The sequence below is a fragment of the Vipera ursinii genome (genome assembly GCF_947247035.1).
Source record: "Vipera ursinii genome assembly, chromosome: 7".
NCBI classification, from domain to species: Eukaryota; Metazoa; Chordata; class Lepidosauria; order Squamata; family Viperidae; genus Vipera; species Vipera ursinii.
This window is the reverse complement of record NC_139521.1, coordinates 54,839,032-54,983,210: the sequence shown is the minus strand read 5'-3', so window position 1 is coordinate 54,983,210 and position 144,179 is coordinate 54,839,032. Positions and strand designations below refer to the sequence as shown.

General features: G+C 40.5%; 1 protein-coding gene across 1 annotated transcript; it reads left to right on the top strand.

Moving 5' to 3' along the window:
- Window positions 1-70,675: 70,675 nt before the first annotated feature.
- On the top strand, window positions 70,676-116,912 carry ENPEP (glutamyl aminopeptidase). Its single transcript, XM_083367551.1, has 20 exons — window positions 70,676-71,580; window positions 76,771-76,912; window positions 80,250-80,381; window positions 82,274-82,394; window positions 86,471-86,625; window positions 87,817-87,930; window positions 92,917-93,051; window positions 94,924-94,989; window positions 99,605-99,670; window positions 100,249-100,400; window positions 101,390-101,469; window positions 104,626-104,765; window positions 104,875-104,930; window positions 105,641-105,791; window positions 107,488-107,561; window positions 108,865-108,966; window positions 109,069-109,239; window positions 109,963-110,103; window positions 111,062-111,143; window positions 113,812-116,912. The coding sequence occupies exons 1-20, from the start codon at window positions 70,943-70,945 to the stop codon at window positions 113,968-113,970; spliced, it is 2,877 nt and encodes a 958-aa protein (XP_083223677.1). The 5' UTR covers window positions 70,676-70,942; the 3' UTR covers window positions 113,971-116,912.
- Window positions 116,913-144,179: the final 27,267 nt, after the last annotated feature.

Here is a 144,179-nt window from a genome sequence, read left to right as displayed (position 1 = left end):
CGTAAATCTGCTGATGGCATCAATTTATGTTAATCCCAAAGGCGTTCCTGGAACAAGCATTTTATTTTACACAATCTCCAAACCATCCTTTGCACTATTGATACAGATTTCATTTAAGATAATGGTATAGAATTTTTAAAAAATCACATCTTGGAAACAGACATGTAAGTAACCAGTTGTGCACTTTCTGGGTTTCATGTAGTAACAGCAAACACAACTCAAAGGTAATTGTTGTTCTCTCATCTTAAATTCTTAATTAGAAGCTAGTAGTACTATACTTAAGGGACGCGGTGGCTCAGTGGGTTAGGACGCTGAGCTTGTCGATCGGAAGGTCGGCAGTTTGGCGGGTCGAATCCTGAGTGCCGCGTAACAGAGTGAGCGCCTGTTACTCATCCCAGCTTCTGCCAACCTAGCAGTTCGAAAGCACGTAAAAATGCAAGTAGAAAAATAGGGACCACTACGGTGGGAAGGTAACAGCATTCCGTGCGCCTTTGGCGTCTAGTCATGCCGGCCACATGACCACGGAGATGTCCTCGGACAAGCGCTGGCTCTTCGGCTTTGAAACGGAAACGACTAGCATGCATGTGTGGGGGAACCTAGTACTATACTTGGTTACATGCTAATTTGTTTGCTTCTTTATGGATTATTTACGCAATGTGTTTCACTGGCAAACAGGCCTATAATCAAATCTTTCTCACGCTGAGTCTTTAGAGAAATTAATGGAAAAATTATGAATTCTCCATTATCCCAAAACTAATAGATATTTCCTTAACCAAGTCTTTATCATTTATTGTCTATGAAGTGTTAGAAAGATATGAACTGAATGAGAATTATTACTTTCAAACGGAAGTACTATACATATTTATTTTACAATTTTGCATATCATTGTAATCTAACCTGGTGGTTTCCATTAAAATAAAAAAACTTCAAAGGATCTTTGGGGCATTACATTTTCCTGACTTTTACATGAGGTTGCTTTAATTATTTATATTTTAACTTTTATTCCTTTTATTCCTTTTAAGCAGCAATCTTAGAGATTGCCTTCCTCAGATCAAATCATGATCAAACTGGTCATTGAATAGTGTATGATATGTGTCTGCATGAATGAGGGAGAATTAATCATTGAAACTACTTAAATAAGTCATAAACATTCGCTGCTTGTTCGTGGTCCCATGTCTTCTGTTGCATAAAAACCTAAATCTCTCAACATTGGTTCCTGACTGCAACCATTCCTACAGCTTGACATTAAAAAGCAAGGATACTGAAGTAAGAATACCCCTAGTATATAATAATAATAATAATAATAATAATAATAATAATAATAATAATAATAATAATAATAATAATAATAATGAGGAGGTGGTGGTGGTGGTTGGAAGGGACCTTAGAGGTCATCTAGTCCAACCCCCTGCTCAGGCAGGAAAACCTATACCATTTCAGACAAATGGCTGTCCAGTCTCTTCTTGAAAACTTCCAGTGTTGGAGCATTCACTGCTTCTGGAGGCAGGTTGTTCCACTGGTTAATTGTTCTGTCAGGAAGTTTCTCCTTGGTTCTAGGTTGCTTGTGGCATTTTGAAGCATTTCATCAAACTGTGGCCATGCGGTGATGGAGACTGGTGAGGTGTTTCAACCAGTATCCATGCAGCTCGTCCAGGCCAGGTGCACTCCAGTTCTTGACCTTCTTTACTTGTTTTGCAACCATATTGGTGGTTATTACAATATTCTCCATTTTGTTTTGTGTTGCTTGTTTTTGGATATCTTTGATCCAGGAGGCAGTTTTATTATGTTCCACTGGGTTTTCCCACAGTTCTTTCCAAAAGTTTAAGGTTTTTTCTTTACACGGTAGAACAGTAGTTTGGACTTTATTTTCATCAAGTGACTGATAGTAGAGGTGCTGGTTTCTTCTGAACTGGATGTTTTCACGATATTGTTTTATTTGTCCTTCATATCTTTCAATTTTCTTTGCTTTTGCTATTACATGCTGTTTTAGGTTTCCCATGATTTCCGTTGTTTTTTTCTCCAGGTTATATTTTTTTGTATAAACTCTTTTTCAGCTTTTCATTCTTTAGTTTTCCTTCTTTCAAGTATTTCAATTTGCTGACATCTCCTCATAGTTTTTTTGTTTGTTTTATTTTCAAGTCGAATTTTCCACATTGGTGTTCCAGTGAGTTTCTTTTTTGGCATTTTATAACCCAGTTCTGCAGTTATAACAGCATACATTAGTTGGTTTGTTTCATACAATGTGCTGGATGGGATGGAAGTTAAAATGTTGTTCACAGCATTTAGTAAATCTTTCCCTCGTTTGCTATGCACTTCACAGATGGCAGGAAGTCTTTTTCTTCCTGTGTTTTCTTTGATGTGTTTTTCAATCTTTTCTTTCAGCATTTTCGCTAGATTACTTAGTTCTACACTTTCGAGTTGTTGCACATCCTGTGTGGTGGCTTCTTCTGCTGGTTGGTCAGTTTGTTGGTCAGTTTGTTCAGGTATTGGAACAATTTCTTCAGCCTGTTCATCATCATTGCTTGTTGTTTTCTTTTTAGCCAATGTTCGTAGATGTTGAATTTCCACATCTGTAAAAACTTTATTACGGATGATGAAACGTCTTTGATCCATTAATCGTTGTTCGTTACATCACTTTCTGGGTGCTTTTCCTTCCACAGTTGCTTCATTCTTTTTTGAAATCCCCTGGCTGTTGGTTCTGCCTGGTAGTAGCATTGGATGATTTCTCGATTTTCTTTGGTTGTCCAGGTTTTGCACTTTTGTTCCAGTTGCTTTACAGTTGTACACTCTGGTTCCCCAGTAGTAGCAACTAAGCCCTGTGGCCCATTTTTTGACAGATGTCCAGGAGCCATAGCATCTGACGTGGGGTGTATATATATACGGTATATACCGTATATATATATATATATATATATATATATATATATATATATATATATATATATATATATATATATATATGTTTTCTGAGGTTTTCGCGGGTGCCTGTATGTGGATCCTTGGTTTTTCGGGTTTTTCCCCGCGTAGAACTAAAGTTGTAGGCGCAACGTTTCAACGGAATCCCATCCGTCATCATCAGGCTTTAGCTTCCTTCTTCTGGGAGAAGCATGTGGCTGTTTGTTCCTCTTTTTTAAACTGCCAGAGGGGGTGTGTTCTGTGGAGGTGTGCTCTGATTGGGTAGGGGACCAAGTGTGTTCTGATTGGGTGGGAGTGTGTTTTGAATGGTGGGTGTGTTCTGATTGGGTGGGGTGGTGGTGTTCTGAGTGGATGGGCTGGTCTCAGGTCTGGAGCTGGCAGCTGAGACCAGCCCATCCACTCAGAACACCACCCCCCCACCCAATCAGAACACACCCACCATTCAAAACACACTCCCACCCAATCAGAACACACTTGGTCCCCTACCCAATCAGAGCACACCTCCACAGAACACACCCCCTCTGGCAGTTTAAAAAAGAGGAACAAACAGCCACATGCTTCTCCCAGAAGAAGGAAGCTAAAGCCTGATGATGATGGATGGGATTCCGTTGAAACGTTGCGCCTACAACTTTAGTTCTACGCGGGGAAAAACCCGAAAAACCAAGGATCCATATATATATATATATATATATATGTATGTATATATATATATATATATATATATATATATATATATATATATATATATATATGTATGTATGTATGTATGTATGTATGTATGTATGTATGTATATATATATATATATATATATATATATATATATGTATATATATATATATATATATATATATGTGTGTGTGTGTGTGTGTATGTATGTGTATATGTGTGTGTATACACACACACACACACACACACACACACACACATATATATATATATATAGTGGCTAAACCACTAGCAATCTGAAGACCGGTAATCCCATAACTATAGGGACCGCACCCGATAGCCGTCCAGGCCCAGCCACAGGTTGTTGTTGTTGTTATTATTATTGTTATTATTATTCCCTTCTGTCAGTGATTGCAGCAAATCAATATCTAGGAAATAACAGCCTTTCTATAAACAATGTGTTTATTTATTAAATTTATATGGCCACCAATCTCACCAATGGTGTTCATATAATATAGATTTCTAGAGTTGTTAAACTACTTTTTTTAAGTAGCAGAGCACATGAGGAATTATAACCCAAAGTGGGAGTTGGTTAAGTATTAGGCCATAGGCTTTAGAAACAATCTTACTTTGCAAACAGTTGTATTAAATCTTACAAGCCTGTTATATCTTGTTTATTTCTTGTAATCTCACAAGAAAGTCTCATGAAAAAATGCCAAAAAAATCCTCCCAGAACTTTAATATTCTTAGATAAGATCTTGTGAGATATATGGTGATTTCATAAAACTCTGGGCATTTAACTTTTCATAAAATATTAAAATAAATCTTAATTTAATTTGGGGTAGCAGTGGACATCATTCAGATGGGGAAAAGGATGGACGTCCTACTGTCAGATATGCCTTTTTGGTAATTTTAATCAAAAGAAGAAATTGAAGGCTCATGAATGGTAATCACATAAATTAATTACAGCCCTGTGCTCATTTGAAGATATTCTAAGATTTATTTTAAGCAATTTGTCTTACTTTTAAGCAATTCTATCAACTATGATTTTGGCTATGACATCATAGGGATGGGGATGAGCACATTGTGACAGAGTTGCTGAATTTTACTCTAGTGCAATTGCTATCAGAAATTAATGGCTTTAAACTTCTTTGGGTCTTAAGCATTTGGGATTTGGAGGGACTTAAAATAATTTCATGCTATTTACTCTTGTACTGTAGCTATAAACATATATATAATACTTTATTCTATCCTATTGAATTTGTCCTATTTTATGTCTTATTTTATATCATTTGTTCCCTCTCTTAATCTGTTTTATTAGTCTCACAAATTTGTGTTGTGGGGGGAAAGTGGGCGGTTTTGGGGTGGGGGGGATTTGGGGATATACTCCATGCCAATTTTAAATCTGTGTATGACACAGTAATTCTCTTTCAATGAGTTAAATATGGTATTCCTGTATAAAGATGGGAAGCTTTTTTAAAAAGCATGGAAGAATTTTTGTGTATATTGGGTATTTCAGAAAATATTTAATATGGCTTTCTCACAGTCGTCTTGCTCTTTGAAAAAAAAACCAACACAGGAGTGTCTGAGGTCAGCTGATTATGCAAGGCCACCTAGTGGAAAAAGATAGATTGTTTTTACCATAGGGCTGTGCTGTTTCAAACTGTTGCTTCATTTCAACACCACTTTTAAAGTTGCTTCATTTAGCAACAGTGTGTTTCATCCACAAGAGTGAAGCAAAGCACCACCATATTGCTGGGTTTGTTTTTTAGAACTCTGGAATTTCCAGTACAAGCAGATCTCAGAAGTGATATAAAGTGGCACATCACTGTTTTTCCTTAGCAATAAATAGTATGCGTCAAGTGCAATTTCTACACTATTTTGGCAAAACAAAATATGCCTCTGTTACGAAGCCTTTATTGACTCGTGTGCTCAGCATTTTTGTTTATGTGTATTTTGTTTTTAAATTCTTGCAGATATCCATGAGATACCAAGGGAACTTTGAAATACTTAATGAGAAGCTGGAGAAAAGTCAAGAATTGGGGAACAGGAGGAATTTGAACAAAGAACCGGAGCATTTTGTGTAGATGTTGTATGATTTAAAAACATAAGTGATTTATTTTGATTAACCTTGTAGTACACATATAGGCTTTTTTATATTTTCCTTTCCAAACATCATTAACCAAATAAGCTACAGCTCTATTACACAACACATACTATTTATTGCAGATGTCATTCCCCCCAAATCGACTAATTATGCTAAAGATTTCACCTATTTTATCTTCTCCAATTTATTTACATGTAGGGGTTATTTTGCATAAAACAGGAATAACTGTAAGATAAGGTAAGATAATCTTTATTGTCATTTTTTTTTTACTGTGGGCACAATGGTGCACATCAAAAATGAAATTTAGTTGCCCCTCTCAAAGTGAGACACATACATGACACACACCGAAAACATACTACATACAACATGTATAGACCCACACCCCTACATATACATAACAATAAAATATTAAATACTGTCCAACTTGAATATATAACGGAAGGAGGAAGCTTGAGAGTTCACAAGGTTAATGCTGTATGGAATGAAACTGGCTGAATCTGGATGTTCTGCTTCGGATACCATGAAGCCTCCTCCCAGAAGGTAACAAGGAAAACAGGTTGTGAAGAGGATGTGTAGTGTCCCAGATAACCTTACGGACCCTGTTCAAACAACACTTCTGTACTATGTCCTGGATGGGAGGGAGAGAACTGCCAATGATCTTTTCGGCCATCCTCACCACTCTGCACCACCTTCTTGTCTGAAGCAGTAATGCTTACAAACCAGACTGTGATGCTGTAGGCAATTAGTTCTTTAAGCTGGAAAATATGAAGATATCTCACTAAGAATTTCTGCATTTCCTGGACAAGTTAAATATGGTATTTACATTAAAGCTTTTGCATTTATTAATTCTGCTTCTATTCACTACCTCTTATTATTTTTAAAACTTACCAAAAATATAACTTTCCAAAATTTGCTGTTTTATAAATATGCTGCAGGTAGTCCTTGACTTACAACCATTTGCTTGACAATGGTTTGAAATAATAACATTTAGGGCACCTGCATATATAACACCTGCACTATATCCACATTCTCCTTTGATAAGTCTCAGTTCAACTTGGCTGCAGGAAATGCATTGCACTGATTTACAAGTAAAACTGGGAGTTCTGCAAATCTTTACAAAAGGTCATTTTCACACGAGCAGAGAATTTTTGCATTATCTTGTCTTTTGGCTTCCTGGCTGTTCTTATTACCTGCCCTCATTTTAAAACATAATTTAATTCAATCGAGAGAAGTAACAGCTTATTGGTAGTTTTGCAGCACTCTTCTTGGAAATGCTAACATGTTCTAAATAGCAATCAGACTTTATATGTAGAAGGCAGCTTTCAATTCCTGCTGCTTTTGGAGCTTTTTTTATTTGTGAGAAATGGAAGATGCTTTATGTGGATATTAATGTATTTTCAATTTCACAGTAATGAGGCTAGCAATAGGCTAATCTGAAACTGTTTCCCAAAGTTTGTGGAGTTACAGGAAAGATCAGGCTTGTACTGAACTGGAAGGTAAATGGAATAAATTGTGAGGCAGGCCAAATCCACAAAGCATACTATTCTCCAAAGTGAAAGTAGTAAATAAATAGGAGCAAATTATTATTATCACAGCTATAAATGAAGAATCATTTTTTTGTTTGGCAGAAACACAGAACAGTCAAAACATTTGACTGAAGCTTAAGAGAAACTGAATTTGAATACAAAACACAAAAAAGGCAGGAAAGAAACTGAAAAGATCCACAATGATTCTTGAGTCCTTAAAGCAGTTATTTAAGGTTTTGCACCTGTAATATACAAAAGGCTTGCATTGAAAGCCAGCAATTGCAGTATAGCAGGGGTCCCCAACCCCTGATCCATGGACCAGTACCGGCCCGTGGCATGCCAACCACCAGTCTGCAATAAACAAGCAAAGCCCCATCCACGGGATGAAGGCAGTACATGAAACCACGGCCCCTCCAGTCCACAGAAAAACCTCTCTCCACTGAACTGGTCCCTGGTGCCCAAAAGGTTGGGGACCTCTGCAATATACTATGGCTTGCATTAGGAGTCAGCAAGTGCCAAAAGTTGAAATCTTGCCTGGAAGAAAATGAACCAGAAGCAGAATGTTTGCCCTTTCCCCCTGTGACAGTTTAGATTACCCCTAAAGAGACAGGGCAAACAAAAGCATGGAGAATTGTCCAAGAATACCCATATAGGACTCTGGGCTGATAGGTATTCTACCTTGTTTTCTTTTGTTTTCTTAGGCTTACAACATAGCTATTTTGAGCATCATGGTATCTGCAATGCATTTCCTAAGCATTTCTCCTGGTTGTATAAATTGGTTTGTTTATGGTTAAGCAGGAAGAAGAATAGAAGTCCACTGATTTGAGGAAATTTAATAATTTTTCCTGAAAGGGACGTGAGGGCTCAGTGGGTTAGGACGCTGAGCTTGTCGATCAGGTCGGCAGTTTGGCGGGTCGAATCCCAAGTGCCGCATAACAGTGAGTGCCTGTTACTCATCCCAGCTTCTGCCAACCTAGCAGTTCGAAAGCACGTAAAAATGCAAGTAGAAAAATAGGGACCACTATGGTGGGAAGGTAACAGCGTTCCATGCGCCTTTGGCGTCTAGTCATGCCAACCACATGACCATGGAGACGTCCTCGGACAAGCGCTGGCTCTTTGGCTTTGAAACGGAGATGAGCACTGGCCCCTAGAGTCGGAAACGACTAGCACGCATGTGCGGGGGAACCTTTACCTTTACCTTTAATAATTTTCTCATTGTAATGGTACATTTCCTCACAGGCATTAAATGTTCTAGCAGAGTATTTATCACCAAAATATTTCAAATAATGTGCTTTCGGAGGAAACATATCTTGATTCTTTTGAATCTCCCCTTAATTCAGCCAGCCTATCAACTGTCCAGTTAGGGTTGAGTCTGAACTGTTCCTCCCAAGCTAGACCCTGATACCATCCAAACACTGAGTCAGAACTTCCACTACATCTTTCATTGGGCCCAGGATGAAGATGTACAGCTATCACCCAGACTGATATACAACCTCTTCCAATGGCTTCATGTAGATATTAAATAAGATAGGCTCCATAAAAGAGTGCCTGTAGGCCCAACCTCTTTCCCTTTAACTGCATATCAAGTAGGAATAGAATCTTTGAAAACATTCCCAAATCATAACCCTGTAGATGACCAAGAAGGTGAATGTGTTCCAGATTCTCAGAGATCTTGGAGGACAAGGATGGTAGTGGCAGGACATGATCCAAGTCTTGCCCTAAGTCATCCGTAGTAGAACTCAAAACAGTTTATATTCCTTCTCCCAGGTCTGAAGCCAGACTGCCATGGATCGAGATATACTGTAGAATATTTTCCAGAGGCCTCTGTTGTTGCAGTCTGTGTGTGTGTCTGTGTGTGTGTGTGTGTGTGTGTGTGTGTGTGATGGGAAAAAACCCCAGCAACATTGTACAATTACAAGAAAAGTTCCCATGATCCACATTTTTAAAAAAAATAAGATAAAATTTAACTTTCATATACCCAAACAAAAGTATTAAGTAAAAAGATAAAGCATTTACTTGTGGTACCTGAATTGCATTACACATCATCTTAAAGCTAGAGGACAAATATCACTGTATTCACACAGATCACAATTCTTCTGTTTATAGCTTCACACTTCACTTTTCCAGAACATGTCATTCTCTCTAACACTTTGAATCCAGGTCTTGTAAAATACCAAATATGATTGTTTTGTGGAAGAACTTTGAGTCTTTGATATATCCAAAAATTTATGGAGCTTCTACAGTCAACTTTATGATAAATAAAGGAATCAAAGAAGAAGATGCTAGATAAGAACTGTATAAGAGGAAAAAAATATTCCCGATCTCACAAGGAACATAAAATCATAAGCTTTTTCAGGTTTGTTGAAATAAATTTTAAAATATAATTTCTTTTGTCTACTTCAGCAGACATGAAATGAAAATAAGTTCTCTACTTTCTGAACTGTGTGTATTGTATGTTGTCACTCTCAAATTATATACATAGGCTAGTAGTGACATGTTTATTGGATAAAATCGGGTGACAAAATTATACCATTTTTTTTGTTATTCAGATTGATCTGGGTTTTCATTGTAAAACAAAATTTAAAACATTTTAAAACAGGATATTCTTTTTCCAATTAAATTTATTAAAAGAATTACTGCAAGATATGTTTGTAGTTGTTTAAACAACTGTTTAGGGTTGGTAGCTTCATGCAGGTTGCTTTAGTTTATAGCCATTAATTATTTAATTGGTTCAATTGAAACTACAAGTGCAGCAGAAGTGTGATGTTATTAGAAGCTGGGAACAAACAAGGAATCTTAACTATCTTAAATCTTAACTATCACTATTGGATTTTTTTTTTTACGTTCATAAAAGTATCATTAAAATCCATGGCTTTGTTGGTAATGATTAACATTTAATATTACTTTCACTATTACTTTCCCGAGTATTAATTTACTCGGGATCCATCCCATCATATTTATAGTAGATATCTATATCATTTATGGCTGACTAGAAACACCTAGAAACAGATGGCAAAAATAAATAAACTTTTGTCTTAATCCAGCGTAGTTCATAGAATTTAGTCGTATTTCTTTGCTGTGATACTGTTTTTCAGATTTGAAACATTAAAATAATTGGTTGGTAATAACCTAAAGCACGTACTATTTAATCTAATTTATTCTCCCAGCTGCATCCTTATTCATTTTTCTGTACTACATAATTACCCATAGTCAAGACATTCTAAAAAACAGCTTTTTATTCCAGTGAGCATTTTTTCTGACAGATAATGTCTAAACAAATTAATTGGTGCATTACTTGCAGCCGTTAATGAAAAATAAGACAAAAAACCCCAAGCCCATCCGGTTGTGTAATCATAATAATCATAATAGTAAAGTTGGAAGGGACCTTGGAGGTCATCTAGTCCAACCCCCTGCTCAGGCAGGAAACCCTATACCATTTCAGACAAATGGCTGTCCAGTCTCTTCTTAAAAACTTCCAGTGTTGGAGCATTCACAGCTTCTGGAAGCAGGTTGTTCCACTGGTTAATTGTTCTAACTGTCAGGAAGTTTCTCCTTAGTTCTAGGTTGCTTCTCTCCTTGATTAGTTTCCATCCGTTGCTACTTGTCCTGCCTTTGGGCACTTTGGAGAATAGCTTGACTCCCTCTTCTTTGTGGCAACCCCTGAGATATTGGAACTTTGCTATCATGTCGCCCCTAGTCCTTCTCTTCATTAAACTACACATACCCAATTCCAACAGCCATCCCTTATATGTTTCAGCCTCCAGAGTTCTAACCATCTTTGTTGCTCTTCTCTGTACTGTTTCCAGAGTCTCAACATCTTTTTTACATCGTGGTGACCAAAAGTGCATGCAGTATTCCAAGTGTGGCCTTACCAAGGAATTGTAAAGTGGTATTAATACTTCAAAAGGGACGCGGTGGCTCAGTGGGTTGGGACGCTGAGCTTGTCGATCAGAAGGTCGGCAGTTTGGCGGGTCGAATCCCGAGTGCCGCGTAGCAGAGTGAGCGCCTGTTACTCATCCCAGCTTCTGCCAACCTAGCAGTTCGAAAGCACGTAAAAATGCAAGTAGAAAAATAGGGACCACTCCGGTGGGAAGGTAACAGCGCTCCGTGCGCCTTTGGCGTCTAGTCATGCCGGCCACATGACCACGGAGACGTCCTCAGACAAGCGCTGGCTCTTCGGCTTTGAAACGGAGATGAGCACCGGCCCCTAGAGTCGGAATCGACTAGCACGCATGTGCGGGGGAACCTTTACCTTTACCTTATTAATACTTCACATGATCTTGATTCTGTCCATCTGTTAATGGAGCCTAGCACTGTGTTGGCTTTTTTGGCAGCTGCAGCACACTGCTGGCCCATATTTAAGTGATTGTCCACTAGGACTCTGAGATCTCTCTCACAGTTACTACTATTGAGCAAGATACCACCTATCCTATACCTGTACATTTGGTTTTTCTTGCCTAAATGTAGAACCTTACTTTTTCCACCATTGAATTTTATTTTGTTAGATAGCACCCAGTGTTCAAGTGTGTCCAGATACTCCTGTATCTTAAGCCTGTCTTCTGCAGTGTTGGCTATTCCTGCCAGCTTGGTGTCGTCTGCAAATTTGATGAGTTCTCCATCTTTCCCCTCATCAAAATCGTTGATGAAGATGTTAAAGAGCACTGGGCCCAGAACAGAGCCCTGGGGCACCCCACTACACACTTCCCTCCATGTAGATGCAGTTCCATTGAGGACCACACGCTGAGTACGGCCGGTCAGCCAGCTACAAATCCATCTGGTGGTGATGGTGTCTAACCCACATTTTTCTATCTTATCAAGTAGTAGGTTTTGATCTACTTTATCAAATGCCTTACTGAAGTCCAAGTAAATTATACCCATAGCATTCCTCTGCTCCACTAATTTTGTCACTTGGTCAAAGAATGCAATAAGATTTGTCTGGCATGATCTGTTTTTGACAAACCCATGTTGGCTTTTAGTAATGACTTTGTTTGCTTCTAGGTGTTCGCTGATTCGTTGTTTGATTATCTTTTCCAGAATCTTCCCAGGTATTGAGGTCATCCCAGGTATTGAGGTTATCTTCCCAGGTATTGAGGTTATCTTTTCCAGAATCTTCCCAGGTATTGTCTGTGGATACAAAATCACAACTGAATTTATAACTGCCAAGAGGGGGAAAAATGAAAAGAGTGCAAGATCTATTCAATTAAAAATGATCTATGATTTTCTTTTGGACTTGACAAATGAATGGCAGAGATCTGTAAACATGTATGTATGTAAACATGTATATATAATTTTTATGGAATTAGAAATAGGGAGGGTTGTGGTTGTGGTTAGGGTTAGGATTTTTTTTAATAACAGTCTTCATATTTAGCAAACAGCAAGTTGTCTGGGTTCATGTATTAAAAAAACAATGAATAATAATTATCACACTATGTTAATTGTTCAGTAGTCTTCTTCTTACTAGTATATATTCAATGTTACATATCAGGTTCCTTTCTCTCTAACTCATTTTTCTAGCCATTGATAAAAATTATCCCGTGTTCTAAAATACACTGAATCTTCTTTCTCTTTTATCTTTAAAGTCAAGCTATCCATTTCTGCACATTCTAATATTTTCTTAATTAGTTCTTCTTCTGTTGGTAGATTTTCATTTTTCCAATATTGGGCAAATACAATTCTTGCTGCAGTTAGTACATGTAAAATTAAATATATATAGTCTTTCTCATAATTTGCTCCTATTATTCCTAACAAAAATACTTTTGGCTTAAAATCTATTTGTTTTTAGTCATTTTCTCCAACTATAAGTGTATTTTCGACCAAAATCTTTTAGCTTTAGGGCATGTCCACCAGATATGGAGTAAGTACCTGGCTTTTGTTTGCATTTCCAACACATGTTTGAAGTATTTTTAAACATTTTTGCTAATCTCACTGGTGTTAAATGCCATCTGTAAAACATTTTATATAAGTTTTCTTTATATGCCACTTGTCAAGCCCGTCCTCGACGAAAGCACACTCAGTCAGCCATGGTACGAGTAACAAATGCAGAAATGTTTATTTACGCTCTCCAAAGCAAGGAAAAAGCGTCGGAAGCCACATGCTCCCAGCGCCTGTTTTATAGCCGATTCACACATCAACCCCACCCCTCCCTGCACAAACCATCATCTGGCCATGCGCCTATAAACATCCCACCCCCTTTTGCTGCACCCACGTGTTCTCCTGTGCCCGTGCTTCCCCGTGAACCGCCCTCTGTGAGGTGAGTGTCGGGCAACCCCACCCTGCCTCCCTTAGCCCCAACCCGTGTGAACACACTAACACGTCCCCACCGTATGACCTCCTCCCCCCAACCAACCAATCCTTGCTCACCCCTGTCTGGCCCCAGCAGCCCCGTCCATGCATCCCAGGGCACCGGCTCGCTGGGCCTCGGCTCTGATTTGCCTAAAGCCAGCGGCGCCAGTATACAGCCGGACGCCTTCCCCAGGGTGCAAGCGGCAGCGCAGGCAGGTCTGTCTTGCCGGGTGCCTGCGCAGCCAGCTGTGAACAAGCTCGGCGCGGGCCCCCCCGCAGCCGGGCAGCACGGGCAGCCTGAGTACAGTGTGTTTGGCTGGGGGCTCTCTCTCTATCTCAGTGCCTGCGGGGCCTTCCGCTGGGTCCGTCTGCGCCGGCACGGCTGGTAGCCGGAGAACAGCTGGCCGTCAGGCCCATTGCACATCGGCGGAGGCCTCCGCTGCTTTCATTCATGACGGCAGGCTGTGGGGTGGACAGGTAAGTATGGTGGGGCCTGTGCTCGATGCTGGAGCCCCCTTGTAGTGTCGGGCCAGCAGGGCTCGACACCACTGCTTTCATTAATTTAGCATTTCTTTCCCATAATCAGTTAAGTTTTCTAATTCTTTTTTTTTAATTGAAAAGTTTTAAAATAGTTTTCCTTTAAAAAACCCCCCTTCCCCCTCCCTGCTCCCCCCCTACCTCCCCCCAACCGCCCTCCCTCCTCCCCTCCCTCCACCCCCCCTCCCCCCCGACTTCCCAGAGCTAAATACAAGGTATATATATATAAAAAGGCAATCATAAACAACCATATACTAACAACTATAAATTCTAAAATCCATCACTCTCTAGCTTATATAGGATAAGACACACCTTAACAATATTAAATATATATAAGAAACTAGAATAAAAAAAGAAAAAAAAACGAAAGAAGACTTATTCGAATGCTACATAAAACTTCTTAACCCTATACTTGTTCTGGATAAACTCAATCCATTTTCTCCATTCCATAATATAACGTTCTTGCGAATGATCTTTCAAATAGGCCGAAATCTTCGCCATCTCTGCCAGGTCGGAAACCTTTAAAGTCCACTCTTCTATGGTCGGCAGTTCCTCTTTCTTCCAATATTGGCCTATCAAAAGTCTTGCCGCCGTAATTAAGTTCAACATCAGCTTGGTGTCCACAACTGTAGCGTCTGCAATTATTCCCAACAAAAAAAGTTGCGGACAAAACTTTATCCTCCGTTTAAAAATCTTCTGCATATTCCACCAGACTTTTATCCAAAAAGCCTTAACCTTCTTACATGTCCACCATATGTGAAAATATGTTGCATCTTCATCACCACACCTCCAACATTTAGGCTGATAATTCGGATACATACTTGCAAGCTTTTTAGGATCTAGATGCCATCTATAAAACATTTTGTAAAAATTTTCTCTTAGATTTTGAGCTTGAGTAAATTTTACGTTCCTCACCCAAATCTTTTCCCACGTGTCCATTGTAATAACTTCCTGGATGTTTTGGGCCCATTTAATCATACAATCCTTAACAAGCTCTGTTTCCGAGTCAATCTCTATCAATGCAAGATATATCCGTTTAATATGTGCTGGTCCCTGATTTCTAATCTGCTTTATCAAATTTTCATCAGTCATTGTAAATCCATTTTTCTGGTCTTCTTTCCACCTGGCCTGTAATTGAATATATTGAAACCAAGTTTGAACAACCTTCTCTTCTCGCAAGAGGCTATATGATTTCAAACACCAAACATTCCTTTCCAAGCTTAAAATTTCCTTGTACGTAGTCACATCATGTTTGAAACCAGCATGTATATTTTCTATTGCGTGTTTTGGAATTGCCCACAATGGTATCTTGCTGCTTAGCTTATGTCTATACTTCTTCCAGACTCTCAGCAATGCCTGTCTTAAAATATGCATCCTAAACACAGTATCTACCTTCTTATCATACAACAAATATGCATGCCAGCCAAACAACAAATCATGGCCCTCAAGATTTAATAACCTCAATTGCGTCAAATTAATCCAGTCGCTTATTCCTACTAATGCAGCAGCTTCATAATATAATTTAAAATTAGGCAATTTAAGGCCACCTCTCTCACGAGTATCCTGCATAATCTTAAGTTTAACTCGTGGCTTTTTCCCTGCCCACACAAATTTATTGATACCTCTCTGCCATTCCTCCAAATTAGAATCTTTCTTAAGAATCGGTATCATTTGAAACAAAAATAAAAATTTGGGCAATCCGTCCCAACAAAGACAATTGCAATTTTTGCCAACTCTCCAATTCTTTTTGAATTTTCCCCCATAGTTTTTCATAATTATTTTTATATAGCTTTGTATTAGAGGGCGACAAAATCACCCCCAGATATTTAACCCTCTTAACAATCTCAAATCCAGTTAATCCTTCTAAGAGAGCCTTCTGTGAAACTGTCATATTTCTAGCCAAAATTTTAGTTTTCTGTGTATTTACTTTAAATCCAGAAACCTTCCCATATTGTGTTATTATCTCCATCAGGTCCACAACAGAGTTCTCTGGCTGGGTCACTGTAACAACCAGATCATCTGCAAATGCTCTCAATCTATAGTCCTGATCTCCAACTTGTATCCCCTTAATTTTTTCCGAGCTCCGAATCTTAACCAATAGTATCTCTAATGTTAACACAAATAACAAGGGCGATAACAGACACCCTTGCCTTGTGCCCTTCTCAATATTACATGCTGCTGTCAGGCTATTGTTAACTATGATTCGGGCAGTTTGTTTTTGATATAATGCCCTAATCGGCTGTAAAAAAATTTCCCCAAAATCCATTTTATCTAAAACTTTAAACAAAAATTGCCAATTCAATTGATCAAAGGCCTTTTCAGCATCTAAAAAGATTAGCGCTGCAGAGATCTGGTTGTGCCTTTCCAAAAACTCTAACACATCAACTATATGTCTCACATTATTTTTCATTTGCCTACCACTAATAAACCCCGTTTGATCCCCATGAATCACCTGTTGCAGAACCCTCATCAGTCTATTAGCCAAAACCTTAGCAAATATCTTATAATCTGTATTTAAAAGCGATATCGGTCTATAATTTTTAACTTGAGTAGCATCCTGGTCTTCCTTCGGAATCAAAGAGATAAAAGCTGTTCTCCAAGACTGTTGTGACTCAGGGCCAGCCTGTGGGTCCGACAGCCGGGTCCGATGTATCGGAGGACTCAGATGTGGGGGAGGAGGGAAACGAACCGGCTGATGATGATTTGGAGACTTTGCAGAGTCCTCAGCCGGGAACCTCTTCTCAGCTGTGTGAGCCCGAGAGTGCGGAGGATGATGACCCACAGCTGGCCCTGTTCAAGGACGCCCGACGCAGGAGGCAGACGAGCAGGGACAAACAAAGAAAGGCTATGGGACTCCTCGGGAGGAGGCACAGGGAGACCACGCCCTGAGCTCTCTATAAAAGAAGTGTTTGGGGAGGGGCTGGTTGCTGAAAGCAACTTTTCCGTTTGAGAAGTCAAGCTCTTGTATTCTTGTAACAGTGTAATTAAAACTTGGCAGAAGCCTTTTGGTCTTGGACGCTTTCCAGACTCTTCTTTTGATTAGGGGTGCGAGAAGAGGGCTGGTTCAGAACAGTTTGCTTTCAGCCACCCACCCCTTAATACTACGATGGAGCAGCTTCTTGCCGAGAATGCCCAGCTCAACCAGCAACTCACCTTGCTGGCCACTCAGGTGGCACAACTGCAGGCTCAGGTACATGCTGCCCCCCCACCCAGGAGGAAATGTCAGATAGCTATGCCGGATAAATTTGCTGGTAAACCAGAACTGTTTCCTGCCTTCCTGGGACAATGCCAGCTTTATATCAGCGTGAGAGCAGCTGATTTCCCCACTGACCGAGATAAGGTGGGATTCGTATTGAGCCTTCTGTCGGGAGATGCAGCTCGTTGGGGCACGCCTCTGTTGGCACAGCCTAGCCCTTTGTTGGATAACTTTGGGGGGTTTTGTGACCATATGCGCCTCATGTACGAGGACCCGATTAAGGCGCAGACGGCCACCCGACGCCTGAAAGCTTTGAAGCAGGGTCAGCGCCCTATACAGGCCTATATCAGCGATTTCCGGCTGCTTAGCCAGGATTCCGCCTGGAATGAGGCTGCGCTCGTGGATGCCTTTCAGGATGGCTTGTCAGAGGAGATGTTGGATGAGCTGGCCCGCGTGGACATTCCCTCAGACCTGAATGGGCTGATCCATCTTTGTCTGCGGATCGATGCCCGGCTGCAGCAGCGTAAGAGTCGCCGTGCCACCCCACAGACCCCTGCCGCCCCTGTTGTGCGTGAGCCCCCAGTCCAGAGGGAGGAGCCAATGGAGCTGGGTGCCGCCAGGTCCCGTCTATCGGTGACGGAAATGGACAGACGACGATCGGAGGGGTTGTGTTTTTACTGTGGGGACCCTGGACATTTGGCTGCTTCTTGCCCGAAGAAGCGTCAGCGGGCGTCAGTGACCAAGCCTGCCCCGAGAAAGTCCCCTGCTTTGCTATCGGGAAACGGCCCGAGCCCGATCTAGACGGTGTGAAAGATCGGGCGACCCACAACATCCACACCGAGCGACGTTGTTCCGACGGTGCCTGTGAACCTCCACGGCATTTGATTTTGGAGGCACGTCTGATCCTTCCTGGCAAGCCAGAGGGGATTCCGGTCCATGCCTTAATTGACTCTGGGGCTACCACTAACTTTATGGATTCGGCCTTTGTGGCCAAATGGGCTGTTCCCCAGTGTCCAGTGGATCCGCCCATGCTTGTGGAGACCATCGATGGTCGAGTGCTCCTGTCCGGGCCTATCACGGCCGCCACGCAACCCGTGTGTATGGCCATCAGTACCCATGTGGAGGCCATTCAGTTCTACGTCACTTCGGATCTGCACTTCCCCGTGGTCTTGGGACTGGCGTGGCTCCGGGCGCATGATCCACAGATCTATTGGTCTCAGAACTTGGTCACCTTCCCAAGTTTGCAGTGCGTGGACCACACCCGCCATATCTGTGCCGGCCAGGTGGAGGGTTCCCCAGGGGTTTCCTTGCCTCCCGAACTGTCCGACTTTGCTGACGTGTTCAGCGAGTCAGAGGCGGACCAATTACCCCCGCACAGGCCCTACGACTGCTCCATTGACCTAGTCCCTGATGCGCCTCTCCCAGTGGGGCGTTTGTACTCCATGTCGGAGCCCGAGTTGGCTGCATTGCGGGACTTCCTGACGAAGAACTTGGCTCGTGGTTTCATCCGGCCCTCGTCCTCGCCAGTGTCTGCGCCCGTGCTCTTCGTCAAAAAGAAGTCGGGCGAGTTACGGCTTTGCTGTGACTACCGGAAACTCAACGCTATCATGGTGCGTAACCGCTACCCGCTGCCCCTCATCCCCGAGCTCTTGGACCGACTCCGGGAGGCTAAGATCTTCACGAAACTGGACCTGCGTGGAGCTTACAACCTCGTCAGGGTTCGGCCGGGTGATGAGTGGAAGACGGCGTTTGGTACTCGCTATGGACATTTCGAGTACACGGTGATGCCGTTTGGCCTGACCAACGCCCCCGCTGTGTTTCAGCATTTTATGAATGACATCTTTCGGGATCTGTTGGACCAGTTTGTTGTGATTTACCTGGACGACATCCTGATTTACTCCCCGTCGCGTGAAGCGCATCATCAGCATCTCCGTCAGGTCCTGCAGCGCCTCCGGAAACATCGGCTGTTTGCCAAGTTGGAGAAGTGCCAGTTCTACCAGGTGACCATTGATTTCTTGGGTCACCGCATTTCTCCTGAGGGCATCGCCATGGAACCGAGTAAAGTTGAGTCGTTGCAGAGTTGGCAACCCCCGCGTCGCGTGAAGGATATTCAGCGACTTCTTGGATTTGCCAACTACTATCGGACATTCATCCCTGGCTTTGCTGCCTTGACAGCCCCCCTCACCCGGCTCCTGCAGAAGAAGACTCGGTTCCAGTGGAACGCCCCTGAACAACAGGCGTTCCAAGCTTTGAAGGACGCCTTCATGAAGGAGCCCATCTTGAAGCATCCTGACCCGCAATGGCCGTTTGTCGTGGAGGCGGACGCCTCCGACATTGCCATTGGGGCCGTGTTACTCCAGGCAGCGACGCCCAACGGTACCCTTTTCCCTTGCGCGTATCACTCACGGAAATTGAATCCCTCGGAGCGCAACTATACCATCTGGGAGAAGGAGCTGCTGGCCATCAAGGCGGCGTTCGAGGCTTGGAGGCATCATCTGGAGGGGGCGCGGCATCAAATCGAGGTCCGGACGGACCACAAGAATCTGGAAAGCCTGCAGACCGCTCGGAATTTGAACCAACGCCAGATCCGGTGGTCCCTCTTCTTTGCGAGGTTTGACTTCCGGGTGCGGTACATACCAAGCGGGCACAACCAGAGAGCGGATGCTCTGTCCAGGAAGCCCGAGTACACCCGAGTAGAAGACAAGCTTCCGCCCAGGACCGTGATCCCCGTCGAGTCTTTTGCTGCGGTGCGGGAGCCGGTGGATATACGGGCTCGGATCCGGGAGGCGCAGCAGCAGGAGGCGTGGGTGGCTCAGCGGAAGGAAGAGGTGGGGCCAGATTCGCCTTGGTCGGTCACGGATGGACTCCTGTATTATCGTGACCGGCTCTATGTTCCAGGAGGGCCACTCAGGGGACTCGTCCTCAGCCAATGTCATGATAACCCGGCTGCGGGGCATTTTGGCCTGTTCAAGACTCTGAACCTGGTCTCCCGTACATTCTGGTGGCCCCGAGTCCGACACGATGTCCAGTCTTATGTCACCTCCTGCGTCCCATGCAGGCAGGCCAAGTCAGCGACAGGGGCCCCGCCTGGTTTACTGCAGCCTTTGCCAACGCCCAAGAGACCCTGGGGGGCTGTGTCCATGGACTTTCTGACGGATCTACCCCCATCCTCCGGCTTCACGACAGTGTTTGTGGTGGTGGACATGTTGACCAAGATGGCGCACTTCATCCCCTGTCGCGGCTTACCGTCAGCTCGCGCCACTAGTCGCATGTTCATCCAACAGGTGTTCCGGCTCTCCAGAGCCGGGCGGGTTCCACCGGCGTTCAGCGTTCGCCCGCCGAACAGCTGACGGGCGCAGGCGTGGCCGGGCTGTCTCCGGAGCCGGCGGGTTCCACCGGCGTTCAGCGTTCGCCCGCCAAACAGCTGATGGGCGCGGGCGTGGCCGGGCTGTCTCCGGAGCCGGGCGGGTTCCACCGGCTGGGCTCCCCATGGCTGCCTCAGCAGTTGGCGCAGCCGCGGGTCCGGCGTTCGCCCGCCGAACAGCTGATGGGCGCGGGCGTGGCCGGGCTGTCCCCAGAGGTAAACTTCGTGACCCACCCAGCCCATGCATAAAACAGAAATGAAAAGTCTTAAAGTTTTGCGCGGTTAAATAAACAGCATTTGCATATTGTTTCTCCACGGAGCACCGACAAAATTCGCTCGAATTAAGGAACGTGGGGAGCTAAAGAATCGGGCTATAGGGAATGTCTGGCATGACGGGCAACCCTGGGAAACACGAGGACTGTAGTGCAGTGGCGTAGCGTGGGGGGTGCAGGGGGGGCCCAGCCGCACCGGGCGCAACATCTGGGGGCGGCGCGACCGGCGGGCTAGGGCAAGGCTGCTCGCGAGCGAGGGGTATCTGTGCCTGCGCCAACACAGAAACGCTTCTCTCTCCGGGTGGGGGAAGGCTCGGCGGCTCCCTGGGTCTATATACGCCTCTGTATGCGCACGCCGCCTCGCGCTCCCGCGAACGAGAAAGAAAGAACGGCAGCGTCTGTGAGCCTCGCCAGTGGCGGCGTTCCTCGGTGTGGGCGTGCCTGCGTCTTTGGGTGTGAGGCTTTCGGAGAGGCTGCCTTTGGCTCCTGGTACTTGTAGCCGGTTTAAAAGAAATGAATTCTCGCCCGCTTTCACAGACTTGTTCTTTTACACCGGCTGCAAGTACCAGGAGCCAAAGGCAGCCTCTCCGAAAGCCTCACACCCAAAGACGCAGGCACGCCCACACCGAGGAACGCCGCCGCTGGCGAGGCTCGCAACATCTGAGGGGGCGCGACCGGCGGGCTAGGGCAAGGCTGCTCGCGAGCGAGGGGTATCTGCCTGCGCCGACACAGAAACGCTTCTCTCTCCGGGTGGGGGAAGGCTCGGCGGCTCCCTCTGTATGCGCACGCTGCCTCGCGCTCCCGCGAACAAGAAAGAAAGAACGGCAGCGGCGGCGCCCCCGGAGAAGCCTACCCCGAGGCTGCGGCCGATTTTTCCTTCTCCAGGCCTCTGCCGCCCGTTTCTGTCTGACACACACACACACACACACGCACGCACGAGGGGGAGAAACAACGCTCTGGGCGGCAGAGGCCTGGAGAAGGAAAAATCAGATTACCCCTTCCACACGTAAAACTTCCAGTTTAATTACAAAGGAAGAAGAGAGAAACTTAGATCAACAGCTCACCTTCATTTCCTCTAGGTCGCAAGGGGAAAAATAAAAATCAAAGATCCTTGGAAGTAATGGTTGGAAAAGTTTGCAAGTCTTTGGGAAAGTTCAAGAAGTGAAAGGAATACCCTCCTCTTGAAAGACCAGATAAGGCAGACAGGGAGATGAAGAGTTCAACCGAGTTTCCTCTTTTGTTCAGGCATCTGCACCCGCTGCTTTTAAACTTGCCGGGCGCTGCAACGGCACCCGTTTTCCCCAGCGAGTTTTCCCTATCTGGCCCCTGCAGAATCGCGGCGGCACCCCCGGAGAAGCCTACCCCGAGGCTGCGGCCGATTTTTCCTTCTCCAGGACTCTGCCGCCCAGAGCGTTGTTTCTCCCCCTCGTGCGTGCGTGGGATGAGGCGAGAAACCAACAGCCTGCGTCCGTCTCTATGTATATTTCTGTATATATCTTATCTCGGGATCTAGACCTTTCGAAGGAGAAGGGGCGGCTGGAGTTCGTGAGTTGCTGTGGGACCCAAGGGTTGGGGGAAGAGAGATGGGAGGGAAAAGGGGAGAAACCTGCCGCTGGCTAGTTCTTTGTCTGATCGGGGAGCCTGAACAAAAGAGGAAACTCGGTTGAACTCTTCATCTCCCTGTCTGCCTTATCTGGCTTTTTGAAATGCACCACCGGCTGCTCCGTCCAGAAGCCCAGATTCGGGAGGGCTGCTTGGCTTCCACTTGAGCCCATCTATGTCCGCGAGCCCCCCCCACTACCCCTAGACCTCCGCCGCCGCCGGAGGCTGGATCCGCGCTCCGCAGCGGCAGGGCGTGGATCCAGCCGGCGGCAGAGGCTTGTGGAGCACGGATCCAGCCTCCGCCGGCATGCAGGCAAATCCTGCTAAAGGGCTTTCCCCCCCCCACTGGATCCGCGCTCCGCAAGCCTCTGCCGGCGGCAGGGCGCGGATCCAGCCGGCGGCAGAGGCTTGTGGAGCACGGATCCAGCCTCCGCCGGCATGCAGGCAAATCCTGCTAAAGGGCTTTCCCCCCCCACTGGATCCGCGCTCCGCAAGCCTCTGCCGGCGACAGGGCGCGGATCCAGCCGGCGGCAGAGGCTTGCGGAGCGCGGATCCAGCCGCCGGCGACAGAGGCCTGCCTGCTTCTTTCCGCCGCGGAACGAAGCAGCCTGCCTGCTTCTTTCCGCCGCGGAACGAAGCAGCCTGCCTGCTTCTTTCCGCCGCGGAACGAAGCAGCCTGCCTGCTTCTTTCCGCCGCGGAACGAAGCAGCCTGCCTGCTTCTTTCCGCCGCGGAACGAAGCAGCCTGCCTGCTTCTTTCCGCTGCGGAACGAAGCAGCCTGCCTCCCCAAACCTCCCCAAAAGAAGCAGGCAGGCAAGGCACGGAGATCCGGAGACCTGCCGACGTTTGGGGAGGTTTGGGGAGGTGCCCAAACCTCCCCAATCATCAGCAGGTCTCCGGATCTCCGTGCCTTGCCTGCCTGCTTCTTTCCGCAGCGGAAAGAAGCAGGCAGGCAAGGCACGGAGATCTGGAGACCTGCCGACGTTTGGGGAGGTGCCCAAACCTCCCCAAACGTCAGCAGGTCTCCGGATCTCCTCCCCAAACCTCCCCAAACGTCGGCAGGTCTCCGGATCTCCGTGCCTTGCCTGCCTGCTTCTTTCCGCTGCGGAAAGAAGCAGGCAGGCAAGGCACGGAGATCCGGAGACCTGCCGGGGTTTGGGGAGGTGCCCAAACCTCCCCAAACGTCAGCAGGTCTCCGGATCTCCGTGACCTGCCTGCCTGCCTCTTTCCGCAGCGGAAAGAAGCAGGCAGGCAAGGCACGGAGATCCGGAGACCTGCTGACGTTTGGGGAGGTTTGGGGAGGTGCGCGCGCACCTCCCCAAATCTCCCCAAACTTCGGCAGGTCTCCGGACGGCGGCGGCTTGGGAGAGGTGCGCGCGATCCTGGAAGCACCGAAGCCTCGGCCGCGCGCAAGTCCTCGGTAAGCTCCGGGCGGTCACTTGCTTTGCGTCTCCTGAGGGAAGGGGGGGCGACTGGAGCGGGCGTGTTTCCTCGCCTGCTGGGCGCCGCGATTTGCCCAGGGAACGCGCGGGCCCCGAATGGCAGCGTGGAGCGAGGAAGCGGACAGCCAGGGCTTCCCCGAGAGCCGCGGCCACACAGGGTATTCAGGCTTGCAAAATGGCGGATCGAGCCTCTGCTGGCGGCGGAGGCTTGCAGAACGGCGGATCGGCTTATACTCGAGTCACGAACTTTTTCCAGTTTTTGGGGGTGAAAATGGGGGGTCTCGGCTTATACTCGAGTCGGCTTATACTCAAGTATATACGGTACATATACATATACATATACATATACATATAAATATACATATACATATACATATACATATACATATACATATACATATACATATACATATACATATACATATACATATATATATATATATATATATATATATATATATATATATATATATATACATACATACATATATAATATTATATCCTTCTTTTCATTTCACCAATGTACAATATATATATGAATACAAATAGTCTATTATTTGGGGTTGGAGTTTTGAATGCATGCAGGATAGTCGTGCCATCCTATGTCAATATTATAAGAGGCACAGTAGAATGTAAAATAATCCAGCCAAAGAATCCAAGACTACCTCAGAAAATAGGAAATAGATAACAGAAGCAAAACCATTGCTGGTTTCAGGCACTATCAGCAAGGCAAGTTAAGGACAGTGCTAATATGAGCAATTGCAGAAGTTGTTTCAGCAATGGGGTGCTCATACAACTAGACAATGCGTCATTACTCTCCATAGACCACTATTCCCAAAGGGCTCTTCTAAGTAACCTAAGACTTCCATCTTTCTGCTCAATACAGTGGCAGAAATGTTTTGGTGGAAAGAGAGGCTGATTCTCTGCACCAAGATCAGACTCCGTGGGTATACAATTAGGACTGGTGCGGTTTAGTTTTGTCATGGTTCTGATGGTGGCTCAGAACTGGACTGTGGTCCTTTTCTTCCACCATCTATGCACTTCGTTTATGATAGAGTCCTCTGATTCTCAAGTCTTTTCAAGGACTAACATAGCTGTCATAGGAAGTAATGTTTTTACTTTGTTCATTTCTCCATGCATATTTTAATTTCGAACCCATAATCCCCATATTATAAATGAATACTGTGAACAGAGATGAGAGGTAGAAAGAGACACCCACACAGCCTGCTTGCTATGGCACAAAGATATCCCACTTATCATTTCTCAGTTACATCCTCAAATGATTATAGTGTATGGGGTAGCTAGATGTTGATTTTTTATATTTTATCTTGTACATTAAATCTTATATACTGTTGTTTTGTTTTAAATGGTGAGCCACCCAGAATAACCTTGGAGCTGGTGGCACTGAAAAATGAGTAAATAAATAAAGCCTCCATCTTGTATGCAATCCAAAATTGAGAAAAAAGATGAAGTTAGTTCAAGGTATTTGGGCATGAAAGCAAAATTTTGAAATTATGATGGGAGAAGACTTTCCAAAGTTGTACAGGTAGTCCTTGACTTACAATCAGTCGTTTAGTGTCTATTCCAAGTTGCGACAGACATACTCTGAGACTAGTTACAAGCCAGATTTAAAGTTCTGAGGTGAGCCCCTCCCATGGTCACATGACTGAACTTCAGGCACTTGGCAACCAGGCCACATACATGGCGATTTGTAACATTCCATAATCACATGTTTTGCAACAATTTTGCAAAAAAACCCCATTTATTTCCAGTTTTTAGCAAAACCATGCCCATTGGTCTGTTTAACAACCTCTGTGTTCATTAGTAACCACTGCAAAACAGATTAGAACAGTTACATGACTAACCTGTTTTCAACATTCATGACTTATGACCATGATAGGCAGGCTCCATTACAGTCATAAGTTGAGGACTGGCTATATGGAGTTCTCTTTAGATAAGCTGCTGAGCTCGAATTTGCCAGTGGCAGAACTGCCTACTTTTGTCTAGCTATTATGCATTGCAGTTCCATGGCATTTTTCTTGACTGCACAAGGACTGGATGTCTCACCAGGGAAATTATCTTCCTGTTTCCATTTTGCAAATATTGAACTCACAGATCAGAGAAAAATTTGCAACTATGCTCATTATAGCAGTCCTTTGAAATAAATGCTTCATATCATCATCATTGAGGTTTTTACATTATATATCCTGTAATTAAACCATTAACTTTTTGGCATAATTATAAATAATATCAATAGTACACCTGATGAAATTAATATTCTAAAGTATGATTAACTCTGAGACCTGCTGAATTTCAGAATTTTCCACCTGCTGAATTCCTTTGTTTACCCTTTCCAGATAAGACTTGTCCCAAAGGTTGGTGGTTATGAAGTTTATTTTTGGCTAATGACAGCTTTAAGGAATGTGACAATTCCATGGACAAAATCCAAAAGAGAATATGTGAAAAAAATGTCCCCAGTGATTACTTTGGCTATGGCTTAGTGTACAAAACTGGAGGTGAAAAGAAGATTGTTCCAAGTGGAAAACAGCCCATCTCCAAGACTTGTTCCAGCTGACAACTTTCTCTCTGGCTGCCTGCAGAATTATTGTTGCCTGCCAAAACAATAGTATTCGAAAGTATTAAGGAAAAGATGTCATTCTCAATGTAAAAGAAATCTGCTTTTGCAGTACCCACAAATTTATGAGAAACCATTGTTATGCTGTCATTTCCTAGGACTATGAGGGAAAAAGGAAAACACCTTGTTGTCACTTCATGTATCTCACTTGCACACTCTTTGCATAACTTTGTTTTTGTATGGCAGTTTGGGTATGGCACTCACCCACCTTGAACTACTGTATATCAGATAGTAGAGGTATCCTTCAACATGTATCTGTGGAGATTTTCGATCATCCAGGACATGGTTGTCCCTAAGGTGCTTTTTTTCTGAAAGGCAACTGGTCTTTCTGGTTTGTTTGTTTTTTGTGTTTGAAAATGTCTCACTTCTCATCCAAGAAGCTTCTCCAGGTCTAACTTAACCTAACTTAAGTTGTAACTGAAGAAGCTTCTTGGAGGAGAAATGAAATGTTTCAAAGAAAAAAAAACACCAAGTAAGTCCAATTGCTTTTTTGGGGGAAAAAAATCACCCTTGGGACCTTCAACATGTGCAGTAGTTAGCATAAGCCAGACATGTCAAACACAAGGCCTGGGGGCCAGATCCGGCCCGCGAAGTGGTTTCATGCGGCCCGCGAAGCCATCCTGGAAACAGTGAGGGAACGGCCCCTGCTGCCTTGGCCCTGGCCCAGAGACCCTCCTTCTGCCAGAGACCCTCAGATCTGTCCCACTCCTGCCCAGGCCCCCATAGGCACCCTTGATGTGAACGATGTAGAGCTGGCCATGCCCATCCAGTAGGCCACATCCACCCAGGCCATACCCACCTGGCCCCTTGAGGGCAACCGCAATGCTGATGCGGCCCTCAATGAAATTGAGTTTGACACCCCTGCCATAAGCTTTGCGGATATGAACCTACCATGAAGTCATGTGCAGCCATTGTTATGGACAGAAAATATTTATTTCTGTTTTTATCCAACACTGTGAAACATTTCTTGGATGGTTACTATTGCCTGCTTCTTGAGTCACAGGACAAATTTTTTGCACTCTCTAGTTAAAGACCAATGCCACTGAAAACAATTGACAATGACTACGTAGTGATTAATTTTATGCTTCAAAAATCTAAGTAGATGATATCAGCACCTGATTTATAACATGTTTCTCTTTTGATCAAGGGTGGATAGCATGTGGAATATTTCTGTGAGAACTTTTATACATTATGGGTTTAACAGGATATCTCCATCTATCATATTTTCAAAGTGCTTCATGGCAGCTGATCTGATTTGACTGGCCATGTTTTCCACCCCTAGAAAAAATATTTTTTGATGACCATGTGAATTTTTCAATAATTGTTATTAAAGTTTAAAAATACAAAGAAAAAAACTAATACAAACTTAAAAATAATGTAAAAAGTAAAAAATAATAATAAAAAGAGATAGAAAAAACAAAAGGAAAGGAAGATATACTAAATTTAGTTTTTTCCAGTCCTTCTTGTACCATTTAATCTCATCTGAACTGGAAGAACAATTCTGTCATCATAGAGAATTCATCCCTTTGATACATTTTCCTTTTTCTTCCAATAATGGGCTGGGCATGTTGCATGCATGCAATGGCCAGTCATTATGTGTAAAATTCAGCATTGCCTATTGCTCTGAGTTAAAAGCAGTAAAGTGAATAGTGAAGCAATCAGATATAAATATCGAAGCATGCAATAAGACGACTTCTAAAAGCCAAATTGAAACTGAACCAAGATATTTTATTGAGTGTTGAGGCAAATAATCTACTTTGTTTTTCCTGGGTAATACTCAGCATGAGGATAGTTTCTAGAAAGGGGTGTCAAATTGCCGGCCCGCAGGCCAGATGCGTCACATGGAAGCTGCGCCCCATTGCCAGGAATGGCAAAACTGTCCCGATACGTTGTGCAATGTCATGTGACATCATGAGTTTGACATATCTGTTCTAGAAGAATAGACTGGGATTTCATTGGTAACTGGTCTATGTATTTGCAATGTGTCAGTGCAAGTAATAACTACAGGCTGTTTTCAGTTGGTAAGATTCCAGTTTTTACAGATACTTTAAGAATTGTTCCTACATTTTTTGTCAGTTCAGGTGCACCACATTTCTGGATTGCTAAATATTTGTAAATAATATGTTATTGGCTTCATGTCTTCTTTGTAACCTTGAGGCAATACACTGCCTAATTCCAGTGGTGCTAACATGAGCATTTGAAATAGCACATTGGCTGACATTATAAAATGTCAGAACCTGAGATCTGGTAGAGTTGGTTTGACATTTCTGAAAACTGTTCTGTTCCAGCCTACAACCGGCCCTGTTTGTATATCAGGGACAAACCCTTTTTCCTTTTTACAGTCAATAGGCCCAGAAAAACCCAAACCAAATTTATTTACAGTTCAAACAAAAAACAATAGAATAAATGAATCAAAATATCAAACGAGTTAAACAGAAGTAACAAGAACAGACCAGGACTCTCTCAGAATGTCTTCAAACGGTTGCCTTCAGCAACCAGCCCCACCCACACCTTCCCCTTTTATTATCAGTCCCAAGGCATGGCTTCTCACTGCCTTCTCCTCCTCTCACTGAGTTGCCTCATTGATTTTCTCTGCTTTGCTCTACTTTGCTGGATTGCCTTCTGCTTCTAGCGTCTCTGAACAGATTCAGCTGTGACTCATCTAAGTCCGACACCTTGTGCTCACACAGCTGGGCCTCATGAGGAACATGACTGGAGGGGCCAGGCTGAGAGTTCTGCAGTGCATCAGAACCTCCCTCCGACACCAAAGGCTCTCCAAACCCCTCCTTCTCCTCCTCAGATTCATTGGACTCAGCTGCTGGGAGCACAGGCTGACACTGAATCACAACAAAAACATCATCATATATGTTTCTCATTTCCAAATGTTATCAGCTTCAAATCAAATCAAATCAAAAATTTATTATGTTCATAAACTGGCATGTACAGAATTTTAAAAGGTACATTTTTAATGTATTTTAATGGAAAATTAGTACCAAAATAGTCAATAAATAGCTGTTATTGGTCAACATAACAAAATATAGGTAGTCCTCGACTTACAACAGTTCATTTAGTAATTGTTAGAAGTTAGTGTTAGAACAACATTGAAAAAAGTGACATATGACTTTTTGGTTATATGGTCTCACTTACGACCATGACAGCATCTACGTGGTCATGTGATCAAAATTCAGACACTTGCCATGTTACTAATTTAAAAGCGCAGTGATTCACTTAACAACTGTGGCAAGAAAGGTCACGAAAAGGGCAAAACTCACTTAATAAATGTCTCACCTAACAACAGAAATTTTGGACTTAATTATGCTGCTGAGAATCCTAAGAGTCCTGAGATTCCACACAAATCAACAAATAATATGTATGCAAAAAGCAGTTGCATGTTATCATGATATAATTTTTTAATACATAATGGGATCAAATATTCAGTATTGTGAAAGAAAAAAGGAGTTAAGAGGTGAGAAAATGTTAATAATTATGCACAGTTATTAAGTCGACCAGATTTTTGGATAAAATGTTGATGTTATTTATCTTATATCAAAAAGAAAGACAAGAAAACCATTTTGCTGTTCTTCAGATTAATTCCATGTTACATTTGTGGCTTTGCCCCCTGGCGGTCATGTTTATACATCCTGAAGAACATTATCATTATTTGCCACTCAACATAATTATACCGTAATAGATGGAAATAAATTTGTAATGAAGGGTAATAAATTGGGAATGTAAAGGCCAAAGGGAGAACAACAAAAATCAGTATAAATATCCCAGTGTGTATTTTTTCCCAAAGGTTTTTTTTCCCCAAATGGAAGGGGAAATACCATTACATTGTGCAAAAAAAGCATATTTGTTTCCAGCTAAGTGATCAGCCTTTCAAAGAGTCATGGATGTAACTCAACTGGCAAGCAGGAAAAACAGAAAACCAAAAGCTCCCCAGAGATATAGCAGAAATATATATCTTTCTGTTTCTGTTCAGTTTCTTTTTTTTTTTTTAAAAAAAAGTCCTTTTTAAAATAGGAAATCTTATATGAATCCATCGAATCTTTTTAATGGATTTATTTAAAAAATGCTATTTTAAAAAAGTCTGCAAAAAAGTGACAAATTTTAAGATCTCCCAAGAATCAAAAATAACTCCAATAGAAGTAATTACTTTATTAAGTGAATATCAATGAAATTCTTTTAGGATCTTTCATTGTGTCTAGATAAAGGAATGTCTCTGTCATGTCAACCTGGAGTCCTTGTAACCAATATTACCTTGAAGTTTTTCAAATCTATTCTTTTTCTGTTTTTCTTTGTTAGACTCTTGATGTTTTGAGATTATTATTTTTTTAAAAAATATTTCTGTTAACTGTGCTTTTGAGTTTATCCTCATATTGGAAGTGGAACTTGTTGGTTCTTCTGTTAATGGACTTTTCTCACTTTGAAGCTTCCCTGACTGAAAAAAAGGCTGATTGGAAGATTTCCTCATGAAAGTTTCTCTTGCAACTTCAGGGAAGAGTTGAAAGCAAAAGGATTGCAGGCCGTGAGAGCGGAATGATCCTGCAGTGAAAGATGGGATGTTCACACACACAGCTGGGCCACCTCATCATAAAAAATGAACGAACCATGACCCACACAGGGAAACGTCCCTGACTTGTTTGAATCATTTTTAAAGCAAATACTCTTTCATCCAACTGAATGAGAAGTTGTAAGAGAAAAAATGCAGGAATTTCCCCCACCCCCCATCAGAGAGCACTGAAGCTCAGTTCTTGAGTGATTCCCTCCTCATTTATTCTGAAATAGTTTTTTAATTCCCACGAACTACTTTATAACTAATATTCATGACAAGTGATTGCTTTTGCTTTCTTCAGAGAGGTGGAGTAAAAGTTCCAGGGGAATCAACTAAGCAGAATCCATAAATAACTGCTGTGCAGATAGACTAACTGCCCCAAACTGAAAAATAAATTGAAATCTGGACAGCCATTTCTTAAGCCAGTGTCATTGCTTGCAGTTTCAATAATTTAAGATTGTCATGGGGACCCCATGTTTTTTTCAGGAACAAAATTAATGTACCCTGTCAACTCCTGCATGAGGTGTGAATACTTATTTGATCCTGTCTTTTTTTGTTTTTATTTATTCATTTTTTTATATCCCCCCTTCTATTATTTTTACCAATAGTGAAGGCAGCGAACATATTCAACACATCTTCCTCCTATTTTCCCCACAACAACAATCCTGTGAGATGAGTTGGATGGGGAGAGAGTGACTGGCCCAAGGTCACCTGGCTGGTTTTCATGGTTAAGGAGGGACTAGAACTCACAGTCTTCTGCTTTCTAGCTGGTGCCTTAACCACTAGACCAAACTGGCTCCTTTTTTAAAAAAATCCCATTTACAGTATATCCCACCCTTCTCCGAAGACTCAGGGCAGCTTACAATCTAAAGCACAATGTGCTTAGCAATAGCCTTCATTCTATGTATATGCCTGCTTATTAGGGCTTTCCCCCCCCCCCAATCGGCATTATTACAAAGTCAGCTTATTGCCCCCAACAATCTGGGTCCTCATTTTACCTACCTCGGAAGGATGGAAGGCTGAGTCAACCTTGAGCCTGGTGGGATGCAAACCTGCACTAATTGCAGGCAGCTGGTGTTACTTAAGGAGGCATTAGCTCACTGCTCCACCAAGGCTCTTTCCTTTGACACAAGTGATCAAGATCAATGTCATTTTACAATGAAAGTACATTGTACAAGTACATTTCCCTTAGTCCTATGTATTCAGCCCAATCAAAATGCAAGATAGAGCTTGTTAACAGGAGAAAGGGAATGATGGCTGTTGCTCGGGGAGGGACAGGAATGACAGTGCTAGCAACAATCCCATAGCTCCCCTCTTCTACTTTCTTAGCCAACTTGATTACTACTTTTCTGAGCAAAATTAATAAATAAAAAAGTTGTCATAAGCAGATATACCAGGCTGGGATAGCATATACTCAAAGTAGCAACCATATTTGTGCTAAGCAGGACCTTATTTTGTCATAGAACGCTCAGAACGGAGTTCCGGCACCTTGTTTGGATAGAACCTTGTAGGGTAGGCAAGGCAGGTTGTATGACATGTGTGAGTTCCAGCACCTTTTTCTTTTACAAAAAAAGCACTGGTGCTAAGATTACCAAAGATGGACACCAATTTACATGTCAGCAATTCAGTTTTATGCCCACCAGACTCACTCTGTTTTTAACTCTCTTTTTTTTAAAAATGGGTTTTTAATTTTAATCAAAACTAAAGAGGAAGCTGGAAATAAAAAAATATATTTCTCTTTAGTTCTTAGAATTCTACTGGATTCTTCAATGTCTCAGTTCTTTCCTTGTGTCTTGTTTGAAAATGTAATCATTCTGCAGAATAAAAGTTGATAATGAATATGCTGGGGCATAGGCCTAGTTGATTGTCAGAGAGTAAGCTTCCCAGTTTTTTCAAATCTGATAATTTTGTCACATCTGCCATATCTGCTTATTACTCCATATAGCAATTTAAAAAGTGATAGAAATTCACTTTGAAAGTTCTAAAAAAACAGACATCAGACAAGACCAAATATAAAAAGGCATGCTTCTTTTTTTAAAAAACACACAAACCAGAGCAGATATAAAAGTATTTCATTCATTCATTCATTCACTTGTTCGTTCGTTCATTCATTCATTCATTTTAGTATAAAGTCAAAGTTGGAAGAAGGTATCATATATTGGTAGTTCTAGTTCATCTACTTCCTATCCATGGTAATCATGATCAATATTTTATGAATCTGTCAGATTTGTCGGATAGATTAAAAAGCTGGAACATTTAATTTGGGTCCAATTCTGAAATTTGGATGCAGCCCAATTTGACTCAAAATGACTCACAAATTGTTTGATTTGGTCAAATAAGTGAGACTGGCATAAAAGAATTTTTCTGCTTTTTTATTCACATAGAAAATTTGAAAGGTACAGTAAATAGTTTAAGCATTATAATGTAAACTGTAGCATTCGAACAGCAGTTAAAACAACCCAACTTACAACAATTCATTTAGTGACTATTCAAAGTTACAACGGCACTCAAAAAGTGACAGATGACCGTTTTTCACACTTACAACCATTGCAGCATCCCCATGGTCACATGATGAAAATTTGAACGCTTGGCAGCTGGTTCATATTTATGATGGTTCCAGGGTCCCGGGATCATGTGATCCTCTTTTGTGATCTTCTGACAAGCCAAATCAATGGGGAAGCCAAATTCACTTAACAACCATGTTATTAACCTGACAACTGCAGTGATTCACTTAACAACTGTGGCATGGAAGGTTATAAAATGGGGCAAAACTCAACAACTATTTTGATTAGCAACAAAAATTTTGGACTCAATTGTGGTCGTAAATCAAGGACTACCTATATTCTCCACTAAATCAGAACTCTCAGTCACTGAATTATACACATTTCTTTCCCACCTTCACAAAGAAATGGATGATAAAAATAGTAGTTTTTCTATAGTGTCTATTTTTATGAAGTGCAAAGTCCCAAATTGTGCACAAAGACTCTGTTCCAATCATGTGAAAGAGATCCCATGGATAATCCTCAGTATCTGACACAACTTCCTTTTGCTCATGATGCCACTGAACTCAATGCATTGTAGATACCCAGAAGCCAATCCACTCTTTACAGTGTATTGCTAACTATTCCTTAGAGACACATCCCCCCAAGATACCTTCTTCATCTTAGCCCAGAGGTCCCCAACCTTTTGGGCACCAGGGACCGGTTCCAGGAGAGAGGTTTTTGTGTGGACCAGAGGATGCGTGGTTTTGTGTGCTGCTGCATCTTGTGGATGGGGCTTTGCTTGTTTGTGCGGACCCATTGCTGGCATGCTGCAGCCCAGTACTGGTCCATGGACTGGGAGTTGGGGACCCCTGTCTTAGCCCATCAATCAAACCACATATGGTTATCTGATGTGTTGTTAAGTATTACTATTTTCTATATTGTCTTGATCTAAGTCTTGCTGTATTCAATCAATGTACCTTACCTTATTTTGCCCCATGTTGTTAGGACAGGATCACCTGCATGAAATGGACAGGCAGATTCTAGACAATCCAAAAGGTTACAAGGACCCATGAAGAGCTTTATAGTAGTAAAGTGATTTAAATTGGTCTAAAATCTCCTACAGTATTGGTGTTATTGTGCTGTATAGATGCTGATCAACTGTAAATCATTTTTCTTAAAATAAAAACACTTTATATTAAATAGATTTACAATACTAAAAGATAATACAAAATTAAATCTAGAAAAAGAATAGAAAAAAAAGAAATATAAAGTGCAGAAAGGAAAAATAAAGAATGTTTAAAGAAATTATTCCTGATTGTCCTTGCAACAAGTGCAAACAAATTAATAGTTCTCCAGTCCCCATGAAAGTACATACATTGCCTCATTTTTTACAATATTTCTCCGTATCCATTCACAAATCCAAAAATCATTTTAATTTCTGTCCAAAAGTCAGCAAAAAGTCCATAAAGATTTACCAGAATTTTATAAAAGTATTCCATACTTTACAGAAACAAGTAAATTTTAAATTTGTTTGCTTCTAACAATCTTAATCTTTAATCCATCAAATTGATGTTATAGAATTAATTTCCATGCAGACTTTTTTTGTCCCATCTCAAAGATTTTTTCAGGATTTTAAAAAGTATCTTTTATAAATCCAAATACAAGTCTTTGCCCAGGACCTTTTTCAGCTCTTAATTTCTCATATGTCTTTCCAAACTGATTGCCATCTCTGTTTTATAATCATAAAAAATTTTTTACACAAATATGATCTGTCACTGTTGTGACTACTGCCTGTCGATGGCCTTCGGTTAGGCTGAAACAGGAAATAAAGATTTGTCCCATGTTTGGGGCCTAGCAAGGTAATCTAAATAGTTAACAAGCATTTATATATTATTATAAATTATTATTATTATTATTATTATTATTATTATTATTATTATTATTATTATTATTAATAATAATAATAATAATAATAATATACCGCCCTTCTCCCGAAGGACTCAGGGCGGTGAACAGGGCAATACATGTTAAAAAGACAAAATACAAAAATTAAAAAAGATTAAACAAAATGCCCACAACTCTTACAATAGGTTAAAACACATTTAAAAGTAATAAAAACCCAACCCCATCCCATCAGGCCAGGCCAGCTTGTTCAAAGAGATACGTCTTTAGATCACGCCGGAAGGAGCGCAGGTCTAGCGGTGCGGGCTGGCGCTGTGAGGATTGACAGAGGCCTGGCCTGCCTGTTCCTTACTTCTTTTGTTGACAGGCAGGCATTACGGCTAGCTCCATACCTGATGGGAACTAAGATCCCCCTATGGATAATCCAATGTGGACGGGACCGAACCGTGGTGGAAGGACGGTTCTGGACTGGTCAGCGACCACCTCACTGGTGTGGGAGACCAGTTGGGGTGGGCCTGGCTTAGGACTCCCCTTTTCTCTCTCTGTTCCAGTTAGACTCCTCAGCCGGAGTGAGAGGACGGCTGAGGTTGTCCCTTGGAACTCCATCTCGGGTGAGAGCTGAGATGGCTTTGCAGATTGAGAGATATGCCCACTGGACCTGTTCTTTTTCCATCTTCGTACCATCAATGAACAATCCTTTGGCTATATTTTCAACATCAGCCCCAAGAGACTAATTGAGTGCTATATGATCCATCGTTATTCCGAAGCGGACTTGTATGCCCTTAGGGCGGTTCCTGCCTCATGGGCGCGACCTGTCGCCTGTTTTCATACTCCCCTTAATGATGGGCCCAAGCCTTGGGACTCCGAGAGGTGGTTGGGCTTGGATAGGGGCCTCGAGTTAAGACGCGCTAAGAGGCCCCTGATCAGATTTTTAGCCGGTTATTTTAGGAGGTTAGGGAGGGGGAGGGATGGGGGGATGGGGAGGGAACTTGTAACCGGCACTCAGTCTGGTCCTGTTAGAGGTCCTGGTGGGACGGGGTTGGGGGAGGTGGCTGCTGGCGCTGGGAATGTGGGGGTGGGGTATCGAATCCCCACGGCGATAGGGTATGGCAGCAGGTGTTTGCGAGGAGGGTCATATCAACATCTGGGATCGCGCCCCCGCTATCTTCGAGCGGTGGCGCGCTCCGACCCTCCGGTTAGCACCCTCTTACCCGGGGATGAGGGTGATCAGGCCCCTGAGCTCAGGCTGGTCTATTTTAACGCTAGATCCGTAGTTAATAAAGCTCCCCTCATCCGTGATCGGATCGAGGAGGAATGTGCGGATCTAGCGTGCATCACGGAAACTTGGCTGGGCTCGGAGGGAGGGGTGCCTCTCACCGAGTTATGCCCGCCGGGTTTCCGGGTGCTGCACCAGCCACGGGCTCAAGGCAGGGGTGGTGGGGTGGCAGTGGTTATTCGGGAGACATTGTGTCCCCGGGAGGCCACCATTGTCCAGATGGCCGGGAGTGAGACCCTCCTCTTGAGGTGTGGTCCTCGGGTTCAGTTGGGCTTGTTGCTTACATACCTGGCGCCCAGCTGTGTGGCAACAGCACTGCCCGAGCTGCTCGACACCCTCTCAGGGCTGGCGGTGGAGTTCCCCAGGCTCGTAGTCCTGGGTGACTTCAACCTGCCATCACTGGGAGGGTCGTCGGAGTTAGCTCGGGAGTTCATGGCTTCCATGACAGCCATGGGCCTGAGCCAGGTTATTAAGGGCCCGACTCATGAGGGGGGTCACACTCTTGACCTGGTGTTTCTGTCTGGACAGTGGCTGGATGATCTGGGAGGGGGTTCTCCGTCCATCACCCCTCTGTCATGGTCAGACCACTACCTCCTGAGGCTAGTTTTCTGTCATGCCATCCCCCGCCGCTGGGCGGCGGAGCCGACCAGGTGGTTCTGCCCCAGGCGCCTAATGGACCCAGATCGGTTCCAGAGGGCGCTTGGGCCTATACCTATCACCCTTACCCACAGCCCAGTCGATGCCCTGGTGGAGGCCTGGGAAACGGCAGCCACCAGGGCACTCGACTGCGCTGTACCCATGCGACCTCTGACCCGACGCAGATCCCGTTGGGCCCCATGGTTCTCTGTGGAGCTCCGGGAGATGAAGCGGCGAAGAAGAGGTCTAGAGAGCGGTTGGAGATCCAGCCGATCCGAATCCGACCGATTGCAGTTAAGAACCTTTATAAGGTCTTATCTTGCGGCGATAAGGACGGCGAAGTCTAACTACTTTGCCGCCCTTATCGCGTCCGCAGATAATCGCCCGGCCGCCCTGTTTAGGGTGACTCGCTCCCTCCTTAACCAGGAGGTGAGAGAGGATCCCTTGCAGGGACGAGCCGAGGATTTTAGTCATCATCTGGCGGACAAAATCGCTCGGATCCGGACCGGCTTGGACTCTGACTGGGCAGAGTCTAATGTGGAGGAATCAGGCGGTCTTGAGCACGTTATCTGGAATGAGTTCGACCCTGTTTCCCCTGATGATGTGGACAGGATCATGGGGAGACTGAGCACCACCACCTGTTTGTTGGATCCGTGCCCCTCCTGGCTAGCTTATGTGGCTCGGGAAGGAACACGAGGCTGGTTCCATGCAGTAATAACTGCTTCCTTGAAGGAGGGTGTCTTTCCTGCCGCCTTGAAGGAGGCGGTGGTGAGACCCCTTCTCAAGAAGCCTGCTTTGGACCTGGCTGTTTTAAACAACTACCGTCCAGTCTCCAACCTTCGCTTTCTGGCGAAGGTTGTTGAGAGTGTGGTGGCGCATCAGCTCCCTCTGTTCCTGGAGGAAACTGATTATCTGGACCCGTACCAATCGGGCTTCAGGCCCGGACACAGCACGGAGACGGCATTGGTCGCGCTGGTGAATGATCTCTGGAGGGCTAGGGACAGGGGTTGCTCCTCTGTCCTGGTCCTATTAGATCTCTCAGCGGCGTTCGATACCATCGACCATGGTATCTTACTGCGGCGTCTCAGGGGGCTGGGAGTGGGAGGCACCGTTTTACGGTGGTTCTCCTCCTACCTCCAGGGCCGCTCGCAGTCGGTGTTGACAGGAGGGCAGAGATCCGCCCCGAGGTCTCTCATTTGTGGAGTCCCTCAGGGGTCGGTTCTCTCGCCTCTCCTGTTCAACATCTATATGAAGCCGCTGGGCGAGATCATTCGTGGTTTTGGGGTGGGGTATCATCAGTACGCTGATGATACCCAACTTTTTCTTTCCACCCCGAACCAACCCAGTGATGCCCTCTCCGTGATGTCCCGATGCCTGGAGGCGGTTCAGGTCTGGATGGGGAGAAACAGGCTTCGTCTCAATCCCGCCAAGACTGAGTGGCTGTGCATATCGGCATCTCGGGTTAACCAAGTTATTCCATCCTTAATGATGGGGGGTGAGGTGTTACCCCCCATCGATAGGGCTCGCAACTTGGGCGTCCTCCTGGATTCACGGCTCAATTTTGAAGACCATATAGGAGCCGTGACCAGGGGGGCTTTTGCCCAGGTTCGCCTGGTGCGCCAGTTGCGTCCCTATCTGGACCGAGACGCCCTACGCACAGTTACTCATGCGCTTGTGACCTCCCGTTTGGACTACTGTAACGCTCTCTACATGGGGCTGCCCTTGAAGACCACTCGGAGGCTTCAACTGGTGCAGAATGCGGCCGCGCGAGTTGTAATGGGGGTTTCCCGATACTCCCATGTAACACCTCTACTCCGTGAGCTGCATTGGCTTCCGGTTGCCCTCCGGGTGAAATTCAAGGTGCTGGTTATCACCTATAAAGCCCTACATGGCCTGGGTCCGGGATATCTGAGGGAACACCTGCTGCCGGCATCAAATGCCCTTCGCCCAGTGCGGTCTCACAGGGAGGGTCTGCTCAGGGTCCCGCCGGTAAGAGACTGCCGGCGGGTGACACCCAGGGATAGGGCCTTCTCGGTGGGAGCGCCTGCCCTCTGGAACCAGCTGCCAGTGGAGCTGAGAACTGCCCCCGACCTTCGATCATTCCGCCGGGGCCTGAAGACCTGGCTCTTCGAGCTCTCGGGCCCAGACTGAGGAGGAATTTTTAATTTGGGGTTCTTTTTAACTGACTACAGGGTTAATTTAATATTTTTTAATTTGGTTCTTAATTTTTGTATTTTGGATTTTTAATTCCCTGTAAACCGCCCTGAGTCCTCAGGGAATAGGGCGGTATATAAATATTTTAAATAAATAATAAATAAATAACCGGAAGACGGTTCCATAAATCCGGCGCGCCCACAGAGAACGCCCTCCCCCTGGGGGCCACCAGTCGGCATTCTTTGACCGGTGGCACCCTGAGGAGGCCCTCTCTGTGGGAGCGTATTGGGCGGAGGGAAGTTGATGCCGGCCGCAGGTGCTCCCCAAGGTATTCTGGACCCATGCCATGTAGGGCTTTGTAGGTCAATACCAGCACCTTGAACCTCACCTGGAAGACAACTGGGAGCCAATGCAGCTCTTTATATATATTATTAATTAAGATAGCATTACTTGGAGTCTCTTTCTCGCACTTTCTCCTTCCTGTGATTGGATGAGCAGAAACCACTGGAGGTATATTACACACACCCTCATAATTCTAGAATAGATTCATAATTTCCTTGGGAGTCATAAACGTCCAAACCACTTCCAATTTTTTTGCTAAAGAAGCCAAACTGATGTTACCAAAAACCATAAGTCTGACTGAGAAACTTCACCAACATCTTATCAGGGAGGCTGACAAGTAATAGCATCCTGAATCCTAAAGATCCAACTTCACAAATAGAATCTCTTATTTGGTCACTTGCAGAGCAGTGTCCCTGGAAATCACCAGAGGTCTCTTAGAATAGATGACAATGACCACATGCCCATTCTATCAGAGGATTAACTGTTAATTCCATATCTGCAACCCATGTGGACATATTTCCCTATCCTCCACCCTTGCTCAGTTATGCTTTGTCAGATCTCTTCTGATTCAGCCATGGATTAGAAAAGCCTTATTAAAGATCAAGCTTGTATTCAGTTGCAATGCCTTGTGCTGCTTTGAGCACGACAAAAGGCATTTCTGGAGCTAATCAGCTCCCAACCAATAACACTTTCATCACCTTCTTTGCTAACACCAATTAACAAACAACAGTTGCCCAATAGTCACCTAAACTTGCACCATATTCCTATTACTTTTTCTCTATTCCAAAGGTCTTTTAGTATTCGATCCCAGAGGATTTGCATTTTCATATACTATATCAGGAGTGTCAAACTCAATTTCATTGAGGGCCGCATCAGCATTGCGGTTGCCCTCAGGGGGCAGGGTGGGTATGGCAAGGGTGGGCGTGGCCTACTGGGTGGGCGTGGCTAAAGTGCATATGGCCTACTGGGTGGGCGTGGCCAGCTCTACATCGTTCGCATCAAGGGTGCCTATGGGGGCCTGGGCAGGAGTGGGACAGATCTGAGGGTCTCTGGCAGGAGGAGGGTCTCTGGGCCAGGGCCAAGGCAGTGGGGGCCGTTCCCTCACTGTTTCCAGGATGGCTTCGTGGGCCACATAAAACCACTTCGCGGGCCGCATCCGGCCCCCGGGCCTTGTGTTTGACATGTCTGTACTATATCTTTGGCTTTTCTCTGTAAAAGCAGAGGAGTAGAGCTTAAGTTTTATAGTCTCTCATTTGCTTCCATGAACTGAAGGATTGCCATCTAAATATTTCCTGTATATTCACATTATTCACAGAAACAAAGAGGTTTTTGGCTGGATTTACATAAACAATGAGTTATTTTATTGGAATTCTTGGGATAGAGAATTACTATAGTCTAATTAGCTTAGTTGAACCCATCCAGGTGGATACAAATAACTCAAGATCACTGACATCTGGATCTAAATATTATTTCAAGATGTAGTGTCCATATTTAATTTTTAGACACTTTCTATATCTGTCATTGTGCAAGCTTGAATAGACAGATAGTTTGATGATAGAAGCCAGAAGACCTAGTCCTGCTTTAGGCATAAAACCAGGTGGGTGACTTTGGGCAAGACATACTCTTTCAGCCTCCTAAACCCAAAAGTTTAAATAATTTAGTTAAAGTTATAACTTGGAGTGTTATTGAAAAAAAACAACCCCCCCAAAAGATTAGATGATTAGATAGATAGATAGATAGATAGATAGATAGATAGATAGATAGATAGATAGATAGATGATAGATAGATAAGCAGATAGAATTTGTGCACCGTACAGTTTACTGTTATAGATACAGATGTTATATTTGTACCTCTTTAAATAGTTTTCCACTGAAGTGTAAACAGACTTGATAACTCAGATCTGACAAGTGTTGCAAAGATTGTAATTATGTAAATGCCATAAAGCAATGAAGAAAGTCAATAAATGTTCCAGGAAAGAAATGTTTAATTATAGTACATACAATATTAACATCAGAGAGATGTGCCATTAAATGCCACATTCAGAAGAAGGTGAGGGTATACACAACGAAGGAGGAGGAATTAAAAGGAAACTGCTATAGATCTTGAGCTATAAATCTTCTGAACTTAATTATATGCATTTCTAGCCTTTGAGTTCATATGGAGAAGTAGCTCATTCACAGGTGTTCTCGTTTCTGATTCATACATGGTTATACATTTTCATAAAAATGAATTCCTCAAAATTAATGAAAAATGCATGTACTTGAGGTAAATAGTTCAAATTTTATCTGCATATATTATGTTATTTATAATTTATAATGGTATATAGTAATTCACAATGTGGCCTGTTTGGTTTAGGTCTATTGTGTTGTACTGCTGTGATTTTTAAATCAAACTAAATGGTTTAATTTGTAATTTATCCAATAAATCATGGTTAAGTGTAGAATTTTATTTTATGGTTGGTTGGGATTTTTGGTGTGTGTGTGTGTGTGTCTTCAAGTCAGTTTCTGACTCTAGGTGACTGCCTGAAGATGTCCCTGCAGTTTTCTTGGCAACATTTCAGAAATGGTTGGACTTTGCTTTCATTCTAGGGCTGAGAGAGGAAGACTTACCCAAGATCACCCACTTGCTTGGTGTTTAAGGTGGGACTAGAACTCAGCCTGTCCAAGTTTCTAGCATAACCACTACACCAAACTAGCTCTTTCAGTGTGCTATATCTAATGATATGTGAACCTGACTTAAATTAATGAATATCATCTCATTAAAGTTTGTGTGGGTTCCACAATGTTGGGCAATATAATGCCTGGCTTTATCTACCGTAATTAAAACAAAATTAAAATATATAAAAACAGTGGAGTACAGTAAAGTTAAATGACTCAATTCAACGGGCCACTGGACAATCTGACAGGACAATTATAATCAAAAAGCATTTTTTTCAAAATTCATACTCATTTTATTACAATTTAATATTGTGATTATGAGTTTCTGTTTCCAAGATCAAGGGAACATGATAGCTAGTTGCCATTAATTAATCATTCAAAAATTAATGTACACAAGCAAGGGAGATTTCATGAGACAGAAGAAAAGTATGTGGTCTAACCCATGCCCTTTTGTACTTGTGTGTGATACTGCAAAGCAAGCACAAAAGGACAGACTTTGCATTATGACCATTTTTGTCATTCACCCTGCCCTTGGCACCTATGGCTGCAGTCGCAATAAAGGAACTCATTGAATGAATAGTATGAAAATTGTAAATTCTATGACTTGCTCACTTTTGTGTTAAGGTAACCATCCTATGCAGTTTTTATCCACTTCTTTGCTATTTCCTAATCTCATTTTTAAGGACAGTAAAAAAAAACTGCCATTTTTTTTACAATGTGTGCTTTAACTATGACTAACCTTAAAAGACTCAGCACTTTCCACCAGAGATGTTCTGTGATTACTATCTGAATCACTTGAGATGCAGAAATTGTTATGGTGTCATTATGATCAATTTTTAATACTTTCTGCTCTTCATAGCAACCTGAACTTTTGAAAGAAAAGTGCTTTTCTAATCTCTGGAAAAGGGAAGAAATCTATTGATTTCAGTGACTATTCTATTTTCAGATAGTATGCATCATTCTTTTTTATTTTCAAGATTTCCCAACTTTTCTGACTTTCAAACTTTGTGGGATTTCAAGCTGATGTAAATTTGAACTTAGGACATGGTGTGCTATGTACTGTATTGTAAATATGCTAAGCCACTGGACCCCCGCCTATTGTGAAGCTAAGTGGGTATTTCCTGCCAAGCTGAGGATAGCCCTAAGGGGACCTTGACAGTTAGTCCCAACCATTTTGGCGGGAACATTTGTATTTGGGCGGGAGATTCCAGGCAGGTAATTGGGTGAACACCTGAGGGCTTAAGTGTGTAAGTACTGGCCATTGCCTGTCGTTAGTTCAGTCCTGTTCCTGAAGCAATAAAGCTATGCTATGATGCTGTGTCACTCCTTGCCTGCCAAAGCAACTCACTACATAAAAGTGGTGCATATTGAATTAAATTTAAACAAGCATTGCTCTGGATCTGTGAGAAAGCAACTTTTTTGAATGGTTGAGATTTTCAGCTTGAGTTGCCTTAAAATATTAGCTCTCTTCCAGTATTCTTAACAAACCTATGAGTGCTAACTCCTATAAAGCAGAAGAGGTGAGCAACCATTTACAGCCAAATTTGGAGGGAAGGGAGGAATTAGACCTCAGTGGAAAAGCATGCATAATAAGCCACAATGATGTTAAAGTGACAATATATGTATCATGGTGTCATACGCAAATGATGCAATTATGTACTTGTGTCAGAACATCATGACACAAGTGTTTTCATTCGCCTACCAGTCTGCTTCTGTGAATCAGGGAATATATCACTAAAATGGGGCTGAAATGTTCATCCTATTTTTCATAAGTTGATGGGAGGTCTTTGTTTAATCTTCTTACCTTACTTACCTTGTTCCCACAAAAAAGGTGCCAGGCTTTGAATTCCCATGCTAGCAATAGACAATCCTGAATAGGATTTGCACCACACATGGCATCTGCTGGGAGTCTTTGTATAAACAGGGTGTAGTATCCTCCCCCCAGTGTGACCAGCTGTCAGTTTGAGTCATGTCAAACTGTAGAACACATCGTGACTGGCTGTAAGCTAAGGACATATATCAGTCCGGCATCTGATTTTTTTAAAATATAAATGATGCTGCATTTCAGTGGTTAGATAGCATTGTTCTGTTCCAGCCTACGACCGGCCCTGTTTGAATGTCAGGGACAACCCCTTTTTATAGTCAACAGACTGGAAAAACCCAACCAAATTTATTTACAAACAAACCAAAAGTTCAAACAAGAGTTAAACAGGAATAACAGGGTCTCCTCAGGGTGCCGCCGGTTAAAGATTGCCGGCAGGTAACACCCAGGGGTAGGGCCTTCTCGGTGGGTGCGCCTGCCCTGTGGAACCAGCTGCCTGTGAAGCTTAGGACTGCCGCCAACCTCCGTTCATTCCGCCGGGACCTGAAGACCTGGCTCTTTGAGCTCTCTGGCCCAGGCTGAGAATTTTTAAATTTTAATTTTGACTGGGTTTTTAATTTTCTCAGGGTTTTATTTAATCTTTTTAAATTTGTTTTAATGTTTGTATTGACTTTCTTTTAAATGCCCTGTAAACCGCCCTGAGTCCTTCGGGAAAGGGCGGTATATAAATCTAAATAAATAAATAAATAAATAAATAAATAAATAAATAACAGACCAGGACTCTAGCAGAAGATCTTCAAACAGTTGCCTTCAGCAACCAGCACCTCCCACACCTTCCCCTTTTATCAGCAGTCCCAAGGCATGGCTTCTCATTGCCTTCTCCTCCTCTCACCGAGTTGCCTCATTGCCTTTTTCTGTTCTACTCTACTGGATTGCCTCCTGCTCTTAGTGTCCCTGAATAGATCCAGCTGTGAATACCTACGTCCAATATCTCATGCTCACATGGCTGAGTCTGATGAGGAACATGATGGGAGGGGCCAGGCTGAGAGTTCTGCAGTGCATCAGAACCTCCCTCCAACACCAAAGGCTCTCCAAACCCCTCCTCCTCCTCCTCTTCTTCAGAATCATCAGACTCAGCTGCCGGTATCACAGGCTGATGCTGAATCACAACAGGCATAGAGTAGACATTGGTATTTGAACATAGAACTTTTTAACATTTATATTTTATTGGGTTCTACTAATATAGTTGAAATATTAATATATAGTGCTAGTCCATGTATTACATGTCATATGCTAAATACATAAATAAACCAATTGTTAAGTCTATCACCATCACTGAAATGACAAATTCCATCAGAATACCCCAAATACCCAAAATTAGAGATCAAGCAAACTACTCCTTGCTGGTTTTCAAGAAGAGGTTAAAAACAGAACCATCCTGGAAATAATTTGACTGAGTTCATGTACAATGTTATCTTTAAAAACAAAACAAAACACCCTTTTCCACTATTGTTCATTGCTTCTGAACATAAACGTTTGGCAAGTTTTTGTAACATTTAAAAAAATCTGAAATACCTATTTAACCAAAGATGACAACATTGGAAAAGAAATAGCTATGTACCTATGGACATTTATCTATCAACCCTATCAGCCCTTATTGCTCTGGGCAACCCACAAGCTGTCTATAGGAAATCTGAAGAACCATTTTCTTATCAGTCTCTTCCATAAAGCAACTTAAAGCAATTTCAAGATTACTTTTCTGCTATCTTATAAGTTAATATATTAAATCAGAAATGTGATTTAAAACTTAGAGGGAGCAATAAAACTCAACCTCTTTATCAGAATTTATGTCCTTCAATGAATGCTAGGACAGATGAAGACTGCAAGAACTTTGGTTACATTTATCTGTAACCTTTTTGGCAACACTCAGCACAACTTCATGTTAGCCACAAGCCCATTCAGATTAATCAAGTCATGTACTGATTAAAGCTATGAGTGCATTATCATTTTTAAATGTCACCATGGGAATTATATGCAATCAGTTGCCTTTAGAAAAGGTAAAAAAATATATGTTAAGCTCAAGATTCAGCACAGAAAACCTTTTTCCTGTATACCAAACACTGTTACATGTGAGAACTGGAGAGTTTATGTCTAGATTTTTGTGCAAAATGGATTAAAGTTGAAAAATGTTCTAAATCAACAGCAAAACGTTTATATTCTAAGTTGCCAGTGTGGTGGAAAAGGATGAATATTGAATAATATGTATCTATTATTTAGAAATATACTTAATAAACATTTTTTTCTGAGAGTCACAAAGCAAGGATGGCCAGCCTGCTTCTTGGTCTTTTGGTAAGTTTAGGGGCATCCGGAAGGGGTGGGTGGGGGAAGAGGGGATGTAGCAAGAGTTACTGCTCCCAGGGAACCAATTTTGTGAGCTTTCCTGCTGTGCAAGAACCGTCTGGGACCCCTCACCCAGATTTCACAGTAAGATGGCACATAAATGCACGCTGTTATATTAACTTTTCACTTAATTTTATATCAAACTATGGTAGAGCTGCGTTTCCATGGAGAAACACAATTGCAGAGGTCTGCAATGGTAATGGAAGCTTACAGCTGGGTTCCAGGTAAATGTTTTGGAGCCATCTGATTAAGAGTCAAGGAGCTGATTACACTGGACTGACTACTCCATTTCATTCTTCCTAAGCCTTCCTTACAGCTGAATCAAAGATAATCCTGGGGTGTGATATTTATATCTAGAATTGGAGCTGTGTCAAAAGGCATGAAGCCACCATTCAACATAGTTATCTTATCTGTTGCCATATTTCATTTGCTAATGTCCTGAAACTTTGAGATAACAGAGTCCTTCCTTGAACATTGTACATACTTTTTATCTAATTAAATAGATACTAAACTAACAGTGCAGCGGGTATGGATTCCTTGCCTTGGGGAAAAAAGCTTTTCCTGGTACCCTTCAAGAGATCATGAATACTGCAAATAGTAGTTGTTATTAGGTGCAGAATTAATATCAGCAGCGTTTGCAGGCAGGCCCAGTGGAAAGTGCAATGGCATTGGCTCCAATAATTAACCATAAGTACCGAGAATATATCTCTTTGCCAAAAAAAGAGGTGAGGCTGCAATTTACTTTGCCAGGTTGGATCAGGTTTGAGACCTAACACTGGATTTCCTGGTGGGTTAACAATGTTGATCCAAATTCTCAGCTGATAGAAAATGATACCACTTCATTAGTTTCAAAACAAGCCTGGTGTCAGCTGTGGCAAATCTCATCCTTTCATCTATATCATTGGGCTATTCTTCAGGAAGGAGAACCTAATATATGTTGACACAGTAATATTCATAATAGTGTGAGCTTTCTTTGATAAAAGTTCAGTTAACCAATTAATGTTATAGTAAGCAAGAAAGGAGAGAGCAACTAAAGAAGTGAGAATTAGGAAGAAAAGAAGTGATGAAGTCTCACAGAAAAGTAGTACATAAACAAACATTATATTCAACCTTCAACATATATAAAATAAGTACAGTGGACATTATAAAGAATTGCTAAAGACAACATAAGCATTGTGGCATTGGCAAACTGAATAACAGTGCAGGAATTTGCCAAAAAAGCTAATGTTAAATACAGTTATTGAATAGTACCATCAGTGAATACTCACTTATCTTAAATGTACTAGTTTGTTTGTTTGTTGAATATATATGACCAATCATATTATAAACAATGACACTGGGTGGCATATAACACTGAATTAAAAACAATAAATATATAAAACAATAATGATTAAAAATATAAAGAAACAGAAGACCCAAGAGAGGATGAATAACTCTCTTGTTATCTGCAGTAAGGGAACCACCTCAAATTGTCACCATTTTTGATCTCCTGATGACATAGCCAAGTCATGAGGGACTTCTGGAACATTAACAGGTGGAACCAACTTTATTTCTGAGGGAGAAGGCTCATTAACACAGGAGCCAAGGAAGAGAAGGGCCATCACCTCTGTGACCTGCCACATTAATTCCCTAACAGAAGGGGCCAGCAATATACCTTCTCTAACAGATCTAATGAGATGGGCCCGCCAGCATTTGACCCGCTTCAGTTTGCCTACTGACCAAATTGCTCTAGGGAGGATGCTATTTCTTCCGTTCTCCATCTGAGCTGGAAGCACTTAGAGGAAAGCAATACTCATGTGCATTTGTTGTTTGTCGACTTCAGTTCAGCGTTTAACACAATCATTCCCCAGCATCTAGTAGACAAACTGGCCTTTTAGGCTTAAACACTCCTTTGTGCAACTGGATTCTTGATTTTCTTACCAACAGGCCCCAATATGTGCGAGCTGGAACAAATACCTCTAATACCATTTTCTTGAGCACAGGTTCTCCTCAGGGCTGCGTCCTAAGTCCACTGCTGTTCACCCTGTTGACTCATGACTGTTGTGCTAGGTTTGCCACCAACCATATTTTGAAGTTCACAGATGATACAGCAGTAGTGGGCCTTATTCATGATGACAAGGTGGAAGCTTACCACAAGGAGGTTGAGGGGTTGGTGAACTGGTGTAAGGAAAACAGCCTAGTTTTAAATACAGGAAAAACCAAAGAGATCATTGTTGATTTCAGAAAAGGCAGCCACACTTCTCTGTGCATTAATGTTTCACCTGTGGAGATGGCTACCAGCATCAAATTCCTGGGTGTACAGCTAATGAGTAGGCTGACTTGGTCGCTCAACAGTGAGAAAATGGTGAAGTGGGCACAGCAGAGCCTGCACTTTCTGCGTTGCACGAGAAAACTGCATCTTCCTTCCCCTGTCCTGATCACTTTCTACAGGGGGACGATTGAGAGCATCCTGTCGTACAGCATCACAGTCTGGTTTGGAAGCATCACTGCTTCAGACAGGAAGGCTGGTGCAGAGAGTGTTGAGGATGGCCGAAAAGATCATTGGCAGTTCCCTCCCTCCCATCCAGGACATAGCACAGAAGCGTTATTTGAACAGGGTCTGTAAAATTATCTGGAACACTACTCATCCTCTTAACAACCTGTTTTCCTTGTTATCTTCTGGGAGGAGGCTTCATGGTATTTGTAGCAGAATATCCAGATTCAGCCATAGTTTCATTCCATACAGCATTAACCTTGTGAACTCTCAGGCTTCCTCCTTCCATTATATATTCAAGATGAACAGTATTTAATATTTTATTCTTATGTATATGTAGGGGTGTGGGTGTATACATATGTTGTATATAGTATGTTTTAGGTGTGTGTCATGTATGTGTTTCATTTTGAGAGCGGGCAACTAAATTTCATTTTTGATGTGTGCCGTTGTGCCCACAGTAAAAAAAAATGACAATAAAGATTATCTTATCTTATCATCAGGGAGAGCTGTCCTTCACATAACCTGGATCCAAGTCATGGAAGGCTTAAAGGTTAAAGCCAGCACCTTTTTTGGACCTGGAAGCTAAGTGGCAACCAACGCAGCTCACCAAGTAGAGGTGTGATGTCCTGCTCTAGAGATACATATAACTGCCTGTACTGCTGCATCCTGTACCAGCTGAAGGTTCCATATACTCTTCAAGGGCAGCCCCATGTAGAGTGCATTAAAGTAATTCAATCAGGAGGTTACTAGGGCTTGAGTGACAGTGAGCAGATCACCCAAATCTAGGAATGGGTGCAACACAAAGTTGTACATAGGTTCTCCTGATTGCTACCAGCTCTTCAAATAGAAATCATGAGTCCATGAGGACACCCACATTGTCCACCAATCTTGAGTTAGAAAATGCAGTGCCACCTAAGATTACTCTATGCTGACCTGGCAATTAGAAGCAGAAGCCAAAATCTGTTCTGTACCTGCCTACTACCGGCCCTGCAGAAAAGGCAGGGACAACCCCTTTACAAAACGGCAAGAGGCTGGAACTACGCCTGCCAAATTTATTAACATAAAACAGAGCAAACAGAGCAAACACGAACCGTGAAACAGGAGCTATTCAAACGGTTGCCTTCAGCAAACCAGCCCTCCCACACATTTCCCTTTTAAACAGTTCAGGGCGTGGGTTCTCTCTGCCTCCTTCCGAGGTGCCCCATTGCCTTCCTCTGTTTAGTCCTGATTGACTGCCTCCTGGGTCGGGCATCCTTGAACAGGGCCAGCTGTGGGTCATCTTCATCCATGCTGTCAGGCTCACACAGCTGGGTCTGCGTTGTAACCAGATGGGAGGGGCCTGGCTGAGGGCTCTGCGGAGCCTCAAGGCTATCCTCTGCAAGCTCTCCAACACCCCCCTCCTCCTCCTCTGAATCGTCCAACCCAACTGCCGAACCCACAGGCTGACCCTGAATCACAACAAAATCCAGGACTCTTCCCGTATCCAGGCCCATCAAATCCTAATCCTACTGTCCTCAGCAATCATCCCTGGGAAGAGAAGCTAGGCACCCCATGGCACCCTAAGCCAGGTATCTCAAACTTCACTAGCTCTCAATACTATTAGTGTATACAGCAAGGACCTTCCCACTTTAGCACAACACACACATACATTCACAGATACCCTTCCCCTGCTGCTCTCACCAGCAAGCAGAGGGATCCTTTCAAATTCATCCCTGACCAATTCCTCCTTAAGGTGTCACCCAGAGGAAGGGGAAACAGGGAGGAATCAATCCTCATTCCAAGTGGGAAATCCACAGTCCAACACTGAGATAGTGACTTTTCCTTTCATTTTTCCTCCTTGGAGTTATAGGAGGAAAGATAAAAGGCTTCCAGTAAGGATGGTGTCTACTTTACTGTAAACCCCCTTCCCCCCCACCAGCTTGCCTATCCACTGCTCACACCACAGGTAAGTTCACAGATGGAATAATATGGCAAACTCAGGAAAAGAACAAAAACAGTCCATCCTCTGTGTGGCTCATCCTTCAGCCTGCTGTTCAACCCATTCTTCCAGGAAACAGCCTGAAAGGTCCTACAGAGCATCCTGAGCAGTTCTTCCAAGCAGTGGAACCCTCAAGACCAGTCAAACTGGTCTGAAAAGCCACCACCATTTCTTTTTTTAAAAAGACAACTCTACAGATGCAGCAAACACGGTCAGCAAGGTAGGTGTGGTCAATGCCACAAGACAGCAAGCACAATCATTTCCAACCCACTCTCTGAGCTCAAAGAAATCCAAATTGTTCCAAGCAAATCCAAAAGCCCAGCTTTCATTTAGCTGACACCCCCCGAAACATCCCTCCAATCCAGAGGACAGCAATTCCATGGCTTCCAGTCCCTTTGATCTTAGTTTCCTGGTTTCTGGATACCCTCTTTCTTGGAGGGATGTTTTGGGGGTGTCATCTAAATGAAATTGCCTGATTGGTATATAGCAGTGATGGTGAACCTTTTAGAAACCAAGTGCCCACAAACCACCCCACCACTGCCCCGCTCCGCTCCCCACCCCCACCCTGATCTCCCAATGCTCTGCCCCACCACTGCCCCAACCCCACCCCATCCACCAGGCCACTCACCACCTCCACGGCCTGCCACAGATCACCCAGGTGGCCCATCAGTGCCATGGTAGCCACGCACTCTGCCCACACCCTGCAGCATCATCTGCTCATGACAGGGTACGAAAGAAGAGTCTTGTCTCTGCTGCCTGGTTGCCATGTCCTTGGCTGCACTGCTCTGCACAGGCTGTGCCTGGGGGTGACTCTCCTCCAGGGGGGGGGCTGCTGGTGAGGAGAGGGCCACGGGGGAGGTGGGGCTGGGGTGACAGCATATGTACCCACAGAGAGGGCTCTGAGTGCTGCCTCTGGCACACATGCCATAGGTTCACCACCACTGGCATATAGGTATTTATTCCTAATCCCAATAACCCCCAAATAATGAAAAAAAATATCATGACATCATGACACAAACTTTGCTTTTTCATATTTGCAATGCAATAGTACATGCAAGTACATAAGGCATGGAGCTTGCATTTGCTGTCTCCCTGGCATGAGTCAGTTCGCCATCTTTTATTGTCATAAGGATTGAATGGTGAAACTTCATATAGTAGTTTAACATAAACATATGCATCAAATTGGGGAGGTCCAAACTCAATAAATCTTCATTTACCCATATTTTACTGGGAAAAATAATGATACATTGAAGCAACAGAAAGCCATTGTTTGAGGGGAGTTGGGTGTTGATTGAGAAAAGGACTGCATGTTTTTTTGCTTGTTCCATATGATAAATTGTTGAATAGAGAGGATTATCTCTTTGGTGGTAGTGACTTAGCTGTTACCTGTATTGGAACATCCTCCTGGATGCCCTCCAGGTATGTGACACTTCATCTTTCATCATTCAATATTGCTGTCCAATACACAGGGGCCTCAGGTTGCGAAAGGATTGTGCTTGTAGTTTCCTGTGTTTTGCTGTAAAGTGATTTGCTTACCTGATTCATTGCCTTTTCCTGGAGCTGATATGACTTGTTATTTGGAGAATTAAAAAGGGTTGGGACAGAAATGAAAAGAATAGAAATGATGCAAAGACAACCCAAAGGGAAATACAATACATACAATACATGCATCACTGAAACCATTTCATTTAACTCTTCATTTGCTTTTCAGCCATTTTATTTCCCCATGTCAAAATGTTAATACTTTCATACCATAAATTGCACCTGATTTTTTACAACTGATAAAAATATTGGTGGGTGTGTGAAAGCTGGTGGATTAACAAGAATACAAATAGGATAAAGCTGTATTAAAAGATTAGAGGAGCCTAAGTTTACTAAAATCCACAGAGCGAACTACCGAAACTTAGCTCATAATTATAGTCCCTGTGGGCTGCCGTGGGCTTAAGAGACAACAACATTCAAAATAAAAAAAATTCTTCTTAGAGACATTATTCCAAGTATTGTGTATTTTAACATACTACAAGACTTTTTATATGAGAGTAAGTGTTTGACATTCAAGTAAGGAAATGAACTTTTTCCTTTTCTTTTAACTCACAGTTAAAAGTCTGGTAAGTCTGGTACAAAACCTTGGTAGAATGCAAGAAAATATTCCAAGTGTTGTAAAGATTCAATAGATCCACCAGAAATAGACATAATTGTTCCTTATGAATACTTTTTTTCCCATCTGTATAAAACCCATTACTTTTTTTTATAATGTCCTTATAGAAATAATAGCAGTAATAAAAACAAGAGCTCTTATTTCATTAACAGAGTATCACATAATGCAAACAAACAATCCAGAGAGAAGGCTGCATGATTGAAGGAATGAAGGAATGAATGGATTGAGGGGGAGGGAGGAGTGAAGAGAAAGGGGATACAGGCAGGCAGGCAGGCAGGCAGGCAGGCAGGCAGCTTTCCAGTGCTTCCTTCCAATGTCCCATAAGTAAACTCAGGGGGGAAGCCAGCAGGAAGTTGGAAATCTTTCCAACTCCCACTACTTTTTTGCTGGCCAATATCTCTAAAACAATGACCCAATGGGACACAGGTTGTCTAGTAAACATCTAACAATGCTTACTTATATATTGGATCACTACAATCTCGAAGAAATCTTCAGAGGCTCATGCCTGCTTGTTTCACATGTTGGAACAACATACTGCTTTTTATAGCTAAACGATAGATTAGTTGTTCATATGCAATCTGTACTGAATAGCAGGATCTACCACAGTTACTGTGTTCTGTAAATGTCTCCAAAACATCTGGTTGGCCATCACTGGAAGAAGAACGGAGGATTAAATTTCCAGTGAAGCTGAATCATTGCTCTTTTAATTTAGTGAACTGCTTCAAACATAACATGACTTTGTAAAATACATTGTGAAGATCAAATTACAGCATAAATCAATTTGCAAGCATTTCATTTTGAAAACTAGAAAAAAAATAACAAGTGGCGTACATTTCATGCATTTAGTTTGAAATCTTTCCATTTCCATAATGACATTGGTTACAAGTGAAAAGGATGGCAAACACAACCTGTCAAGTAATCCTGTGTTCTCCATAAATCAGCAGTGTTTATATTCTAGGCAGTTTTAGGAATTAATGATCGTTTGACAGCATTAGCAGTCAAGATGAAGAAGCCAGATTTTTTTTCTTCTGTAGGAAATGCAGAGCCAGAAGAATATTTACTATAATAATGGTTTTGTCTCTTAATTTTTTACAGGGCAATCAATCTACATTTCATTTCCATTTTTACAGACGTTTAGATGTTTCCCTGCATCACTGAGAAAAGCAAAATAGCCAGTTAGTTAGGGCACTTGCTATGTGTGCTTGGAAGTAACAGATCTGAAACTTCTTACAGTTTGCATGTTTTCAGTATATAAGCAAGGTCAACATTTCTAATGGTCAAGATCTATTTACGTCAAAAAAAAACAAAAACACCAAGCACATACACAGACAGGTCTGGTTCATATAGAATGCAAAACCATAATAAAGTTCATTTGTTTTTTTAATATATTGTACTAGTCCAACCAATTGTGGTTTATTCAGCAAATTATAATTAAAGAATCCATGGCTTAGAATGATGTGAGAAAACCATCATAAAAAGAATTTAGATTCTGGAAGGAATGGAATTTTGATTTTATCGGCTTATTCTGGATCAAACTGCTGTATTGTGATTGATCCCTTGTTAAGACCCCTGTGATGGTCTGTATAACCAGATGTTATCACTGTTAACAGCTCTCTTCCAGATAGCAGAACTCATGAAATACCTTGATCATCCAGAAATACCTTTATTTGCATGCAGATGAGATTACAGCAGACAAGGTGTAGGCAGATGATGTATGGACGATATTCAAGGTCAAAAGACAGTATCGACTCACAGTGTCTGCACGTGTGTCTGCCGGTTATGGAGGGGCACATGTATCTGCCAGTTATGGAGGAGGAAAGTCCCCAGGGAGAAGAAGGAGGAAGTCCATCCCATAAAGGGGAGGGGTGTAAGACACATGGTCAGGAGAAGGAGGAAATATGTCATAGGGAAGGAGGAGTTGGCTGACCAGGTCAAGATAGCATATTATAATTTCCCCAAACAACCATGTGGTGGCAGCACACTCCCCGTCTGGTATTTCATAATACCACTATAAACTTGATACCGGTAGGTATGCAAATTCAAATAAATGGTTGTGATTTGCTTGTTGTCTTAAAACACCTGAGAGATATAAGGAATAAACATGAGATATATAAGACATAAAAACCTGAGAGATATAAGAAATAAACATGCATACATATTGCAATAATAAGAATTGCCATTACAGGCCTAAAATAGACTAAATTAAACTTCAACTCACTTTTCTTCTTGAAGTCAGGATTCAACCAGGAAAAGGTGACGAGTTCAGTCTTCAAGAGGTAAAAGCAGGACAAGCTCTGTGATGGGTCTGATGAAAGTTTTTGGTGCCTTTCAATTCTTGAGCTTGTTGGTCCTTGAGCATAACAAGGTCTCTAAGATGGAGATTGGGGTGAAGATGAGACATTTGAGACTGGAACATGATTTTGTTGCTCCCTGCCATGCTGCTCCCCGCCATAATTTGAAGCAGGGTTGGATGCAGGTGGTTGCTGTGGATTGCCTAGAAGTGGAGCAGGATGCATAGCTATAACATGCTTGTCGCTATCACATTCTGTGCACTTGACAAAGGCTTTGCAATCTTTAGCAAAATGATCATATGAAGCACAGCACCTGTAGAATATTCCAAGTTTTTGGAGAACCTCTTTCCGCTCTTGTACAGTCATTGCTCTAAACTCACGACATTTTCTAAGAGGGTGAGGTTTTTTGTGAATAGGACACTGACGATTAGGATCTTCATTCCCACCACCTGAATCACTCCATTGAGGAGGAGATGGTACAGGAGGTGAGATGTCCATTTTTCTTGTAAGCACAGCTCCATGTGAGTCTCTGTGTTGAGCTGCTGTGTTAACATACCTTGGTGATGATGAAGGAGCAGGCACACTGGGTTCACTGTAGTTGAAGCTGGGATCATTTCTTCTCCAGTCTTGGTGGCTAATGAACCTGCAAAAATATGAGAATGGGGAGAAAGAAACACCATATTGTTCTTTGTAGTGTGAGCCTTGCTGTGTCCATTTCTCCTGCAGGCCGTATGGCAGTTTTGACACCACTGGATTGACACCATGGGAGGAATCCAGGTAGCTCAGACCAGTTAGACGTGGGTCTGTTTTTGCCAATTCTATTTCCATGAGGAGATCACTTAGTCTTTGACGCTTGTAATTGTCTTTGTTGCCTAACTTTGGAAAGTTTTGTAGTCTTTTGAATAGAGTGTTCTCTAATGCTTCTGGGCCTTCAAAGGCTTGTTCATGTCTTGCCCATGCAGCGGCGAGACCTGCGTCTGGAGAGTCAACATGCACTGATCTCAGTCTTTTAACACAGTCTGCAGATTCTGGCCCCAGCCACTTTATGAGTAGATCGAGTTCCTCCTTGGTGGTAAGGTTGAGATCAGCGATAACAAGTTTGAAGGTTGATCTCCAGGATCTGTAGTTCTCTGGATAGTCATCAAACTTTGAGAGGCTAGTGGTGATGAGCTCTCGACGAGTCATATGTCTGGCGTACTCAGAATGGTCTGATCTCTCACTCCTTGATGCCAAAGAAACTTGTGGGACCCCTTGGGTGTGAAAGTTCTCTGGTGAATAAGGGTGAGGTATGCCAGGATAGAAGTATGTTGCAAGAGCATTCAGCTGTGGTGATCTCTCACTCCTTGATGCCAAAGAAACTTGTTGGACCCCTTGGGTGTGAAAGTTCTCTGGTGAATAAGGGTGAGGTATACCAGGATTGAATGCTGTTGGAAGAGCGTCTAGCTGTGGTGTAGTCCCTAAGGCTTGTGCTAGCTGCCGATTCAACCGTTGTTCATTGGCGAGAGGTGATGTAGTTTGAAGTGTTGGCGCACCTGTGTTGTGGCGTTGAAGAGGTGCAGGCTTTTGCAGGCTTGGGATCTGTGTGCTGTTTGTAGGAAGTACAGTTGACGCACCTATGTTGTAGTGTTGAGGAGGTGCAGGCTTTCACAGGCTTGAGGTCTCTGTGATGTTCATAGGAAGTACAGTTGATGCACTTGTGTTGTGGTGTTGAGAAGGTGCAGGCTTTCACAGTTCTGGGGTATCTGTGTGGTGAGTCAGGACAGCATTATTCGTAGCAAGTGCAGAAGATGACACACTTGTATTGTGGTGTTGAAGAGGTGCAGGCCTTTGCAGTTCTGGGGTTTCTGTACGCTTGGATTTTACAGCAGAATCAGCACACTCAGCTCCCTGAATGTCTGTGTGGTTGGAACCATGCTTCATCTGTGTTGATTCAAACGCTAAAAGAGCGTTCTGAGTCTTCTCTAGACGTTTTTTTCAAGTTTTGCAAAAAAATAGGTACTGTCTCTTTAAGCAGATAAACTGTAGCTTAAAAGATGATTTAAACAAGGTTCAATGTACAAACAGTTTTCAGCTTTGCGCAGCCACCTGGGTGCTGCTTGCGTGAGTGGGTACTTCAGCGAAGTTCACCCTTCGACCTCTAGGGGGAACTCTACACGTGCCTGGGAACAAGCCTTTTATTTGCAGAGCAGCCACCAGGTGCTGCTTGCATAAGTGGGTGCTTCAATGAAGTTCACCCTTTGACCACTAGAGGTCGCTGTTTGGTGCTGAAGAAGACTCCTGCGAGTCCCTTGGACTGCAAGGTGATCAAACTGGTCAGTCCTAGAGGAGATCAGCCCTGACTGCTCTTTAGAAGGCCAGATCCTGAAGATGAAACTCAAATACTTTAGCCACCTAATGAGAAGGAAGGACTCACTGGAGAAGAGCCTAATGCTGGGAAAGGTTGAGGGCAATAGAAGAAGGGGACGACAAAGAATGAGGTGGCTGGATAGAGTCACTGAAGCAGTAGGCATGAGCCTAAATGGACTCCAGAAAATGGTAGAGGACAGGAAGGCCTGGAGAAATGTTGTCCATGGGGTCACGATGGGTCGGACATGACTTCACAACTAAGAACAACAACAAAACCTGTATGCTATCTCTTCCTGAATACTCTAGGCAGCAAACAATCTCAGCATCAAATAATCTCATTTCAAAAGATCCAAATATACATTTAAGACATTTATTTGAGAAAGATGAAACCAAATATGGGTATATATTTGACAAAAATAATGGATACTTAACTTTTTTTGAGTTTGGCGAACTGGTTATAATAAATCTGTGAGGTGTATCACACTGTTGATGCTGCCACTGCAAGGCCTCTTGTGCTGGTGATGACATCAATGTGTCATGCGTCATGCTGGTGATGATGTCAATGTGATGCACGTCATGCCAGAAATTACATCAATGTGATGCACGTTGCGCCGGTGATAATGACAATGTGATGTGTGTCGTGCTGGTGATGACAATGTAGTGATGATGAGTATGTGAGGCATGTCACACCAGTGATGACGATGAACAGAACCAGTTGTTAAATTATTTGAATCTTGCCACTGGAGATAAGGTAAAGTTTTTTTCAAGCTGAACTCAGTTTTTGACGAATTCTTGGATGTATCTTCATAGCTTCTTGGCAGCAATACAAAAATTATTTGCTTGGGATGTTTCTGTGACTTTTCAGTTTAGCCTACAACCTTTATATTCCCTGGAGAAGTCCCAGACACATATTATCCATGCCTGACCAAGATTTTAAACCCAGAGAAGGCCAGTTAGATACTGCCACCCACAAAGCTCCATGTTAAGCTCAATATCTCAGGGAAAATTGCAAAGAGTAAAGAATGCTTTCTTAGAAATCAGAAGTTAAATGTGCAAAAATGTAAAAAGAATATTAAATTTTATGTCACTTCCACAAATATTCTCTTCTATTGCTACCAAAGTCATCCAGCTGGCTTCCATGACTAATACAGAACTAGCATGTGCGTTTCTGGACTATTCAGTGCTTTAACTGTTTGGCCAAGCTGACTTTTCTGAACATGTATAATCGAAAATAAATTCTATTAAGTTCAATGGAGCTTGCTCCCCAATAGAAATGTGATTTTAGACCCTTGAACCTAATAGAATTTATTTTTTATTTTATACATGTTCAGGAGAGCCAGTTTGGCCAAACAGTTAAAGCACTAGTTGAGTAGTGCAGAAAACCACGTACTAGTTCTGTCTTAGTCATAGAAACGAGCTGAATGACTTTGGTACCACAGCTCAGGGTTGAATTCAGTGGTGGGATTCAAATATGTGAACAACCAGTTTTTTGTGTGGATGCCACTTTCGGAAGTCCATTCTGGGCCTGGGCAACAAAAAATTAGTTACCAGTTCTGCCAGAGTAGTGAGAACTGGCTGAATCCCACCACTGGTTGAACTGTGAGGTCCTTTGTGCTCTCTGAGCTTTATTGTTGTCTTACAGATGTTTCATTACCCAACTATTTAACATCAGCAGTGCTAGAAAGGAAGGTTTGCTCTCTGTTTATATTCAGATGGTATATATTTTGTATATGGAAGATGATTTTGGGCCAGTCATTCTCTCTTAGCCCTAGAAAAATGACAATGGTGAACCACTACCAAAAATATTGACAATAAAACTAAATGGGCTTCTCTGTGTACTTACCACATGTCATACCTAACTTGAAGGAACACACAAACAAAATTATGTGCTGATTTGCAGTGTAAATTTATCATAATCAGAAACTGTGCCAACATTTCAGGTATGTTGGCAGGGATTTCCCCTGCTTATGTTTTATATTTACATTTGAGTCTTTGAATACTTTCAACAGCTCTTGTTCTCTTTAAATATCTGTCCAGGGAATGGTTATATTGCCATTCTGCTTCCCAGCAGTACAATCCTCTAGCATTATGGTTCAAAGCTACTGGAAACTTCTACATTCTTCTTCCTGTTTGAGGTTAGAATGAAATGAAGGAAAATACATTTTGTGACTTTTGTATTTGCTTATATGTGACAAAGGAGCTATTAAGAAATTAACAAAAATACATCTTCAAAGACCAAAAATATTCCATTATTATATTGCATATGCAGTTCTGCTTTCAAATACCAATTTCATCCATCAATCTGATCTTGGCAAGTTAATTTTATTTGGATGCAGCCTCCAAGAGAGCAGGTATTATATGTAGTAGAATGCCACAACACTTCTTTTTAGACAGGTCCTAAAAAAAATCTAATAATGTTCAGTGTAATTGGAACTGACCTAATTTGAATTTAAATTCTTGTCACCACAACTTGGGGTGATGTCCCGGAAAATAGTATTATGAATGTTTTTTATATTTCTACAGTTGTGGACTAAATCCAAACTATATGCCAAATAAAATATATGCCTAGCACTGTGTTGGCTTTTTTGGCAGCTGCAGCACATTGCTGGCTTATATTTGAGTGATTGTCCACTAGGACTCCAAGATCCCTCTCACAGTTGCTATTATTGTTTATTAATTGGCAGGCTATAAATCATCCTGTGCAATGATTGTTATTGACCACTAGAAGTTCTGTGCAATTGATTTTATCTCTATTGGAATGAACCTTAAAGGATTTGAACATGAGGAGATTACCTGTTAAGTAGCGGGTTCTTTGGCCCAGGAATGAAGACGAGGTAACTGAGTACAGGGAAATTCATAGTTTATTTCATGCAGAAACTGTACTGAGCAAATGGCTGCAACTAGCCACAATATACAGTCTAGCCCCTAGGTGGCAGCCAATAGGTTTGAAGCAACCATTGCCGCTTAGGGGTAGCCAATTGCAGCACAGGAGACTTATACTCTGGGTTGCTGGAGAGCTGTTAGCTGCTCCAGCAACCCATGTGGTATTACTAATGAGGCCAGTACATAACACCCCTCTCCTCTTAGATCAGACAATATTAACACAAGTTAGTCTCAATGCAATTATCAAGACTCATTATCAAAACACACTAAAATAAAAGTAATAGAAAAAAACCCATATAGGTTACAACGTTATTAAACAATGTCTGAATGAATAGGCTTCATGGATAGCACACTTAGACCATTACAACATAGCACTAGTTTCTGTAGTATAGTGGCAACAGCAATTCAACAATATTATAGCTCTTTATTTTACAACGTAATCAGCAAGATATGAAGGAGGCTTGTGTGCCCTAGTGGAACGTCTTGGAGTTCCAATCACTTTGTGGCCTACCAGCTTACCCAGTGGCCTGGGTAGACTTGTGTCCCTTTGTGCTCCTGAGTCAAGGGGATTAGACGCTCTCTGGCTGGCCTCTCCAGGTTGGCCCACCCAAGAGTCAGACTGATCAGCAGAGTAGGCGCAGCAGTTGCTGAAGTTCAGATGGCTTGCTCCTTCAGGGGATCCATGTTGCATTCCAGGACTCCCCACTTCTCCCTCTGGTTCTACCTCAGTTATGAAGGAAAAGTCCTAAGAGTCCATGTGAGGACTGGCTTGGCCGCAAGTTTGAGGACCTTGGAAGGGACTTATGATGCAGTCCTCACTTAGTGGCCATTCTGGAAACCGTTTCCTGAGCTGATCAATGTGTCGTCTGACAACTCGCCCTCCCTCCAACCCCACTTCATAAGATAGGGGTCCAGATGTTTTGGTAATTTGACCAGGAACCCACAGATTCCCATAACCATAGTTCCTGGCCCAAACCCAATTGCCCATGTACAGCCCCTGTGGGGATTTTGGTCGAGAGGCTTCTGCTGCCACTCTATCTGGATGCAACCTGTCCAGTTTATTGATCAATCGCCTCCCCCAATGTAGTTCTGCAGGACTTTTGCCTGTAGCAGTGCAGGGCTTAGAATGCTGGCAGAGTAGAAAATCTGCCAATCTGTGATGCCAGTCACCTGTTACAATGCACTTGAGCAATTCCTTCATAGTCCTCACCATGCATTCAGCTTGACCATTAGAAGAGGGATGAAAAGGTGCAGACATTGCATGTCTGATGAGATTACCTCTAAGGAAGGCCTGAAATTCAGCAGCAGTGAATTGGGCCCCATTGTCTGAAACTAAGACATCTGGCAGCCCATGTGTGGCAGAGTTTTCCCAGCATCTGGATGGTCCTAGCAGTAGTCATGTTAGGAACTGGAATTACTTCCAGCCAATTGGACTGGCTATCCACTACTATAAGGAAGAGCTGTCCCTGAAAGGGCCCAGCGTAGTCTATGTGAATCCTAGACCAGGGAGTGTGCATTTCCTCCCACCTGTGAACTGGAGCCTGTGGCATTTCAGGCCTAGATTACGGGCATGTATAACAACCATGTACTTGTGCCTCAATGTCCTTATCAAGGCCAGGCCACCAAAGGTAGCTTATAGCTAAAGCTTTCATTCTGACAATCCCTGGATGGCCGTCATGTAATGAGTGTAAAACCCTGTCTCTTAGGGAAGTAGGAATTATGACTCTGTTTCCCCATAAAATGCACCCCTTGTGGCAGATAACTCATGCCTTCTGACAAAATAGTGCTGAAATTCAGAACCTGGGCTTTTATCAAGAACCTGGGCTTTTATCAAACCACCCTGTGTATACCCATGACAACACTCTACTAAGTGTTTTATCTGTGGCAGTTTCAGCAGTAATGTCCCCCACATGGAGGGAAATTCAGGCATGTCCTGTATGGACAGTATTCTGGCAGCCAGAGCTGGATCTGGTTCCATTAGAGGTGGAGTGGTAGTCTGCTGAGGCCATCAACATGGCCCATTTCTTTGCCCGGTTTGCGAATCAATTTAAAAGTGTATGCAGATAGAAAAATAGACCATCTCAGCATTCTTGGAGAAAGTATGTGGGGGGTTTGTTTGTCTGTTGTGAAAAGTCCCAACAGAGGTTTGTGGTCTGTATAGACTATGAAGTCCCTGCCATATAAATAGTCATGGAATTTTTTTATTCCAGCAACGATGGCTAGGGCCTCTTTGTCAATCTGAGCATAGTTGCACTCAGCAGAGGACAATGTCCTTGAGTAAAATTTTATAGGAACCTGTGTTCCATTTTTTTCTACGTGACTTAAAACTGCCCCCACCCCATAGGGAGATGCATCACATGCAAGACATACTGATTTAGACTCTTTGTAGTGAGTTACAGTGGACTTTTCTGATAATAGTGCTTTTAAGTCCTGGAAACTTTTTCATGTAAGTTAGTCCATTTCAATGGAGCTTTCTTATCTAGAAGCCTGTGGAGGGGCTCTGCTAGTGCGGCCTTATGAGATAGAAATGTGTGATAAAAATTTAGGAGGCCCAAGAATGCTTGTAGCTCTCCCTTTGATTTGGGCCTAGGAGCCATTTTAATGGCCTTCACTTTAGAATCAGCAAGGTGAATGCCGTTAGCATCAATTCGGAAACCCAGGAATTCTGTTGAAGGAACACCAATACTACACTTGCTCTTTTTTAATTTGAGGCCTGCTTCACAAAGTCTCTGAGAAACAGCCCTAAGCCTACTGGCTAACACTTCTGGGAATTCCCCTACAATAAGAACATCATCAAAATAAGGACAGATGCCCTGAATACCCTTAAGTGTACGCTCCATGATTCCCTGGAAAATGCTCGGTGCAACACTGACTCCAAACTGTAAGTGTTTAACTTTGAAAGCCCCCCCCCTGTGAGTCACGATCATCTGAGCTGCAGCTGTGGCCTCATCAACTGGCAATTGCTGATAGACCTGTGCTAAATCAAGTTTAGCAAAAATAGTACCCCCTTGCAAGGAGGTTAAAATGTGGTTGAGCACTGGGACCAGGTAAGTGTGTTGCTTGAGGGCTTTATTTAGAGTGCATTTATAGTCAGCACAAATGCAATTTTTCCCATTGGCTTTAAGTGGAGTGACTATAGGAGTTTCCCACTCCCCACCATCAACAGGCTGTAACACGCCCTGTTCTACAAGTTTATCGATTTCTGAATCAATTTTATGTTTTAAGACAAAGGGGACCCTGCGAGGCTTAACCCTGATTGGAACTACATTGGGATCTATCTTAAATGAGATAGGCAGGCCTGTGTATGTTCCTAGGGCTGAATCAAAAACATCTGCATAGTCCTCACATACTGATGCGAGGTTTGCAGTTTATGTCCGGTTTATACCAGTAATCGGAACACCTAAGGCATCAAACCAATCAAGTCCAATGAGACTCGTTCTTTGGCCCCCTACTACAATGACATCTAGGTGCCCAAAAAAACCCTTAAATTTTATTGTCCAAGTGGCTTCTCCCTTAACTTTAACTTGAGCATTTTGAAAGTCAGTTAGGATTATATCTGAGGGCCTTAGTTTGGCCCAATTGTTACTGCGCCTACACACGAAGTTAAAAGTGTCTTGAGAAATAATTGAGACTGCAGAGCCAGAGTCCAATTCCATCTTACATGTAACTCCTTGTAGCTCTACCAAGAGCCTGAGTTTAGGTTTGAGGGGGTGTCGAGCCCCAGTGTGGCATATTTTTCTACAGCTTCTGAAAAACTCCACACTAACTGGACCCTGGGCCCCAGTAGCTCTCCTAGTCAGTTCTTCCAACTGGTGTCTTGGTGGCTGGTCTCTCTGGCTGGCTCTGCAAAGCACTGCAATGTGGCCTGTCCTTCCGCAAGCTCTGCACGTGGCTGAACAGAATCTGCAATCGGCGCAAAAATGGTTGCCACTGCACACCTTACATCTAGGTAAGAGATTCTCTCTCTGCTGGCTGTTTCGGTGTCATGCGTTGGGTTGCTTTTGGAGTCTGTTGATTTTGGGCTCTTCTTCCTTGGAAGATTCATGGGTGCATTTGGCGTGGACCGTTTCTTCAAACTTTGCCATTTTGGCAGGCTGTACTGTTTGAACTGCACCCCCGGTGGCTTCGGCGGCCATCACTTCATCTTGTGCTTCTGAAAACGTTAAGTTTGGTCTGGCAAAGAGTCTCTGCTGAAGCATTCTGTCCCATAGGCTGCAGACGAGCTGGTCTAGTAATCGTTCTTCTAAATTTGAAAATTTGCAAAGACGTGTGGCTTGCCTCAGGCTCGCTATGAATTTGGAAGCTAATTTGCCGGGTTGCTGCACTCTCTGGTCGAACTTGAACCACCAAGCCATTTCAGACATCTTGGGCTGGAAATGTCCGGTTAGCTTCTTTTTGAAGTCTGCGTAGGAGACCGCTTCAATCGGTGTTGGCGCAAAAAGGTTCTCGGCCAAATCAAAGGTTGCTGGGCTGCACACGCAGAGTAGAGTTGTAGCCTTCAGCCCTTCTTCCACGATCTGATTTGCCCTGAGTTAGTTCCCTACCTGGGACAAATAGCATGTCCATTCTTCCAGGTGCTTCACGTCGAATTCTTGAAGTCTCCCGACCTTCAGCATTCTGTCTTTGCTGGTTTTTGCGTTTCCTTCTGAATCCTGCTTCCCAGGCTCAGGGAATGAGTCCACTGAGCATGAGGTCGCTAGCGTAGCTTGCTAGCCGACCTTGAGAGGGGGGAGAAATGCCTTTTCCCTCTGGCATGCGCTGCCTGCCCCTTGTAGACTTCAGCTCTTTTTCAGTGAAGCAGGATCCCACCTTTGTCGCCAGTGTTAAGTAGTGGGTTATTTGGCGCAGGAATGAAGACAAGGTAACTGAGTACAGGGAAACTCATAGTTTATTTTGTGCAGAAACTGTACTGAGCAAATGGCTGCAACTAACCACAATATATAGTCTAGCCCCTAGGTGGCAGCCAATAGGTTTGAAGCAACCATTGCCACCTAGGGATAGCCAATTGTAGCACGAGAGACTTGTAGCGGTATTACTAATGAGCCCAGTACATAACATTACCTATGCCTGATGACTCCCATTACAACAGATGGTTCACATCTTCTTGCTCAATAGCAATTTTAGCATCTGTCAAAACTACAGAAACTCTCTGGGAGGATTGGGGGAGAGGTCTTGAGGCTTTTAGTATGAGGCCCTGTAGTTGTCAAGTCTGAGAGTGCATAAAGCATCCAAAATACTTTGTACGGGTAAATATCTCTCTGTAAATATCTCTCTGTATCATAGGAAATGAGAAGTCCAGCAGCAAAATTAGGTGGTAAAATAATAAAATCAAGATTTTCCTTGACAGATTAAAAAATTAATCTTATCTAACTAATGCTAGCATAGATATATTACTTCTCTAATATAAAATTTATTTTTGAGTTCAGTTTCTGTTTCTTTTCCTCCCTCTACCCAAAGCTTCAGGAACAAAATTGGGATGATTTGGACAATTCCAAACTTTTCTGGTCTAGTAGTTTTTCATAATAAAATGTTTCAGAACAATTGTTATTGTTTGGTCATTTACCTTGAATAAATTGGCTCAGTACCTATTTCAAATTATGGAAGTTATTCTGTTTTTTTCTGCACATAAGAGGATACAGCATGCATTCTTAATCTGTTTGTATATTTGTTGCTTGTAATTGGTGTTCTTTTTTATTGCTCAAGTTCACAGGCAAACATGGCATTTTGAAATGGACACACTTATAAATTATTTTAATAATTTACTATAGAGAAATACAAATAACCTTTTTTCTAAAAAAAAAATCAGATTGATAGTGGTCAGTGATGGGTGTAAATTCTTTCCAGAAAAGATACAGTCTATTAAATGCTTTAAAATACTGAATTTGATCACAAGAGAACCAGGGATGGGAAAGCCAGTTAAATATTAAGAGAACTTTCTTAAATATGTTTTCTCTTTGTACAACATTGGAGTACAAAGAACAGAACGATTTCTCATGGAGTAATTGTAACATTTACAAAGATTTTTCTGATTGCAAATATAGCCAACAAAGTGCTGAACATTTTATCTATCAATGTAAATAGCTTTCTTGTCATTAATACATGTGTGTATTTTATATATTTTTCACCTTCTTCCTTCCCCTAGTTAATACCCACGTTGAGCTGAGAATCCTTGAGAGGAAAAAGTGTGATGAAAAGTAATAGTTTGCACAGTACTTGTGTTGAGTCAACAGGCATGTGATGCTCAGCCTCTAAGATTCTCCATCATTAGATTAAGTTATCACAACTACTAAGATGATTGAGTGGATTTTGGCATCATAAGTGGTTTTAAGGACTTACATAATTCTGTATGCTTGCATAATAGAAGTTTGTTTTGTTTTGCTTTTCTTTATTCTTCTTACTCCTTTTTCTATGCTTAGAAAATATGAGAAAAGGGAAACAAAATTCTTAGCTGTCACTGAAGATCTTACCAATGGCAAACTAACACTGCTAAAGACAATTGAATGACTTATCTGTACTAGTCAGGTCCCCATTGTTTGTTGTAGGGACTCTGCGCTCTGGTTCACCATCAGTTCCATTTGAACTTTTGCTTCCAAAATAGTAAATCCAAAGTGAAAAGGATTCAATCATTTCTTCTCTTGGTACAATAAAGCTACCTTCTCCAGCTTGGGGTTCTCCAGAGCTCTTGAGGTTAAATTGCCTAGGATTCCAAGGAAGTGTGATCCAGTATATTTAGAGATCAGATTAAAGAAGTCAGTACACCCTTTTCCATGGATGTTAATGTGATTCTTGTAATTGTGTTTTTTAAATCTATATTTTCCCTCTAGATTATTGTTAAATATTACCATTAAAGCCATAAAATGAAAACAAAAACACATTAAACATACTGCATAAAGTTATACGCACAAGCTATTTATATCCTGGTTTGCAAAGTTCACTGATTTCTTTATTACTTCATATTTATTGAACCAAGGATTAAAAGAAAGTCAAGGAAAAAAGTAATAAAATATATAAGAAGGTCCTTAATTCTTTGCACCGTGCATTTAAATAAGTTTACATAAGATGAGAATTTTCCAGTTTAGCAAATGAATATCAGATGTGACCAAGGCATTAGCTGTTTACATTAAACTTGGCCAATAATAACAAGTGTAATCCTTTAAAAAAAATACCATTCTTCGTTGGACTGGCACCAAGATAAGACTCCTCTTTTATATGCAGTGCAAAATTTTCCTATATGTTTATGCTTGGACAAGATAAAACTGCTTGCAGTTTTCCAAAATTTACAGCTGTTTGTGCACTGCTATGAATATATAGCAATTCATGTGATGTCTCTTCCATATTAGAAATGGAATTAATGAGAAAGTGCTGTGGGCATGTGGTTCATATCAGCTTGGGAGCACCACCAAGTTCAATGGATTGCTGTCAGAATAGCTTAGTGAAGCCAGCCTCTGTCTGTTTCTGCTGCCTGTTACTCAATCTTTATAAAATTATAATGTTATTATAATAGAATATAGTGTGGTTGCATCAGCATAACTTTTAGCAGTCAAAGGTGAGGGGAAAGGGAGGACATCAGTCTCAAGTTCAGCTTTCAACATTTACTACTTTTTGAAATTAAAAATATTCTCCATAATTTTGCTTTAATTCTTGCTTTTTAGTGCAATAGAGCTATTTTTTCTCAATTTGAAGAATCATTCTGGGGCATTCTATAACTAGAGAATCCAAACATTACCCATATTTTGATACTTTATCGCGAGGACTGTTGAGATACTTATTTTGTTCAGGTTTTGTTGTGTACTATATAGTAGAATGGATTTTTTTCCCCAAATGCATATTAATAAGCTGTAACCTCATCCTTGCTTACCTGACTTTAAATTGATTTTCAGGACAATATTATACAGCGAAGTTCATACATATTTAGATATACTTACCATGCTATTCTTTTCAGAGTAAGCATTGTTTTGGGGAGTGCAGAAAAAGAAAAATAAGGCAAAGAAATTAAATGTGTGATATAACAAAATGAAAAGGAAGCAGAACTGAAACTGCTTCATACCAATATGATTAACTGTATTTCTTAAACAGTCCTTGAACATTATCCCTTCTTTCTACCATGTCTACACAGCTTTACTAAGTGCCTTTTATTCTTTATTCTCCATTCTGGTTTTTCAGGATCCAATCTTCCTCATACATCCACAACTTTCTCAATCACCTTGCTGTCAATCAAAACTTCCATAGGATTCTACTTCCTTCATACACTGTTGTGTGTAAAGGTTTATGCACCATTTGTCAAGCTGTACCTTTCAATGAACCCATAAAAGAACAATAGCTGACCTCTACATAGTACAGGTAGTCCTCGACTTACAACAGTTCATTTAGTGGCCAAAGTTACAACGACATTGAAAACAGTGACTTATGACCATTTTTCACACCTACAACCATTACAGCATCCCCATAGTGATGTGATTTATATGCAGATGCTTGATAACTGACTCTTTACGATGGTTGCTGTGTCCCAGGGTCATGTGATCACCTTTTGCAACCTTCTGACAAACAAAGTCAATGCGGGAACCTGATTCACTTAGCAATCGTGTTACTAATTTAACAACTGCAGTGATTCAGTTAACAAATGTGGCAAGAAAAGTCCTAAAATGAGGCAAAACTCACTTAACAAATTTCTCACTTAGCAACATAAATTTTGGGCTCCATTTTTGTTGTAAGTAGAGGGCTACCTGTACTATTAAATGTGACATCTTTCAGCAAAATTACTATTTATGAGAAGTGGTATACAGTTTTGAAGTGATTTCATTTAGGAACAAATCTCCAGATCCATTTTCCTGCAAAGCTTTCTGGTTCAGAAACTGCTTCTCAACACGAGAAGGATGAACCTAAATGTGCAACCCAGCTGCCCCAGCCCTCCAATCCTGAGGTTATTCTTGGCACATTTGTTGGAATGCAAGAATAGGTTCTTGGAGATGCATAGTTTTCAAAGATTGCAAAAAAAAAACTATTCATACACAGGATAAGAACCATTTGAATGTCAAATTTATTTTTCATGCATTTGGTCTGATATTTGTAACGTGCAGACTAGCCCGCAGAAATCATCTTTGCTCCAAGTATCCCAATTATCTCTCTGAACAAACACAGTGAATCAGAAATAGCTAAATCAGATGTGTATGTCCACTGCCGCCTGTTTGCTCGATATGCAAATTGGAGTGGATTCTTGGGGATTACATTTGGCTTTCTGTGTGTAGGGGGGGAAAAAACAACAAAAGACCGACATTTACTGTCTGAAACAGACAGAGAAAGAAGAAGAAAAGAAAAGAAGCTGTATTTGCAGCTTAATTTTCTTTCTCTAACCACTTGGAATAACAGAGTGTAGAAAAACTGAAAATAAAGCTCATCATCTTGGAAAACCCAAATAGAAAGATTTAAGAAGGACTTTTCCCCCACAAAATCAAGAATGTGCACTCCCCCACCCCACCCTGCACAAATACATGAAGTGGAAGTCCGAGGAGACTCCTGCTCATAAAAGAAACTAGATGAGAAAGGTAAAGGTAGTGACGAAGCTTCGGATTTTTGATCAGCTACACCTCTCTAGCAGTGAGCTGTCTTTTAGAAAGCTGCTGACGGAGCTTTGGCACTTGATCATCTCCAACTGCTGATTAACACAGCACTGTTTTATATTTAACTCTGACCAGAGCGGGAGGAGTTGGGGGTGGGGTTGTGCTGCTTATAAGGCAAATAGAAGCAGCTACAAAGTTCTTCTACATGCCGTTTCCTCTTTCTTGTCTCCTGAACCGATTCCTGCTTTACCAATCATCTTCCTTTGGAAAAAAAAAATCAAACTTCTTTTTTTGTCAACTGTCTGAGAACTGAGGGTAGGGAGAGAGGAGAGAGGCAAGCAAAAGCAGATGAGAAGGAAAGAGGAAGAGACAACTTATTAAATACATTGGAGTCCGTTCAGCCAAAGAGAGAGAAGAGAGCAAGCAAGCAACCACACTATTGCTTAATGTGTCTGTTTTAAGTTTGGTAAGCATAGTGGGAGATGCAAGGAATGGGCATTGAAGATAACTCATCCAAAATGCATTGCATGAAAGGCAAGCACGTGGCCATCATTTGTGGAGTGGTAATTGTGGTGGGCTTAATTTTGGGACTCGGATTAGGTTTAGGATTAGATACTGAGGCCTGCAATCCTCCAGAAGTCAATGGGCAAGTGTCAACAAATTCACCCATATCCAATACTCCAGATGTCACAAATCCTTCAGGGAGCAGTGTTTTTTGCAGTGCCAAAAATGATGAAAATGGACCCTGGACAGATTTCAGGCTGCCCAACTATGTTCACCCAGTTCATTACGACTTACACTTGACTCCTGAGATGGAAGCCGAGGTGTACACCGGAATGGTAAATATCTCCATCAGGTTGGAAGAACAGACAACCAAGCATTTGTGGCTTCACCTGAGAGAAACAAAGATTACGGAAATGCCTCAGCTCAGGACATTCTCTGGCCAGATCATTGAGATAAAGCGTTGCTTTGGATATGAGCCACAAGAATATGTGGTGATAGAGGCAGAAGAAGACTTACGTCCTAGCAACTATTTCCTGAGTATGAAGTTCAAAGGCTATTTGAATGGTTCCCTGGTTGGATTTTATAGTACAACCTATGGAGAGAATGGAAAGATCAAGTAAATCTCTTTTAACATTTTTTGCACTGTTATTTTTTCACAAGGCTATTCTCTCTTTCTCTCTCCATCTTACACCTTTTTTTCCTCACCACAGAACTGTGGTCTTTCATATACTGTGGTCTTTCATATACTGTGTGTATATATAGGTCTTGGTAGGTAGGTAGATCTTGGCATATTCGGGTCTTTTCCCGTGTAAGATTGAGAGTGTCTTGGCGACATTTCGATGAGGTCCCACTCGTCATCTTCAGGCTGGTGTCTACGGCTTTGTGCTTGTGCGAGCAAAGACGCACAATCTTACACGGGAAAAGACCTGAATACACGCCAAGACCTACATACCTATACCCGTGAAAATCTACGATATATATATATATATATATATATATATATATATATATATATATATATATATATATATATGTATATATATAATATTAAGGAACGCGACAACGGGATAATGATAGCTACAACACGGAGATGGTCTGGGAATATGGTTTATTTTTGCTTATGAATTTACCACATATTTACAAAGGCAAGAAAATAAACACATATCTCTTGTGCTTTTGTTCTATAAAGTTCTTTATCTTATTCTTAATTTTACTTTTATATTGTTAGGCAGAATGTTCCAGGACAGGAAACATATGTCTGGTAGTTTAATTTAAATTACTATGATATTAGAAGTGAAATTCATTATTTATACAATGATGGCCTTATTTTTGTAGATAATACATCCAGGAAGCCTTGCGTTGTTGTTGTTGTTTTCTTTTAATGCACAATTTCTTCCCTTTGTTGCCTATAAAGTATCTTGATGCATAATGGTTTGGTAATAACATGGCAGCATCCAGATTAAGAGTTGACTACTGTTAGACATGTAGAAATGTTATCAGTGGAATGTTATCTAGTGGAAGGCTAGATAGGAATCTGGTTGTTGCTTCTCATCCTCCTAATCACAACTTCAAAGGGCAGCTGTTTTTGAAACAGGACTTTGGGAGTAGGGGTGTCCATTGGTTGTAACACATGATCTCAGACTGAGAAATCTCAGCATCTCAGTCCATATACGGAAATCCTTTTTGTTATTGGTTTTAAAATAATAACAGAAAGAAAAAGAAAAGGAACAACATAAAAAAACATTTATGATAGAAATACATATATATTGTGACAGAGAAAAAATACATAAAAGTGCTTTCTAAAAAAAGTAAACAATGCCACAAGAAAAAGGAAAAAAACATAATATGATATATCATAACAGCAAACAGTTATGATTCTATAAAGATAGTCTTCAAGTTACAACAATTGAGTCCAAAATTTATGTTGCTAAATGAAATATTTGTTAAGTGTGTTTTGCCCCATTTTACACAGTCGTTAAGTCAATCACTGCAGTTAGTAATGCAGTTGTTAAGTGAATCTGGCTTCCCCATTGACTTTGCTTATCTGAAGGTAATAAGAGGTAATCATATGACCCTGGGACACTGCAACTGTCATAAATATGAGTCGGCTGATAGGCATCTGAATTTTGATCATGTGACTATAGAGATGATGCAATGGTTGTCAGCCTGAAAAATGATCATAAGTCACTTTTTTCAGTACTGTTGTAACTTTGAATGGTCACTAAATGAACTGTTGTAAGTTGAGGACTACATGTCCTTATGTAGTACAAATATCACTCAAGTATACACATATTTCTAATACATTTATATAACTATCATGTTTTAACCTAGTATATTTTGTAAAAATGAGTCCCATGTTTTATTATATTTGTCTAGGCAAGTCTTATAGGTACTCCATTCATAGGTGTCAAAAGCAATCAGGTCTTCAGTCCATTGGGCGTATGGGGCCATCTTTCCAATGCTGCAGTAGCAGTCTTTTGGGCACAATAAGGCTACAGGAAATCCATTTAAAATCCATTTTCAACCCAGCTATTGCCTGGTTGGCAAATTCCATGTTCTAGGTATGTAGTTTAAGAGAATATTATTCTCTGAATTTTTTAGCTTTTGTCTCTGTGCTCAAGTCATTAAGGCTTTGAGAAATACTCAGGTTTTGAAAGAGACTGCTCCAGAGACTTTCTACTGCTCCAGAGAGCTGAACTAGAATTAATGAGTGGAAATTGCAACATTAGGGAAAGTTCAAGCAAGAGGTCTTAGATTATGGAACAGAGCACTCCAGGGACAACCTGTTTAAGCAAAAACTGGACAGCCATATGTTAGGGAAGCTGTGGTTGCAAGTTCCCTGCTGCAGGGAACATAATTCTATCTTGCAGGTTTTCATAACATGCTACATTGTCTGTAGAAATTAACAGCATAGAGAACATTGTTTCCAAAAGTCTTATAAGCTATTGTTTAATTGGAAATTCATTTCATCACAGTGAATATTACTTATTTTCAGGGAAAGTACAATATATATTAAGTTTTGGAATTTTTCCATGCCTAGTCCAGTTCTTTCCCAATCTCATAGTCTCCAGGTGTATGACTACAACTCGCATCATCCAGTGCTATTTGCCTGGAAGAGTGACAGTTGTAGTCTGAGTGAGTTTCATTCATTCCCATATTTAGTCAGAATTGTAAGTAGGGAAACAGTGTGGACTGATGAAGCAATGTTGGTACTGACATAGTCATTCTTTGTATCTAAAGCCTAGAGCAATCTGAAACAAATATTTTTGCAAGGACTGATTGAGATATACACAATATGTATTGTCTTCTTTGACCATATTTGTATTGAGATGATAATAGAGGCTTTGAAATTAGATTTTTTTTTCTTAATAAAATGAACTTTAATGAAGTATTCAGAAGAATAGGTCAGGCTGATAATTGTATAGGTCGCATGGTGCCACAAGCTCTACAAAGATCCTATTGTGGATTATCATCTCTCTTCCGAAATGCTGTAGAAATGCCTTAAATTGTACTCTTAATATTCCTATAAATTTGTAAGGCAGTTAGTTAGCATTATCTGGTTCCATCCATGTACTCTTTCAACTTTCATTACAAGTCATAAACTAGTCTATATTTTGTGCAATGGTCAGAGATTTGGAAATCAAAAGAAACTCTGAATTCTATGACTGCAAGAAGAACTTTAGAATAAAAGATGTGAGTCAGGATTGTGGGCACAGAATCGTTAATGCAGAATGTTAACTAAAAATAATAAAAAATCAGGATTGCTCCCATTGCACACACTCAGTGTATGTGTGGCCAAGTCTCTCCTGCACGTGATAATTAATGGATTATATTAAGAGACAGTAGAAGAGGGAACATCTGTTTTATGATAATCTGCTAAATAGATGAAAAGGGGTTGATAGGCAAGTTATCCATTTGTTGATCTTAGTCTTCCTTTCAAAACCATTAAGGGATATGTACTTAGTAACAACACCAGTAAAGAATCCTTTTACCCTAACAAAGCTGTCATATATTTGAAAGTTAAATAATGTAAAAACGTGCTTTCACCACATTTTGGTATGTACTAATGGATACTTTGGAACATAATTCTACTTTTGTCTACATCAGCCTTCTCTAGCTTAGCACCCATCAAATGTATTGAGGCTGCAGCTCTCATTATCTGCTTGCTGGGAATTCTAGGAGTTGTAGCGTAGGGAAAGTCTGGACAATATTATTTGAGAGAGATGGTTTAGAACTTCAGGTGTTTCCCCAAACCAACTAAGAGATACTGCTTAGCCAGTCAAATGTAGCTACTTGGGAGTTGAAAGAAATGTACAGCCACATATATTTCTTCCCTATTTAAAATATCTATTTGATATTTTATCTATATGATTTAAGCATACATCTATTTATATGTACACATGGTAAGGAATAAATTGAAAAGTATGATTAATGTGATGGTTTGTGCTAAAAGACATCAGTAACAAGGACATGGAAGTTATCTGAAGCAGAATGAAAATAATGATATCACAGAGTGCCCCCAAAGTATGTGGGATTATGCTAATAGGAAGCATGAAAAAGAATGCTTTTTGGAATGATGAAGTAAAAGAGGCTGTGGATGATGAAAAATTTCATATAAGAGAACAACTGCTGAATAAAAAATAAGAATGAGAAAAAGATAGGTTTGAACACAATCAGCATTTTTTAAAGTAAATTGTATTTTAGTTAAGACCTTTCCAATGTCTACAGCATTACTTCGACCTTGGAAATGGCACAGCATTTTTATGATCTATCTGTACTATTGTTATCTACTCCAAATGTAATTTCTAATTCACTTTCTAACAGGTCATTGTTGGGATTATAGCTATATAGCTATAGTTCGTGTTGGTGCCTGAATTTCCAAATACATTATTGTATTTTATCAGGAAATGATGAAAATCCTAGCTACATGTTCTAATCAAAGTTTTAAGTCCAGGTTTAAATTGATAAGAATTTAAAGAACTCAAGCCAAGGATCCTGACAAATTGATTCTTAATGAAAACTTATAAAGCTTCAGAGAAATTATAGTCTATGATTTTTTCTTCTTTATTATTTTTTCTACATTTGTTTGAACCTCTCTTACTTTTGTACAGTTGACAGTATTTGCAAATATGTGGTTTAAAAATTACCAACACTTGGAATTAATTAATTTAAAAGACACACATGGCTGTATGTTCTCATCAATCAGTTGCTACAATTGGCATTCTGTACAAAATGCTGTTAAGAAAGCATAATTCAACTTTACATGAAAATGTTTAATATTAATTTTGGAAACAGTTTTAGTAACAGTTTACCTTGGTCACTTAAATTCTCTACATATAAATTAATATAAGAAACATCATCATACCAACTTGTTTCAATAGGTTTCTGGATGAACTTCTGCAGCTCAATATTCCAGTTTAGTCACAAATGCTGTTAAATTGTATTTCTTGAGCAATGGACAAAGATAGACAAGGGTACTCAGAGTGTATATACTTAAAGCACTTGAAAGACCTTAGCACCTGGTTTTTTTATTGCAATCTTATTTCTTATATGTGTTGATCAATCTGTCTCTCCATCCAGCCATTCATTCTCCATCTATTGTGATCAATGTGTATTGTAAATTAGTAATATTACTTTTATAGAATTAACTCTTTGTCTAATTTGGACCTGTGACATAAGCATCTGATATCCTTTTTTATTCAAATGAAATAATTAAGTAATGAAATAAGTCCTTGTTCTTCTAAGAAATTATTCCAAATATCCGTGAGTAATGATTTAATGCAATAATTTTCATTCTTTTCCAAAGATACATAGCAGCAACTGATCACGAGCCAACTGATGCACGAAAATCATTTCCTTGCTTTGATGAGCCTAACAAAAAAGCAACATATACGATATCTATTACTCATGAACATGACTATGAAGCCATATCAAACATGCCAGTGGAGGTATATATTCAGACTGTTTCTTGTTTTTTTAAATATCTGTCTGACTATCTGTTTGTCTATCTAACTATTAATATATCCTGCAACATGGATCAATATGTTAGTATATTCTTTCACAATCTGATTCATTTATGTGTATGTAAAACACTTTTCCCAGGGAACTAGTCAGACTACAGTTTGTGCATACATGCTGTCTCTCTGTGTGTGTACATGTGGGGCTCTAATCATAAGTGTTGTGTCTCTGTGGGTGCATTTATGCTTTCCTTCTGTTGCATTTCTGTGCTTATGTATATAAATATACAATAAGAGGTAGAGGGCGGGTTACACATTTTTACTTTGCTTCATGAGACTAGAGTGGAAGAGATTGGCAGCATTCTGAATCACTGCCCAATTGCCTTTCCCAAAGGCATTTTGGAGGAAATTTTTCCAAAACATTTTTTTCCCTTCGGATTCCCTAACCCAATGTTTCTTAAGCTGGCCACCTTTAAGATGTATGGAATTCAACTCCCAGAATTCCCCAACCAGCTTTTGCTAAGAAATGCTGCTCTAGGCATTTTGGATCCAGTGGCTACTTTCCAATTTGATATTTCTTTTCTTGGCTTTTCCCACAGCCAATTTCAACCCCTCTGTGTACAGTTTTCAAAGAATTGTCACACTATGTGTTGTTTCCTTCCAACATTCCAATGTGTTGGAAATAATAGAATAAGAATGACACAATATCTTTTTCATATTAGTACTAAGGCACAATTTCCTCTGAATAATGCAATCTCTGGAAATGCCACTGTCAGGACCCACCTCAATCCACATCTTAGGAAATAAGAACTCTTGGATGCAAGTTTAGTCCAAAAGGAAAATGTTTACTAGGAAGGAATCGATTGTGGGAATACAAGACGGAATCTGACAAAGGTTACATATCAATCCTATATAAACCATTCCCATTTCAGCCCCTCCCCTCATCCATTTGGTCAGGCTGTCGTCAGTTGCTAGGTGTCAGGTCCTTCCATGGGAAAGGGAACTCTCCTTGGTTTTATGGTTATTGCTTTCCTTTTCAGTTGTAAATGAAGACACAAACCAGATCTGTCTGTCCCCCTCCCTTCCCCCGTTAAAACATCCCCTGTTGTTTGAAAATCGCTTTAGTAACCATCCTCTCCCCCCCCTCGGAGAGATGGCAGAATCCCCAGTATTAGCACGTTGTTCTACCTATACAATTATGAAATGTGATATAAATGGATTCTGACAGCCACAATGTAAAAAGGTAGGATCCAAGGCATAACTGTGTGTGACTATATGTAGTTTATTTATTTCAGTTGTTTTATTTCAGTTATATATTTATGCATACAGATTGTGTGTTGCATTGTGGCCAATTCACTCTTGCTTTATAGCTTTCAGATTTCCTCTTCTCAATAAGTATCAATGGGTATTTCTGGTATAATTTTCTATAAATAGGGAAGAATATTTCTTCCTCTTTCTTGCACACAAAAACACCTATTCAATATCATCAAAAGAGGTGCTTATTTTAATGCCTTGAGTGACTATTTACCTGGAAATAAGGTCATTTGAGCTTAGTGGAATTTGCTTATCAGCAGGCATGCTTAGGTAATTGTGGTTGCGCTCCATAACCTATTTCTAGAAACAAAAAACTTATGGTTTGCGTATAGAATTTTTATTTTTAAAATAATGAAATGAAGTTACTTGGAAGACTTGATTCAATTTCTGGAAGCTGGACACTTCCTAATCACTTTTGGAAATTGCCTATTAACCATCTTCAGACTATTTAAGATCTTTGAAATGACAAATTTGAAAAGTCTTCATTTGGGTGAGTTTATCTGCAATTCTAAGAAGAAAGATAAGATATAAAGCTTATAAAGATTTAAGCTTAAATTAAAATTTTGAAATAAACAGCAAAAAGTTAAGTAAGGTTTTAATCTAAGAAAAGTTATAAAAGGATTAAGAGTCTGGATAATTTGGAATATCCATTTTTAATGTAAGATTTTAGAATTAACTTTAAAAAATAAGCAACCTTCTGTGGGAAACACATTTGCTTTGGCTACCCTGGATGTTGCAAGTCATAACAAAAGATAAGCGATGACTTTAGAAACTAGAGATTAGAGGGGACTAAAGATTTAAGCAGGATTTTAAAAAGGACAAGTCTGTTCTTGATATTAATTAATGGTGGATCTTATAATATGACACAAAATGTTATAACTGAGAAATATTTACTGAGGTCTTTGAAGAATGAAAACAGAAATTAGTAATTACAATATCAACACTGTTGGTCTACTTTTGTGGATAGACTATGCCTAAAAGATGTAATGAAGAATTGAGAGAAGTGGAATACATTTTATCTGACAAGACAGAGAAAGCATAGAATATTGGAATATAAAAGATAGGCCAAGAGAATCCTTTGAAAAGGGTACTTTATTGGATATACAACAGAAACTGGCTGAAGTTTTTACTGGATCTACAAAAGAGGCTTGTTAAAGCTTTGATGAAATCCATGTGACAGAATAAAGACAAGTAAAATTCTACAACAATATTTGATTGAATTAAAGTTTCAATCTGTTGAAATAAATTACTGGTTAGTAGTAAAGGAAGGAATATGCAATTGGTTTATTGATCAAGGTTAAAATAAGACTTTCTTTCTTTCTTTCTTTCTTTTTTTCTTTCTTTCTTTCTTTCTTTCTTTCTTTCTTTCTTTCTTTCTTTCTTTCTTTCTTTCTTTCTTTCTTCCTCATGGTCCTGAGAATCATTTATGGCCTTTTTACTGACTATGATTGAAAACTTTATGTTTTATGGATTGCTTATAGGTAAGGAATGAGATATGTGATGAAGATATATATGTTTAAAAGAGTTATTAATTTGTTTATACTTGTGATGAAGGTTGCAAGTCATTTCTTTATATTTTTTCTTTCTTTTTTTGCTCATTTTTTATTCTTGCTTTCCATTCTCTTTCTTTTTCTCTAAGTTTAGTTTGCATTAGTTTTAACTATGGCAATTAAATTTCTTAATAAAAAATATATTCAGAAGAAAAAAAATTCTTGTAAGATAGTAAGAGCAATCATGTAGGAAAATTCTGCTCAGCAATATTCTAACAACAAAAAAGATAATTTGGGTAAAGCTCACCATAAATGGGATGCAGAAATCTAGAGGACAACAAGATGACAACAAAAAGATACAGAAAACTGGATTAGATGTAGTTCTATAGTACAAGAACATTAAAAATGAAAAATATTGAGTTTCTTGACTTCATTCTATAAATAAATGAATCCTAACAGACAAGTATTTACTTTACAGAAATGCTTCATTTGTAATTTATTTTTTTCACTCTTTTATTTTCCAGAAAACAATTTCAATAGATAACAAATGGACAAAGACAATATTCAAGAAATCTGTCCCAATGAGTACTTACTTGGTGGCCTGGGCTGTGCACCAGTTTAAATATGAAGAAAGAATTTCATCTCGTGGAATTCCAGTAAGTTCTATGTTGGTTGTTTTTGCAATCTTTCTCAAGGACATTTTGCTTTGCAAAATGAAAAGCAAACAATAGTTTTACCAAAAGTCATATCCTAAGTAATTTTCCCATGCCTGGTTTTCTCTGTCTACAAAAAGAGATCATATCATTTTCTGCCAAATTCTCCTATTTCACAAAGTTCTCTTACATCATGTTTTAAAGCTTTAGTAAGGACTTTGTAGTTTTGAAGCTTAGTTTTGAATATTCTTTATTGGCCAAGTGTGATTGGACACACAAGGAATTTGTCTTGAGTGCATAAGCTCTCAGTGTACATATAAACAACAAAGTGATAATCATAAACCATAAGATACAATCATAAATGATAAGATACAAACAACAAAGTGATAAATCATAAGATACCAATAGGGAAAAGTAATAAGAAAGATGATAATAAGATAAATAATAGACTTAATAGGACAATATTAATATTAATACAGGCATAATAGGATACTTTTATTTTATTTACTTTTAGTTTTATTTACTATATATTACAAGCCACCACAAATTAGTATGAATTGGTAGCATAACTTTTGCTATTCCCAGTAGATGGCAATTGCAACTTATTTATCAAGGCTGTGATGGCTGCCATTTGGATGAAAAGGTAAATAGTAACTTCCCTTTCAAATCAAATTTGATTCCATGTGATTTCAGGCTATTGCTTAAAAGTTTGGGATCTCCTAATAGATGTGTGTACAAGTGATGCATGCTGGTCTTAGAAATGATAGAATAAGAGAGTTGGAAGAGAACTTGGAGGTCTTTTAGTCCGTTCCCTGCTTGAGCAGAAAACCCTATGCCATTCCAGACAAATGGCTGCCTTATCTCTTCTTAAAAAGAAGCACCCACAACTTCTGGAGGCAAACTGTCCCACTGATTAATTGTTCTCACTATTTGGAAAATTCTCCTTTAATAATCTCTGGATTTCTCTTTAATAATCTTCCATCTGTTATTTCTTGTCCTGCCTCTAGGTCAGGGGTAGGCAACCTTGGCTCTTTTATGACTCATGGACTTCAACTCCCAGAATTCCATAGCTATGCTATGCTGGCTCAGGAATTCTGGGAGTTGAAGTCCATGAGTCATAAAAGAGCCAAGGTTGCCTACCCCTGACCTAGGTGGTATGGAGAATAGGTCGACCCTCTCTTCTCTGTGACAGCCGCTCAGGTATCATGTCATCCCTAGTCTTTCTCTTCGCTAGATTAGATATACCTAGTTCTTCCATACTCTTTTTGCTTTTCATGTAGGAGATGAAAAATTGGTTAGAAATGAATCAGATTTCAGTGAAATAATAGGATAAACTTCCTAATATGTGACCTTACTTTGGAAGCACTTTTAATATTAAAATAAAGACTTACATATAGAATGAAGCAGTTAAGATGATCCCCACAATCCTTTTCATTTCCTTGATTCTTTACTCAAGACTATAATGAGCAAACATTTGCTATGTTTTCAGTTCAGTTCAGATCCACAATTTCTGAATCCAAATAAGGCCCCAAGTTGTATTTTAAAGGATCCTGTTCTAGTAAATTACTTTAACGCTTTGATATTGTATCTTACCAAATGTTGGCTTTTTTTTCCTTTAATGAAAGTTATATTAACAAAAAAAATTATGTTGTATCTAAAGGCATGAAAAGAACTCTCATAGTATCCAAAACATGTTGAACTTTGCATAGAACTTTATATTACCTATGGATATCTTGATATATTTATGTTTGTACTAAATGCAAAATGTTGAGAACATACGTTAATAAATAATCCACAAAGATAATTTTTTATGGAAGTCCAAATTAGAAGTAACCTGAACAAATGTGATATCAAGCTGGAATCTTTCTGATAATATCTTCTATGCTGTTTTACAGCTCCGGATTTATGCCCAACCACAGCAGATAAATACAGCCATCTATGCAGCAAATGTAACCAAGGTTGTATTTGATTACTTTGAAAACTATTTCAACATGAACTATTCTCTTCCAAAACTGGGTAATTTTCTATTCTTCCTTTTTAATGAATGCTACAGTAAATGTTTGTTTTCAGTTTATGTGTTATCTGAAAATTATATGCGAGATTAAAGCTATAAGTAATTGGCTTTTGGTTGCTCACAGTCATGTTTTATAGCAGGGCTTTTCAACCAGTGATACGGGTACTACCTGTGGTACATTGGCACCTGGCAGGTGGTACGCAATCATCCTAGAAAAGTGGTAGTGGGGGAGGGGAATGAGTTGAACCGGTGGCAGCACCACACAAGTCTGAGCGAGAGATGGCTGGAGCTGCAGGGCTGTCAGGGCTCAGCGGAAGCGACAAGATCAACGCTTCTTCGGGGCTGTCAGGGCTTAGCGGAAGCGCCAGGATCAACGCTTCTTTGGGGCTGTCAGGGCTCAGCAGAAGCACCAGGATCAATGCTTCTTTGGGGCTGTCAGGGCTCAGTGGAAGCGCCAGGATCAGCACCAGGCTCCAGCTGGAAAGCAGCACTGATCCTGCCGCTTCTGATCCCAGAAGAAGCACCGATCACCTGGAATATTGCAGCATCTTCAGGATCTTGTGATTTACATTCAGATGCTTGACAACTGATTCATATTTATGACAGTCACAGTGTCCCAGGGTCATGTGAAGTGACCAAAACCTGCTGCAACCACCCAGCAGACAGGGGGAATAAAAACCAAACACACCCCCACCCCACCCCCTCTGCCAATCCTCAACAGAAATGCTCACAACAATGAAAACCTCGGACAGGAGGAAGAGCGCTGCCGAGGACTACCTGTACTTCATCACTTTTTTCCTTTTTTTTTTTTGGTCATCAAGTTTTTGACACCTTGCTAGGCGACTGGTGGTACTCGGATGTTGCCCGATCCTAAAAGTGGTACAATGGGTGAAAAGGTTGAAAAGCCCTGTTTTATAGCATCCAATTTTTGGTCCACAGCAACAAGTATAATCTCCTCAGATTGGCAACAGATTTGTCACTTTCCAAACAGTTTTAATCTGCATTTCTTCACTTGGGAAAAAGTGCATTGAGCTGAATAAAATGCAAACAAAAATAATTTTAAAACAGAATCTTTATATCAGAGTAGGCTTAAAGCATCACAGAACATATACACAAACCATATACATTACATTTCACTACACATCTGGCTTCCAAGCAATGTGAAGGAAGGTATTCAATCACAGTTGACTGTCATGTCTTAACTCTGGATATTTTCTGGATGTGGTTCACACTTATTGTATGACATTGCCATGCTTTGGAAAATAATTTAAAATTGCAGTGCCAACAAGTAATTGAGAAAGCTTATCATATCTCAATCGAACTGGATAGAATCTTCTTCAAGCAAGAATTTATAAGGTTTTTAATACATTTTACGCATTTATGTAGATATTTTTATTTATAATTTTGCAACCATCCAATAAAGCACACTTTAGAAATACTTTCAATAAATAAAAAGGCTATTGTGAGAATGAAATAAGTGTTATCAAGTACTGAATTAATTGTGATAGATATAAATATAATGGAATTAGACATTTATATCAGCTAACTGTTGAGAAACCCATGCTGAATAATAATAAAGAAGAAATGGGGGTTTCAAGCTTTTTGGATCCAAAGTTCTTGCTTTAAGCTTGTCCATCTGAGAAGCAGATTGACTTCTAAGCAGGAGCAGATGGCAATATTGTACGTCCTACAAAGATTGTAGAGGTCCATCTCTTTCATTTGAACTAATACAGATTGTCTGCTATAAAGACATGCTCTTACATGTCATGGTGAATAGAATCAGATATGATTCATTATCTGTGGATTTAGTTCATTAATTTATCAATAAATATTTCTGAGCCCCATTATCAAATCACTTTTCAACCTAATCATGGGAAGAATCTATAGAAATTAGTCTGGCTAAAGCAATGAAAATTATTATTGTGTGTGATGAAAGAAGGACAGATTGCCTGCGTACCACATATAGTACTCCCAAATGAAGGCAAAATGTACATCCCAAGAAATTTTGCAGAATCCAGTCTAAATTGGCCATGGGACCAGAGGTTTAGTCTATAACAGAAGAGGGAAGTTCCCTGCGAATGAGATTCAGCATGAGTCCAAAGGTTCAGAAAACTAAACCTTTCTGGTCCCAGTGACCAACCCAAACTGGATCCTGCAACATATAATACTACATTCAAAGCTATGAACTTGATTGCAAAACACTGTTTCTCTGTAGATAATGTACATTTTGCATCTCCCTTTTGTATAATTAACTAATAGGATTAAACAATTTACTAACAGTGGTTTTCATCCCTTTTAATATGAAATTTACAATAATACCATGGAATGATTTAGTTTCATTAAAGATGTAAGTGGTCCCATTACTTGTTCTATGTCAGACATGTCAAACACAAGGCCCAGGGGCCAGATCCGGCCCGCGAAGTGGTTTCATGCGGCCCGCGAAGCCATCCTGGAAACAGTGAGGGAACGGCCCCCACTGCCTTGGCCCTGGCCCAGAGACCCTCCTTCTTCCAGAGACCCTCAGATCTGTCCCACTCCTGCCCAGGCCCCCATAGGCACTCTTGATGCCAATGATGTAGAGCTGGCCACGCCCACCCAGTAGGCCATACGCACTCTAGCCACACCCACCCAGTAGGCCACGCCCACCCTGGCCATACCCACCCGGCCTCCTGAGGGCAACCGCAATGCTGATGCGGCCCTCAATGAAATTGAGTTTGACACCCCTGTTCTATGTAATATTTGCTCATGTGACATGTAAGCTTCAGTTTAGGGTGAGGTTACTCAGCTTAGGTACAATGCTATACTCATATTGCCTGAATGAATTAATAACATTAGGGGTTAAATTCATCATCAGCCTTGTCCTTTCATGTGTATTTCTGGATTTCTGTGAAAGCAGATTTCTGAGATTTTGGCATGGATAGCTATAACAAACAGCCCTGCTATTTCTCACTTTGCTTGGTTAAAAAAAAATCCATGCATACAAATCTCTCTTTTTTGAGATTCACATCTGAAAAAGAATATATGTTTCTAAAACTTGTGTCTAAAAAGCAATAGCTTAGCTTTAAATAGCTTGAACAAGCTATATAAATGATCATTTACATTTTAAAATGACATCATTTAAATATTTTTTGAAGTTTTGAAGATTTAGAGAAAATTATACATAAAAGTTGTTGTATATTAGGGAAAGCTATGAATGAAGATTTGTAATAGTAACTGGGAAATTGCCCTAATGGTTCAGACAGCAAAATGGATTAATTTTATACTGATCCTTATCATTGTCCTTAAGGTAAAGGTAAAGGTTCCCCCGCACATGCATGTTAGTCGTTTCTGACTCTAGGGGCCGGTGCTCATCTCCATTTCAAAGCCAAAGAGCCAGCGCTTGTCCAAGGAGGTCTCCGTGGTCATGTGGCCGGCATGACTAGACGCCAAAGGCACACGGAACGCTGTTACCTTCCCACCGTAGTGGTCCCTATTTTTCTACTTGCATTTTTACGTGCTTTCGAACTGCTAGGTTGGCAGAAGCTGGGACGAGTAACAGGCGCTCACTCTGCTACGCGGCACTCGGGATTCGACCCGCCAAACTGCCGATCTTCTGATCGACAAGCTCAGTGTCCTAACCCACTGAGTCACCGTGTCCCCCATATCATTGTCCTTATCTTCATTATAATATATAAATTGTTATAATTATATCATTATCTTCTTTTATTGCCTCTTATGATAGTTTCTCATGCTCTCTATTCTTGTTGAACACATTCTAGTTAAATCTCATTCAGTGGTTGAGAAGATGAACAGATTGATGGACACATTAGTGGAGGAGCAGTTGCAAGCTTTCAGTTATATTCTCACCCTTAAATCTGTAGGCTTTCTTGAATATTATGGAGGGTGGTGTCTAAGTTGCCTTGGTGGAAAGGTAAACTGGAAGAGAATAGAATTGATTCATACGTAAATATTATCCTATCATACCTGGCACTGAGTTTTTGTGTTGGAAGCACACAAGCAGGCATTATCAGATTGTATGGTGACTGGAGGGAAATGAGAATTTGAACACCTATGTAAACATCTCTCTTGTTTCATTTAGACAAAATAGCAATTCCAGATTTTGGCACTGGGGCCATGGAGAATTGGGGGCTGATCACTTATAGAGAAACTAATCTCCTTTATGATTCACAAGAATCTGCTGCTTCAAACAAACAAAGAGTGGCAACTGTGATTGCCCATGAACTTGTTCATCAGGTATAGTTTGTTTGTTTGTTTATTAATTAAATTTCTATACCACCCATCTCATTATGCAAAGTGCATACGGAGAGTTACTGAATATTCTTGTCAACAAGAAACTAAAGTGCATTATTATATTCAAGGAAATTATAATGTGCTTTTCCTATAAATAATTTTTGACAAGATTTTATCTGTTTCCTTCTGAATGATAAAATAATTAGGTTAATTTGATGTTTTATATATATTTCATAAACAAAACAAGCACTCATTAAAATTGCATCAAAATTAAAGTGAAATCTCTTGTTTAACACGTATCATTTTCAGACAAATATGTGTGCACAGAGAGACCTCATCAGACTTTTAAAGGATAACATTTATGATCCAGTAACAAACATTGTGTTTTCAAAATTACAGTCTCTTTTGATATATTTTTATCCACCTTTTGACAGAAAGCTTTCAGAGCAGGATATTTCAGCTAGAGGTTTATTATCATTTTTAAATGAAAATGCATTTTAAAAAGGCTGAACTGAGATGTCAATAAATGACTGAAAAGGCGTAGTTGTTTCCCAAACTGTTCTGACGATATCTTGAGTAGTTCAGTTGCTTTGAGTTCTGATTGTGTTTTTTTAAGACAAATCATTATTATAACTAGAGCTGCCAAGTTTCCCTTGGTAATATATACCTTCAATATATATTTGTATATATACTTCAAAAATATTGAAAATGGAAATGAAAAACACCTAGGGCTCCTTATAGTTATACTTCAGTTAAAACAAGATGTTCATGAACATGGAAGGAGGTTATGCTGATTCCCAATATGATAAAAATTTATGCAAATGCAGTCAACATTTAACAAAACTAGTCGGAATCAGGCAAACATAAAACTTTAATAATAATTATAGCTGCTCAACATATGGGCAAGTTAGAATGGTTTAGGCTGGAATTTAAGAAGAGAAGGCAGGAAATTTTCATTTCAAATGATAGAATTTTGCCACCAAGAATGTCCAGTTCTCAGTTATTACCCATCTAAATGCAAAACTGAAGTCAGGAAAAACTGGATTTTTGAGCTGCGGTTTGTTTTGCCTTTCTGTTATTTTCCAGCAAACAGAGAAAATCTCTTGCATAATATCTAAACAGCTCTGCTATGGATGATACATTTCTCTTCCTATTCATCTTTCTCAATGCTCTTTTTTTTTTTACTTATTATAGTGGTTTGGAAATATTGTCACCATGGATTGGTGGGATGACTTATGGCTAAATGAAGGATTTGCCAGTTACTTTGAGTATATGGGTGTAAATGCTACAGAAGAAAAATGGCAAATGGTAAGAATTCTTATCTTTGTATAATTATAGAATATGAACAAAGGAAGTATTACTCATGTTTATGGACATTTTTAGCCCAAGAATTTTGTTAGAATAGAACAGAATAACAGAGTTGGAAGGGACCTTGGAGGTCCTCTAGTCCAACCCCCGGCTTAGGCAGGAAACCCTATAGCATTTCAGAGAAATGGTTGTCCAATCTCTTCTTTAAAACTTCCAGTGTTGGAGCATTCACAACTTCTGGAGGCAAGTTGTTCCACTTTGTTTGATTTTTCCCCCCCCGAAAAATACAAGATGGGCTGCCTGAAATCAATTTTGAAGCCCAACGTTCTGGTCCCCAACCACTGACTTCTAGTCTTTTTTAAATGGTCTACAAGAAGAAACCTCGGAAATGAAAATAGATCAGGTTTACCAGAACTGGGTTACTAATACAGGAAAATTAAGTCCTGAGTATTAATTGGCTCCAGTTTCCAAGACATGGCTTCAGGTCAAAATTGCATCAAAATAATTCAAAATTATGAGGGGAATGTGAAATTATGCTCCATACTTTTTCTGCAAAATGTGATACCTGCTACCAGCATCAGTCTCCCATCGTCCTGTGTGCACCCACAGGGAGGGCCTCCTTAGGGTTCCGCCGTTTAGAGATTGCTGGCGGTTGATTCCCAGAGGGAGGGCGTTCTCTGTGAGTGCGCCCACCCTTTGGAACAAACTGCTGATGGAGCTTTGGACTGCCCCCGACCTTCGCTCTTTTCGCCGGGACTTAAAAACCTGGTTGTTCGAATTGTCTGGCTTGGACTGAGGGATTTTAAATTTTAAAGTATTTAATTAAATTATATTAAATTAATTTTAAAATTTTAATTTTATTGTTATTAGGAATTGTGGGCCTGTACTAATTTAATTCCATTTTATTCTTTTTTGTACTGTTTTAATTGCCCTGTGAACCGCCCTGAGTCCTTCGGGAATAGGGCGGTATATAAATTCAACTAATAAATAAATAAATAAATAAATAAATAAATAAATAAATAAATAAATAAATAAATAAATAAATAAATAAATATAAGAATGAGAATGGTACCTCACCAATCATTATAAATTTATCTCTTTATTGATGCCAATAACTAACTTTCCATTCATATATTGGTTTTTCATGTAACATTTTCATGCTTTTTGCATGAAAAACTGATAAGCTGTAACATCAGATTAAACAACAAGGTTCCATCTTTATTTGGTATCTAAACTGTGGCTTTTGGCTTTTCTCTTGTGAACTGCAGTAGGATCATCCCTGGGCAGATTCTAGCAGTAATTGGCAAGCATGGAAGGACTCCATTTCCCCTGGTATCTTTTCTCCATGCGTGCAATATCCTGGTGGAATCTCTCCCCATCACTCTGCAAGAGGTTCTACTGTTGTAATCTGGAACCCAGTAACTTTTAGGCAATTCCAAATCCCTGAGCAGTTCACTCTGTGAAATTAGATGTGGTTCAGGAGGAGCGTGTGGTGGGCTAAAGTTTTGATGGCCTTGGGTCAGCTGCATCCTACTCATCATCTTTATCATCATCTGAGTCTAGAGAGTAGGATTCTGGTGGATCTGGAATTGGCAAGTCCCCACCATGGGGTACAGGACACAGTGTGGATGGAATGTTTGGATATTCCACGGTCCACTTCTTCTTTCTTGAGATTCCTTTGGCAATTGGGGGAACCATGAAAATAGCAGTCGCTACTATGATTGGTGGGTTCCCTCAACCCCATTGGGACTGCGAAGGCATGGACTTTTTCTTCTTGTTTAGCCAATAATGCAGATAAGTTGCACATGTAATGCAACAATAATGAGGGGCCCAACTCTTATCCTGATCTCCTAGTTTGCATCCAAAATATAGGTGGTATGCCTTTTTTTTACCACTGCCGTCATACTGCACTTTTGAGATGCAAATGGAACCACGCCACATGTGTAGCAGAAGTTATCTGCATTGTTTACACAGTTTTGAGGCATCTTGGCCTCTGAGGGAAAATATCACACAAATATTCTTTGGAAATGTTAGACAATGACACTTTCACAAGCCACCAGATGTAACTGTATGGTGCGTAGATCTGACCAACACAAATGTAGCTTGCAATAAATTACAGTTAGATAATAATCTTTACTCTCAAAGTGAAGATAAATTTCTACACTTCCATGTGGTACCATTTTCATTGTTCTACCATACTTTATCAAGAAGTTACACGGCATCATGATCATTAAACGCTTCCCTCCCTTGTAGGGAAATATACTCGCCTGTGTATAAATCTTTATTGTGAAATATCTTGAAAACTTTAGCCAACCAGCACCTTTATCACCCATTTTCTAATTAATCTAACTAAAATATGTAATTGTAACACATTTAATCTTAGCGGTTGATAACTTCCCAAAATTTGTAGACCAGTAGTATAATGTTGATCTTGGAATACTGATCATTGTTGAAAATCAGCCTATATTAGAGAATACTTAGTAGGATTATGCTTCTCAGTAGTCCATCCAGGATTAAAGAAACAGACATTTTCACTGACCTGTTGAATCTCCAGCATGGACTTGGATGTTTGTTGTTTTATAGAATAATGTAGGAGAAGGGATAATAGAATCTGATTGCAGAGTGAAAAGGGGGAACAGCCTAGAATTCCTACATAACCACAAGAGAACTAAATCCATCCCCCACCCTTAAGTGCTGTTTATTCTTATCTAACTCTAAGCAGGTTGCCAACAGTTAGTTGAGAAGATTCCTGTGGACAGGATTTTAGCTATAAATCAGTTCAGTGGCGTAGCGTGGGTTGTCAGCACCCGGGGCAAGGCAAGTAATTTGCGCCCCCTAACCCGTGGATTTTAGCACTTGAGTCTGCCGCAGGGAGCCCCGCATCCTGGGCGTCCGCCGCACCCCCCACCCACGCCTCCCCCGGGAAAAGGGGGAAGGTCCGGCATCCCCTCCCTCATGTGCGGCAGAAGCGCCGGGACCCGAGGCCGTGCCAGGAGGCGGGCGGCGCAGCGGAGCCTCCACTTTGGAGCCGGCGGGGGGGGCGGCTGGGGGCGCCGGCGTCCCTTTCTTACCTCTGATGCCTGGAAGAGAGCGGGACCCGCCAGCGCAGCTGCCCGTCTCGCTCAGGCATGCACCGCGGCTGGCCGGGGCTTCCGCCGGGGGCGCATCCGGGCACGGGGAGCGAGGGAGGGGGCCGGCACGACGCCCCGTGAGCTTGGCAGCCCTTGGCCGGAGCTGCGGCTGAGCCTGGAGCCGCACCAGCCCGCACCTGCTGCCCCGGGAGAGCTCGGCTCGCTCCTCTTACCCCCCTCCCGCCACCGCCGCCCCCTCAGCCACGTGCACCGGGCCGCCACCACGGGGGCCGCTCTAGCGCGGAGAGGGGGAGGCCGGTCCCCGTTCGGCCTGCCAGCCCCGGGAGAGCCCCGCGCGAGTGCCTCGCCAGCCGCTGAACTCTGGCTTTTGAGCAGGAGCGACCTTGCCCTGCTTGCCCTTGCCCGGCGCCGGGAGCAGCCGCCGCTGACCGCCCCGCTTTTCGCAAGCCCCGCTACGCCGCCACCACCTGCCGCGGGGTGAGGGAGTCGGGGACGCACCGGCGGGTGCTTCTCTGGCAGTGGGGCATGCTGGTGCCCTGCACTGTGCTCCGTCTGCGGGGGCCGCCCTGGGAAAGGTGGAAGTGCAGCTGTGGTCTGGGATGGCTCCGAGCCCTGTCTGGCCGGCTTTGTGCCTCCGTCCCCCAAGAGTAGCTGGTTGTGAGTTGCTGCTTCCCTGAGTGCGCCTCAGCCCCGGATCCCCCCCACGGGACTCCAGCCGCACGAAGGGCGCTTCAGCGCGTCTTCCATCCCTCCTGAGTGCGAGCGCGCCCCCCAGATGTTGCGCCCGGTGCGGCCGGCCCCCCCCTGCACCCCCCACGCTACGCCACTGAATCAGTTTAATTGGACCTCCTGCCCAATAGCTATAATAGACTTCCCCAGTAGAAGCACCCTCTAACTACATGGACTTCAGAATTTTCATAAGTGGTCATACTTACTAAGGAATTTTGAGAATTAAAAGTATCAAGGCTGCTCTAAAATATTGATAGAAACATTCCTTTCTAATAATTTAAATAACTTGCTAAATATTCAGCATTGCTGCTCAAAAGGAGATAGCTGTTAGCTGACCTTATTTGAGTTCAAAAGCAAGGCAACATAAGGTTTGATTAATACTTAATTGAGAAAATACTCAGTTCTCAGGGCTGTAGGCTAAATGAAACATCCTGGGGAAAAACAGTGGCAAACTACTTTTGAATTGCTGCCAAATAAACTGAATGTTTTTTTCTTTTTTAATAGGAGTTCAGCCTCTGAAGTATTTTTGTTTTTAGCGGGATAGGTTTCATCAAGTTATTTAGCTCTGAAATTTGTAACTGGGATGTCCAACCTTGGCAATGTTAAAGTTTGTGGACTTCAACTTCCAGAATTCCCCAGCCAGCCCTTCTGGCTGGTGAATTCTGGGAGTTGAAGTCCACAAGGCCTAGTTGCTAAGGTTGAATGCCCCTGATTTAGAAGCTTCCTTGAGTTATCAAACTTGATGGTAGAAAAACAGCTTGTTTTTCTATTAGTTGTTTTATAATATGTATATATGATATTGTTATATACATATACATATACATATACATATACATATACATACATACATACATACATACATACATACATACATATATATATATATATATATATATATATATATATATTAGATATATTTATTAAAAAATTAAGTAAAATTCTAGAGAATCAAGAAAGTCAGCTGCAATAACTATTTCTTTGCTCTCTGTCCTGTTAATTAGCTGTCAATCCAAAACTCCTTTTATCCTATGATGGGTGAGAGTGACATTTGGCATGATTTTATTTATGCTAATCAGTTTTCATGCATTAGCTTGCTTTTAGCTAATTAAGTAAATAATTTGGGGTAATAATAACTTTTTTCCACCCAACTCTTTCTTCTCCACAGCTGGATCAAATTTTAATTTCTGACGTACTGCCAGTGCTGAAAGATGATTCTTTGGTTTCATCTCACCCTATTACAGTGAATGTGTCTTCTCCTGATGAAATAACATCTGTATTTGATGGCATATCCTACAGCAAAGTAAGAGCTTAAGTTTCCCCATATAATTGGGAGAAAAGAAGTTAAACATCTTTAGCGTTTGAACTGTTTTTTTCATCTTGGGGGGAAACACCAGGAGATGAATCTTGTGGGATTACATTTACATTATATGTGTATATCTGCACTATGTGGTGTTACAGCTCAGAGGCAGGAGAGATGGAGAACTTGCTTTCCTTGAATAGTAGAGGAACACAATACAAGTAGTCTTTCAACTTGTAACCACAATTGAGACCAGAATTTCTGGCTGCCAAGCCCCAAATTTTGATCACATGACCATGTGGATGCTGTGATAGTTGTAAATGCAAGTACTGATTGTAACTTACTTTTTTCAGTTATTATACTGAAACTGTATATAAAGTATTTGGGGTGATAATTACATAATATCCTGCACTGTAATTTTCATCACTTAGTGGTTTGCAAGAGCACAGCCAATATATATTATGTATTATATGAAGTGGCACACCGGAAATGGTTTAGATAAATTAATCATTATCTTTGTACTGGTGTACAAAGACTTGTGTATATTGTTCCTACCTGTTGATATTTTTATAGGGTACTCTGGGTTTCTCTACAGTGTATCGAAAATGAATGATACTAAGATGAAAGTGGCCTTGTCTCTTTGCTATAGGCATGCGTTCATATCACTATTGCCTTATATGATTCAGGGAAAGTGGCTATTTAAATGGAATTTCACTTTTATAGTTAGCCTCTTGAATATGTATTTGGGACTTTCATAGTCAAACTCAAGAGATGAAAAAAAGGAAATGGTCTGAAATTTACAACTGTTAATGGGATTACCAGTTATGAAATTTATGTGTTGCAACCTTCACCTTTGCTTGCACAATGGTATTGTTCTGGTCCAAATCATACAAGCTTTACTCATGACCAGGCACGAATCACCAGTCATGTTAGCTGGATCATCCACATATATTTTTAAAGGCTGAAGTCACACATCTGGATTGAATTGTGGCAAACAAAGTTGTCTGCAATCTATTTGTAAATTAGGAAGTTGTCTTGTATCAAATCAGAGTGTTACTCTACTTCTGTCAATGTGGTCTAGTTTGATTATTAGCAGATCTCCAGAATCTCTAACTTGGCAGTGCCAGTGATTGAACTTGGGACCATCAGTGTGCAAAACATATTATTTGCTACTGAACTCTTGACACTTTTCTCACTGGATTGCTTCAAGTTGGAATGGGAATGGGGAAACAAAGCCACTGACCGTAATAAATGTGTAAGTTGGCACAAATGACATGAATCAGCATGCCAAATGGAGCTGGCTCATGTTTATCAGAAAATATCTTCACTTTGCGCCAATAAATCCTCACTTTTCCAGATGTTTTCTTCCCATTTCTGATTTTCTGTCCCGCTTTCTTAGGCTGTGTTTTAGTTACTTTTTGTGGTGCTTGTACTTACTGAATGGTTATAAGGTATCAAGAAAGGTAGTTCTGTTATTTTCTGTTCCGTGTCTTTCTGTGATCCTGAAGTTTCCTTGGCTGTCCCCCCCTTCCCAATCTTCTAAAGCTCCACAGAAGTGTGCTCCTCATGATACCCTCATCTGAGGTTTAATTGAAATGTGGGAAGTCAAGGGACTTGTAGACGGCTGGGAAGATCATTGTACCAGTGAAAGACAAGACATTAATCTGTACACAGACATATGCTCACTTGTTTAGAATAATTCTGTCCATCAGTGAGAATTGTATTAAAATGTTCTCCTTAGAACTGAAGTCAAAGTTGAAGCAATCTTCATCAGAGTATTAATATTCACAAGTAACTGTTAAAATAATTCTGAACAAAGCTATGTGTGTGTATATGGAGTACTATTTATCAATATTATCAATTCTCTGTGTCTAGGGAGCATCAATTCTCAGAATGCTTGAAGACTGGATCTCACCAGACCACTTCAGAGCTGGATGTCAGGTATACGTTCTGTTGAAATTAAACCCCAAATTATTAATAATTTGAGCTGTATATATTTTCCTGGGAGTAATTATAGGACTAGATATTTCTCTGGGAGAAATTATTGGATTTTAGTTGTGAATTAACAGATTTTGAGGATTGTGTTTGAATTAGGGGTTGGGACAATCTTCCCTAAGTTAGTGCCTTTCATTTAATTTTGGATTAAAGGACCCAGAATGTTTTTAAACAATAATTTTATTAAAATTATAATTACAATGCAACTAATACAACAAAGAAATAAGAAGAAATAGAAGGTGCAGAAAAGAAAAATGAATAAAGAAATGAGTTTCCTTGTAATCCCAAATATAAACAATTTTAGTAATTTATCAGTCTTAAAATACAACTAATGATCTATTCTTCCCTATCCCATCTCTTATTGATAATCAAATAAAGCCTCATAATTTAAATCCAAATATGAACAAAAGTTTATCAAGGGATACCAGAATTGACAACAAATTTATTTTAACCTGATCAAATAAACCAACTTTGTATTCTTTCCTTTTTATTTGTAAGAATCTTGACCTTTAGTCTTTTCAAATAATGTTCTAGAATGTGATTTCATTCTCCCTTTGTCCCTTCAAATTTTTAACAAACCTTTTTTGTAAATTCAATATAGAAAAATTATCCTACTTAATTTTGGTCTACTTGCCAGTTCTTCATTTCACCATGGTCAGAGACTTGTCTTCATTCCATGATTTCTTAGCTGGCTGGCTGTTCATCCTTATCTCTTTTTAAAATAATTCATATTGAAATTTTTTAATTAAGTAGAAAAAAATGAGAAATATATAAAAGTAAAGGTAAAGATTCCCCCGCACATGCGTGCTAGTCGTTTCCAACTCTAGGGGCCAGTGCTCATCTCCATTTCAAAGCCGAAGAGCCAGCGCTTGTCCAAGGACATCTCCGTGGTCATGTGGCCGGCATGACTAGACACCAAAGTCACACGGAACGCTGTTACCTTCCCACCGTAGTGGTCCCTATTTTTCTACTTGCATTTTTTACGTGCTTTCGAACAGCTAGGTTGGCAGAAGCTGGGACGAGTAACAGGCACTCACTCTGTTACGTGGCACTCGGGATTCGACCCGCCAAACTGCCGACCTTCTGATCGACAAGTTCAGTGTCCTAACTCACTGAGCCACTGCATCCCCCACAGTTAAAAGAAAACAAAGAAAAAAGATAATTAAAGAAGTGACTTCTGGCCTTCATTACATCAGTACTCTTCTCCCTTTCCAACATAACTATAAACCCCTCATCCTCATGAAAAACTTTTTTCTCTGCATTATCCCCACTATTCATTGATATATGTTAGTCTGCCATGTTTCCACCCTGAATATATATAGTTGAATAAAAAATTGTTTAAAAGAAAGAACACACATCAGGCTACCACATGCTGCCTACCTTATAGAAGAGCATCTATTAGGTAGAGCTGGAATTGAGATCAAAGTAGTTAAGGTTTCAGAGCCCATAATAATATTGTCATAATTGTTAGTTGAGGAATAATGATTGTGCAAGCAGTTCTCTACCTTCTACACTTGATCAAGTTGCAGTTGGTTGCATATTTGATCTGTACTTTTGATTCAAGCTAGGAATAATCATGCAAACTGACTTCATGAAAGCATCAAAGTGTGAGTGAGACAAACAGTGCCATCTATTGTTCTAATGCAGCACATTCAAATGTGTAGGAAGAGCCAAGAAAAACAGGATTTATCAAGCCATACTTCTGAAGTATCAGACCAAGAGATAATTTCTGGAATATATCAACTATGTCTAAAATGAAAAGAACTTGAGAGACTACACAGAGCTGTGCATGTTTTTTCCTGCACAGCCTCTATTTTGCTGCTGGCATGCAAATCTGGTCGTGTGTGTGTGTGTGTGTGTGTGTGTGTGTGTGTGTGTGTGTGTGAAATTTGGATTGCCAACAAAGAGTTAAAGGGAGACTGGTATAGCTATTTTGAGCTATTTAGCTCTCATCAACCAGTCATACACTTCTGAGATTCGAACCTGGGCTGCTTGCACGTTAGGCAGCTATATTGTATTGTATTCCTTGCCATATTTGGCCAGACCGGGTGCTTCAGAAAAACACTTAATACATACTTACATGCATACATGTATGTATATGTATATGTGTGTATATCTCTCTCTCTGTGTGTGTACATACACACACCTAGGTGAAGGGACTTTTTGAAACTGTATATGTACATAGAAACAAAAATTGTTTTGTTTTGTTCACTTCAACTTCCACGTTGCTGCTATGAACGCATTTCTAGAAACTATGCCCATGGTAGATTTCCATGGGAAGCAATCCAACTGCTCCAGTTTTTCCCACAACATCCTCCACGCTTTTCGAGATAGGCTAGGGCTAGGCTGAGGAACGGTGACTAACACAAAAATTTTAATTAGCTTCTAGGGCTGAGAGGGACTTGAATTTTGCTATTTCTTCTTTAGTTTATCATCTTCACCATATGAGCTCTGACAAAGAGAAATATATCCTTTTGAATTATAACTATCAGTCTCAGCGTGACTATTCACAGCCCAGCCATTATAACTTTCAATCACAGCATGACCAAGATAGTGTCTTATCAAGTCTAGCGTACAATGTCCTTCATGTCTCTATGGGATGTATTGGAGGAGCCATGTCCTCCATCCACCCCACAAAGTGAAGAGAACCTTGTCCCAAAGGTTCATTTTTTTTTTCCAAAAGGCCACTGGACTTTTATTGGTTTAGAACTGAACCTACAAGAACTGAATAAGCATCTTGGATGAGAAGCAAAATGTTTTCAAAGGAAAAAAAACCAAGAAAGGCCAGTTGCCTTTTGAAAAAAAGCACCTTTGGGACAACCTGGATGATTGAGAATCTCTATAGACAAAAGAAGAGGAAGGTTTTAGTGACTTTCTTCAACTCAGTTATTAATCTGAAGCAGAAATACAGGTCATCCTCAATGTACGACCACAACTGGGTCCAAAACTTCAGTTGCTAAGTGAGACATTTGTTAAGTGAGTTTTGCCCCATTTTATGACCTTTCTGGCCACGGTTGTTAAGTGAATCACTGTAGTTGTTAGTTTAGTAACACAGTCGCTAAATGAATCTGGCTTCCCCATTGACTTTGCTTGTCAGAAGGTCACAAAAGGGGATCACATGATGCCGGGACAATGTGACTGTCATAAACACGAACCAGTTGCCAAGCATCTCAGTTTTGATCATGTGACTACAGAGATGCTGCAGCAGTTGTAACTGCAAAAAATAATCATAAGTCACTTTTTTCAGTGGTGTTATAACTTTGAACAGTCACTAAACAAGCTGCTGTAAGTCTAGGGTTATCTATAGTGATAGAATCTTCTTTGTCACCCAGCAGAGTCTTATGACCTGTGGCCCTGGGAATAAAATCTGCCGCATGATAAATATATGTACCTTTAATTAACCTCTATATTTTTAGTAGGCATAGTACAGCCGTAAAGAGCATCCCATTCAGCAGAAGTTATTTTCATGCACAATTCTTGTCAAGCTCACCTCTTTTGTTTAAAAGCTGACCTCAGGTAGAAATTCAACAAGAAGGGGGAAAAAATAAGTTAGAAACAAAAGTGCTGGGTAGGGAGGTGTTGTATGTAGAGAGGAGGCAGGGAACACTTAAAAGACAATTCAGCAAAAACACAGCTGTTCTCTGACAATAAAATCCACACTCCGAATCTTGCATGTCTGCAGGATCTGCTCATTGGTCCCTGAAAGCAAGTTTCAATGCTTTTGAAAGGACAAATCTATTCTTTATCCAGCAGTGACATTGAGAGTCAGCAGTTTTTAGCCTGACAAACGTATTGGTCTGTTCATTAGGGCAAAGAGATGAGAAAGAACAAGAGAAAATTCTAGTTGTGTTCTTTTTTTTTCCTTTTTGGTTGTTTGTTTACTGAAACCTACGTAGTGTGCTTAGATTATAAATTCCTGTCTTATTTAATGGATGAGGGACTTATTTTAAGATCTGTGTTCTTGAATAATTGAAATAGAAGGTGAAGCAGAGTATTAGGAGAGCAATCCACTTTACCTAAATAGCTTTCACTTGGAGAAATAATTAAGGTCAATGAAAGTTGCATTTCTAACTATGTTAAATCAAGGACATTTTTTTAAAAATTCAGGGCTTTTTTCATCTTGAGAACTTTTATGGAAAAAATATATATATAATTGTAAATTATTTATTTTGCATCCTGTAAACTGGATGCTTAACAACATTGTACACCCATATCAACATTGTACACCCATATCCTATATATCAGAGTGGAAACTTACAGCCCTCTCAATCTTTTTTGATGTTTTAGATATGATTAATTGCCCTGAAGCTTTAAAATCACAACTGGAATTGTTTAGAAAACAATTGAACACTAGCCACTTATTTGGCTGCCTCTGAGATCTGCTTTATCTGGGTACTTGTATAGAGTTTGTACCCTGCACCAAGCTATGCACCATGATCAAAGAGTGATCTGTAGGATGACAAGTTAAAGATGTTCTGATAGCCATCAGTATAACTTGTTACGGGAAATGCTAATGTTCAGGATTTACAACCCTATGTAATAACTTTCTCTTCTCCCACAGAAATACCTAAAAGACCATTATTTTAAAAATGCAAAAACAGATGATTTCTGGAAAGCAATGGAAGAGGTATGTTTGCTTTATCTCCAGTAAGTTCATACTTTTCACCAATAGCATCTGAGCTTGCATCAGAGAAGAAATAATAATTTAGCATTAATCATGCTTTTCATGTTGTTGTGGTGGCACAATTAGGAAAAGACAAGAAGAGCACCAACGAATTAAAGAACTATGAATTAATGAGTCTAATAGCAATTTGCAGCTTTTTTTGTGTGTGCACTTATCTTCCAACTGCCAAAATTCTCTGGGTAGATCTGTAAAGTAAACAAACTGAAATAGCAAAGCAAGATTCAAAGAAAAAGTACCAAAGATTGCGCCTCAATTATGTTATAACCATTATACTGGGGTACTAACCAAATACAAAGTTTGATTGGAGGACCAAATGATTATCTTAAAAATGCTCTGAGAAGCCAATCAAAAGAAAGAAAAATGTGCATTAGCACAAGATGTGCCACCAAAACTCCAGCTACAATTTAATATCAGTCTATCGCAAATAAATGAATTGCTCAAAAACCTCCAGGAAAATTGATATAATCTCTACTTTTGATGTGGAAGACTCTCCTAACATGACCATCTATTGTTGTTTTTAGGTAAGTGGGAAGCCTGTCAGAGACGTGATGGACACATGGACCAGGCAGATGGGTTATCCTGTGCTGAAAGTTGATTTAAACTCAACAGTCACACAGCAACGTTTTCTATTGGATCCCAAAGCAGATCCCTCCAAGCCATCTTCTGAATTTAGGTATCTTCTGCCTAACAGTTTGATATGATATTGCTAGACTGGGGAAATTTGTTTTCTCCATGATCTTCACCAAGTTCTTTTCACATAGATAACTGATATAATAAAATCGTTTAGTTGATTATTATATTAGGATTGGAGAACCTATGAAGCCTCTGATGTAGCTGTGGTGTAACTTCTATTTTTATACTAATGAATAACTGGAATTAATGGAATTTGGAGCCCAACATCTTCAGAACATATTGACAATCTTTCCCTTAGTTAATTGCAGCAAAACTATTTATCTCCCAAATCAACCATGATTTGGTTCACAATCAGTGAAATTGATCAATGCACTCATTAAGTTCGGTAACGTGATTAGTCATTGCTTTGCTGGGGATTTATTCATTCCTCACCGACGGAGTATATGTTTGCTTTCTGAAGGTCCCTAAAGGAAAGCAGCTGCCAAGTCAGTTTAAATAAAACTGAATTTGATGGGCAGACAGGTTAGCACAATAAAGGCAGCCTCCTACATTGCTGGAACTGTTGCCAATTTCTATAGCTGAACCTGAATATCCAGGTAGTCCTCAACTTACAACCACAATTGAGCCCAAAATTTCTGTTGCTAAGCAATACAGTTGTTAAGTGACTTTTGCCCCATTTACGACTTTTCTGGCTGCAGTTGTTAAGTGAATCACTACAGTTGTTAAGTTAGTAACACAATTGGAAAGTCAGCTTGGCTTCCTCAATGACTTTGGTTGACAAAAGGTTACAAAAGGTGATCACGTGACCCCAGGACCCTGCAACTGTCATAAATATGAGTCAGTTGCCATGTGTCCAAATTTTGATCACGTGACCATGGGAATGCAGCAATGGTCCTAAGTGTGAAAAATGGTTATATTGAAGTAACTATTCTAACCAGCAAGACCACAGATGTTTTTATAGTACATTTCAAAAATGGTGGCATGATGCATTATAAAAATTCTTAAAAATATGTCTTTCTGAATTTTCAGTTACAAGTGGAATATTCCAGTGAAATGGAAAGAGGGGAATACATCAAATATAATATTCTACAATAAATCAGAATTAGCAGGTAATCGGAGCTAATGGATAGTAACTATCCACAAAGTAAATATTTCTTTGAATCACATACCAAAGTGGTTTGTCATTGCTTTCCTTTGAACTGTTTTCTCAAGTTCCAGTCTCTCCTATAGGGTGGAATTCCTTGGTGATGTCCCATTTAGGTATAACCAGGCCAAATCCAGCTTAGTTTCCAAGCATATAGAAATCAGAGTAAATGGCATTGACTTAATAGGAGTTTCTTTTGAAAAAGCAGGGTGGCCCAAGAGAATTCACCATCTGAATTATGAAGAGGAATGATTGTTTTTTTCACACCTCCTTCTCAGGTGATAGCAATGTCCCAACTCTAAAGCCTTTAAAATCTTTGATAGGAAATTTTTGAGATATTATTGATAGCTGTCTGTACAGGCAAATACCTTATTCATCTCTCAATGAATTGCTTTGGGGACCCCATCAGAGCAACATACAGGATAACCAGTTTAGGTGGCAAGTCCCTCCAAAAAGCAAAGGAGCAAGGCCTCATCTTACGCATAATGAAGGACTATAGAAGCTAGTCACCATAATCATCGCCTATGGCTTCAGTTGGCTGCTTCATTATTCTTGGTAGACTTGACCATTTCTTACATTTCTTAATAATGTAACATGCCTTATATAGGACTTACTATGTGTCTAGTTTGAAATTTTAAGTGAATACAGAACAGCACAATTGTCCTGAATATGGAATACAAAACTTAGCAGGCATGCTAGTCTTCATATAGTGCAAGAAATACTACACGATTTATCATTGATTTATGGAAGGATTACAAAGCTTTGCTTAAAGGTAAAGGTAAAGGTTCCCCCACACATGCGTGCTAGTTGTTTCCAACTCTAGGGGCCAGTGCTCATCTCTGTTTCAAAGCTGAAGAGCCGGTGCTTGTCCGAGGACGTCTCTGTGGTCATGTGGGCAGCATGACTAGACGTCAAAGGTGCATGGAATGCTGTTACCTTCCCACTGTAGTGGTCCCTATTTTTCTACTTGCATTTTTATGTGCTTTCGAACTGCTAGGTTGGCAGAAGCTGGGACGAGTAACAGGCGCTCACTCTGTTACGCAGCAATCGGGATTTGACCTGCCAAACTGCCAACCTTCTGATGGACAAGCTCAGCGTCCTAACCCACTGAGCCACTGCGTCCCTAAGCTCTGCTTATAACCCTTAATATCCTGTATGGCTTGGATCTAGGCTACTTGGTTGCTTGTTAAATTATTATTCTTTATGCAACAAGGATATAAAAGAAAAGTCACATTATAATGGTGTCTAGCCCCAAAAGGTAAAGGACTACAGTTCTCTGGGACTACACAACCAACTTTTTGCTTTGGGGAGTTGCTGCTGTGACTATTGATTTTTCATGAAGCACCAGGCTTGGTGTTTTTCCCTAATTATGGTCTTTGATTCAGATAGGGTCTACATTGCCTGTTCTTACAAAAGTAAACAAAATTAGTTTTTATTAAAAAGTAAAATGATCGAATACAAAACCTATTTATACTTCAAATATTAACACTATTGTCTCTTTAAAAAGGGAAAGGGAGAAACGGCTTGATAAAACAGATACTTCCAAAATGCTTAAATGCGGGGGAGGGGGGAAGGAGGAGACTTACAAAACAAGATGCATGTTCCAGTAACACCACAAGATGGCACTGATCTGTTACAAAATGCTAGTTTAACACTCAGATCAATCTTGCACTGTTCTAAATTTAATATGGAAAATAAAATCATTTTCATCAACTTGTATAGCTGGGAAACGTATATCCTAATCCACATTTGGACTGAGCCCAAAACAGAAAAGATGAAAATTTAATCTAATATTCACAATAAAATAAAATTGTTTAATGCAGATTTTCTAGGTAAAATTTTTACCTATTTTGGCAGAAACAAACTGAATTTTGATGCAAAGTCCTCTGCTTTTCCCTGGATCACCCTTGGTATTTTGGGGAATAATTCCAGCCATTTATTAGAGCTATGGGAAGCTTTCTTTCTTTCTTTCTTTCTTTCTTTCTTTCTTTCTTTCTTTCTTTCTTTCTTTCTTTTCTTTCTTTCTTTTTCTTGTTCGGTAGTTCTGAGGAAACTCCCATAAGTCTCCACTATTGAGTTGATCAGCTGCCCACATCCAGAGACTCAAAATAGATGAGATATGAAATGAACCATGCAGAAGCTGAATTTATTTATTTATTTATAATTGAATTTCTATACTGCTCTTCTCCCGAAGGACTCAGGGCGGTGTACAGGGCAGTAAAAGCTTTACATACAAAAGTTAAAATGAAATTAAATTAATTAAGCCCTAACAATAAATAATTAAAATACCCTAAACCCTTAAACCAGGCCGGCCTGTTCAAATAAATAGGTTTTCAGATCCCGGAGGAAAGAGCGAAGGTCGGGAGCCATCCGGAGGTCAACCGGTAATTGATTCCAAAGGGCTGGCGCACCCACAGAGAATGCTCTCCCCCTGGGGGCTGCAAGCCGACACTCTCTGGCCGATGGCACCCTGAGGAGGCCCTCTCTGTGGGAGCGCACAGGATGAAGGGAAGATGACGCCGGCAGCAGGTGATCCCGTAAGTAGTCCGGACCCATGCCATTTAGGGCTTTATAGGTAATCACCAGCACCTTGAATCTCACCCGGAGGGCAACTGGAAGCCAATGCAGCTCACGGAGAAGAGGTGTTACATGGGAGTACCGGGAGACCCCCATCACAACTCGCGCGGCCGCATTCTGCACCAACTGAAGCCTCCGAGTGGTCCTCAAGGGAAGCCCCATGTACAGAGCATTGCAGTAGTCTATAGGAGAAGTCATGAGTGCATGAGTGACTGTACGCAAGGCATCCTGGTCTAGATAGGGTCGCAACTGGCGCACCAGGCGAACCTGGGCAAAAGCAGAGGCTTGTAATTATGAGACATATTGCAAGGGGATCTTAGTTTTTCCACTTTTGCTGAGATCCTGGTGAGAATTGTCAACTCCTCCCTGTAATAATTCTCTCTGGGTATCTCTATCTGCATTTTAAAAAATAGTCTTGTTAAATCAAGTCAGTGTTGTATCAGTTTTGACTTTTTCTAATGTTTGTCTTTTGGAAAGACATTTCATAGCCCTGTAATAAATTTATAACTTATTCCCTACTTTTTTGTTGTTGATACCACCACAGGAATTACTATTACGCGACCCAGTGATCTTCCTCCCAATTCTTTCTTGAAAGTAAACAAAGATCATGTTGGTTTTTATCGTGTAAATTATGAACCCCAAGCCTGGCGTGCTTTAACTGATATTATGATGAAAGACCATCAGGTCAGTCTGCTGAAATTAATCGTTGGTTCAGTTTTAGAGATGATTATTCACTGTATTTTTAATTTTACCCATCTGATGTCAACTGCTTCTTTTTTTCTCCTCCTTTTAGGATTTTAATCTAGCTGATCGTGCTGGTTTTATAGATGATGCTTTTGCATTGGCCAGGTAGGTGTTATAATTAAATTAGTAAATACACAGTTTATTTGATGCTATATTACAAGTTAGCTATTTAACATAATATTACCCTAAGAAACATATGTGAACTGACACCTGCAAATATATTATAATTCATTTTTTTGCTGTTAAGGTTGCAATCCTATGCACATTTACTTTGTGGTAATATCCAATGAACACAGAGGAACTTACTGCAGAGTAAGTTGTCCTAGTTAGCCCTTTCATTCCTTGAGGTTTATTCTCTCACTGTCATCCCAAGAAGCTTTGGGGTTTTTTTTTTTTTGAGAAAACAGATGCCATCATTCATCATTGGATTCTGCAGTATAGATACTCCATGAATTCTAGAAACAGTGAATCTGTAAAGTATGTACTTACTGAATTTGCAATTTGGAATGCTATTAATAGCATTCCAAATGCTATTAATGTTTAAAATTTAGATGTTTAAAATTTTGTGATGCTGCTCCCCATACAAGCATACCAAAATGTATAGTAAATATTATAAATTACATGTGATTTTATTGTTATTGCAGTGCTCTTAATCTATTTTATTTTAACTGATTGGATCATCAAACTCTATGTGCTGGCTTATGGGTAGAATAACAAATAACAACTAAATAATTAATTAATGAACAAGCGATAGTCCATCGGATTTAATTCCTAAGAGGTTTCTTCATTTTCCTTGTTCTTCATTTCCCCCTTAGAGCTGGACTTCTGAAGTATGCTGATGCATTAAACCTTACAAGGTATCTGCAAAACGAGACAGAATATATTCCATGGCAAAGAGCTGTAGTAGCTGTATCCTATATTAGACACATGCTTGAAGATGATAAGGCACTCTATCCCAAATTTCAGGTAAAGTTCCCTATGAAACTGCATATACCAGGAAAACAACAATAAAATCTTTAGTCCTCACATTCATTTGCCTTCTGCAGAAACTCTGAAGAACTGACTTTATCAATCTGAGTCATTTTTTCAAAAATGAGTACTACTGCATTTCTGAAATGTATATTACAAGTTAAGTAAAGTGTCACTCTGTGGAAGGTTCCTGCTCAGAAGGTGTACCTGACCCCAATTTATCAAATTTTAGAAGTGTTTGTAGTATTATTTATTTATTTATTTTATTATTAGTACTTATACCAATCTATACATCACTTCTAAGCCCACCAGTTTTTCTCTCATGAATAGATAGTGTAATTGTGGAATGTGGATATTTGTAATGTGAAAGGCAGGGAAGCAAGATTAGCTTTATGTTGCCTGGGTGTTAGTCTCACTCCCCACCACTATCATTTCCCCTTCATATCCATAAGCCCCATGAAAAAAAGACTTGTATCACACCACATCAAAGTCACAAAACAGCATGTAAGCTTTTGAGTTCTGAAGAGTTTTGGACAGTTCTTCATCAGCAGGAAAACGGAGGAAGAGAATTTGCTTGCTTTTTGAATTATGTGCCTGTATGTAGGTACAATCTGGGGCAGAGCAGGAACAGGTGGCCGATGTATAAATTGTTTTGTATCAAGGAATTTCAAATTTGCATTAATATTTCTATAAAAGTTTTCAGAAATGGAGAAAGAAGATGGTATGATCTCCCTTTCTTTAAAAAATAAAAATAAATTAATGGTCTTGGTATTTGAAAGCATAATTAGAAAGAAGTTACTCAACTGGATTAGGAATAATTTTACATGAGGGAGGGAGGGAGGGAGGGAGGAAGGAAGGAAGGAAGGAAGGAAGGAAGGAAGGAAGGAAGGAAGGAAGGAAGGAAGGAAGGAAGGAAGGAAGGAAGGATATTTTCTTGGAAAAAAACCTAAGCTAGTTTGTGGAGAATATAAAAATTTATATGCTATTCTGTAATTTTAGACTTAAGAATGAGTTAATAACCTGTACCCTACGTTTTGGGAATTCTAGAACTTCGCATTTTCTGCGATACGAGGGTCATTCACACATATAAATAACCTGTTGTTAGAGAGATTTAATATCAGCTCCTCACAAGGAAACAGCAATCTTGTATTATTTCATTGGAACAATGTTGTTTACCCAACAGAATGCAGACATTTCTGACAATAGTGCAGTTGAAATGTATACAGTGGGAAGGCTATCTGGCTAGACACAATGACAACAGGATAGAGAATGACTTGCTTTGTTTCCTGACTCCTGACCTCTTCTAGTGACTTTCCAGTCCCTATCAAAGGTCCACTTAATGCAAAGTCTCTGGTTTTATGGCCTCAGATTATCCTATAAAAAGAACATATTTTAACCATACTCTTTCTCATATATTCAAAAAAATGCTTATTTTTTATGAACTACCATAGTAATAACAGAAACTCTTCCATTTCAGTTAGAAACAAATTCCTAATATCTAATATACTGTAGAGAATACTAATGTTGATGGCTGGTATAGAAGTGACAATCAACTGTTTATTGCTGATGTTCTGTTTAATGCTGACAACTCCCCCCCCCGCCCGCCCCGAGATTTCCTGAATGTAATTAGACTATTTAAATCTGATTGCTATGTAGATATTCCAACACAAACCACTATTGCTTCTGTTCTCAGAGATATTTTGGTAGCCTGGTCAAGCCCATTGCAAGTGAACTGAAATGGGAGAATGATGAGGACCATATCAAAAGGTGAAGCATTTGTTTCAACTACCTTATATACAAATTTGCTTTTGAGCATTGTGTTTTGAATATTATCTTTCCAATGACCCTTAGATGTCCCACTCCAGTGATGTTTATCAGCCCTTCCTTTATTTGTAGGATCAAAGTTAAAGACAAATGAAATCTTGTGCATAATGAGATTTAATCAACCTATTTATGTTAGAGGAAGACAACTACCCTTGTTGGTTGTTAAACAGGAAAAAAAAAACCTAAACAGCTGTACTAATCAGCTTTTTAATCTGTGTACCATGAGACAGAGAGAAGGAATGTGGGGGGGGGCGGTTTGAAGATAGTCTTAAAGCTTACTGCTCCCAGATAAACAGCACTATTTTTTTTTAAAAAATGTGAAATTACCCTGTGCTGTTTGGATATTGTTTCTTTCATTCTTTCATTCTTGTGTTTTCTAGTATTGCTTCCATATCTTTTCACTGTAAAAAGAGTGTAGCATAATTGGTGTAATCTTTGATGATATTTTTTTATCAAACTTCCCTCTAGAATCACTCTTAATTTCATCATCAACATTGACCCAAACCTGCCTCCCATAGTGTTTGATCCACCCTGGGACAATATGATAGATAGGGCATGCAGTAATCTAGCATTTCTCTAGAAGGAATATGATGTGATAACCAAATCAATCTCCTCCGGTGTCAAAAGTTCCTTTATATGATAAATGTTTTGTTCATTTTCTAAAGCTTCTGCATGATCAGATGAATCATATAGCAAATATTAGATTTTCAAAGCTTTCCACTGAAAGCATGGAGTACTTCTATGGGCTTCTACTTCTGTTTCTTTCTTGTCTTGACCTTCAGATGACCAGATCTGTAAATGGGAACTTACTTTTTGTTTACTTGAATAGGACTACGTCCCTCAATATAAGCTTGGACCTTGCTTTTTTCTGGCCCTGTACTGCATAAGATGGTCTATTTGTATTCAATCTGAAGTGAATATACCTTCCCTTTAGAACTCCTGTAGAAGAAATAATTAGTTTGAATTCCTGAGGAAAGCTTCTATAAGTATCGTTTAAAATATCTAGTGGAACAAAAACCAGGTGGTCTTTTTTCCTCCCTCCTACAACAATTCCCATCTTATATTCCACCCCTGCTTTTCAGACCCCCCTCATTTTCAGAAATGGATTGCCCTGTGTCCCATAGCATGGCTGCTTGAGGCTTGAATGTGTGTAGGTTTAATATGTATACGTATGTATAGTTTAATATGTAAACGACAGCATATTCCAAACAAATAAAATGTAGTTTTCCTTTGTCCTTTTCTCCAGTCTCCTTCGTACAACTGTTTTGGAATTTGCATGCAACATGGACGACCCAGAAGCTTTGGGGAATGCCTCTTTGTTGTTTAAGAATTGGACGAGTGGAATAAGGTGACTATACATATTTAGGTGCAGATCCAGGAGGTGTCCATAGGCAAAGTGAGATGGAAGATAGGCCTCTTTCACTAATAATATCATCCTCTTCCATGTTAGTCTAGATGTAAATCTCCGTCTCCTGGTGTACCGTTTTGGGATGCAGAACTCAGGTGATGAGCAAGCCTGGAATTATATGTTTCAGAAATACAGAACTGCAACCTTAGCTCAAGAAAAGGAGAAGCTTCTCTACGGCCTGGCATCAGTGAAAAACATAACTCTGCTGAACAGGTTGCTTGAAATTATCTTTAACTTTCTATACTAGAAGTATTCATTTGCTGTTCTTAAATCCTGGTTCTCAAAACAACAAAAAAGACCTGGTGGAGGGACATGAAGCAGAGGTTCTGAGCATTCTTAGTGGGCATTAAAGCAGGAAGCAAGTGGTTCTTAAAAGAATCAGTGATTAATTTCCCTATAGATATGATGCTATATTTCTAACATCCTTTCACTAATGTTTACACTGGGGCCATGGGTTATGGTTTCATATACACAGGGTTGCCTAAAGCAGTAGTTTTCAACGACTGTGTTTTGTTGCCCATGAACTGCAAAGTTCCTTTAAATTGATCATGGATTTCTTTAATTGACAAGTAAAATAATGGACAACTTCCCCAAAGCACCATAAGCTCATCTGATCTACCAATCTTGCAAACTGAAACTGAAAGGGAATGCTAGATGAGTTTTGTTCAAGCAACCAAGAGGCCCAAGTGACTTAGTGCCTGAATCACAGCCAATGCCATATTTAATTCAGAAATCTATCAGGAAGGTCTAGTCTAAAGCTTTGTACTCAACATGCTCCTTTTATCTTTCTTGACTGATGTCTGGAGAATTCCGAGGTTTTTTTTTAAGTTTCTTACTTCATGTAAATTAGGTTGAGAAAAGCAGTTTAAATCTCATTTTCTATGCAATCCTAAAGAAGTGCTAATCATCAGATATAATTGGTTGTTTTGTTTCTAGATTCCTAAATTGCATCAAAAATACATCTCTCATAAGAAGTCAAGATGTGTTCACTGTCTTGAGATACATCTCCTTTAATAGCTATGGCAAAACAATGGCTTGGGACTGGGTACGCCTCAACTGGGAATATTTGGTCAAACGGTAAGTGCTGGATCCCTAGACAGATCACTCTCTTTATGAGGCCACCTTGATTTTTGTTGGGGGAAAAAACCCCCTAAATATAAGAATATTGAATTTTAACATCTCCAAGTGCCATCAAAGCTGGAAGATAAGTTTCCTTCTTGTTGTTGTTTTCTGTTTTATGAAAACAGCACGCCTTTAGATTGTTATTTGCATAATAAATTTAGAAATAATATTTATGCAAAACTTTCTCAAGACATTTGGTGCCCCTTCTCATATCACATGAGCAAGAACCAAATGCATGCCTGCAGATGAAGCTGAAAGAGTCTCAAATCTCCAGGGCATAATAATGCTGGTGAGCCAAGCTGGCAAAGGGAATTGAACATGTCCATAGGACCCCTATACAGATTCTGGGTTTAAAAAAAAAACAGAATATGCTTATTTTTATGATTGGAATAGCCTCTGGACTCTCCTGCTTTGATAGTCTGTAGAAATGTAAAAGGTGAATTGAAACAAAGGACAGAAAAGTTCAATCAAAGCAGGATCAAGCCAGAGCTAGTGCTGTATCTCGACTATGCTGATAGTTTTACTAAGATTTACTTCGTGGCATTTAAAGTCTGCCTGAAACAAGTACCAGGGTTGCCTTCAAATTCTGAGGCTTGACAAAATGTCTTCTGGAATGTTTATGGTTATGGAACTCCAGGGAGGCTTGTTTAATAGCAGGTTCTCTCCAATCAACACAAAGAGTAAGTGTGACATTGTTTTGCTGACAGATTACTCTGAGGAAGGAATCAATTTCAATTTCCTACATAGTCAGGAACATAGGGGTGGGAAATTAATGTGTCTTCTTTCTTGATTGTATAGAGATGATGATGATGATGATGATTCTATTTCCACTATTTTATCTTGAAAACCAATATGTAGTAGCCGCCATGTTTAGCATGCTGTACATAAATATGAATGTGTTCTTTTTTCATAGATACACTCTTAACGATAGAAACCTTGGACGCCTAATATCAAGAATATCAGAAACATTTAACACAGAGCTCCAGCTTTGGCAGGTAAGGACACAACCAGCTGTCCAATTTTCTTGATATGAAAAATGCCAAGATACTCTTCCCCATACCTCTTCTAGGTGCACCTATTTAACGAGATGGATGTTGATAGAGGGGAGAGATTTCTTGATTGTGGCACTAGGCAAACAATACAGATTTGCCTAGTTTTGATGTTATAGTCTTTGGGGGCCCTGTATATTCTCCTGACACTTCAAAAGCAGTTTTAATGGGCAAGTATGTAAGCATTAACTAAAATGATAAAACCAAAACATGAACTTGGGAATGGAAATCTAACAGGAGTATTGCTCCCATCACTTTTTGATAGCAAACTAGATACTACAATACATACAGTAGTACATTTCAGTTCAAAGCTAGCACAGAAGGCCACAGTTCCCCAAAGGACTGCCTGTACAATATAAGTCAATTAACTATAACCCCCTCCCTCCACAAAACAAAACAAAGTAAACGAAAACAATAACAAATCAAGGGAAAAATTCATATCCAGCCCCAAGCCCCAAGTTTGTTGCAGCCCTCAAAAGTTAATAAAAGAGAAATAAGAAATTGCAGTCTTTGCTGGCAATAAAGTTTCCTAATCCATCCTAAATGTATTTGTTTGCAGGACTTATATGGCCACCTAGCCCATGTATAACTTCTGTTTGTTTTCCCCAATTGTCAAAAGGTCTTGTTCTTTTCCACTCTTTCTAAAGGTAAAGGTAAAGGTTCCCCCGCACATGCGTGCTAGTCGTTTTCGACTCTAGGGGCCGGTGCTCATCTCCGTTTCAAAGCCGAAGAGCCAGCGCTTGTCTGAGGACGTCTCCGTGGTCATGTGGCCAGCATGACTAGACACCAAAGGCGCACGGAACGCTGTTACCTTCCTACCGTAGTGGTCCCTATTTTTCTACTTGCATTTTTACGTGCTTTCGAACTGCTAGGTTGGCAGAAGCTGGGACGAGTAACAGGTGCTTACTCTGTTACGCGGCACTCGGGATTCGACCCGCCAAACTGCCGACCTTCTGATCGACAAGCTCAGCGTCCTAACCCACTGAGCCACCGCGTCCCTCCACTCTTTCTAGTTCTCCTGTAAATAGTCTCCTAAAAGTTTTTTTTTTAATCCCATTTATATCCCGCCCTTCTCCGAAGACTCAGGGCGGCTTACAATCTAAGCACAAATCAATGTGCTTAGCAATAGCCTTCATTCTATGTATATGCCTGCTTATTAGGGCTTTCACACACACCCCAAGCGGCATTATTACAAAGTCAGCTTATTGCCCCCAACAATCTGGGTCCTCATTTTACCTACCTCGGAAGGATGGAAGGCTGAGTCGACCTTGAGCCTGGTGGGATGCGAACCTGCACTAATTGCAGGCAGCTGGTGTTACTTAAGGAGGCATTAGCCCACTGCTCTACCAAGGCTCTAGTTGTATGACTCAGTTTAAGTTAGGAGTTATTTAGATTGAAGCTGTATATGGAAACAAAGAGTTGGACCTATACATACCCCAATACTATCACAATCCAAACCAAGCAACTCACTAATTGTTCTTAAGGATGAAAAGAAATATGGGAAGTTATAACCCAGAATGCTTGCAGAATGCATAGTTAGCCCTTCCCTAATAATGTAACATGAAATGTGTCGCCATTGATGTAAATTTGAATAGTCTGTGAATGGTCTATCTGCTCTGGGACATTTTCTGGTTCAGACACATTATCCTAAAAAAAAGAAGAAGAAGAATCATAACAAAATATAAATTATAGAAAAGCTAGACCACTACAAGGAGATGAGTCATGCCAAATTTAGAAATCAATTAAAGGACTTTCAAGTTTGCTACTTAAAAAAAAAGTTTAAAGCTCTATAAGGTCCTTGCTTTGGGGGCAAATGATTTTGCAGAAAAAACCGGCACTTTCGTGAAGAACATCTTTGAAAAAATTAAAACAGCTAGATGGCAGACTGTAAAAAGAGGAGTTAAGGACGGTAACATTTGATAATGCACACCTTTTGCATCAAAATCATCAGAAATCTAAAAAAAAATGGCTTATTGGTCTTTTCCTATCAGCTAGTTAAGACAACAGATCAAACACTGCCAAACAATGTTTAAGGGTGAAAGTCTAGTAAAAATCAGATGGTGAGGATAGTAAAACAGAAGCTGTCTTTGGCTTCAGGAATTCTCCAAATTTCTGCTGATAGATTGACATGAGTCACTTAAACCAGAGTGACTGGAAGGGCTACTATGAGTTGAGGCTAAACTTGTTGGTCACTAAATGCAGTCTCCTCCTTCTCTCCATCATGGTATTTCTTTTGATCAGTACATTTTAACATGACGACCATGAGATCAAAATTCCAGTACAACAAATCAGGAGTGAAGTTTAAAATCAAAAAGAGGCGTGGTAAAATTGTTCACTCTATATATCATGTAAATTCTAACTTGTTTTGAATTACTCTGATCTTCAGAATTCTGGCTTCATTCCAAATCCGATGTATGGTATTAGACTAGATATCATAACAACCCAGCCAGGTATATCAGTGCTCAAATCCTGTTTACAAAATATATCTGATAATTAAGTATTGACTTGTAGATATATGAAACATTCTGCAAACTGGAGATACACGAAACTGTTCTGGTCTTCTGAGAAACCAGTTCTATGTCATTAATATTTGCACTTGTTTTATCTTCTTAAGATGGAAAATTTCTTTGAGAGATATCCTGATGCTGGAGCAGGGGAAGCCTCAAGAAAGCAAGCTTTGGAAACTACAAAGAGCAACATTGAATGGCTAAAACAATACCGAGATGATGTAGCAACCTGGCTTGAAAATTCAGAGCACCCAAAATTTGCTTAATTGGTTCTCAGTCCTCATGAAAATTCTTAGGATTCTTTTTTTAAATCTCACCAACATGGTAATTTGCAAAATACTACATTTAGATTTTGACAGATATGTAAACTTTGAAATACCTTAATTTATTGAAATATATATTGAAACTAGCCAGCCAGTCATTCTTAAACGTTCCTATAAAAGTTTCTAGTCTCTTAGAACATTTTTTTCTCATTTTAATTGGACAAAATATAAACTTATCATTTCAACAAACATAGGATCCCATTACCTTTATGAGTATTGCTGATGTTTGCACTTAACCACATATTCGCCACTCTGAAAATGAATCTTTTATACAAAAATATTTATTATTCCATGTGTTCAGGACGGTCTTCCAAATAAAACTTCATAGAATCCATTCCAAAGGGACGGCTTTGCCTCTATTCAGAATATATATATATTCTCTTGAGAAATAAAAGCAGTAATCCAATTTTGGCGGGGGTGGGGGGTAATCACAAAATTTTGAGAGACAGAGAGAGAGAGAGAGAGAGAGACAGACAGACAGACAGACAGATTAAAGTTATTATTCTTAAAGTGACTTTGAGAAACCCATAGTTTTGATAAAGACTGCATCTATGGCAATTGATGGACATGTTGTCTGGCCTTATGTTATAGCATTGGCACCTTTTTTTTTACTGTCCAGCTCTCACCTCCATGTATCATATAAACTTATATGCAAACACTAAGATCTCTCACACATTTAGGCAATCTTGAAAATTTTCAGCCATTTGAGATTGGATTTTAACAATGAAAAAGGCTACGATACCATTTTATAAACAAATAATTTAACCTTTCTGAAATGGTCACTTCATATAGTAGTTGTGCACTGCTGAGAAAAACATCTAGAAATTAATTACTCCAAAACCAAGGCATATGTCTGACACCAAACATTCATTCAATAGAGCAAATTAAGACCGTGAAATATCTGGATATTGTTTTCCATGGGACAGGCAACCATAAATTAAATGCCAGATTTAAGTCCCATTATGTCAGCTTAAATCCACAAAAAAAGCATCGACTTCTTAATCTTTCCATTTCTCCAAAGGAGCTCAAATATATCTGCAGCAACTAATGTTTTCTCAGCTAAGATCTGAGCTCAGCTCCTTTCTGGAGTTCAGTGGTGGCCCTACAGGTTATTTCTTTCTCTTGAAAGAGTTCAGTTCAAACTTCTGAGATCTATTTTTCAAGCACCTTGAATGGGGTATTTTGCCATGAAGCTGGCCAACTTAAAATAGAAAACTTTCATCTCAAACTTACTTCCCCCCCCTGCTGACCTGGTACCTTTAATCATGACTTTCACTCTTCCTGGCAATACTTACTCAATTGCAATCTTATGGCGTTACATGGGCAGCTCTCACCCTAAAAGACGGTGCGTTAGCTGATCTTAATGGGCTATTAGAGCTGCAATCAGATTCATCACTTCTACGCAGAAAAATCTTTTTGAGCTATTCTGTATATTTGTTCTGACCATCAAGACACCTAAGCTTCATAATGGTTCCAAAATTTAGGAAGGCTTATCCTTGACTAAATGTAATACCATCCTCTAAGAGCTATTGCTAAAGGAAGATTCAAAACATCCCTTTGTGTCCATGAGGTGCAGGAATAGTTGAGACAATGGAACATGTTATTTTATATTGTTCCCTCTACACAGGAATCATCTCCATTCTTCACTAAACAACCTGGTTGTTCTACCACTCTTAAGCTGTTACTATCTGATCAGTCTTATTTTACTTCACAGACCACAGCCAAGAATTGATCTGTAGTTTGTACAGGGCCCTGGAGTATCTCCTCCAAATTTTTTAAAAATATTTTAGAATGTTACATCTTCCTCTTTTCCTTTAATTAATTGTGATTTTTTTTTGTTTTATTTCTTGGTCTATGACTGAATAAATATTAATTGATAATAAACATTGATTGATAATTTAATCTGTAGTTTGTATGCTTTTATATAAAGATGATGCAAATACGATAGTACACCTGAGTGGTTGTATTTCCAGACCCTGGAATAATCAGTAGTGTAGAAATATTATCAGCCCCACAAGATAGATCAGACTGCCCAAGAAGACTAGAACTATACTTCACTGGGTTAGGTTAGGTTCACAGGATGATGGAAAAAAAGGATGGGTTTATCTCCTGTGGTGGTTCATCTTTCATGGCTCCACATGCTCAGTGGTACCTAGAATCAATATGGGGAATAGGTAGGCATGAATACTTCTGGAAACTTGATCTCGCTCAGTTTATTAGTTACCCAGTTTTAAATTTATTTCATCCTATGTTTTCATTTCATTTGTACTTCTCAGTAAAAATCTGCCTCTAAATTTATGCTTTTGGGGGCATTTTTTCTTCTAAGATACATAATTTTGTACGTATGTTTTGCAATATAGAGGTAAATACAACCTTCCCAGATGTAACAGCATGCATTTTTGTAATTTTAATAAGCATCCATCATATTACTGCATATATTTCTGCCCTACACTCATATTTTGTGTAGATTGTTTTTGCTTTGGGAAATCACAATAAATGTCAAAAACCTGAGAATATCAAAAGATCATTGTGATTAGTTAAGGCTACATTTACATGTAGACATGATACAAAGAAAAATTGTATTTCTTACTACTTTTTATTCTAAACTTGCTGAAATAACAAACAGATTAAGTAATTTTAATATTACAAATCAAAATAGTCAATTATATTAATAAGGTTGCAAGCATGCAAACTTACATTTTATCATTATGTATTAACAGCAACCTCGTTTGGCAAAGAAGAGTCATTGCAAACAATTAACATTTTAAACTGCCTTATTGTTTAATGCATAGGAAAGCTTGGCACCTATTGGGGACATAGGATTCTTGAGAATGGGGACTACACTTAAAAAATGAGCACAGTTCAGAAAAAATAAAAAAAATATTGATGACTTATATTGTGTACTTCATAATTCCAATTTAATTTTTAATGTTGGAAGTGACCCTGGGTGCTACATTCACTTGTGGAGATGGTTACAAGCATCAAATTCCTGGGCATTCAGTTAAAGAGTAGGCTGGCTTGGTCAGTCAACAATGAGACACTGGTGAAGTGGGCATAGCAGTGCCTGCATTTTCTGCATTGCATGAGAAAAACACATCTTCCTTCTCCTGTCCTGGCCACTTTCTACAGGGGAACAATTGAGAGCATCCTGTCATACAGCATCACAGTCTAGTTTGGAAGCATCACTGCTTCAGACAGGAAGGCAGTACAGAGAGTGATGAGGATGGTTGAAAAGATTATTGGCAGTTCCCTCTCTTCCATCCAGGCCATAGCATATAAGCATTGCTTGAGCAGGATTTTCTGGGACACTACACATCCTCTTCATGACCTGTTTTCCTTGTTACCTTCTGGGAGGAGGCTTCGAGGTATCCGAAGCACAACATCCAGATTCAGTCAGTTTTGTTCCATACAGTATTAACCTTGTGAACTCTAAAGCTTCCTCCTTCCGTTATATATTAAACATGGACAGTGATTAATATTTATATGTTACTTATATGTAAGGCTGTAGGTCTATACATATGTTGTATAAAGTATGTTTAAATGTGTGTTAGGTATGTGTACACTTCGAGAGCAAACAACTAAATTTCATTTTTAATGTGCCATTGTGCCCACAGTAAAAAAATGACAATAAAAATCTATCTATCTATCTATCTATCTATCTATCTATCTATCTATCTATCTATCTATCTATCTATCTATCTACCTATCTATCTATCTATCTATCTATCTATCCCTATCTATCTATCTATCTATCTATCTATCTATCTATCTATCTATCTATCTATCCATATCTATCTATCTATCTATCTATCTATCTATCTATCTATCTATCTATCTATCTGTCTAAAGGATTTGGGGGGGGCACAAACAGCCTTGAGGTTGTAAGTTACAAAGCCTTGTTTTAAATAAACATTGCTGGACTATCTTGCATTCTTTGCAGTATTATGGTATTTACTATAGTTTTATTTTAATGTCCTAATTTACATTTCAGAAGACCATTACCACAGGCTAATTTTATTCATTAACATTTTCTCCATGAGTAATAAAAACTGAAGACAATATATAATCCAGTGGTTGCTAACTGTTTAGGGGATTCAGTCTTTTTTGTGATTGGTTTTAAATTTTCTATTATGGAAAATTATGGAAAATTTATCTTCTATCTTTGACAAGAGAGACAAAAACTATACTGGGTTTTTTCAAGGTCCTGCAAAAATGTAATAGGTTCTATGGAAGACAAAGTGGGATCACTGAAATGTAGCAGTTTTCTGTCTTTACAACTTTATTTCTGGATCAGAGTTACCAGATATTTTTTAAAAGCTAACAGGTTCCAGAGCTTTAAAACATTTGAAAAGCCCTTGTCTGGATGTTGCAATGAAGCAGCTTTCTCAAAACATCTATAAACACTCACACATAGAAAGAGACAATTCGGGTCTCATTCAAGTCATGACACAAGATCTAAAACTAAAAATAAGAGTTTAGGTGTCCTTACCCAATTTGGTGCCCATGAATTGTTGGCACTTGCACAGCAGAGGCAGGATTATAGCTCAACATATTTGCAGGACATCAAACTGAGGAAGGCAATTCAGATGACATTAGTACCAGTGATAATGCCATCCAGCCATTGCTGTTCAATACACAATCCGAGTGCATCGATATGGCTGGGTGATACTAGACAACAGTTGTATCAACAGCCTGTGATGCTATCTCTACTCCTGAAAAGTGATTGACTTTTTGTTTTCTTTTTCTACTTAGGATTCTCCCCCATAAGTTGACTACTTAGCATGTTGCTTAGATTAAGTTAATGGAGGACTGGTTGAGGCCGCTGACATTCTAATGCCCTTCTTCACATGACCATCTTCCTTCCATAAGCTCTTTAGATAAACTGTTCTAAGTGAACCCTAATTTTGCTTCTCATCCAACAGCCATTCTGTCAAACCACTTCATACATAGAGAATGGCCAGGGCAAGGGGTAATGTAGGGAAGGGGGAGGAACCATGTTAAACCCTATTAATAACATTATTCCCCATGTGCTGTTTAATTACAAATTACCATTGAGTTGTAAGCCTGTAGGGTAGGGGCGTCAAACTGCCGGCCCGCAGGCCAGACGCATCATCCAGAAGCCGTGCCCACCCCATTGCCGGCAATGGCAAAACCGTCCCGATACATTGCACGACGTCACGTGACATCATGAGTTTGATATATCTGCTCTAGGAGTTGCTCCCAAAGCATGTGGGGCTTCTGTAGCCTTGGCACATGGACTGGCATTCCAGTGGGGGGGGTGTTCCCCAAGCTATAGCCGGAAAAGGCAAGATATCTGTGTCTGTGGTGGTATTATTCAAATCTCACTTGTTTATCATGTGTACCATGTGGATCTTGAACCACAACATCGTGGTAACCATCTTGGGTTTTTTAAAGCCTAATCTGTGACCATCCCTACACCCGTAGGATACCATTTTGGGGCTGCAAAGTTCCTGCCAATCAGCAAATATTTATTGTTTACTGTATCTGTTTGCTGCCACCTGATGTCCACTTGAATATTTTATAACCTCAATATGGTACCAATATGCTTAATAGAAATAATGAATAATAATCCATCCCTAAGGACTGTAAAGTTGATATGCACCCTATGGGCTTTGAAAGAAATGATGAACTGAAGGGCTGCAAGTGTTAACTGCAATGGAACATGTTGAGTTTTCCACTAAATGATCTAGGATACTACACTGTTCATGCAGTTATCATACTTGATACAAGAAACAGGTAACAATGAAGAGGCAAAAATGGCCCTTTCTAGATATTAAAAGTAGTACTTCCAACAAGTATAGCAGCAAGAAAGACAAATGCTTTACAAATATCATAATGCTGGATAATTGTGTAATTTGTCTACAAAGATATCAAATGATTCTTACCAATCTTCAGATGTAGCTTCAAAAGAAAAAAATAAGGAAAAAAGCCTTAAGCAACAGAGCTAGGGTATCTCTTAATTAAAAAAGAAAAGAAAAAAACTGAAGCTGAACTTGTTTAATGAAAAATGCCCTAAAGATTCTCTGATTCCTGTAATGGTATTTTTACTTCAACCAACAGCCAATTAAACTGTTTTAATATAATTAAAGCCACCCATGAACGTTTTCTTGCAAAACAAAATCATACATACTGTAATGTATTGGGCTTGCTTGTTAACACCACGTGGTAATGGCTGGTAGGCTGCTAGAGCAGGGAGCTAGCTAACAGCTCCCAGCATCTCAGTCAACCCATCTCCAGCGCTGCCATTGGTTGCCCCTAGGTAGCAATAGGTTGCTTCTTCTGCAACATTAGCCAAGGGAGAAAGCAAACAGTCCATGCAAACACCATTGATTTCCTTCTTTGATAAGCATTGCAGACCAAGGCCTGCCCCAGACTTCTCTCCAACAGCTTCATGCCCTGAAGGACTTCAAGGTTGGGTGACTTCAGGGCATGTTGTGGGCCATCCCAAAGTTAGCAAACCTGAAAGTTCTTGAACCAGCACTGAAAGAAAAAGTTCAGACAAACTATCTCCTGTAGCATTGGCCGGAAAGGTGTTCAGGGCCATTGGAAATATTGAGTCAAATCAGGTTGGCCCTTACTCTAAACAATGCAAATGATGTCACTATACTTCATTCCATAGAATCCTTATGCTGAAGCATTTGCAAGTCACTTCACATAGACCTAACACCTCTAGTAGACAAACCACAGTATAATCTGTTATGTACTGGGCTCTTAAAGTATACCACATGGGTTGCTGGAGCAGCTAACAGCTCTCCAGCAACCCAGACTACAAGTCTCCTGTGCTGCAATTAGCTATGTCCAGGCAGCAATGGTTGATTCAAACCTATTGGCTGCCACCTAGGGGCTAGATATTGCAGCTAGGTGCAGCCTTTTCCCCAGTACAGTTTCTGCATGAAATAAACTATCAGTTACCTTGTACTCAGCTTCGCGTCTTCATTCCTGTGCCAAAGAACCCGCTATTTAACAGTGGCAATGAAGGTGGGATCCTGCTTCACTGATTAAGAGTTGAAGTCTACGGGGGAAAGGCAGCGCATGCTGGAGGGAAAAAGCATTTTCCCCCCCCCTCTCAAGGTCGGCTAGCAAGCTACGCTAGTGACCTCGTGCTCAGTGGACTCATTCCCTGAGCCTGGAAGCAGGATCCAGAAGAATGCAGGAACCAGCAAAAGAATGCCAAAGGTCAGGAAACTGAGAGAATTCGATGTGAAACACCTGGAGGAATGGCCATCATATCTATCACAAGTAGAAAACTACCTCAGGGCCAATCAGATCGTGGAAGAAGGACTGAAGGCTGCAACGCTACTCTGCGTGTACGGCCCAGCAACCTTTGATTTGGCTGAGAACCTTTTCGTGCTGACACCAATTGAAGCAGTCTCCTACGCAGACCTCAAAAAGAAGCTAACCGGGCACTTTCAGCCCAAGATGTCTGAAATGGCTTTGCAGTTCAAGTTTGACCAAAGAGTGCAGCAACTGGGTGAATCAGCTTCTGAGTTCATAGCGGGCCTGAGGCAGGCCACATGCCTTTGCAAATTTTCAAATTTAGAAGAGCAACTACGAGACCGGTTCGTCTGCAGCCTATGGGACAGAATGCTTCAGCAGAGACTCTTTGCTAGGTCAAATTTTACGTTTTCTGAAGCACAAGATTAGGTGATGGCTGACGAAGCTGCCGGGGGTGACGTTCAAACAGTGCAGCCCACCAAATCGACAAAGTTTGAAGAAATAGTCCACTGTGAGGATGCCAAATGCACCGAAGAATTCTCCAAGGAGGAAGAACCTGAAATCAACCAAAAGCAGCCCAACACGCAACAGCAGTGAGAGGACAATTACAAGGCAGTTCTCTTACTGAGATGTAAGGGGTGCAGCAGCAACCATTTTCGTGCCAACTGCTGATTTTGATCAGCCATGTGCAGAGCTTGCAGAAGGACAGGCCATATAGCAGTGGTTTGCAAAGCCCGCCAGAGAGCCCGGCCACCCAAACACCAGTCAGAAGAACCGACTAGGAGAAGTACTGGGGCCCAGGGTCCAGTTAATATGGGTTTTTTCAGAAGCCGTAGAAGCGTATGCTGTACCGGGGCTCGACGCCCCCTCGAACCCAAACTTAAGCTCATGACAGAGCTACAAGGAGTTCCATGTAAGATGAAATTGGACTCTGGCTCTGCAGTTTCAATTATTTCTCAAGACGCTTTTAACTTCGTGTGTAGGCGCAGTAACAGTTGGGCCAAACTAAGACCTCAGATATAATCCTAATGGATTTTCAAAATGCTCACGTTAAAGTTATGGGAGAAGCCACTTTGTTGGTAAAGTTTAAAGGGTTTTTGGGTTACCTGGATGTAATAGTAGTAGGGGGTACTATTTTTGCTAAACTTGATTTAGCACAGGCCTATCAGCAATTGCCGGTTGATGAGGCCACAGCCGTGGCTCAAACAATCGTGACTCACAGGGGGGCTTTCAAAGTTAAACGCTTACACTTTGGAGTCAGTGTTGCACTGGGTATTTTTCAGGGAATCATGGAGTGTACACTCAAGGGTATTCAGGGCGTCTGCCCTTATTTTGATGATGTTCTTCTTTTTTTTGCATTTTTTTGTTTATTTGTGTAACAAGCAAACATTAAGTCAACAGCGGTCTACATCACATTGCGAACAGGAGATGAAATTGTCCCATTACATGTAAGAAAATAGCCACAAACAAAGAAGAAATTCTTACATATAACAAGTAATAAAGTTCAATTAACAACTCTTTTTGACATCCAATTGTACCATTGACTCCAAGATAAATAATATTCTGTGTCCCCTCGTCCCCTTAACATCATAGTAAGCCGATCTTATTCCGCACAGTTCATTATTTTCTGAATTATTATTTGGTCGGGTGGGCTAACATCCCTCTTCCAATATTGGGCCCACACCAATCTTGCAGCAGTGGTTATATGTAACAGCAGGTACCATGCAGTTCTATTTATATTTTGTGGTCTTATCCCCAATAAAAATACCTCAGGACACAATTGTATATGGTATCCCAACATCTCAATTAGCCATTTCTGAATTTTCTTCCAGAATTTCATAGCCTCTCGACAGGTCCACCATTGGTGGAAATATGTGCCTTCTTTGACCCCACATTTCCAACAAGTTGGGGATGTTCCCGGAAACATTTTGGCGAGTCTGGCTGGCGGTAAATGCCAACAATATACCATTTTATATATATTTTCTTTATATGCTATTGACCGTGTTAACTTAATGTTCTTAATCCTAATTTTGCTCCACCTCTCAGTATATATTAAGCAACCTAGATCTCTCACCCAGGCCTCAAATTAAAAAAGAACAAGTGTAGTATTGGGGTTTCTTCAACAGAATTCCTGGGTTTCCAAATTGATGCTAACGGCATTCACCCCGCTGATTCTAAAGTGAAGGCCATTAAAATGGCTCCTAGGCCCAAATCAAAAGGAGAGCTACAAGCATTCTTGGGCCTCCTAAACTTCTATCACACATTTCTACCTCATAAGGCAGCAATAGCAGAGACCCTCCACAGGCTTCTAGATAAGAAAGCTCCATGGCAATGGACTAACTTACATGAAAAAAGTTTCCAGGACTTCAAAGCACTATTGTCAGAAAAGTCCACTGTAACTCACTACAAAGAGTCTAAACCAGTATGTCTTGCATGTGATGCATCTCCCTATGGGGTGGGGGCAGTTTTAAGTCACATAGAAAAAATGGGAAACAGGTTCCTATAGCATTTTACTCAAGGACATTGAGTAAGTGCAACTATGCTCAGATTGACAAAGAGGCCCTGGCCATCGTTGCTGGAATAAAAAAATTCCATGACTATTTATATGGCAGGGATTTTACGGTATACACTGACCACAAACCTCTGTTGGGACTTTTCACAACAGACAAAAAAAAACCCCACATACTATTTTGTCAGGAGGCATGAGTTATCTGCCCATGAGGACCCAGATTGTTGGGGGCAATTAAGCTGACTTTGTAATAATGCCGCTTGGGGTGTGTGTGTGAAAGCCCTAATAAGCAGGCATATACATAGAACGAAGGCTACTGCTAAGCTTGTAAGCCGCCCTGAGTCTTCGGAGAAGGGCGGAATATAAATGGAATTAAAATAAAAAAATAAAAAAAATAAAGGGTGCATTTTATGGGGAAACAGAGTCATAATTCCTACTTCCCTAAGAGACAGGGTTTTACAATCATTACATGAAGGCCATCCAGGCATTATCAGAATGAAAGGTTTAGCTATAAGCTACCTTTGGTGGCCTGGCCTTGATAAGGCCATTGAGGCTCAAGTCCATGGTTGTTATTCATGCCAGCAATCTAGGCCTGAAATGCCACAGGCTCCAGTTCACAGGTGGGAGGAAACACACGCTCCCTGGTCTAGGGTTCACATAGACTACGCTGGGCCCTTTCAGGGACAGCTCTTCTTTATAGTAGTGGATAGCCACTCAAAATGGCTGGAAGTAATTCCAGTTCCTAACATGACTACTGCTAGGACCATCCAGGTGCTGAGAAAACTCTTTGCCACACATAGGTTGCCAGATGTCTTAGTTTCAGACAATGGGTCCCAATTCACTGCTGCTGAATTTCAGGCCTTCCTTAGAGCTAATCTCATCAGACATGCAATGTCTGCGCCTTTTCATTCATCTTCTAATGGTCAAGCTGAACGCATGGTGAGGACAACAAAGGAAGCACTCAAGCGCATTGTGACAGGTGACTGGCATCACAGATTGGCGGATTTTTTACTCTGCCAGCATTCTACACCCTGCACTACTACAGGCAAAAGTCCTGCAGAACTACATGGGGGGAGACGTTTGATTACTAAACTGGACAGGTTGCATCCAGATAGAGTGGCAGCAGAAGCCTCTTGACCAAAACCCCCATGGGGGCTGCACATGAGCGATTGGGTTTGGGCCAGGAAGTATGGTCATGGGAATCTGTAGGTTCCTGGTCAAATTACCAAGGCATCCGGACCCCTATCTTATGAAGTGGGGTTGGAGGGAGGGTGAGTTGTCAGACAACACATTGATCAGCTCAGGAAACGGTTTCCAGAGCAGCCACTAAATGAGGACTGCATCATAAGTCCCTCCTAAGGTCCTCAAACTTGCAGCCAAGCCAGTCCTCACATGGACTATCAGGACTTTTCCTTCTTAACTGAGGCAGAACTGGAGGGAGAACTGGGGAGCCCTGGAGTGCAACATGGGTCCCCTGAAGGAGCAAGCCAACTGAACTTCAGCAACCGCTGTACCTACTCTGCCAAACAGTTTGACTCTGGGGTGAGCCAACCTGGAGAGGCCAGCCAGAGTGCATCGAATCCCCTTGACTCAGGAGCACAAAGGAACAGAAGTCTACCCAGCCCACTGGGTAAGCTGGCACCACAAAGTGATGGAACTCCAAGACGTTCCTCTAGGGCACAAAAGCCTCCTTCATATCTTGCAGATTACGTTGTAAAATAAAGAGCTATATATTGTTGTAATTCCTGTTGCCACTACACTACAGAAACTAGTGCTATGATGTAATTGTCTAAAAGTGCAATTTTTGAAGCCTATTCATTGAGATGTTGTTTAATAACATTGTAACCTACATTGTGTTTTTTTACTTTTATTATTATTATCACTTTTATTTTAGTGTGTTTGGATAATGAGTCTTGACAATCATTAAGACTAATTGGTGTTATTATGGTCTAGTCTAAGAGGGAAGGGGTGTTATATACTGGGCTCTTAAAGGATACCACGTGGGTTGTTGGAGCAGCTAACGGCTCTCCAGCAACCCAGACTACAAGTCTCCTGTGCTGCAATTGGCTATCTTCAGGCGGCAATGGTTGATTCAAACCTATTGGCTGCTGCCTAGGGGCTATTGCAGCTAGTTGCAGCCTTTTCCCCAGTACAGTTTCTGCACGAAATAAACTATGAGTTACCTTGTACTCAGCTTTGCATCTTCATTCCTGCGCCAGCGAACCCACTATTTACCATAATACGTGTTTTCCTTACAAGACACAAACACTTGTTTTGAAAAATCCTCTCCATTTTAAAAATGTTTTGTGGGAGAAGACAATGCTATCTTCTTGAGTTCATCAGGCTCAGGGAGAGATAAGTTCTGTCTAAAGCAGGAAAATTTAAAGTGGGGTAGCTAAAGCTCTACTAATGCCAATGAAACCATTAGGCCACTGCAATAAAGTAAATATTGAAATACATGTAGACTTATATTTGGAATTGAACCCAGAATTATGGCTGTAAGTCAGGCCAGTCATTAAGTGGGTTGCCATATGATTGCACCTGATTTATTACTTTTTTGCAGCAATAATAAAGCCAACACTGCAGTCATTAAGTGAACACTGCAGTTGTTAAGTGAATCCATTGTCTGCAATAGACATTTCTGAAAGTAAATGTCAATTTCTGGGGGAGGGGTCATAAATTGTGGTCATGTGACCACAGGATACTGCAAACATTAATGCGGGCCAGTTGCTAACTGCCCAAATTGCAATCATGTGACCTCAGGGGGCAACTGTTGTAATTTCAAATCCAGGTCATAAGTAGTTCTGGAAAGGTCTGTTGTAACTTTAAATACTCGCTAAGTGATTACTGTAAGTTGTAGACTATTTATGAAGCGAGTCACACAAACTTTTAGTTTCCCAATCCATATAAAAGTTATGTTTACACCATACTACAGTCCAGGCATGTCAAACTGCTGGCCCACAGGCCGGATGCGTCATGCCGAAACTGCGCCCACCCCGGCAAGGGGGAAAAAGTTGTGATATGTCGCATGACATCATGTGATGTCGCGAGTTTGACATGCCTGCTGTAGTCTATTAAGTGTGCAATAGCTTTATGTCTTTAAAAATGTATATACCTTAATTTAAAAACACTTTACAGTATTGCTAAAAAATGCTAAGCATCATCTGAGCCTTCAGTGAGTTGCAAACATTTTGCTGGTGGAGGCTCTTGACAAAAATACAATATCTGTGAAATGCAATAAAGCAAAGCACGATAAAATGAGGTATGACTATAATATATGTTGAACTCTTAAATTAAAACACAGTTCAGTGGCAGTTACATCTTCAGATGTCAGTTCTAGTGTGACATCACTAGAGGGAGCAATTCATTGTGACATACAGTATTAGAATTAGTTTATAGGAAAGCTTTCAGGACTTACAATTTAAAAATATTATTGAAATAGAGATTTGGGAATGGTAAGAGAGAGAACAGAGATGACAGAAAGAAAGAATGGTACCACAGTATTTAAAAATAAATGTAATGACATGCATTCTGCAGCATCTGAAAATGTCCAGTCCTGAGAAAGTTTAATTTTGAAGTTGAAATATTTTACGTTATTATACATTTTTGGTTTTCAGGACTGTTGGATTTCAGTGTATGAAGGACCTAGTTCTGACTGGAACTATATTTTAAAGTTAATTTTAAGAGAGCTGTATCTTTGTATGAAAATAAAATAAATAATAGCCCACCTTGGAAAACAAAATAAATTCCAAATATCTGACCTTTTTAGCCAACAATAGACTGAAAGTATGTCAACATTTGCTTTCTAGCCTCTATTCAAATGTAAGGCATTTATGACTACTGTAAACATTCATTTAGGACTGTGGGTGAAGAGACAAGGCCGCAGCTGAGGTAATATGTTGGTTTTACTGTTCAAAATCCTAAATGACTGCTTGTTTTGAGGCAACATTTTCAAGGCTAATAGTCTGATCAACAAGCCTGTTCTGGTAAAGTTTGAGTTTTAAGGTAATTTAATCACATCAAAGACAACTAAAACTAAATTGTCTGACTCCTGAATTTCCCATAAATAGGGTGATTCTGTCCTCTATATTTCCCGAAATTTTCAGAATTAACCAATGTTAATGTGATATTTTCCATTTAGACCTGACTTCTCCTCACAAATGGATCTGAAAATATTTCCATGGGCTAAAAGCATTAAGGAACTGCAATGTGACTAATTTTGTATGTCCACATTTCCTGTACAAAATCTTATGAGTATGAAGACACCAAAGGAATTCTTATTATTTTATGTTTTTTATTTCAGAAATAAGGACCATAAAGTATGACCTATCATACTGTAAAGGGGGGGGGGGAGAAAATTGACCATATTAATTTTTTGGTTGAAATAAGCTGCTCTCTTTCTCTAGCAATCTACTTGGGAACAAAGAGACATTTCTTGGATAGAGTAGAAATAAAGAGGAGGTGAAGAGGAAATAGTAGTAGTACTAGCATGTACTACTAGTAGTAGTACTAGCACTAATGGCAACAGGAAGAAAGAAGCAAAAGATCTGCCATGAGCAAATTCCTCCCTCAACAACAGCAGCAAGAAGAAATGAGACCCTTTTTGTTGGGAATAATTTGTTTTAGGAATAGCTCTAAGACTTTTCTATAATAGCGTGGCCTGATTACAAAATGAGCAGCTGAAATAAATTAGAAACATAAAATGTAGCTACAAACAGTACTGATCCAGAAAGATCAGTGGGTTGACTAAAAGTAAGGCTGTTTCTTAGGTTCACAACTTTCTTATGTTGATGCTCTTGCTAGGGTAGTCCATAAATCTAGGTGTCAGACTATGAAAATTAATATATGACAACTCACTTTTTTGTTTTTCCCTTCAGGCAAGAAAGAAAGAACAACTAAAGGTTCAAGGATTATGATGAAGAACATGCAAACTGTATGGTTGAATAAAACCGAACAAAAGATGAGTCTTTAGAGTACTTGACTAAAAAACATCCAAGTGGTAAAAAGTCAATGGATATTTAGATATATTCAGGGAAATATATCTTGGATTAAAAATTCTTAAGACCCTTGGTCTTTGTGGGATTTCAGAATAGGCCACCCATGAAGAAAGTTGAAGTTGGCAGCTACAGTATGCCCATTACTGTCCAGTCTTAAAAAAAAAACTTTCTTATATTGCTATGGGCTTCCCAATGAAAATCAAAACAGACATGAAAGTGACTGTTTCATGACTGACATGAAAGATCTGGAAGAGGGCTAAGGCATAAATCATGATGTTACGTTCTTTAAAAAATTGGGAGGGTCCTTTGTGCTCTCTGAGCTTGGTTGTTTTCTTGCAGACATTTCTTTACCCAATCTAGGTAACAACATCAGTGCTAGTAAGAAATGGGGCTTGCTCTCAATTTATATTCTTGCCCTGTCAGTGCAAGTGGTCTTGGAAGTTCTTTGATTGGGCTGTTTATAGTTAGCTTGTTTGGCAGTTCCTTGATGGAATATTGTTTACTTCTTGATTGTTGGTCTGATGTTACTATTGTTGTTAATTTATGTTTATCTGGGTGTTGATTGTGGGTGAGCAGGTATTTTGATCTTTTTTTTTCCCCTTTGGGCTTATTGATTGTCTCTTTTGCACAGTATGTAGATGTTGTTTATGTCTATGTGTCTATTGATACCAATTTGTCAGAGTGCCAGGCTTCCAGGAATTTTTGAGCATTTTTGGACTTAGCTTAGTCTAAGGTGGTTACAGTTTCCTAGATGAAACTATGGTTAAGTCTGAGCATGTGCTGAGAAATTAAAGAGTTTTCATCATGTCTTCTGCCCACTAGTTGGTGTTCATGGATGTGTTCTGCTAGTTTTTAAAAGATTGGAATTATAAATTTCATTTCATCCAATTGGCCAATTCCAATCAGCTTCTGTAATAATACAATTGTTCTTAACAAACTCAGATGGATATAAAAAGACAGATGCATCCCTATCAGGATTGAGGCCAAAGTCAACCACAAATATGGATCAAACAAAATAGGTGGCTTTTACTTCCAGTAGTGCAGCGTTTCCCAACCTTAGGAACTTGAAGATGCGTGGACTTCAACTCCCAGAATTCCCCAGCCAGCTATGCTATGCTGGCTGGGGAATTCTGGGAGTTGAAGTCCACGCATCTTCAAGTTCCTAAGGTTGGGAAACGCTGCAGTAGTGAACCAGTGACATCTGTAAGAGGGAGAGATAGAGAGAGAAGGTGTCTCTTAAGAGGTAGGATTGTGTACCTATGGACCTTGATTCAGCAGCTAGGAAAACAATCTAATTTGCTTCTGAATTATTCAGAGCCATCCCAGTCCAATTTAGTTGAGTCTTGAACTGATATCAGCTAGCAACCCATTAATAGTAACAGAACATAATTTCTAGTGAAAGAACTGTGGCACATAGTGAATTGTAATTTTTATAAGAGGATGATCCTTGCCAAACATTACGATGATGGCTTAGAGCATGGAAATGCAAACATTTAAGAAGAACTAGTCCAGCATTTTAGTTATTTTTGTAAAGATTTTTTTTTAAAAAAAGACATGTTTTAGAGATGAGGGGAGTTCTTGCTTTAAATAAACACATCCTAAGAGCAATAATGTCAGCCAATTGAGTAAATCTTGAGTTGCTGCACCAAAGCAAGACCCAGCAGGACTATAAAAAGAGCACTAGAAGATCTTTCCCCAAGGCAGTGCTGATCGCAGGCTAAGATATGAACTGAAAAGCCTGAGAAAAAGTACTGAAAAAGTTGACAAATGTTGGAGTGAAGACAAGTGAACCTGACTGGCAAACAGACAAGGCTGAAGTACCAACTATTGGTCATATCTAAGCCATACTTGGAAGCTTTTAAATAAACAGACCAGATCAGAAGAACTGTTGATGGTGACATATCTGGGGACACTCTGCTCCTTTCCTCTTTCACTTTGTGCTATTCGGTGACTCATCAAGAGAGGCCCTTGCACAAGGCTTTGAGTCCCCAGAAATAAGTTCTCATTTTGAGTGTCCGATTCAAAATCTGAGATCTAAATAATGTGGTTTCTACTTCCAAAGCAATACTGGAATCCATCACTTCATGATCTAGGGACGGTGGCATACTAAAGCTGCCATTTTCATTCCCTGTCACCCCTCCTTTGTACTGCTGAGTTTAAGCAGATTAAAAATTTAACCAGTTTAAAGTGCAATGTTACAGCTCCAGGAGAACAACCAAAAAGTGGCCGTTCAAATTAAAGATAATCCTCATTTCACAACTATTCGTTTAGCAACCGTTCAAAGTTATGATGGTACTGAAAAAGTGACGTATGACCAATCCTGATACTTACAACATCCTCATGATCAAAATTTGGGCACTTGGCAACCAGCATGTATTTATTGTATGATGATTTCAGTGTCCTGGGGTCATATGATCACCATTTGTGACTTTCCCAGCTGACTTCTACAAACAAAGTCAATGGGGCAAGCAAGATTCATTTAGCAACCGCATTGTTCATGAAAGAACTGTAGTGATTTGCTTAATCATTGTGGCAAAAAAGACACAACTCACTTAACAACCACATCATGTAGCAATGGAAATTATGGTCCATTGTGATCATCAGCTGAGGACTACCTATTTGCTTCTAACGGCCCTCCCCAGCTGACCTCAGTTATGGCAATTATGCACTGTGCTTTTATTCAGCTTCTACACCCCAGTCCCACAACTGGAAATTTGAATAACTGGCTCAATATACCATTTTTATTGGTTTGGGAATGAATCTTATCCTAGGTATATGGATTTTGCTTCTTTATCTTAAACCACCATTTTTATGCCTTCCAAACTGGTGTACATAAATTACATCTTGGGGGACTTGTTATAGTGAAAATTGAATTCTATAAAATTATGATAGCTTTACAGCGGAAAAATGATGGAGAATCCAACCATGATTGCTGAACATCTGTCATGGGTTGAAGTGGTTTTTGAATGCTTTCAAACTGCTGAATAATATGAATAATATAACATGTATGAATAAGTAACATAGACCAGCCTTTCCAGTTTGTCCTCTATGGTGACTAGCTGGAAAACTTGTTGTCCATCACATCTGGAGGAAAAGCTGTATTATTTTAAATCAGATGCCAGTTATCCAGCTGTAGACTGACCCTTCACTGACTTCTATCAGTCACACACGTAAGATTACTGTCCTGCCAAAGGCATGTATTAAGAGGTCAAAGAAGAGCTTTTTCAAAATAATGGAATCCAAAGACTTGCTTTGTAATTTTCAAGGATGTTCACAGGTTGTGGTGGCTATGGCTGGGCAACTTAAGTTCTGCTTGTTTTTTTTTAGGTGTATTGCATGTGTACAGGTTTCATGCATACATTCCACACCCTTATTTTTTAAAAACATTCTCTAATCAAAATGCTTTGTAACAGTGTTTTTTGCCTTTGGCAAAAGTGCAGAACATCTTGTTCTCTGTGCCCTTTATGTGGCAGCTCTGAAGTCTAGCTTTTCCTCCCTGAACCCCATCCTCTGACACAATTCTCTTTGCCAGACCTGGATGCAAATCATTCTGACCCCTGGGCTGACGTAGGTTCCTTGCATTGGTCTTAAAATCACAGATATTATGACAACCAGGAAAAAAATGTTGATTGAAATCCACAAGATTACAAGGATATTGATGTGATATATTTCATAATCCTAAGAATGCTGGCATTAAGATTTTACTAATATAAGTAGTATACGTTGTGTGTGTGTGTGTGTGTGTGTGTACACATGCATACCGGTATATATATTAATCACTGTCCATTTGGAATACATAGTGGAAGGAAGAAACTTGAAAGTTCACAAGATTGATACTATATGGAAAAAAGCTGTGACTGAATCTAGATGTTCTGCTTCGAACTGTGCACTGCACTACAGATAGCAGTGACTGCATATATCAGTGCAATCTGCCTGCAAATACACAGGCAGACTGCTATAGCACTACAGGATGTGTCTGTGTGCTTGTATTACTGTACCTTATTCATATTGTACAAAACTATCATTTGTTTTGATCATAATTTGTCAAATAAGCTATAATACTTTCTCAACTCAAAATAAAAGCCTCCCTGCTCTTGAAAATATGGGTTATTTCCCTTCCTTGCTACTATGAGCAGAATGTGGGGCTACGGAATGGATGGTGAACAAGCTGCATTCCACATAGAGCAGTCAATATTTGAGATGACAATTGTAAACTTTGCAAAGTTTTACATCTGAGCCTGACAATAACTAACTTTAGCACATCATTAGCTAATCTTACTATTTCAGTACTGCACAGAATTGTGTGTTTTTAATGTATTGTTGTTGAGATTTTCAGTAAAAATGAGTAGCCACCATGGAAGACTTTTTTCAAGAAAGTAAAAAAAAAAGTTAAATGTTACATTATGTCATGCCACTCAGAGCTGAACAAGCTATTGCATATCAGTAAGATTTTTTTTTATGGCTTGCACCCCAGTGCCTATAAGACTGGGGGCCAGGACATGAGTGGTCATTAAGAAGCAATACTTATGAAAACAACCCAGCGTTCCCCTTTAATATGCTGGCTACATACCTTCTAAAGTTTGTTTGCCTTGCAGAGAGGTTGCCAGTAGCATTGTTTGCTTAAATCCCAGACCATTTTAGGAACTGTTTACTATAGCAACAAAGATTAGCAATAATGAAAAAGATGTTTCTGCATTAGGTGAATAAAGTGTTATAGATAACCCACATTTAGACAGTCCATATTAACCAAAAGGTCTATGCTTTGGAAAGTTTCCCTGAAGGGTAAATCACCCCATATTAAGACCTCAAATAAAATATACTTAATGTGGATTAAATGAACCTGCTTGGTATTGAGCCAGCCTTAACCTTGTTTGAAGAAGAGTTAAATATAACATCTTCGTGGCACTTTTGATCAGTGTCAAACTGACTGAATATAATCTTAAAATGGAATGGCTAATTTAGATTAGTACGGATTAAATGCTTTAGTAAGGGAGTAGTAACCTTCCCAATAGACAAATAATTAAATTACTGAATGTGCATTAAATATCTGTTATTTAACCCATCAGAGCTAATTAACCTTGTAAAAAAATACACATTTGACTTTTTTTTTTCAACTCTACAGTAAGTAGGCAAGAAACAACTATGGTAACTCATACAGAGAAATATTAATATTGGGGGAAATTACATTTTTAAAAAATCTGCTAGGCTATTTGAGATTAAAAGAAGCACCATGTTTCACAGCTACTTCAGGAGAAATGTTCTTTTGACAGACAATAAAACAAAGGGTGCTTTCATCCTCACTCTTACTAAGAAGGCTGATCCTCCTGGTTTGCTACCTGTTGGTGGTCACTAGCACGTGACTGCTATATATTTCAAAGCCAAGGTGGTGCTATATAATGCAGCACCGAGCTAGGACCAAACACCTCTAGACTTATAAACACAATGACTGACAATAGTTGTAACAACAAGGAGTATTGCAAATGAGACTCTACATTCAATATTCCACAATGAAGGTCCACCACAAAACACCTTTGCTTTGAATGAAATAAATAGGGTTAATTATTATTTTAGTCTATGGGATTAGGTTAATATTGTTTTATTCAAACTTCTGTAACTTGGTGCTACGTTTGCTTGTAGTGATGGGAATTGTACTCTAATGCCTCTAGAGAGCATTAAGATGGAGCATGCTGCTTTTAATCATTGCATTGCTTGATTGTTTTATATTGATTATAGCTTTTGCTTTATTATACCTCACTCTGGCAGCCTTCCAAATTAACTCATCAGCTGTGAACTGTTGATGACTTCTTCAAAAGAAAACCAGGTTATCATATTCTGATATTTGTTGGGGGGCTTAATTGTGCTTTTAGAACTCTCTTGTCAGTTAGAAATGCATCAGGAGAAGGTATTGTATTTATTGCCTATGAGCTATAAGGACCGTCATCAACAAATGTCTATAAGAGGCATTTGAGGTCTAACCATTGTGGATCTGATCCTGATATGGAAATTGGACATTGGACGTATTATTTTTTCCCCTTTCTTTTATTTTTCTTTCATTCTGGAAATGATGGTTTAAATAGAAAGGCGGTGGAAGTCGTTCTCTTTTATTGGAACTTGGAGGCTAAATCAGTACCAAGTATAGGCGGGTGCCCGCAAGTGCGGAAGGCTTTCCGCCCGTTCTTAGCCACGTGGGTGGCTCTTACCTTGCCCCGGGCGCCCGGCGGTCAGGAAGGAGAACTAGCTCAACAGATGACCGGTCTTTTTTTAAAAAAAGCTCCCTTTGTGATCCACCCGAGAGAAGGAGGAGGAGGAGGAGGAGGAGGAGGAGGAGGAGGAGGAGGAGGAGGAGGGTTGCATTTCGCGGGAGCCCGCGCAAGGTTACCTCTCGCGGATCGGACCGCTCCTGCGCCTTTTGTGCACATTTAAAACTTGGGCGAGTGCGTAATTGAGATAAAAGGGCGAAGATTTCCAGAAACAAGCAAAACTCTTTGTGGGGACGGGAGGCATCGTGGGGTTTGGTTGAGTTTTCCTTCCAACAGACGCCGAAGTCCTTGTGCGGGATGCGTCTCGCCGGCGGAACGCGCGGCTGTGAAACTCGGCGGCCGTTTAGGATTAGAAACGCGTTTTATTCAGGCAGTTGGGGAAAGGAGGGAGAGGCAGGCGGGGGGGAGGTCGAGCCGGTCCTGGAGAGAGAAAACGAGTAAGACTGCAACGGGAAGTGGGGGAACGAATGCTACAGTTGCTCCTCCGTCTAGCCTTATATTCCGTGGCAAGGCTGGCTTAGACGTAGATGAATCTGTGAGTTCCTCGAGGGTTACAGCCCTGTTCCCCGGCGGGGGAGTCCTCGCCTCCGCGAAGGCCTCCGAGGAGTCGAGAAGTCGCGTTTCTAGGGGGGTTGGGGTGGGAACCAAAGTGTTCTGCTCTCTTGAGGATCTCCATTCTCTCGCGGGGACCCTAGACCCATTCCTAATGTTTGGAAGGTTGGGGAGGGGGGGGGAAGGTTATTAGTTGTTTTCAGTTCGTTGTTAATTGAAAGTAGCCTGGGTTTCCCCAGATAAACAGCGCAAGGGTTGCGTTCGAAGTCTATTCCTTTTTACGAAGTCGTTTTGTAAGTCAGTCCGGGGGACACGTTCATAAAACAGAGCTGCCACTTATCCATTGCCTCGTCCTTCTGCAGTAACGTAAACCGTCCCTTGTACTCTCGTCTCCCAGTCGCCAAACGGCAGGTGGAGTTCCGCTCTTCCTACATTCCTGTTCCGTAGAGGATGGTGTAGTGGTCACCGCCTGGGGAAATGATAATTTGTGTTTGTATGGGAATGGCGCGGGAGAAATAGAAATCCCTCTTCTGAATCCCGGGCATGGATTATGGGTAAATAAATTGGATAAAACGGCTCCCTTAGTCGCTTTCTTCTGTCACTTACTTGGCTGAAAGTAAACTACACTGATCAGAGTAAGCGGTAAACGTTACAGTATTAGTTCTGCCCCATCAATCCGAATTGCAACTATGGAACATGCTGCTGTATATAAACACTTTGCAAGGATGTATTGATTTTAATGCATTTGTATCACTTTGATATCTTATGGTGTTCTCATCTAGAAATACGATATCAGAGTTTTCCGGAAAAAAATGACTGGACGTTTGTCCCAGAAAAGCAAGGAATATCTTCAGTTTTGGAGCTGATGGAAGGAGGATCCTTATCGTGCAAAGAAGTCTCCGGCGGTGCAGATTTTTCCCTCTTGCGCGCCTTCAAGTCTCACCAGCATCCTTAGCCAAGATGTCTTCTGGCTGTGCAATCTGGAAGTTATAGTTGCATACTTCTGGCTCTTGAGATGCCCGCAAGCCTGGATCCAGCAGCCTGGATCTCCCTTTTTTGGAAACCTTCCGACCTTCCGTTCTCCGCGTTGTTTCTAGCTGGAGATAGACGCCCACAACCATCTCTGGGCGGCCACGCCAGAGCCTCGCCAGAGCGAGGTTCTTGTTCTTACGGGGCAAATGTTTAGTGGAAACATGAGGAGTCAAATCGAAAGGCTTAAGTGCATGCCAGGATTTACAAAGCCATTTTATGGGGCTTTTTACAAGAATTTGAAAGATTATTCTTTTTTATACCTCATATTTTACACCGCCGTGAAATTCCCTACTGGTTAATGTTCAACAGAAGATAGAAGGAGAAGGGCGGTGGCCAAACCTTTCCCTCCGGCCTCCTTGATGGTGGGGCGGATTTTCTTTTGGAGAAAGGAGTTCAATTAGAGGGCGCAAATTTGACTCGTGAAGCCCCGGGCTTTGTTCACCCTTTGCTTGGATTCACACCATCGCTAAACCCGGGTTAACAAACCGCGCGGACTCTTTCCACAACACTGTAGGGAAAAACACGCACGACGATGTCATGATATAACCAATAGCTGGCATAATACTCCAAGACAAAGGTCGCTGTGTTCCAAAGAAGCATTCACTCCGCGTTAACCATGGTTTACTAAATGAACCCAATATGGGAAGCGAGGGTTGCCCAATCAACTGACTTAACAAAGGCTTAGATTCACACAACATGCTGTGCAAAATGTAACCGCGATATGTGTGGCATGGCAAGTCCGGTGAATGCATCCAGTGTGATTTGCAAATTCATGGTTCAGGGTAACTGCACAGCCAAAAAGAAATTCGAAAAAAGTTTTTTATAACTCGGGGTGGAGAAACTTTTTGGAAGTTCTTGGACTGCACTCCTGTCTGCATCTGCGGGGAAACAAGTTCTATTGGACTGCGCACGTGCGCGTACACACACACACACACACACACACAGAGAGAGAGAGAGAGAGAGAGAGAGAGAGAGAGAGAGAGAGAGAGAGAGAGAGAGATCATTTATTCCGTCTATCACCTTTGTTCAACTTTAAAATGCAGCAGCTTCAGCCAGACTTACTCCTCTGGATTTGTAACCAAACCCCCCAGAATGTAGCACCTTGGTCTTCAGATCCCAAAGGAACAAAGGAGCTTCTGGGATGGAGAGACTGACTCTCCTCGTTTCAATTGCCTTTCTATTTTGCTTCCAGGAAAGGGAGGAAAGAAAAGTTTCCCTGGCTCTTTTCTGATTTTATTTCAGTAACAGGGATTGACATCATGTTAGAACCTGTAGTCTATCTGAATTAAGCCTTGTTCTTAACACAACGGGATCTTAGGGTGCAGTTGCTTAAGGTGTTGAACCAGGACCAGGAAACCGGCACTAGGACCCAGAACTCTAACTCACCTTGGGAAGTTCAGCTGGGTGACTTCGGTAGAATCACTCTTTCCCAGCTAAGCCTACCTCATGTGATGGTTGTTATAGGGCAGGGGTAGGCAACCTTGGCTCTTTTATGACTCGTGGACTTCAACTCCCAGAATTCCTGAGCCAGCTATGCTGAGGGGAAAGAGAGAGATTTCCATGCTGAGCCATGCTGGCTCAGGAATTCTGGGAGTTGAAGTCCACAAGTCATAAAAAAGCCAAGGTTGCCTACCCCTGTTATAGGGAAACGGTGAGGGTGAGACACAAACAAACAAACAAACAATAAATAAATAAATTGCATTCATGAGAGATCTTATTGAAATCCCTGAGGTCCATTCCTAAGAAAATATAATCTAGGATTGGACAAATTCCATTCAGGATTCAAGCCCCACACTGCAAATGTTTACTGTAAAGTAAGCATTTACACAGTTTTTGTTTATTGCTACTTTACACTGCCACAAGTTCTCAGTGAAAGTGCTTGGTTAAAATAAGTCTGAATCCAGTTCCATTTAAGAAAATATGCCAAGTAAATAACATTAAATTTTGGCTTATGTAAGTCATGGATTTTCTAGAATTAAACGATTCCCCAGACACAGCTCTCCAGTTCTGAGGTAATACTATACAACACATCGAAGAATAAAGGGCATAATCCTTCCTTCAGTTCTTCAGTCCAGTCTTTTTCATTGAATGTGAAGTGTACAAGAGGGCCTGCAGGGGGGCAGCTATTTCTGGTTACTGATGCAAAAATCCAGCTAGAAGGTTGCATCCAGACAATCCTTAGCTGATCTCCAACAGTTAAGCAGTGCTGGACATAGCTAGTGATTGGATGGGAGATCACTAAGAAATTTCCAAGTTGTTAGGTTCAGAAGTTGAAAAACATCCTCTGGGAAGGAATTGACAGACCAAGGAATTGACAGACTGGTTTATTACGGACAGAAATATAATAAAACCACACAAATGTGTAGAAAGAGACTTGACAGATGCAGATTTTTTTATTGAAAAGTTTTATAAAAGTTACAATATTATCCCATCCCCACCCCACCCCTAAACCCCCCTCCCCCTCCCCCTCCTCCACTTCCCAAAGCTGATTACAGGGTTACAAATATATAATAATCATAATCTAACTAACATTAACCAACTATATAAATAACCAAATACATAATGCACTTTAACCCGCCTATAACATAATTACAAACAATCTAAAAGTAACCAACTTATACTAATAAAATAATACCATATATATATATATATATTATAACTAATAAAAAGAAAAAAAATCAGTATAATAAATTATAACAATCTAGAATTTACTAATAAGCTAAATGGAACTTTTTAGTCCCATATTTTTTCTGAATATAATCTATCCATCTTCTCCAAACCGAAATGTATCTTTCTTGTGAATGATCCTTCAAATAAGCAGAAATCTTAGCCATTTATGCTAAATTTGACACTTTAAGCGTCTATTCCTGTATAGTAGGCAGGCAGTCCTTCTTCCAATATTGCCCTACCAATAACCTTGCAGATGCAGATTCAAAAAGAAACAACAGAATCTTATTAGATTCTGGAAGCAGTCATTGGAGACCAGTTATAGGTCTCCAATTCCTACCATACATAAAGCAATAGCTTGCTTTCATAACCTTAAACCACATCCAATTTGCCTTGCATAAGCTATTGTGTTTATACCTTCCCAGTTCACATTTTCATTGAACCATGAAGCTTGCCCAGTAAAAGAAAACCTAAGCTGGGATCACTCCTCTAGCTTCATGTAGCATCCTAAGCTTGTGGGTGTCAAGTATTATTGATTTTTACTGACTTCCAATTAAAATAAAAGTCAGCATAGGGTCACAGCTACATGCCTTTGCTATGAAGTTTTGCAGCTTCATTGTAAAAGGACTGTCCCATTTGAACCCTAAGTTTCACCATTCCAGTGTACTGAGTTTGCAAATTTGGATGATAAGCTCACTTTTTCCTTCTCTCTCCTCTCAAAGCTTTCGGCACTGCTATTGAAAAATCATGGAAAGGAGAGGATCAAATCAGACAACCATAGAAAAAGACCTGTCTGCTGAGAGTCAAAATGAGCTGGTTGACAGAGACTGCCTGTCTTGGCACAATCCACTGTGCCTCAGAGTAGCCAAATAGCTGAGCATACTCTAGCCTCAGGGTTGTGCAAACTCAACCTGCTTGGTTAATTTAGCATTTTGTCAACCTAAAAATTGGGGTTAATTGAGGAATCTGTTTTAGTTCATCAAGAAGAAATGTGTGGGGTGCAGATAGGTAAATGATATAAGACACCGCCCTGCCCTGCCCTGCCCCCCCTTCTTTCCAAAACAGAGCCAGCTAGAAAACCTAGTTTCATACTGAATAAACTACCTGCTCTTCCATTTCTCCTTTCTTCAAACTCTGCCCAAAAGGGAATATATGCAGACAAAATATGTAGAGCACTTTAAATGGCACTTCTTTGTAAGAATCTGCAGAATTCAAACCTCACTTCCAACTCTGAAAGAGATTAATAGTCTTACACTTCAGACTCGCCACAGGACCAGGAGTGCTTTAGGCCTGGAAAATTGCCACCCTGTAGAAACTAGTTGTTAGATGAAGAAGAATGAATGTCTATGCATGCATATGTTTTGTGTGTGTGTGTGTGTGTGTGTGTGAGAGAGAGAGAGAGAGAGAGAGAGAGAGAGAGAAAGTGTGTGTGTGTGTGTGTGTGTGAGAGAGAGAGAGAGAGAGAGAGAGAGAGAGAGAGAGACAGAGAGACAGAGAGAGAGAGAGAGAGAGAGAAGAGTAAGCTGGAAATTTTACTCAGATGAAGTACCCAGGATTTTAACAACAAATCTTTGTACAGCTTCCCCAACTTACTAACTACTTGATCTGTTTGGACAACCAGTCCCAGGACACTCAGTTAGTTGAACAATTGCAAGCTGCAAATTTTGGAAAATGGATTCCTAGTTCTTCTGGAATGCTCCCTAAGCCTACACTCCATACAAGGTGGCTTCTCGGCTGCAGCGAATGGATGCTGTAAGCTTTGCTCAAGGGAAGACTAGGAAGAAGACCAGAGGGGAAGGATCTATCCCAAAGAATCGAACTTGGAAGTTAGGAGGACAAGGGATCTCTTGTAAGGGTAGGAAAAGAGGTTGATTGTCACTCATTATTTATAACCTATGTTACTGTAGCTCTGTAGCAAAGTTCACACCTTTCATGCAAAAAGCTCAGACTGAGTCCCTGCCAATTTTTGGCAGGGCTTTGGAAAGTCCTTCGCTTAATTCCCTTAAAAAGCAGCTGGCTGAGTTCAAATGGTGGGCAAAGACTCATCTCAACTTAACAGTGCCCTGGAGATGGCAGCCATAGTTACATGGTCTAAAGGCTCTCATTTATGCCAAACAGCTACTTTGGGAACACGATGGGGGCAAAACTGTAGGATAATGCACATTGTGAAGGGTTGCTGTATTCTGGGATCCTTATTGTGTCTACTCAAAGGGGAATTCGTGAAACTAAACTGTCCTGTGTGAATCTGTATGGTACAGTCTCCTACAACTGAATAACTGCCAGATGCTTTGGGCTGCTTCTTCCATCACAGCCAAAGACCAGGCTGGCTAAGCAAGTTACGAGTTTAAAAGATAATGTTTCATTCAAGTCTGCTCAGAAATCAACAGCTGAAACCCAAGTCAGGAAATAAAACTTGAACTCAGGAAAATGTATATTGACCTACTAGTGACTGGGATAAGAATGCCCTATTAACTTCTTGGGCATAATAATATCTTAGTTTCCTTGCCTAATTGGCTAGAGCAGTGTCTAATAGTTTCTGATAAAACTCGAGAACTTGGGCTTGGTCAGATAACTTGAAGCTTTGCTGCTTTGTGCCTGCAACGGCTCCAACTTCTTAATATTTCTTCCCAGCTTAAGAAGCCTGGAAATTTCCAGACTTTCTATTTGTCCAACACCAAAACTGTAGTATGACAATTTCATTTCAGCTCAGCCTAGCAAAGGTCTCTTTATTTCAGATTAGCAAATTGGGTAGGAAGGAATACAAAAGAAGTCTGAGAAGGGTTCAAGATGATGAGAAGGATAAATTGTATCTTCCTTTTAGCCAATTTAGTCATCATTCTCTGGAGTAGGACACTTCTCTGAGTTCCAAGGACATTAAGGAAATCAAGAAAAATTGGAATATACTCTGCTCAGTTCGTAGCAGCAAACACTAGTGAATCAAACTAGGCTTTAATGTGCCTACTTGTTTAGCAGATAGAATGATGGAGCATATACCAACCTCTTGTTTTATTCACAGTGAAGTTACACCACGTTTTGAATTTTACTACAGAGAAATTACAGCACATTCTTTAGCCTTTATCCCAGTGAATAAAAGTGGACCTTATCAACATTATCTTAAATTGTAAGAAAAACCTCATGTAATCTAATGGGATTTAGTTAGAACAGGATTGTCAGAACTACAGTTTAGAAAAACAGCCTTATGTACATTTCCCTGATGGTGAGGCCAATAGAACTCAGGATGCATTACATTCAAGTAAGCAAATCTAGGGATGGATTGCACAACTAAGAAATGGCGTTCACTGACTAGGACAGGGGTAGGCAACCTTGGCTCTTTTATGACTCAGCTGGCTCAGGAATTCTGGGAATTGAAGTCCACAAGTCATAAAAGAGCCAAGGTTGCCTACCCCTGGAGGAGGGAGAAAGTTTGCAGCTTTAAATACACTTTTTGAGTATTGTGGTTATAAAAAAAAAAACAGACTACCACTAGAGGTCACCAGACATAGAAGGCCTGGGTACCTATATTACAGTATTTAACAGTCAGCCAGATTTTTTTCTAAATAGTTATGGTAGCCTGGGTTTTAAATAGGACTTGCTCTTTAAGAGGGGAACCTAATTGTACCAATGGTACTTCAAGCCATATGTCCCAATCTGAAATCTTTTCCCCCTAAATTAGCCAGACTAGTCCCTTGATGAAAGACTAGGGTGAAATACTGACCATAGGTTATAGACTGTAAAAAAAAAAAAAAGACAGTGACCAAGGCCTTTTATATCCTTGTCAAGAAAATTGTCCCTCTGGAAGGAGACTCTACCATTACCATTTGGTATTCCAAATACTTACCTCTTCTATCCTACCTTCCTTACTTCACTCCTTACTTGAAAAATTCCATGGAAAATAACCAGCTTATTATCGTGTACTTATACCTAGAAAAAGAATTCTCAGCTATTGAGAGCTTAGTTTGATTTGAGAACAGCTGTTTATGGAAGTTTCCAAACTCTATGTAAATATTGATTGAAGGTGATTCATGATCATGATAACATTATTACTTGCTCTATTCATCCAGCTACCAGTTCAACTTGTTCATTTGCTGGGAAGACAGTTGTTGCAGAGTAGATGCTACCAAAGGGTGTGCCGTTTAAGCAAAAGGACTTGCATCAAAATCTAGGGAAATCTGGAGATCTCAGTGTCGGGTTATCTAATAGCAAAACAGATTTAATCAAGAATAAACTGGAGGATTATGGTGAAGGTCACACAGTAACAATGGGTGAAACATTGCAGATGGACCTATGATCCTGTCTATGTTTGTTCCTTTGCAAGTTTGGCTCATTAGGGCGGGGAAAAAATGAGAGTAGCATCTGCATATCAGTGTGCCTCAACAAAAGTGGAATTTTGTTTGGCTGCCTGTCTATTCAATCTAGATTAAAAACTGTACTTGGTGGTTCTGTTTCATGTGCTTTAGAGGCATATACATGGTGCACTCATCAAAATTTAGAAGCATTAAAACACTGACATAAAATAAATTCATAAGGGCACACTATGTTCCAAGGTGATATTAGTTATAATTAAGCAGCTTAATGAAATAAATGAAAATATTGTCTCATCCCACCAATCCTGCTTTTGTAGGAAATTCCTCATGTGATCTTGCCACTACTAAAATAAATTCCTGGCATTCTTACTCCCACCCCACTCTGCCATTTAAAAAAAAAAAATAGTTAATTGCTCTTCAACTCAGCCAAGGTTGAGTCTTTAGCAGCCTACTTTGCCATTAACTCCAGAATGTAGAAGAACTGAGATTGCCTACTTGGGCACAAAAGGAATTTGTATAAGCCCAAAATGTAATTTTAATAGTCGATTTTTTGGGAGAGGAGAAAATTAGGCGGAGTTTGTGTTTTGACTGCTTG

Coding starts and splice junctions, on each gene's coding strand:
- ENPEP (XM_083367551.1), top strand. CDS start 70,943: ATGCAAGGAATGGGCATTGAAGATAACTCATCCAAAATGCATTGCATG. Junction 80,382..82,273: donor TTTCATCTCGTGGAATTCCA/GTAAGTTCTATG, acceptor GCTGTTTTACAG/CTCCGGATTTATGCCCAACC. Junction 109,240..109,962: donor AACATAACTCTGCTGAACAG/GTTGCTTGAAAT, acceptor TTTTGTTTCTAG/ATTCCTAAATTGCATCAAAA.